Below are 126569 nucleotides of genomic sequence, written 5' to 3'. Positions count from 1 at the left end.
AGAACATTCCATCCTGAAGCAAGAGAATACATATTTTTCTTGCATGCACATGGAACATCCTCCAGAATAGATCACATCCAGGATCATAAATCAGGTCTCCACTGGTACCAAAAGATTGGGAATCATTCCCTGCCTATTTTTGGACCACAATGCTTTGAAATGGGAACTCAAACACAAGAGGAAATTTGGAAAGATCTCAAATACATGGAAGCTAAAGAACATCTTATTAAATAATGAATGGGTCAACCAGAAAATTAAAGAGGAATTTAGAAAATTCATGGAAACAAATGAAAATGAAAACACAACCATTTTAAACCTTTGTGATGAAGCAAAGGCGGTTCTAAGAGGGAAAGTATATAGCAACACAAGCCTTTCTCAAGAAATAAAAAAGGTCTCAAATACACAACCTAACCTCACACCTAAAGGAGCTGGAGAAACAACAGCAAATAAAGCCTAAACTGAGCAGGAGAAGAGAAATAATAAAGACAAGAGCAGAAATCAATGAAACAGAAACCAAAAGAACAGTAGAACAGATCAATGAAATTAGGAGCTGGTTCTTTGAAAGAATAAGATTGATAAACTCCTGGCCAGATTTCCATAAAGAAAAGAGAAAGGACCCAATAAATAAAATTATGAACGAAAGAGGAGAGATCATAACCAGCACTGAAGAAATACAAATGATTATAAGAACATATTATGAACAACTATATGCCAGCAAATTAGGCAATCTAGAAGGAATTGATGCATTCCTAGGGATATATAAACTACAAAAATGGAAACAGAAAGGAACAGAAAACCTGAACAGACCCATAGCCAGCAAGGAAATTGAAACAATAATAAAAAATCTCCTAACAAACAAGAGTCCAGGGCCAGATGGCTTTCCAAGGGAATTCTACCAAATATTTAAAGAAGAAATAATACCTTTTCTACTGAAGCTTTTTCAAAAAATAGAAATGTAAGGAAAACTTCCAAACTTCCAAAACATTCTATGAGGCCAGCATTACCTTGATCCCCAAAACAGAGAAAGACCCCATCAAAAAGGAGAATTATAGACGAATATCCCTGATGAACATGGATTCAAAAAGTTTCTTACCAAAATACTAGCCAAGAGGTTCTGCCAGTACATTAGAAGGATTATTCACCCCATGACCAAGTGGAATTTACTCCTGGGATGCAAGCGTGGTTCAACATCTGCAAATCAATCAATGTGATAAACCACATAAATAAAAGAGAGGATAAGAACCACACAATCCTCTCAAAAGATGCAGAAAAGCATTTGACAAACTACAGCATTCTTTCTTGATTAAAACTCTGCAATACAGGGAGAGAGTGAACATACCTCAATACCATAAAAGTTATACACAAGAAGGCCAAAGTGAATATCATTCTCAATGGGGAAAAACTTCTCTAAGGTCAGGAACATGGCAGGGATGTCCATTCCCACAACTGTTGTTCAACATAGAACTAGAAATCCTAGACTCAGCAATTAGAAACAAAAAGAAATAAAATGCATCCCAATCAATAAAGAAGTCAAACACTTGCTCTTCACAATTTAAATGATAGTTTATGTGGAAAACCCAAATTGCTAGAACTCCTATAGGAATTCAACAAAGTGTCAGGATATAAAATCGATGCACAGAAATAGAAAAGCATTTCTATACACTAAAAATGAAACAGAAGAAAGAGAAATTAAGGAGTTGATCCCAATTACAATTGCACCAAAAATTACAAGATACCTAGGAATAAACCTAACCAAAGAGGTGAAGGATCTGTGCTAAAAAACTATAGAACACTCATGCAAAAAATTGAGGAAGTCACAAAGAAATGGAAAAACATTCCATGCTCTTGGATTAGAAGAACACATGTTGTTAAAATGTCTATGTTACCTAGAGCAATCTCTACATTCAATGCAATCGCTATCAAGATAGCATCAACTTTTCTACAGAGCTCGAACAAATAATCATAAAATTTGTATGGAACCAGGAAAAGACTCTGGCCAAAGGAATGTTGAAAAAGAAGATCAAACTGGTGGCATCACAATTCTGGACTTCAAGCTGTATCAGAAAGCTGTAATCATCAAGACAGTATGGTACTGGCACAAAAACAGACACATAGGTCAGTGGAACAGAATAGAGAACCCAGAAATGGACCTTCAACTCTATGGTCAACTAATCTTCGACAGAGCTGGAAAGAATATTCAAGAGAAAAAAGACAGTCTCTTCAATAAATGGTGTTGGGAAAATTGGACAGCCACATGCTTAAGAATGAAACTGGACCATTTCCTTACATCATACCCCAAAACAGACACAAAATGGATGAAAGACCTAAGTGTGGAAGACCTAAAGGAATCCATCAAAATCCTAGAGGAGAATACAGACAGCAACCTCTGTGACTTGGCTGGAGCAACTTCTTGCTAGACATGTCTCCAAAGACAAGGGAAACAAAGACAAAAATAAACTATTGGGACTTCATCAAGATAAAAAGCTTTTGCACAGTAAAGGAAGCAGTTGACAAAACCAAAAGGCAATGAACAGAATAGGAGAAAATATTTGCAAATGTCTTATCAGAGAAAGGGCTAGTATCCAAAAATCTATAAAGAACTGACTAAACTCAACACCCAAAGAACAAATAATCCAATCAAGAAATGGGCAGAAGACATGAACAGACATTTCTTCAAAGAAGACATTTAAATGGCCAATAGACACATGAAAAAATGCTCAACATCACTTGACATCAGGGAAATACAAGTCAAAACCGCAGTGAGATACCACCTCACATCAGTCAGAATGGCTACAATTAACAAGTCAGGAAATGACAGAGGTTGGCAAAGATGTGGAGAAAGGAGAAGCCTCTGATACTGTTGATGGGAATGCGAGGTGGTGTAGCCACTCTGGAGAACAGTATGGAGTTTCCTCAAAAAATTGAAAGTAGAGCTACTCTATCACCTAGCAATTGCACTACTAGGTATTTATCCCAAAGACACAAATGTAATGATCTGAAGGGGCACACGCACTCCAGTGTTTATAGCAGCAGTGTCCACAATAGCCAAACTATGGAAAGAGCCCAGATGTCCATCGACAGATGAATGGATAAAGACATCTTATATATACCCAATGGAATACTATTCAGCCACCAAAAGAATGAAATCTTGCCATTTGTAATGGCTTGGATGGAACTAGATGGTATTATGCTAACTGAAATAAGTCAGTCAGAGAAAGACAATTATCATATGATCTCACTCATATGTAGAATTTAAAAAACAAGACAGAGGATCATAACGGAAGGGAGGAAAAAATAAAAGAAGATGAAATCAGAGAGAGAGATAAACCATAAGAAATGAAGAAATGTCTGTTCATGTCTTCTGCCCATTTCTTGATTGGATTATTTGTTCTTTGGGTGTTGAGTTCAGTCAGTTCTTTTTTGGATACTAGCCCTTTCTCTAAATCATCGGAAACAAACTAAGTGTTGCTGGAAGAGAAGGGGGCATGGGATAACTGGATGATGGACTTTAAGGAGGGTCTGTGATGTAGTGAGCACTGCGTGTTATATAGCACTGATGAATTACTGACCTCCACCTATGAAACCAATACTACGTTATATGCTATTTAATTGTATTTAAATTAAGAACAAAAACAAAACAAAGCAAAACCCGAACATTCTAAAACTCAGAAAGATAGAGACTAGCCCAAATGTTTTTTATGTTCATGTGATCTGAAAAAATGTTCCATATTAAAAGTAGTTTAAGTTTGTTGGTTTAATTAAAAAGAGATGTTTTTAGAGATATCTGCATTAAACATAACACTTCTATTCTAACAAGGTCTATTAACGGTCAAATAAGCTCATGTCATCTCTGGGGCCATGTTCAGCAAAAAATGATTTCAAATAATAGCTGATTTTGTCTTTCTCATGAGCTTTTCCTGGGTAGTTGTTAAGAGCAGATAGGGTAAGTAAATAAAAAGCTTTATAGCTTTCAAAATCTTTAGAAACATGAAACGTGGGACGCCTGGGTGGCTCAGTTGGTTAAGCAGCTGCCTTCAGCTTAGGTTATGATCCCAGCGTCCTGGGATTAAGTCCCACAATGGGCTCCTTGCTTGGCGGGGAGCCTGCTTCTCGCTCTGCCTCTGCCTGCCACTCTGTCTGCCTGTGCTCACTCTCGCTCCTCTCTCTCTGACAAATAAATAAATAAAAAATATTTTTAAAAAATTAAAAAAAAAGGAAACCTGAAACTTTGGAGTTTTGCTAAATTAAATGATAAATTGGGTTGAATTCATTGGATATCTAGGTCTTTGCCAAACAAGATAGAATACTAGAGTATTGATTATTGAGTGTAGGTTTGTCTGCTTTTGTCATCTTATTGCAGACAAACTCAGGATACTTGGGTCTGTTTGGTAAACATGTTTTGTGTTTTACTGAAGGTTGTAGTATTAAAAAACCACATTAGTCAGAAATCATGAAACATATTCATACAGTTCTTGTGTAAACTATTCTGGTGTAACAGCTCACAAGTGGTTACTACTTAATTTTTACTAGAAATCAAGGTTTCTAAGCATTAAGAATTCTTTTTTAAAAATATTTTATTTATTTGACAAAGAAAGAGAGTGAGAGAGTGCACAAGCAGGAGGGGAGGCAGGCAGAGGGAGGAAGAGAAGCAGACTCTCCCTTGAGCAGGGAGTCTGATGTGGGGATCGATCCGAGGACCCTGGGATCATAACTTGAGCCAAAGGCAGATGCTTAACTGACTGAGCCACCCAGACACCCCAGTGTTAAGAATTCTGATAAATGTATTTGAGACTGCTAGAAAATGATAAACAACAACAACAACTCTGTATTGTAAGGAAAGTAAGATGTGTTTTTGATAAGAAAGATATGAGGAATGGGAACATATTTTTGTTGAGGGAAAGGAAAATAATTTTGTCCTAAAATGAGACTGGTTATTTAGAGAGAGAAGGCTTAGGACAAAAATCTGAATGAAAAAGAAAGTTGTAGGTTTGTGAAGGGAAATCTTCTGAAACGAATTTTATGCTTGGTTAGGATTAATTAAGATTGGAATGAATAAGTTTTAAATGTACATTAATATAAGATTGAAATTTGGCCTTTTTTTTCTGTTAAATAGTCCAAGTTTTCTTGGATTGTTGGTCTGCTCTTGATAAGAATTTATAAACAAAGTTTTTTTTAATCTACCCCCCCCCCAAAAAAAAACCCTCATAGTTGCTATGCTTTGTCTTTATCAGGTCTTTGATTACTTCGGAAAGTTAAGACTTTTCAGTATTAAAAGGTGCTAAGTTTGGCTAATGGCTGGTAGCCTCTTGTATTTGCCTTTAGAATCTCTTATTGTCATGTTGGTTAAATAGATAGTTAAATATTAAGTTCTTTAATGATCTGTAATTCTATGTAGCCATGTGCTTTAAAACCATCTGAAGTTTTTAACAGAACTTCCCAAAAATTTGAATCCTAAATGAAATCCTTTTCACTAATTAGGCTTGCTTACTTGCTGTGTTACGTCATATAGGAAGCATTGTTAAACAAATGACGATAAACCTTCTTAGGTTATATTATATGGGCAAATACTATAACTATTTTTAAAGATTTACTTATTTTGAGAGAGAGAGTGTGTGTGTGAGTGGGTGAATGGGGCAGAGGAAGAGGACGAGAGAGAATCCCAAGCAAACTCCCCACAGAGCATAGAGCCTGACACAGAGCTCAATCCCACAACCCTGAGATCATGACCTGAACCAAACCCCAAAAGAGTCGGATGCTCAACGGAGCCACCAGAACACCCTGAAATGCTCTAACTATTTTAGAAATTATATGAAATTTGTAAAATTTTAATTTGTCCTGGCATAAGGTCACCACTTGATATTCTAATTATTGAAATGTTGTGTGTCACTGACACAAATGGATTTCTTTGTCAACTGCATTATAGTGAACTCTCATCAGATCTTAAACCATGCATATTATATTATTGTTCTGAGGTTCTTGAAAATGTGTCTCATCTTTAATGAGAGTCATAAAGAGGACTTTTTGACCAACACAGGTTTCTGATGTCTTTTAGATCATAAAACTAAGCTAAGTAAGAATTTCCAGAAGTAGCGGGAAAACTGCATTCAAACAGAACAAGAATTAATAACATAGGATTGAATGAATTGAGGAAGATGATTATAATTTTTATGACTCTTGTTTAAAACATTACCGGTCTTTTATTTTAGTAAAAAAAAAAAATGTAAGTAGGCTCCATATCCAGCATGCAGACCAATGTGGAGCTTGAATTCAAAACCCTGAGATCAAGAGAAACGATACTGGTCCTTTAAAGTCTACTGTTCCAGATTTAAGGAGTCCTTTCCTGTTAAGATACCTATGACTTCCAGAAATATGATAAAATACACCTTTGTGAACAAGTTGAAACATTTATCTTTTCTCTCTATTTAAAACCCTCCAAAATTCGGAAACTCTCAGTGAGTATTCTTTCTTTTGGGGAAGTTATAATTGTTTGCATAAATTCAATAGGAATCGGTTCTCCTTGTAACAAGACACCATTGGAAACATTGGTTATTTTACCAAGACTTTGACTGGAATGTCATATTCGAGAAAAACATGCATAGACTCAGATATGACCAGACAGCTTTAAGGAACTAAGGTTGACTTTTGGGGGCCAATAAAATCCCTTGGAAATGCTGGTCTTCTATCTTGCTTACAGAGTTCCCAGCAGCCTTACCAGATGAGTAAAGATGTCAATTTCTGGCAGGCGCAGGAACCTCAGGTTATTTTGGGGACCTCAAGAAGAGGAATTCACCTAAATCTATAACCATGCAGGCACTGACAGCAAGAATTTAGTTTGGCTTCTGCCCTTGAGAAGCTATGGTGGTGGGTATTAAGGAGGGCACATATTGCAAGGAACACAGGGTGTGGTGCGTAAATAATGAATCTTGGAACACTGAAAAAATAAAACTAAATTAAAAAAAAGTTCCATCTGAAATTCCTGATAAAAAGTACCAGGGGCACCTGAGTGGCTCAGCTGGTTAAATGTCTGCCTCCGGCTCATGATCCCAGAGTCCTGGGTTCTTTCTCTCTCTCAGCAAGGAGTCTGCTTCCCTCTCTCCCCCCGCTCTTTCCCCCTGGCTCATGTTCTCTCTCTTGCTCAGTCTCTTTCAAATAAATAAAAAATCTTAAAAATTTTCCATCAAAGCAGATTTAAAAAACCCTACATGGTAAATCACTATTCTTGCTGAGCTTATGTAAATAAATAGGCAAAGTTTACTAGAACTGGATTTATTTTGTGAAGAGATTAGTAATAATTTGGCTATCTTTGGTAAAAATGACACTGATTGTAGAAAGAACATTTTTCAATAACACATTTTTGTAGATATTAGATTTTAATACTATTCATTACAAACAGAACTCAATTTTGGGTTCTTTTAGTGTCCTCCAATGCCTGGCTCCATCTCTTCAAACGAACACTTTGATTTTTCTCCTACTTTTCTGACTTGGAATCATTTTAGAATTAAAACTGTCCTTTTTCCTGAAGCCCTGCAAACTGGAAAAAGTAAATGATGTAATGAAATCACCACAACAGCTCATGAATAGACAAAATATTTGTGCCTCATTGTTTAGCGGGCCCCTGATGGATCATCAGAGACATCTGAGCTACAAACTAGGATGAGGAGCAGTTGACATTGGTGTATACTGATTTCCCAAGATTTGGGACCAGGCTTGTCTTTCTAATCTTTTTTCTTAAAAAATTGTGATATTAGAAGACAGTAAACCTACTTGTTTGCTTTCACCTACCCTTTATTATGTTCTGATAAAATATTGTGGTTACTTGCAGATTTAACTAATATAACTTTGAATATTACCTATTTTATTTTGATGAGAACTTAGATGAAATGTTTATGACCTCTTGGACTTACTCTAATGTTCCTTTAGCTACACTGGTGCTTATAAAGTACCTCTACTAGGAAAAGCCTTTCAAGAAGTGCTACCTAACACAGATTTAACCTGCAGTAAATATAATACTCAACAGATTGACCATTTTGTCTCCATAAACTTAGATGATAATGTATGAAGAAAGATCCCCAGGTACAAAGGGAGAAACTTAGCTGCAGCTTGTCCAACATGCCGGATTACCCAGTGTACTCACAAACTATGTTTTTGTGGACAGAGTAACCTCACACATAATAAGAACAAACAATAGGCATCTACCAACGATGATACTTTAGGAGTGACTTGGTGAATTCAGCCACCTCCTAAATCTAAATTTGCCATTCATCCCAGAAGATTCCGAGGTAACTATGGGTCAATGGCCTTCTTTATTCACCACAGAAACCCAAAATGTACAGCTCTCTTAATCTGCAGAAAATAATTAAAGACCCTTGTACATAAATACACATAAATGTTAAATTACTGCACTAGTACCAAAGTTATGGCGAAGTAGACTTATTTCACTGTCATAATGGGAATGGAAACCATTATAAATACCACCAAAGTTCTTCCCATGGAGAAAGATGGGCCTTATTAGACAATGATTCTTTTTTTTTAAAAGATTTTATTTATTTATTTGACAGACAGAGATCACAAGTAGGCAGAGAGGCAGGCAGAGAGAGAGAAGGAAGCAGACTCCCTGCGGAGCAGAGAGCCCGATGCAGGGCTCGATCCCTGGACCCTGGGATCATGACCTGAGCTGAAGGCAGAGGCTTTAACCCACTGAGCCACCCAGGCGCCCCTCAAATAAATAATTTTTTAAAAAACCACCTCTGTAATACTCCTTGATTTATTTTGTAACTAGAGTACTTTTCATCATAACTCTACTCCTATATGGTGTAATACTGACTTTCTATCTCAAATACAGTGGTCTGATTCTAACAAAAATTATTCTAATATTAATACTGATGACCAAATGTTTTGGGAGATAGAGTTAAAACCACCACAAGATGTAATATCTATGGAAACTTACTGGGCAGAGAAATTGTTACATATAATCACAGAAAATTTAATTACATTTTAAACCAGTCAGCTCAAACATATCACAAGTCATGAATAACTACAGATAAAGGAAATAGATACTCAAGTTAATTCAATATTATAAAATACCTGTAATGGATTTTTTGGGGGGGATTCTTTTCTTTCTAATTCTGTATCTAGTCCCCATTAGGTCTTCAAATATTATTACTCGGATTTTTATTGCTATTTTTGTATTTATGTTATGAATGTTACAAAAGTGCAAAGGCAAAAATTCATTACAAAGCACACATACAATGTTTGCATGACAATTCAATCTGATTGAAAAATATATATTGGCTGTAGTATTCACTGTTAAAGGCCATACTGTTGAACACCACCACCCGCCGCCCCGCCCCTCCCCGGACTCCTAGGTGACTTACATGGTGCCTAGTGTTGAGGGACATCAAGGACCCAGGGCAACTAAGCAATTACTCTGGCATCAAGGGGCAAAATAATGATCATAAATGCTTTCTGTCTAAAGATTGGATTTCGATCAATAGATCGAAAAGGGGAAATGATGAACGAAAAACTCTAAAGGCCTGGTATAAAAGGAATGCCATTTCTGACTTCTTTCTCAGTCAACACAACTGTAAATAAATTTTGTTTAATCCAGAAACTTGATTTATGGCCTTGTACATCCGCTTTGTGAATAAGTAGCCTATAGCAGAACCATCTTGTCCCTAAGCGATTGATCAATGTTCCTGCTTCCGGAATTCCTCTGTGAAAAAACTCATGATTGCTGCCTATATGCTAATCTATAATCTTTTGAGCTTGTACAAGATGTAAAAAGGCATATAAACCTATAAAAACTGATCATTCTCTGGAACACTTTCTTTCCTGTCAGGAGCATGTTTCCCAGGCAACTGTCCTAACTTGGACTGGAAGAAAACTTCCTTACTTTTAGAGATTGGAAAAGGTTTACTCGTTTTTTTTTTTTTTTTTAAATTTATTTACTTATTTCACACAGAGAGATCACAAGTAGGCAGAGAGGCAGGCAGAGAGAGAGGAAGGGAAGCAGGATCCCCACTGAGCAGAGAGCTTGATGCGGGGCTGGATGCGGGGCTGGATGCGGGGCTCGATCCCAGGACCCTGAGACCATGACCTGAGCCCAAGGCAGAGGCTTAACCCACTGAATCACCCAGGCACCCCTGGTTTGCTCATTTTGTGAAGACAGTGTAGAACCACAGTTCCTTGATTCATTTGATTAGAGTTAGTTCTCAAAATCCAACCTTGAGAGCAGGGGAAGCTAAACATCTTTAATTTTAATTTATTTTTTATCTTTAGAGAGAGAAAGAGCAGGCTTGTGCGCACACACATGGGGGGGGGGGGGGGGCGGGGCCGAACAAGAGAGGGAGAGAGTTCTAAGCAGGCTCCACGCTAAGTGTGGGGTTCAGATTTCACAACCCTGAGAGCTTGACCTGAGCCAAATCAAGAGTCAGAGGCTTAACCACTGAGCGGTCCAGGCGCCTCCGCTAAATAATCTTTTGCTTTATCTACTATATGCAAACTTGATTTGGGATTATTCTGCCCTAAAACCTCGATTCACCTAAACAGGTGGGTTTGTAAACAGTACTTTCTGTTTAATGCTTATTTTTTAGGTATGGAGATTTGTAAATTGTTTAGACTTATTTCAGTGATTTGTTTTGAATTGTAAACTTAAGACATTTTACATATAACCACAAAAAGGTTTTACAGTCACTTGCTACTATAATTACGGTAGTTTTCCACTTATGGAGAGGCTTATTTTAAAATAAATTCCTCTAGGAATAAAACCGAGTCAATTTAAAGTAAGTACTCATTACGTAATAATAAGAAAAGGCTCGCAGCTAGACGAAAACTGAAGCTGGTGGCAACCCAAGCGGCGGCCAGGGGGGTGGTGGGGAGGGTATGCAAGACTACGGAAGCCGGAAAGGCCAAGATTTGCCCGGAGAGCGTCCACCAAGACCAAGAAGCAAAGTCTTGCCTCCCCGCCCAGTGCAGCACAGTGCGCAGGCGCACCGGCGCGTCTGCGCGCCCCCCCCCCCGGGCCTCACTGCGCAGGCGCCCGCGCGGCGTGGGCGCCGGCGTGGTCCCCATGGAGTTCCCTTAGCAGAGCCCGCAGCTCCGGGAGCATCCGGGATGAGCGGCGCGGAGGCCGATCGCTGGGCGTGGCTGCTGGTGCTCAGCTTCGTGTTTGGGTGCAATGTCCTCAGGATCCTCCTCCCGTCCTTCTCCTCCTTCGTAAGTGGCTGCCTGGCCTTCCCGGGGCCGGTGGGTGGCCGCCGCGGTGCCCGGCGAGCCGGACTGCGCCTGCAGAAGTGTCCGGTTGGGCCGTTCTATTTTCAGATTTTTTTCTTTTTGTTAATTGCTAGCATCCAAAAGTTGCAAAGCTTTACTCCCCACATCCGGACTTCTCGATTCTGAGGGAGGAAGGATGACCTGGCGACACCAGGCCGCGTTTTCCCGGGGCAGCAGCCCTGAGGCCGGGAGCTCGCAGTGCCCCCTGCCAGCCGGCCGCGCTCGTTCCCGTTATCTCCCGGTCGGCGGAGGCTTCGCGCAGCCCTCGCTGCTGGGGGCCAGCGCCGGGCGCAGCGCGGAGTCCAGGCTTTCCTGGAGGCCGCCGCCTTCCCGCATGGAGTGCCGGAGTGCCAGCCGTGCCAGCCGTGCCAGGTCCCGGGTGGAAGGCTCTCAGGCTGCAGCCGCCTCCACTTTTGCGGTCAGAGGCTGTGTAGACGGAATCTCGGCACTGTGTCACGCTTCCTGTGTCCAGGAGAGCAAAGGGCACCCGGGAGCAGCTCTCTCGTGCACTTGGCGTAGGCCTGAGTACATTGCCTCGTGGCCGGTTGTCAGCTGCTGTAAAATGCGAATGTCATCCCATGTCCCTTTACCTCAGAGGAGGAGTCTGACTCAGAGGGTCACTGTGCATCCAGTTAGTGACCACTGGGGCGGAGACTGATCCTTGGTTGTGAGTCTCCTGGTTTTGTCCCTCTGCCTCTTGGAGCTTGGTAATAGGGTTGGAGGCAGGTTTGATGAGGTGTGTGTGGGTTAAGGGCGTCCCCTTTACGCCTACAGCGGGAGTCTGACAGACCTGGAGACCTTTAAGACTGGGTGCGTGCCATGGCATTATTGGGGGAAAATGCCATAATTGGGGGAATTGCGTGCCATAATTGGGGGAATCTCCCTGCTCTTACTTCCTGATTTACATTGGTGGTGGTGATGGTGGTGTGTGTGAAGGGGGTATTATTTAAGACTAGGCAGGATTTCTCCTTTCTTTATTCTACCAGTATTCATTGAGTGCCTGTTTCCTGTAAGATTCTATCCAAGGACTGTACTACCTGCATTGTCCAACTAAGGCATGGGGAATTCTCTCTTAACCCTTCATTCCCCTTTGACACTGCTAGGTTTTTAAGATGATGTCCCAAGTACTTAGCATTGCATAAAAGACCCTGAAAGAACTGGCTTCTCCATCTTTTTTCTCTTTTTAAATAAAATTTTGGTAAAATACACAACTTAAAATTTACCATTTTAGCCATTTTTGGGTATATAGTTCAGTTTCATTAAATCATTACATTATTGTGCAACTATCACCACCGTCCATCTCTAGAACCTTTCCATCTTCCTAAACTGAAGCTCTGTCCATTAAACAGTAAGTCCCTATTCTTCTTTCAACTCAGTCCTGGCAACCACAGTTCTACTTTCTGTCTCTATGAATTTGACTACTCTGATTATCTCATGTAGGTATTTTTCCTTTTATGCCTGGCTTCTTTCATTCAGCATAATGCCTTCCGGGTCTATCCCTGTAGACCATGGTTGTAGCATGTGTTAGGATTTCCTTCCTTTTTGAGGCTGAATAATATCTCATTGTGTATGTATACCACATTTTGTTTATCCTTTCTTCTTTTGATGGACATGGGGTTGTTTCCACCTTTTGGCTATTGTGAATAATGCTGCTGGAACACTAGTGTGCAAATACTTGTTCGAGTCTCTGCTTTTGGTACTTTTGGGTAAATATCCAAAGTGGGATTACTGGATCATATGGTAATTCTATTTTCAACTTCTGGAGAAACTGCCCAACCATTTTCCATAGCAGCTGCACCATTTTGCATTCTCACCAGCAACATACAAGGTTCTAATTTTTCCACAAGTTCCAGCACTTGCTGTCTTGTTTTGTTTTGTTTTGTTTTGATAACAGTCATCCTCAATGGAGGCAAGGTGTGATTTTATTATGATTTTGATTGCATTTTCCTAATGATTAGTGATTTTATGTGCTTATTGGCCATCTGTGTATCTTCTTTGGAGAAATATCTGTTCAAGTCCTTTGCCCCCTTTTTAATGGGCATCAGGTGCTTGTCCATAAGGGAAGGGCATCCTCTGTGGGTTCAGAGTGGGGAGTGAGTGAGTATTTGGTTTGTTGTCGTTGTTGGGTGAGGAGTTGTTTACTTACTGGGTATATGATTTGTAAATATTTTCTCCTGTTCTGTGGTTTGCCTGCCCATCTTTTTTGTCACCTTGATTCTTCTTGTATACCCCATCCCATTTCACCTTTATTGGAACTGTAAGAAACTAGTTGCTCAAAGAGGCTGTGTTAGTTTTTTTTTTTTAATTTTTTATTAACATATAATGTATTACTAGCCCCAGGGGTACAGGTCTGTGAATCGCCAGGTTTACACACTTCACAACACTCACTGTAGCACATACCATTCCCAATGTCCATAACCCCACCACCCTTTCCCTACCCCCCTCCCTCCAGAAACCCTTAGTTTGTTTTGTGAGATTAAGCGTCTCTTATGGTTTGTCTCCCTCCTGATCCCATCTTGTTTCCTTTTTTTTCCTTCCCTGCCCTCCAAACCCCCACTTTGCCTCTCAACTTCCTCATATCAGGGAGATCGTATGATAATTGCCTTTCTCTGATTGACTTATTTTGCTCAGCATAATACCCTTTGGTTCCACCCACGTCATTGCAGATGGCAAGATTTCAGTCTTTTGATGGCTGCATAGTATTCCATTGTGTATATATACCACATCTTCTTTATCCATTTGTAGATGGACATCTAGGTTCTTTCCATAGTTTGGCTATTATGGACATTGCTGCTATAAGCATTTGGGTACATGTGCCCCTTTGGATCACTACATTTGTATTTTTAGGGTAAATACCCAGTAGTGCGATAGCTGGGTCATAGGATAGCTCTATTTTCAACTTTTTGAGGAACCTCCATGCTGTTTTCCAGAGTGGCTGCACCAGTTTGCATTCCCACCAACAGTATAGGAAGGTTCCCCTTTCTCCGCATCCTCGCCAGCATCTGTCGTTTCCTGACTTGTTAATTTTAGCCATTCTGACTGGCGCGAGGTGATACCTCATTGTGGTTTTGATTTGTATTTCCTTGATGCCGAGTGATATGGAGCACTTTTTCAAGTGTCTGTTGCCATCTGGATGTCTTCTTTGCAGATGTCTGTTCATGTCCTCTGCCCATTTCTTTATTGGATTATTTGTTCTTTGGGTGTTGAGTTTGATAAGTTCTTTACAGATTTTGGATACTAGCCCTTTATCTGATACATCATTGGCAAATATCTTCTCCCATTCTGTCAGTTGTCTTTTGGTTTGGTTGACTGTTTCCTTTGCTGTGCAAAAGCTTTTGATCTTGATGAAGTTGCAGTAGTTCATTTTTGCCCTTGCTGCCCTTGCCTTTGGTGATGTTTCTAGGAAGAAGTTGCTGCAGCTGAGGTCGAAGAGGTTGCTGCCTGTGTTGTCCTCAAGGATTTTGATGGATTCCTGTTTCACATTGAGGTCCTTCATCTGTTTTGAGTCTATTTTCATGTGTAATGTAAGGAAATGGTCCAGTTTCATTTTTCTGCATGTGGCTGTACCAATTTTCCCAATACCATTTGTTGAAGAGGCTGTCTTTTTTCCATTGGACATTCTTTCCTGCTTTGTTGGAGATTAGTTGACCATAGAGTTGAGGGTCTATTTCTGGGCTCTCCATTCTGTTCCACTGATCTATGTGTCCGTTTTTGTGCCAGTACCATACTGTCTTGATGATGACAGCTTTGTAATAGAGCTTGAAGTCTGGAATTGTGATAACACCAACTTTGGCTTTCTTTTTCAATATTACTCTGGCTATTCGAGATCTTTTCTGGTTCCATATAAATTTTAGGATTATTTTTTCCATTTCTTTGACAAAAAAATGGATGGTATTTTGATAGGGATTATAGTAAATGTGTAGATTGCTTTAGGTAGCATAGATATTTTCACAATACTTATTCTTCCAATACATGAGCATGGAATATTTTTCCATTTCTTTGTGTCTTCCTCATAGTTTTCTGAGTACAGATTCTTTGCCTCTTTGGTTAGGTTTATTCCTAGGTATCTTATGGTTTTGGGTGCAATTGTAAATGCGATCGACTCCTTAATTTCACTTTCTGTCTTCTTGTTGGCGTATCCTGACACTTTACTGAATTCCTGCATGAGTTCTAGCAGATTTGGAGTGGAGTCTTTTGGGTTCTCCACATAAAATATCATATCATCTGCAAAGAGTGATAGTTTGACTTCTTCTTTGAAAGAGGCTTTGTTAGTTTGGTATTCCTCCATGAATTGTTCGTAATTTCCTCTTGGCGGGGGGGAGAGGAGTCTGTGTTTGGGGTATGGCAGTGGCTGTAAGTAAGAGCTGTCATCATCCTGCTCCTTAACCAAGCTTCCAACACACTGGTGCTCGGCAGCTAGGACACACTCACCAAGGGTTATTGCTGCAGTCTGGATGCACATGAGGCTGTGTCCCTGGGTGTTACCCATTTAGATGAAAAAGCATCGTGTTCACATTCTGTGCTGCCTCCACAGGATGTATGACCTCTGTAACGTCAACACAGTTAGCTTTCTTGAACCTGTTTCCCCTTGGTTCTAACGCTCATTGTCAGGGTCATCACATATACTTACCGGAGCAGAGCTCTGTACCACCTGGGCACTGGGTTTGTGGTGAGGGTCAGGGTAAAGCCGTATGGAACGCTCTTCTCCTGAGTAGGGTAAGACGCTGTTTTGTTTTTGTTTTTGTTTTTAATTTTTAAAATTTCTTTTCAGGGTACTAGAATTCATTGTTTATGCACCACACCCAGTGCTCCATGGAATCCGTGCCCTCCATAATACCCACCACCAGGCTCCCCCAACCTCCCACCCCTCCCCCGCCCCTTCAAAACCCTCAGATTGTTTCTCAGAGTCCACGGTCTCTCATGGTTCATCTCCCACTCCAGTTTCCCCCAACTCCCTTCTTTCACGACCATTAGAGGCTGCCTGTTACAGGTCCTTTTGGAGGACCTAAGTGGGGAAGACCCCTGAGGAGAAACCAAGCTTGACTGGGAATGGGCCATGTCCTCTACATCGAATACAGCGTTCTTCCCGTGTTTCCGAAGCGTTCTCCACTCAGCCAGTAGGAATGGGGGGCGGGGCGGGGCGGGGCGCACCACCCCGTTAGTCAGGGAGGCCTGTTGAAGCCCTTGAATCAGTCTCTTAGGTATCACAAGTCCTCTGTCTTGCAAAGCCTTGCAGGGTCCTGGGAGGGCACCTCAGCTCAATACTGCGGTGGAGTCGGGGCCGGGATGAGGACTCCCAGTCCTGTGTTGACTTGGTTGGACTTTTCCTGAGAGTTCTTAATTCTCTTCAAGCTGGTCATAGGGCATATGGATGGGAGGGCCTAGCTCATTTAATAGGTGAACCAGGACTTTCTTCAACCAAAGGCAGAGAACGAGGGAGACGGAGATGCCCCTGCGAGTGCCGCTGTGGAGGCTAGGGAGGCGTACTGCGCAGGCGCCCCGGGCCTAGCAGTGGCGGGGGGGGGGGGGGGGGGGCGTCCCGGCGAGCTGTGTGCACTGCGCGTGCGCTCCGGGAACGCTGGAGGGAGGCGGGGTGTAGGGAGGCGCACTGCTCTGTGCCCCACTCAGGCGCCCCAGGATTAACGTGGCTGAGAGTGGGTGCTGCGCTCGGCTAAACAGCTCCCCCCATCAAACCCTGGGCATGGACCCCACACAGGTTGCCCTCTGGGATTTGGTTTGTGGGGGGACTACCACCTTCATATTTGATGACTTGGAAATTGCCTTCACCTTTTGGTCTAAAAAGTGGCCGCCTCCCTCTCCCTCTCGGGGCCCAGGCTCCCGAAGCCAGGGAGGCCAGGGGCGCCAGGGGCGGACACTGCAGGACCTGCCTCCTGCTGTAGGGCCTTCCTGAGACCCTCCCCTCTTTGAAAACAGTCGCCTGGTGAGTTCCTCCTGGGACCACCAGGCGTGAGGATGGCCCCCGAATGTTATTTGTGGGGGTAATTGGGGCAGTGGGGGTTGAGTGCACATGCGCAGTCGGGACCTCGTGGATGGGGTCATCCGGGTGCGGGGGACCAGTGCCGTGAGGAAGGCTCCTAACTCGGAGTCCTCGTGTGGGTCTGTAGCTTCGCCGGAGCCTCGGTCCCTTCTCGGCGTGAGCCGTGTGTCGCCAGTATTAGGAACACATCTAAGCAGGCCACCCCAGCATGCCATTCAGCTAGTGTCCCCTGTGTTCCAGGAGGGACGAACCTTTGGGCTTAAATGTCATTATACTTTAATTAATTTTCAGATGGGTCTAGTCCAGATGCCAGCCATTGAGTGGCGGAGTGGGTTTGACTCTTCCCGGGTGTGACTCCAAGTTCAAACCGTAACATTTTGTCTAATCGGAAAGGGGTTTGGGACTAGGACAGGATCTCAGGGTGAGTCTGGTAGGACACTATGAGCTCATGCAGGCTGGCAGCCAGTGTCTGGGGGACAAGGGTGACAAGGAGGATCGGTCCTTCCCTTGTTTTCTCTCTAGAGTCTTCCACTGCTTGTCATCTCAATAAGAATTTTGGGAAAACTCATTTTCTGCTTGAGGATTCTTTATGGACCCGTCTCCAGGTCTTTGAAAAAGCTGTACCCCACAAAGCTTATGTGTTTCTATCAAGTGAGAGGTTTAAGGTTCTGGAAGGTGCTTTTGAATACATAAGGAGGTCAGAGGTTTATTTTTGTTTGAAAAATTAATATTCAGAACACTTAAAATCCCTTTAGATTTTACTATTTAATTCACAATTCTGGTACATTTTAACTGTCACTTATAAGGAGGTCTTGGATTAATATTGGTACCTATTTGCAAATTTAAATACTTCCAGATACTTGCAGACCTAATTTAATCATTTTCCCTCCAAAGCAGTACAGTTGTCTAATTTAACCATAAGATTCTTTTTTTTTTTTTTTAAAGATTTTATTTATTTATTTGACAGAGAGAGATCACAAGTAGGCAGAGAGGTAGGCAGAGAGAGGGAGGAGGAAGCAGGCTCCCTGCTGAGCAGAGAGCCCGTTGCGGGACTCGATCCCAGGACCCTGAGATCATGACCTGAGCCGAAGGCAGTGGTTTAACCCACTGAGCCACCCAGGCGCCCTAACCATAAGATTCTAAGCTTCTCCACAGCTCATTTTCCCACCCTCACTCACCTAGTCCCGAGTAAACATCTTTGGTCTTAAAAAAATTTTTTTTTGGGGTGCCTGGGTGGCCCAGTGGGGTAAGCCTCTGCCTTTAGCTCAGGTCATGATCTCAGGGTCCTAGGACTGAGCCCTGCATTGGGTTCTCTGCTCAGTGGTGAGCCTGCTTCCCTCTCTGTCTCTCTGCCTGCCTCTCTGCCTACTTGCGATCTCTGTCTCTTTGTCAAATAAAATCTTCAAAAAAGTTTTTTTTTTTTTTTTTTTTTTAAAGATTGTATTTATTTGACACAGGGACACCAAGAACAGGAACAGGAGTAGGGGGAGGGGGAGAAGCGGGCTTCCCGCTTCCTTGGAGAAGGGCTTCATTGCGTAGGTGCTAAAGGCTGCTACCTCAGAAGCTGTCCTGGGAACCCGCACTTCTGCAGACGCCCCGGGACACCCATGACACCCATGACGGGGTGTGGCTCCCAGCTCTATCTGAAGTGTTGCTGTGTTGTGTAGAGGGGACCCCAAGCTGAGGGACGAACCTGGTTATTGTGCACTTGCTATGTGCCAGTGCACTTATATACGTTATCCTCTTTCATTTTTTAAAAAATTAATCTGTTTTTTAGAATTTTGAAACTAATGTGCCAAACAGGTATGCATACAATACAAAGAACTGATTTTGTTTCTTGAAAACAAGTTGTCAACCTGGGCCCCTGCATTCCCCGACACATTACTGTATAAACAGGTGTCTTATCCACAACTTAGCCATCAGGAACCTTCCTCCTGACCTGCTCCGTTCCAAGCAAGGTCCTTTGTAGCAAAGGGTTCCGGTCAGCACTGTGCATTGCACACACTTGATGCATCTCTCGTCTGGAAGGCTTCCCGGTATGGTATGGCAGGTGTTTCTGAATATGGCAAGGGCAGGGAGTTTGCAGGATGGCCTTCGTACACCTTTGTCCGGTGTCACAGAAGGGATGCTGTGTTCTCGCTGCATCGCATCTGACCCCGTGGGACGTTCACTCTTCGCTGGGGGTGGGTCCCGAAGGATTTCTCCGTTCCCTGCCCCCCACAATCCCCGCTTGCCCTTGCTGTCCGACGTTGCTGAGGCATCCTGGCCTGCTGCCGGGCGCCACCTGGTGGCCACTGCCATCTGTCTTTGGCTCCAGCTGGCAGGTGTCCCCATAATTGTACGCGGGGATGGGGGGCATCAGGAGACGTCCCATGTGGGGGTCTGGCTTTTGGAGGCTCTTTTTTCACAAACATTTACATCTATATTTCTCCATCTGACAAAAACCACGAGTTCACACCCATGCCTCCGATTCTTTTTTTTTTTTTTCTTTAAAGATTTTTATTTATTTGACCGAGGTCATTAGCAGGCAGAGAGGCAGGCAGAGAGAGAGCAGGGTAAGCAGGCTCCCTGATGAGCAGAGAGCCCAATGCAGGGCTCGATCCCAGGACCCTGGGATCATGCCTGAGCTGAAGGCAGAGGCTTTAACCCACTGAGCCACCCAGGCGCCCCCATGCCTCCGATTCTAATTCAACACTTCAGCATTTATTCTGGTTCTTCCTCATCCATATTTCTAACCCCCAGTTCTGATAGTGAGAAAACAGGCTCCCATTATATTCAGTGTGTTTACTGTATTTGATCAGTCCTTTGTAATTAATCTCGCATCCCCACTAGGGCCTCCTCCTCCCCACCCCAGTGGCTGCTGGTCCCACTTGGACTCTGACTCTGCTGTTGGCTGGGTGCTTTCCTCTTATCCTGTATGCCTCTTACTCTGACACCTATGCCGGGCTGCCCTTTCTGGAGATGCTCATATCACATGCTTGCCTTTATCCTCCCGTGCCAGGGTGCGCCTCTATGGGAATGCCCTCCTGATGGTGCTTGGGATTAAGTCCTCCGGCTGGGCTACCCCCTCCTCACTAGCACTGTCCTTTTCCTCTGCCTACCTAATTCAGGACTAGAGAATGTGTGGTCCTTGTTACCTGAATGATGGCTAGAATTGGTTTTATAATCACAGATTTATCGTTACGGTGAAAGATCCAGACATTGTGCTGGAGTGATCCATGGGCATGTCTGCAAAAGGAAAAGTATAATTTGACTGGTGATTCACATCGGAGGCCGTTTTTGTCTGTGGTGGTCCCAGAGGGCAGCAGCAGAACTAGGCCACAGAGGCTGGCTGTGCAGGTCCAGAGCAGCCTGCCCATCTGGAAGCAGCAGCACTAGGATGGGGTGGGGGAGGTGTCCCCCTGTGGGAAGGCGCTGACCTCAGCTGTCCACTCTGCCAGATGTCCAGGCTGCTGCAGAAGGATGCGGAGCAGGAGGCCCAGATGAGAGCAGAGATCCAGGACATGAAGCAGGAGCTCTCCACCGTAAACATGATGGATGAATTCGCCAGATACGCCAGGCTGGAGAGAAAGATCAACAAGATGACGGATAAGCTTAAAACTCATGGTACTGGTTTCACCTGTAGTGTGGATAACTTCATGGGAGCTGAGGAATAGAGAAGTCTTTCTGTGAAGATTGGTAGAACATGTGCTTTGATTCTTAGATGTTCTAAATGTTGAGAGGAACTTCTGAGTTTGTCCAGAAGAAACTCAGTAGTCACGATTATTGTCTCTTTGTCGGTGAGGCTTTGTTTCCTAAACACAGAAACAACTAACGTCCTTTTAGCTTTTTTTCTTTAAAGATTTATTTTTATTTTTATTTTTTAATTATTTGCCAGAGAGAGAGCAAGCGAGTACACACAAGCAGGCAGAGAGGCAGGCAGAGGCAGCGAGAGAAGCACGTTCCCCGCTGCGCAAGGAGCCCGATGCAGGACTCGATCCCAGGTCCCTGGGATCATGACCTGAGCTTTTTTTCATTTCTGTAGGTAGACATTTTGAAATTCAACACTCCTCCCCCCCTTTTTTTTTAAAGATTTTATTTGTCAGAGGGACAGAGGGCGCACAAGCAGGGGAAATGGGAGGCAGGGGGAGAAGCAGGCTCCCTGCTGAGCAGGGAGCAGTTCGCAGGGCTCAATTCCAGGAACCTGGGATCATGACCTGAGTGGAACGCTTAACTGACTGAACCACCCAAGTGCCCCTCAACACTTTTCGAGATAAGCCTAGAGCAAGTGTCATAGTGGATGCCCAAGGGCTTTTGTGGACACTCACAAATGTGCCCAGAGTGTCCTTATCTGAGAATAGACTGACACGGTCACGGTCAGGTCTTGTTCATTGCTGTGTTGGCCACTGTCCCTAACACTCTTCTATGACGAAGACATTTCCACCCGTGTGCTGCGAATGCACACTGAGAGAGAGCTGCCTCCAGGCTGGTAAGACATGCAGAGCTCCCCCGCGGCCCCACAGGCCCAGGACAAGCTAGGCTCCCACATGTGGGTTAGCGTACAGTGTAGACAGGGAGACCTGGGGAGCAAATGTAGTCCTGTTGGTCAGTACACTATAAAAAGAATCTCTGATGTAGACGGGTAGTTTTAAGGGTGTTCAAAATTAAGGCTTCAAATCTTACAATCTGTGTGTGATTCTGTTTTAATGCATGGCATCATGTGTGGCTTTTAAGAAATTCTGTTTTTTGTTTTCTAAATACACTGAACAAATGTCATACAACATGATTAGAAGCTATTTTATAGGAGGAGAATAACATTTCTGTGTCTTTGAGTATTTTCCTTTATTTTCAGGACTGATAGAATGATTTCATCCTGTTTTTCCTTTCAGTGAAAGCTCGGACAGCTCAGTTGGCCAAGATAAAATGGGTTATAAGTGTTGCCTTCTATGTATTGCAAGTAAGTGTCCTATTGTATCACCTGGGGTCGTTAAAGTTGTTATGGACTGTCCTCCAGAACTGCGGCCACCAGGATCCAGGTCCAAGAGTTCAGGCTTTTTCCACTTTCTGTGGCTGCGCTGCGTGATCCTGCCAGTATGGAACTGAACGCTGTGCATTTATAAGTTAGACTGAAGGAAGGCCTTTCTCTCTCTCTGTTTTTAAGTTGAAATATAATTAACATACAGTGTCCTGTGAGTTTCAGGTGTACAGCATAATGAGTCAGTAATTCTCTGCGTTGCTCTTGCTCACCAGGATGACTGCGATCCCCGCGCCTTACCGCGCAGCGTGTTGTGATGATACTGACTGCGTCCCTCTGCTATGCTTTTCACCTCCATGACTGACTGACTTTGGAGCTGGAACTTTGTACCTCTTAATCCCCTTTATGTGTTTCCCCCATCCCTCTATTTCTCTTCCCTCTGGCAGCCATCAGTTTGTTCTCTGTATTCATAGTTCTGCTTTTTATTTATTCCTTTCATGTTTTAGAGTCTGCATGGGAGTGAAGTGGTCCGGTGTTTGTCTCCCTCTCGCTTATTTCACATAGCGGTGTGCCTTCTGGATGCATCCCTGTTGTTACAGACCGCAAGAGCTCATCCCTTTTGGTGGCTGAGTAGTGTTCCGTGTGCGTGTGTGTCTGTGTCTGTGTGTAAATATGTATAAATACACAGCCTCATCTTTATCTGTTCATCTGTCATGGACACGGGCTGCTTCCCCTTCTTGGTGACCGTAAATAATGCTGCGGTAAACATAGGTGTGCATGGATCTTCTCCAGGGACTGTTTTTGTTTTCTTTGCATGAGTATCTGGTAGTGGAATGACTGGGTCTTATGGTATTTCTATTTTTAACTTACTGAGGAACCTCCGTACTGTTTGCACAGTGGCTGCACCAGCTTGCGTTCCCGTCAGCAGTGCACGAGGGTTCCAGGGGAGTCTGTCTCCTGAGTTGTGAAACATTGGGGTTTTTTAGCACATGGATGCTGACGTAGCTTCTCTGGGACTCTTGGGTGGTGCCGTTACTCCAGTGCAGCTTGGGGAGCTTGTGGGGAAGTGAGAGAAGCTTCTTTAGATTTTGTATTTGCTAAGATGGTCAGTTAGGATCATTGCTTGTTACATGGCACACAGACGTGGAAACTGCTGCTCACTGTCGAGGTGAGGACCCGCTCATTGCAGTCCAGTGCTCTTGGTCCTCAGCGGTCCCGTCTGGGATAAGAGAGTTCCTGGGGAGCTACTTCTGTTGCCGCTCTCCTCTGAGGTCGTGGCCATGCCGTGTCCACGCTTGCGGCTGCTGTCAGTGACTCTGGGTTTCAGCGCCGCGTGTGGTCCTCACTGCACCAAAGGCCTCGAGTCAGCCCTGCAAGCACAGGGTGTCTGGGTTCAGTGATGTCAGTGATGTCCACTCGCCCTGAGGTCCTGTCGCTTGGACACCGGTGAGGTTTCCCAGGGACAGGATTGAAGCCAGACTCCCTCTTTTAAGTCTTCTCATTTGAGTGGCTTCTCCAAGGCACGGGACAGGTGAAGGCAGCGGAAAGGATGCTTCTGCCTCGCTGCCACTGTTTAGACTCACAGGGCTCTGTCCACACGCAGATGCCAGCACTGTGTGTGTGTGTGTTGGGGGGGGTGGAGAACGGACTGTTGTTTCAAGGATTTTAGGCATGAGATTGCTGTTGTCACTAATAAGGTATCTTTATCATAGGCTGGCTACTTAAAAGAGATGCTCAGTGAGAAAAGAATACTTTTGTTATAGGAGACTGTGGTTAATTTATCAGCTAATATCAGCTAATTAATAGTGCATATTTATTATTCAGATTAAAACAGTAAAGTGGCATTTCAGTAAGAAGGCTTGGCAGCAGTTTGTTCTAGATGTCCTGTGAACTGTCTCAGACCCTGTTTGGGGTGCTAGCAGGTCGGTGGCGGTGTGGATGTGTCTGTGTCCCGCAAGAACTGCATTGCTGGGGCTTGAGGTCATCGGCTCAGAGCGTCTCAGTGTGTTGGCCGGTTTCTTCTCTGTCTCGGATTACTGGGCATGTGGCCAGCAGGTGGTCGCACTCATCCGCACTGTCCCCGCAGGCTGCCCTGATGGTGTCGCTCATCTGGAAGTACTACTCTGTCCCCGTGGCTGTGGTGCCCAGCAAATGGATCACGCCGCTGGACCGCCTGGTGGCATTTCCTACTAGAGTTGCAGGTAAGAGTTTTCTGGAGCCCAGAGCAGAAGTGTACAGCTAGGCCTCTGTAGACATTTGGGGTACGGGGGAAGGAACCCACGCTCATCCGTTCACTAGTGAGTAGTCCTTTGGGTCTTGGCCTCACACAAGGCTCACAGTGAAGACACAGGTCTGGAGAAGTTGCTTGCCTTATCCAGTGTCACCGAAATGTTAAGTAGCAGAGCTAGTCTGGGTTTGCTTACAGAATGTCCCGTACCTTGTCTGATATCCTGGTTGTTGAAACCCCGATCTCTAGGTCCTAGGTTCTGGGACCTCTTCATTTCTTTTGCATGGCCTCTCTGCTGCATTTACTGCTATTGGCCATTCTTTTATTTTTGAAAGGTAATGATATCCTTTGGGTGTTAAAAGTAGAACATAATCAGACGCCTGGGTGGCTCAGTGGGTTAAGCATCTGCCTTCAGCTCAGGGCATGATCTTGGGGTCCTGGGATCGAGCCCCGCATCAGGCTCTCTGCTCAGTGGGGCATCTGCTTCTCCCTCTCCCTCTGCCTCCGCTTGTGTGCAGAGGCAAATAAATAAAATCTTTATTTTAAATAAATACATGAATAATAAATAAATAAAAATCTTTGAAAAAAGTACATATTGTAGAATGATTAGAAATATAAGAACAATTTAAAAACATCTCATAAGCTATAGCTAACCTCACTTAACTTTGTGGTACATTTTCCACTCTTTATTTTTTCCTTTTTATTTTATACCACTAAGATCATCTGGCACGTACAATTTTATTTTATTTGTTATTTTTAAAAAGATTTTATTTTTTTTGACAGACAGAAATCACGAGTAGGCAGAGAGGCAGGCAAAGAGAGAGGGGGAAGCAGCTTCCTTGCTGAGCAGAGAGCCAGATGTGGGGCTCGATCCCAGGACCCTGAGATCATGACTTGAGCTGAAGGCAGAGGCTTAACCCACTGAGCCACCCAGGGGCCCTGGTACATAGAATTTTAGACCCCTTTTTACTTTATATTGTAAACCCTTTCCCATATCAGTAAACTTTTAAGGAATTTTGAATAGCTGCTGTTCATTGGGATATATCATGATGTACTAATTCCCCTGATAGAAGAGAGTATTTAGGTCCTAATTTCTTACTGTCAGGAATAATGCTGCATGTCACTCAGCCTTTGGTTGTGATCTGTTGCTGGAGGTGAATTACTGAGTGAAAAGGAGTGACTGCTTCAGAGATCCTGGTTTCACTACACCCTCACCCTGCTTCCACCCAACCTTGTGGGCACCACTGCCCGCCGGTGGGCTGTCAGTGCCGCTGACTAGGAGAGCTCGAGGACGCCCTTCCAGGCATGTAGAGAGCCATTGGCCGCTCCTGCTGCCCGACTTCCTGTCTCTCCGTCACCAGCTGGGCCAGAAAGGCATGGGCGGATGCTGCTCTGTTTATAATGGTTTTTTTAAGAAGGAAAAACAAATAGTCATACAGGGTAGTTTTACTGTTTGTTAATATCGTATGTAACAATGCACATCCCTCTGGCAGTTGTCCTGCAGAGTTCCTGTTTAGGAAGGAAGGCAGCCCTGTGCATCAGTAGGATGTCTGCTGACTCTGATCGAGGCAACACACACCTAGTTTTCCTTAGGCGAGCACTGCTGCAGAACGCTTGACTTCCTGGAAATTAAAGGTAGCAGAAATGCGGGCAGATCGTAGGCGTGCTCTCTTACGGTGAGCTTCTCCATTTCCAGGTGGAGTTGGAATTACCTGTTGGATTTTAGTCTGTAACAAGGTTGTGGCGATCGTGCTTCACCCTTTCAGCTGAGAGAAGACGAATGCAACTATGACATTTTAGAGAATGGATTTCCACTGAGATGGTTAAAAATCTGATTTATACTATTTTTTTGGTAAGGAAACTAAAGCACACAGGTTAGTGTTTTTGTTGAATGCGTTCTTGGATTTCATGTGAGATACGAGAGTCATGATTTTGTACACTTGTCACCGAGCTGGAAGGCCGGGCTTTCACACGTGTGACCTGGCCATCAAGTCCCGGGTTTGTTACAAGATGGCACCTGGGCATCCACTTATTGGGGGGTGCACCGTTGGCATACTTTAAAGGTCACATTGCCAACCAGAGAATCAAAGTTTTCTAACTTAAGTACCTTAAAGACTTTGCACTATTTTTATTCCAGATTAGAAAGTGATTTAAATTTTAAAACCACTACCAGAATTTTAAGTCTTCCCATAGTACTACTAAAAGAATAACACTAATTGACATTGCTTGTGTGGTTTTTCTCTCTGTTTAAAGGATCATTTGTGGGATGAACCGTTGTATAGTGTTATCTACTTATTTGAAGTTGTTAATTTTTCATTGTGTTTTATAAATGTAGTCATGAGATCATAATGCATTATTTGAGGCTTGAATTGTGTTTTATATTTAAAGCATTTCAGATGAAGTGTGTTTTATAAGCACTTAATATTTATGCTCTGTAGAATGGAACAAACTTAACAAAGATTTCTGACTAAATTAATTTGAGTGGATACATTTTTTAAAACGCTTTTTTTTTACTGTCTTTTTTTTTTTTTTTTTGAATTCTAATCGACATATAACATTGTATTGGTTTCAGGACTATAATATAGTGATTTGATATTTGTATACACTGTGAAATGATCACCACAGTAAGTCTGGTTTCCCCATGTAAAACACTCTTTTTAATTAAAATTTTTGCAAGGGCTTGTGTGACTCTTCCTTCCTTACAGCCACTTACTTGCTATGACGTTTGTAACTGTGACAAGTGACAGAGGCCTTTAACTGTTAACTCGATTGGCTGCAGCTCCGCAGAGCTACATTCTGTCCCTGGTTTTTCAAAGGTCCTATTTGTATTCTTGAGTTCCCTCTCGATCTGATAAGTAGCTCATTGTTAATTCCATGAATTGTACGAGAGCCAGACAGAGTGCTGTGGTGCGTAGTTCTCATCCTCAGAGTGGGTCGGGCTCTTCATTCAAATGTCTCCAGCCCAGGCTGGCTTAGTTTTTAAGAAAGGATGTGGGACAGAGGTCACAGGAGCATTCATAGCAAAAGCATCAGAGGGTTTGCGTGGGCCACGCAGGCTGGGAAGGCTGCCTGATGAGGCGAAGGCAGCAGCACGAGGAAGCTGTGGGGTCCAGGCGCACGACACCCTGTGTTACCACCATGAGTGAGCCGCCGGCATCAAGGGTGGGGTGTTCAGTGAACGGTTGGTTGCCACACAGGGCCCACCCAGGGACATCCTTGGATCACTAATCCTCGTCCAGTCTCCCTGCCAAGACCCTTCTTGATCTCCTAAAGATCCATTCTTTCAGTTAACACTCAAGGAGTTTTGACAAAGCTCTCTGAGACTAGAGGAGAAGACGTACAGTTGACAGCTGGGGACCTTCCCACACGTAGCAGCAGTTGACGAAGACGAGACAATGGACATGTAAGTGTTCTTCATGTTTTACATTGTGGTTTTTCAAAAATGTTATTTGTTTTTAAATAGGTAATAAACATAGTACTGGATTCAAAAGCTACAGAAGGGGGTACAGTGGAAAGGAGCTCTTCTGACCCTTGACCATTGTGTTGCCCCATCTTCTGTGTGTGTGCTGAGCCTCCCCTGCAGTCTGTGTGTGTGCTGAGCCTCCCCTGCAGTCTGTGTGTGTGCTGAGCCTCCCCTGCAGTCTGTGTGTGTGCTGAGCCTCCCCTGCAGTCTGTGTGTGCTGAGCCTCCACTGCAGTCTGTGTGTGTGCTGAGCCTCCCCTGCAGTCTGTGTGTGTGCTGAGCCTCCCCTGCAGTCTGTGTGTGCTGAGCCTCTCCTGCTGTCTGTGTGTGCTAAGCCTCCCCTGCAGTCTGTGTGTGTGCTGAGCCTCCCTTGCAATGTGTGAAGCCCTCTCTAATCACCTTAGATGACAGTGATTTCTTTTTTCTTCCCCTCCTCATCTGAACATCTTACGCAGTATCTACTTGACTCATTTGTCAACCAGTTTTGTATTGATTTGGGAGGTCTCCTGTCGTGTAGTTTCATCTCTAATGTTTTAGATGCTTTTGTGTGTGTGATAAAGGGTTTTCAGTGATGCTACAAGTGCCTTTGGGCCAGAGACAGTCCCTTAGGCTTTTTTATTCCCCTCCCAGCATGTCTTAAGTTGATACCCAGGAAGATTTAACTTAGAAAAGAACGGCTTTCCACGAGGGCCATGTAGGTCTTTTCTAGGGAGTGTATTTTCTTCATAGTTGAGGTGTTAACCATTGAACAGTTTTAAGAATTTTCTAGGATGTTCTTCTCTTATAAGTCCTTCAGGACAGAGGCCTTTAGTGGTGTCAGCAGATTCAAAGCTGTATGTGTTGCAGGTCTGCACACTAGTATGGATGCCAACCTCTCTTGGGGCTCTCTTGTGTGGGTTAGCTTTTCTGCTTGCGTATTTGGAATGTAAAGAGTACGCATCCCTCTTTCAACACTCAGTGCTGACTCGTGCCTGAGAGTTCATTCTTAAGTTGAATGAATATCGTGTAGCTTTTGCCAATATTTTTGTTGTTGCTTGTACTTTTGGTGTCGTATCTAAGAATCCATTGCCAAATCCAAACTCACCCAGAGATTTATGTCTTTGTTTTCTTCAAGAGTTTTATAGTTTTAACTTTTACACTTAAGTCTTTTATCTACTTTGAATTAATTTTTATTATTTATTATTTTTTAAAAAATATTTTACTTATTTATTTGACACAGAGAGACAGATCTCAAGTAGGCAGAGCAGCACACAGAAAGAGAGAGCGAGGGGGAAGCAGGCTCCCTGCTGAGCAGAGATCCTGATGTGGGGCTTGATCCCAGGACCCTGGGATCATGACCTGAGCTGAAGGCAGCGGCTGAACCCACTGAGCCACCCAGGTGCCCCTACTTTGAATTGATTTTTGTATAGAGAGTGAAGTAAGATTTCAACTTTATTCTTTTGTATGTGGATCTTTAGTTTTTTAAGCACCATTTGTTGAGACTGTGTATTCCCAGTTGAGTGGTCTAGGCAACCTTGTCAAAAATCAGTGAACTGTAGAGACATGGGTTTATTTCTGGACTCTCAGTTGTATTCTCTCCCCCTCTTTGTCTATACTTAGACCAATACCACAATATTTTGATTTCAGTTGCTTTGTAGTAAGTTTTAAAATTGGGACATGTGCATCCTCTAATTTTGTGTTTCTTTCTTTTTTTTTAAGATTTTATTTATTTATTTGACAGAGATCACAAGTAGGCAGAGAGACAGGCAGAGAGAGAGGGGGTGGGGAAGCAGGCTCCCTGCTGAGCAGACAGCCCGATGCTGGGCTCCATCCCAGGACCCTGAGATCATGACCTGAGCCAAAGGCAGAGGCTTAACCCACTGAGCCACCCAGGTGCCCCTTTTGTGTTTCTTCTTAAATAGTGTTTTGGCTGTTCTCTGTCTCTTGCAATTTCATATGAATTTTAGAATTTGTATCTCAGTTTCTACAAAGAAGTTAGTTGGGATTGTGGTAGGGGTTGTGTTGAATATGTCAGCTTGGGAGTACTGCCTTCTTAACAGTGTAAGGGCTTCCGATCCATGAACATGGGCTCTTTCCAACTATTTAGATCTTTAATTTCTTTCAACAATGCCCTGTAGTTTTCAGATGATATTTTGTGTTTCTTTTGTTAAATTTATTCATAAGTATTTTTTGATGCTATTTTAAATGAAATTGTTATATAGAAATTGATTTTTGTGTATTGATCTTATATTCTGTAACCTCATTTTATTGGTTCCAATAAATAGTTTAGTGGATACCTTAGGATTTTCTATATGCAAGATCATGTCATCCGCAAATAGCGATAGTTTTACTTCTTTTCCAATCAATGCCTTTTATTTCATTTTTGCCTGATTTCTCTGGCCAGAAACTCCAGTACAGGGTGGAATAGAAGTGTTGAGTGTGGACATTATTGTCTTTTTCCTCATCTGGTTTTGTTATCAGGGTTATGCCAGTCTTGTAAGAATGACTTGGAGAGTGTTCTTTTTTCTATATTCTGGAACAGGTTCAAAGTCCGAGTGAATATATGATGAATATCATATTCATATTCAATATTCATATATTCAATATTCACATATTGAATATATGATGAATTTGCTGGTAAAATCTTTGAGTTTTCTCTTATTTTTACTGAAAGATTAACTACAGATTTCAATTTCTTTAGTGATTATGAGGTTATTAGTTTTGTATTTTTTCTTGATGTAGGAAAATTAGTGTAGGATTTATCCATTTCTTCTCAACTTTAAAATATATTAGGATAAAATTTTTGCAAATGCTCCATTTGTGATAAAAAATACAAGTTTGAAGTTGTCTTGTTGTATGTGTCCATTGGGTTAGAGTTATTGGCTGTCTTACTCACATCTTTGTCTTAAAAATGCATCTTGTGCATTTTTATTTGCTGGGCTACCCGTTACCAGGAAGTCCAGGCTGTGCTTCTGACCAACCAGTTATAAATCAGAGGTTCCCATGACCGCATCCTCAGGATTGATTAATTTGCTAGAGCAGCTCATGGAATTCAGAAAAGCCAGTTCCTCCGTTTACCTGTTTTTGATGAAAGGATGTGATAAATGATTGATAGCCGGCACGTGGAGGGGATCCTGAGGGCACGGTGTAGGAAGGGGCGTGGACCTTCCACGCCATCTCCAGGGATGCCATTCTCCTGGTACCCCCACGTGTTCAACCCAGAAGCTCTCCCAACCCCATGCTGCTGGGATTTTATGGAGGCTTCCTCAGATGGGCATCCGGGGGTCATCGACTCCACTTTCAGCCCTTCTCCCCACTCAAGAGTATGGGGTGGGGCTGAAAGTTCCAACCTTCTAATCCCAGTGTGGTCTTTCTGGTGAATCAGCCCCTATCCAGGAGCCCACCTGGAGTCACCTCTTAGAACAAAAGACGTGCCCATCACCTAGGAAATTAGCAGGGTTTCCAGAGCCCTGGGTCAGGAAGAGGTCAGAGACCAAATACCCAGAACAAAAGGTGCTCCGACTGCTCTTACCACAGGGAGTTACTGGGGTTTCAGAGCTCTGTGCCGGGAGCCTGGGCAGAGGCCAGGAGGTATTATCTGTTATCTCACGATTGCCTTTTTTTTTTTCCCGTCCTCCCCCTTAAATTTTGAAGTTACTCAATTTTTGTTTTAACACTAGGACATTTGTCCGTGCTTAGTGCTTTCCTCCCCTCTGCAGCAGTGTGAGTCAACACTTGCATGGCAGCCCTTCCCCCCGATGCACGAGGTGCTTGTCATCATACGTATGATGCCTCAGCCTTGTGTTCCCTCTCTGTGACCCCACAAGAGATGGTGTAAAACCGCGATGTTTAGGACTACACATTCACCACTCTCTCGCTCGCACAAGAGACCTTTTATCTCAAAGAAGTTCTCCCTGAGGTCTGTCAGTCCGAACAGGAGTGAGGCGGCAGGCTGCACTTGGTTCGTGGTATTAGAACTCGGCCAGGCCTGGGGCACCTGGGTGGCTCAGTTGCTTAAGCGTCTGCCTTTGGCTCAGATCTCAGGATCCTGGGATGGAGCCCCACATTGGGCTCTCTGCTCAGCGGGGGGCCTGCTTCCCCCTCTCCCTCTGCTGCTCCCCCCACTTGTGCTCTCTCTCCTTCTCTCACTCTCTGTCAAATAAATAAATTCTTAAAAAAAAAAACAAAATAGAACTCGGCCAGGCCTGTTTGTTTGTGTATCGCCTGCGGCTGTTTCCACCTTCCAGTGGTGTCATGAAGGTATTACAGAGGGTAGGTGGCCTCTGAAGCCCAAGTGATTACTGTCTGGCCCTTTACAGAATAGGTTAGCTGATCTTCGCATTAGTGAGGCTCTGAAAACGTGTCCTGCCTCTTCCTTCTGGAATAATACTGGAGGGTGTGCAGTTCTAGGTCATGGCTGTCCTGTTGGCAGCCCACTGTTCTCTGCCTTACTGTCATGACCGATGAGTAGTACAGTGGTTCCTTTGACAATACGCTGCCTTTTTCCGTGGTTGGTCTTAAGATTTTCCCTTCGTCAAGAAACTGCTTGGCAGTCTTCATGCCTAGCCAGGTGTGAGTTTTGTTTTGTTTCTATTTCTACTTATTTTGTTGGAATTTATTGGAGTTTCTGAATCAGTATTTTTCACCCTTTATCTCTTTAGATGCTTAGCCCTGCTCCATTCTCTCTTCTCTCTTCTTCAGAAGCTCGGATTACATACTAGTTCAGCCCTTTTCATCTGTGCGTGCCTGTAAAACTCCCCTCACATCGTTTCTCTGCTCTCTCTGCTTCGATGCTGATCATTTCTTCAGATCTTTCTGCTCTCTGAGTCTGGGTTCATCTGCTGTGAAGCCCATTTATAGAGTTAATTTATTTTTTCATTTTTTATTTTTTTAAAGATTTATTTATTTGACAGAGAGAGAGATCACAAGTAGGCAGAGAGACAGGCGGGGGGGGGGGGAGCAGGCTCCCCACTGAGCAGAGAGCCTGATGTGGGGCTCGATCCCAGGACCCTGGGATCATGACCTGAGCCGAAGGCAGAGGCTTTAACCCACTGAGCCACCCAGGCGCCCTATAGAGTTAATTTAAATTAAATGATTATATGTATGTCTTTTACATTTTGTTACATATGCTGAGTTCTTGTTCTTTTCACTCATATTTTCAGAAACTTCTTTTATTTCTTTAAACATGTTTATTTTCTGTATATAATAATTCCAAAATGTAGAGCCTTTGCAGATCTGAACCAGATATCTGTTTGCCTGTTGGTTCTCTTAGCACTTGTTTTCTTGTGTCTTAACATTTTTTGGACTGCATGTATGATGTGGATGTTTTTTTTTTTTTGTTGTTGTTGTTGTTTATTTTTATTTTTGCTTTAACTATCTTGTGGGAATTTCTTGAGGCTTGGGTCAAGGACAGGTTTTTCTAGAGATAGTTTGCATTTCTACTGCCCTGGGGGTACTGCCAGCCTAGATCTCTCATCTTTTTTTAAGTAGGCTCCATGCCCAGTGTGGAGACCAACGTGGGGCTTGAACTCACAACCCTGAGATCAAGACCCCAGCTGAGATCTAGAGTCAGACCCTTATGATTTATGCTCTTTTTTTTTTTTTTATGCTCTTGTTGTGGGTAGGCATAAGAAAAGATCCCTTGAAAAATCCTAGCCCTGCTATAAAGCAAGTAAACATTGCAACACCGGAATATTATTCTATATATCATTTTTAAAAATCCTTTTAGTAAATTTCTTCAGAATTTAGGGCAGGCATTTATGTCACTTGACGGGCATTTGCGTATCTCCCCTTAGGAGCCTATGGGACACCTAACGCTCCTCACTCCTTCCCTCTCTCCCCTTCCTTCTCTGCTCCCCTCTGTGGTTTTCGTAAAGATCAAAGCTTAGGCCCTTACAGTGTTTATCTCCTCTTTGGTTTTAAATACAATTGTTTTCCCACCATGGTTTTCACTTTCTTTTAAAAGTTTATTTTACTATTCTCAGTTTTTTAAAGTGCTCATATTACACCCCAGTCCATAAACCTCTTTGGAAATAGCATGGTCCACATTGTAAATAAGTTGCCCTTAAAAATAAATGAAGGTAAATAAAATGATTAGTGCTGGGAGTGAAGCCCCCGTCTAGTTCCGATAAGAGATGCTGTCAGTGCAATGGAGTGTTAGGATAGAGCAGCTCGCTGGAGTGGACACTCCTATGCCCGGTGCTCTTTTATGGCAAGATTAACAGGAAAAAGGACACGGTATAGGTATGTAATAAATAGAAAGAAAAATAGTGAATCTCAGGTGTAGACAAGGAGAGAGTCATCACAAAGGCAGTTTAGCTAAATTGGAGAACACTCAAAAATAATTTTCATAGAACTGTTGGTAATCACTGTGCCTTTTTTTTTTCTTTTTAAATAGAATCTTCTCTTTCAAAAATGCTTCCATGTTTTTTTAGTTAAAACACAATTCAATTGCTGTGAACATTCCTACGTATGTGAGATGTATGACCCTTGGCTGACTGACTTGGACTAACGAGTCATGGAGTCTCACAGAATATTAAAGCCATGGAATAAGTCAGTCTTCCAAAAGATAATGGACATGTTTCAGGTATAGGGAAAAAAGATAGTTTTATATTTGAAATGTCATTGGCTAATACACAGTGGATTTTTAAAATTAGGTTATAACAAAACCTTAATTATCCAAAGTCAGTTCAAGGACAGAAACCCACGCAGACACACACTAACATTATGAGATTAAAGGCACATAAGAACGAGAATATGATGCCAGAATGTATTAGGATATTGATTATATTCAAATAATTATTTTTCTTTTTCCTTCTGTAGGTGAAGACGACTTAATGGACTTTACCATAGTTACTTTAGAATCTCCGAAAGCGTTGCTGGCGGAGGCCTGACCGGGAGGTAGATGGTGCGGCTTTTTACTTTCCAGGGTCTCGTCAGCCTGTTGAGCAGCCGTGCTGGTCTGGTCATGTTTAAAGACATAGCCTGACCCAAAGAGTTCTTCCATCAGACTGTTTTTCTTATCTCTGAAAGCATCTTTTGATTTTGTTCGGGAGGACTGGCCAAAAGAGGGTTCGTACCCGCTCACAGAATGTTCTGGCTTCAGGCCTTCTGAGTTCCCGCGGGGCTTGCTGGTGCTTATGCCGCCTCTCGTCACTCCCGCGCTGACCGGCCCGCCAGAGGCAGGGAGCCCGTGATGCAGGTTCTCGATGGCGTCTGTGAACGAGTAATGCTTTCTCTGTCTGAAGGGGATCTTGATACTTGCAGCAGCATTTTTACCAGGCGTCTTGTCCGTGTCGTTTATTTGGAGACTTCTTTTGAACTTTTCTTTCCCCGCGTCGTCTTCCTGCTTGCCTTCCCGTTCAGGAGGAGTTACCTGAATTCTTTTTGGTGGCAGTTCTTCTTCTTCTTTCACTAGAGTGGTTTTCTTTTCTTGATCTTCTTTCTTCTCTCTCTGTCTTCCAGTATTCTCCAGAGGTGGTGGTTCTTCCAAATGTTCCTCTTCCTTCGATAAATCTATATTCAAAAAATAGTTTACTTAGTGGTCTTTAAAATGAGCAGATTTCTATTTCAAGAAGGCATGCTGAGCACACTTACTGACATGGGACAGGCACATGAGCATAACCTGCATTCCGCAGGAGAATACAGGGGAAGGGGCTGGGAACAAGCTTGAAATGTCCTACTTTCCTAGAACATACCAAATAAGAATTACAAAGCCAAAAGAAACATGCATTTGCTAAGAAGTTGTCAGAGGATGCTCATCACTGCTAGGCGACAGAGTCCCATTAAAACAATGATAGTTCCCCCCCACCCCCAAATTGGCAGATAGTTTCTAGATTTGGGGAGAATATGGGGAAATTGGAACTTTTGTTCCCCATTGGTGAGTGTGTCGATTGCTACAAGCTTTTTTTTGGGTGGCAGTTTGAGCTATCAAAAAATTTTTTTAACTTTTTTTTTTTTTTCTTTTTTTAAGAGCGAGAGCGTGCATGCTGCATGGGGCGGGTGGTGGCGAGGAGGGGCAGAGGCAGAGGGATGGAGAGAATCTCAAGCAGACTCCCCGCTGTGCGGAGCCTGACCCAGGGCTCAGTCTCACCACCCTGAGATCATGAGCTGAAACCAAGAGTCAGGTGCGCAACTGACCTCGCCAGCTAGGTACCCCTGTACCTATCATAATTTAAGTGAACATACTCTTAGCTCCAACAACTTCACTTCTAGAACCAAACTTCATAAAAATACACAAGAATAGGTATAAAGATGTGAACTGCAGCATGGTTTGGTAACAAGGAAACATCCTACATGTGTGTCAAGGGGTCAGGGGTAAAGAAAAGGCATGCACAGTCCATGGGACTCGGGGCAGCTATTATAAGATGCCATAAGCTATTATAAACTCGGGGCAGTACGCGTGGACTGACCGGGGAGGGAGGGTCACCATCCGATGTTAAATGAAAAGTCTTTTGGACGTGACCCTTTCCGTTCCTTACCAGCACTTGGGAAGCCCTGCCCTCAGCCTCGCCTCTTACGAGGAAGGGCTGTTGCAGGTACAGACGTGCACACCTTCTGCGGAAACCTGCACGGAAGACGCGCGTCCCGGTCACTTTCAAACTCAGTCCCTCTGCGCTGTGGCTCCAGGACCCACGCCCTTCGCCGGGAATGCCCGTCGCAGGTGTCCCAGGTGTCCGCTCGGTCGCTCCTCCCCGCCAGCCCCACCGTAGCCGCCCTGCCCTGCCCTCTGTGTGGTCCTTCTCGGCAGCGTCACCGCGCTCAGAGGCGCTGCACGCCTTGTTTCATGCGGCGCTCGTCCTTCCTGCGGGAACAGAAGCGCACGAGGACGACGTCTGGTCGTCGCTGCTGCAGCCGCGGTGCCCGGAGCCGCCGGACACAGTGTGCGCTCCGGGAGCAGTCGTTGCCGAAGGGATAAGCTCCCCGGCACCATGACCGACGCGGACCCCAGCAGGAACGGAGAGCCGAGTCGTCAGCTCCTGCCCCAGACGCGGCGGCGCGCAGCGAGCCCCGCCAAGCTCGTGTGGTCGGGGCGTATCCGGAGACCCCGGCTGACGCGGTGGCCGCGCACGGCCTCTCCTGAAGCCCGCCCGCTCCGCCGGGGAGCCCGGGGCCGGGGCCGGGGCCGGGGGGGACTTGCCGCAGCGCGTGCGTTGCCGGGCCGTGGGGCGCGGGCATGTTCCCGTGGGCAGTAGTTGAACTTGGACGCCGCGGGGCGGGGGCTTCAAAATTCCGGAGGGCGCGGGCCTCGGCGGCAGCGTCGGTTCAGGCTTGGCCCCCGGATTTCCCGGCAGTCACGGTCCGGCTCCGCGGGGCTCTGCCCGAGATGCCCTCCCTCCCTCTGCCCCCAGCCCCACTCGCGAGTCCACTCCGTCTACATAACCAACATCCTTAAAAGAGAGAATGAAATTCAGGAGGTAAATGATCTCCAACCTAGACTTTCCGGCCAGTTTCTAGGTGTGACGGCCGCGTGGCGCCGGGGCGGGTGAAGGCGCGCACACCGGCCTTGCGCGCACCCGTCCTCGGGCAGCTGGCGGGACCGTGCGCTCTCCGCGCGCCACCGCCTGCGCCGACGAGGAGCACGTGGCTTAGGAGCCAAAAGTCTTCGCAGAGAACGGGGCGGCAGGAGCCTGCGGGGAAGGGCAGGTGCCAGCACCACAGCTGCGTGCCACCGGTGGACGGGCCCGGGCTGGAGGCAGAGGCTGAAGCCCTGAGGCCTGGCACCAAGATGCCCGCTCTGCAGACCTCCTGGGCGCCCGGCGTCCTTGGCCTGACCTGCCCGGCCCAGTGAAGGCGATGCCCTCGCCGCCGTGCGCCGCAGCCTGATTTGGCTGGGGACATCCAGGGAAGCTGGAGCCCGAGTCTCTGCATCTTCTGCCTGGAGTCTGCGTTTAAAGTCTTCGTTAGCAGGGCCGCTGCCGCATACTGAGCTGGGTTTGGGTTTGCTACTCAGTGTGCCGAGACTGAACATACAATGTAAGGATGCGCGCGGTGAGGAACAAGGAGGGAACGAGGTCCATAAAGCCGAAGGTGGTGGTGATTTCTGGTGGGTGAGGGGCGCGGGCTGTGGTTCGGGAGCGCTCCCAGGTGTTCTGGGGAACGCTGTGAGGTCCTAGTTTTTAAGCATGGTAGTGGCTACAGAGGTGTTCATTCCTAATAGTTCTTTACAGTGTATATGTTTTATGTGCACTTTTCTTAATTTTTTAATAAAGATGTTATTTATTTGACGGAGAGAGAGCACAAGCAGGGGGAGCTGCAGAGAGGGAGAAGCAGGTTCTCCTCTCTCTGTGGGGAGGCCAGTGCAGGGCTCGAGCCCAGGACACTGGGACCATGACCTGAACTAAAATCAAGAGTCTGAGGCTTAATGAACTGAGCCACTCAGGCACCCCTTATGTATACTTTCTCTCTCTCTCTCTCTCTCTCTCTCTCTCTCACACACACACACACACACACACACACACAGAATAATTCATAACTTAAATCAAGTAAGAGTAAAGGAAACTTTTAAAAGTGGTTAAAATTACCTTCATATTTGCTCTTGGAATCCTCTTGGTTTGCAACTTTGCTGATAGAGTGCGGAATTGCACACGTTATTTCAGTTGATTTTTCTTTCTGACCAATGTTTCCAGTTGTCTTTTTACCCTATAATTTTGAAAAGCAGCAAAAACACATTTTTTTGGGGGGGGATACATAATTTTAAATTGTTTTTTGTTCAATGAATACAAATGCTTTTTGTGGGGAATAAGAGACTGTGTATACTGTTTTCACAAAGATAGGTTCAGACACTGCAAGAACTCAAATCTGTTGTACCTTAGCTGTCAAAGATGGAACATCTTCTGATTTTTGGGTTTCCTGGTGTTTCATACTTGTCAGTGAAAAGCTTCTGTCTGCTTGTACAGATTTGGTCGAAGAAACTATAGAACAGGTACATTATATGTCAGAAACATTTCACATGTGGAAGCAACATTGATTTTAGATCTAAAATAACATTGAAGTTTGTAGTGTAAGGAAATGTACAGACATATAAAACTTTTTTTCAATATATGGATAACATTTGTCAGTTCCCTTTTCCCCTACCATTTCACCTGTTTTGTCTTATTTTGGACTGCAAAGGTTGTGGGTGTCACAGTGTTAGACTCCAAAACAAGGAGGCTTTGGGCTAGGAGGGTGCTCTGTTGGAGGACACACCCTGCATGGACCTCAGTCCAGAGGCAGTGAGCCACAGCGACTTCCTGACTTCCTGTGGCAGTGACCTTAGTTACCAAAGCTTAGACTGATTACTGTTGCTAGAGCCTGCCACTAAATCTACAGTTTCCTCAAAGTGTGGTCCCATTTAAATGACTCCGTGGTTGGTATGATCATCTCTGCTGGCCATTATTCTGAATCCAAAGCAGAAGCAAACAAAGGAAGGCAAGGAAGTTTGAGGTTGTTGCCTTTAAAAGTAAGCGCAGAGACAGATGATATGATACTCTACACAGAAAATCCAAAACACTTGACCCCCAAATTGCTAGAGCTCATACAGGAATTCAGCAAAGTGGCAGGATATAAAATCAAGTCACAGAAATCAGTTGCATTTCTATATACTAACAATGAGACAGAAGAAAGAGAAATTAAGGAGTTGATCCCATTTACAATTGCGCCAAAACCCCTAAGATAGCTCGGAATAAACCTAACCAAGTAGGCAAAGGATATGTACTTAGAAAACTATAGAGCACTCATGAAAAAAATTGAGGAAGTCATAAAGAACTGGAAAACGAGTCCATGCTCCTGGATTAGACGAACACGTATTGTTAACATGTCTGTGTTACCTAGAGCAATCTACACATTCAATGCAATCACTATCAAAACAGCATCAACTTTTTCCACAGAGCTGAAACAAATAATCATAAAATTTGTATGGAACTGGAGAAGACCCTGAATGGCCAAAGGAATGTTGAAAAAGAAGATCAAACTGGTGGCATCACAGTTCTGGACTTCAAGCTGTATCAGAAAGCTGCAATCATCAAGACAGTGTGGTACTGGCACAAAAACTGACACATAGGCCAGTGGAACAGAATGGAGAACCCAGAAATGGACCCTTAAACTGTAGTCAACTAATCCTTGACAGAGTAGGAAAGAATATCCAATGGAAAAAAGTCTTTTTAACAAATGGTGTTAGGAAAATTGGACAACCACATACATAAGAATGATCATTTCCTTACACCATACCCAAAAATAGACTCAAAATGGATGAAAGACTTAAATTTGAGACAGGAATCCATCAAAATCCCAGAGAAGGACACAGGTAGTAACCTTTGTGACTTGGGTGCAGAAACTTGCTAGACATGTCTCCAAAGGCAAGGGAAACAAAAACAAAAATGAACCATTGGGACTTTATCAAGTTAAACAGCTTTTGCACAGTAAAAGAAACAGCTGACAAAACCAAAAGACAATGAACAGAATGGGAGAAAGTATTTGCAAATGTCTTATCAGAAAAAGGCTAGTATCTAAAATCTATACAGAACTTACCAAACTTAATACCCAAAGAACAAATAATTCAATCAAGAAATGGGCAGAACTGATGATTCACAGACCTGTACCCCTGGGGCTAATACTACATTATATGTTAAAAAAAAAAAAAAAAAGAAATGGGCAGAAGACAAAAAACAGACATTTCTTCAAAGAAGACATCCAAATGGCCAATAGACACATGAAAAAATGCTCCACATCACTTGGCACCAGGGAAATACAAGTCAAAACCACAGTGAGATCCTACCTCACATCAGTCAGAACGGCTACAATTAACAAGTCAGGAAATGACAGCTGTTGTCGAGGATGTGGAGAAAGGGGGACCCTCCTACACTGTTGGTGGGAATGCAAGTTGGTGCAGCCACTCTGGAAAACAGCGTGCAGGTTCCTCAAAAAGTTGAAAATAGAGCTACCCTATGACCCAGCAATCGCACTACTGGGTATTTATTCCAAAGACACTAATGTAGTGATCCGAAGGGGCACGTGCACCCGAATGTTTATAGCAGCCATGTCCACAATAGCCAAACTATGAAAAAAGACCAGATTTCCATCAACAGATAAATGGATAAAGACGTATTTATACACAATGGAATACTACTCAGCCATCAAAAGAACGACAACGACATGGATGGAACTAGAGGGGATTATACTAAGTGAAGTAAGTCAATCAGAGAAAGACAATTCTATCTCACTCGTGGAATTTAAGAAACAAGACAGAGGATCATAGGGGAGGAGAAAGAAAGATAAAACAAGATGAAATCAGAGAGGGAGAAAAATCACAAGATACTCTTAATCATAAGAAACCAACCGAGGGTTGCTGGAGGGGATGAGGGTGTGGGGGGAAGGGGTAAGTGGGTGATGGGCATTAAGGAGGGCGTGTGGGATAATGAGCACTGGGTGTTCTATAAGACTAATGAATCACTGAACTCTACCTCGGAAACTAATAATATACCATCTGTTAATTAATTGAATTTCAGTTAAAAAACCAACAACCCAGCAACAAAAACCAAGTAAGCACAGAGTGGCTTTTTCTACCAAACCAGGGCTGAGTGTTCCTATCGTAGCTCTTTTGATGAGTCTTATGCTGTTAGATCTTGGGGGAGGGCTGGATAAGTATGACCCGTCTTGAAGGGAAAATACTACTCAGCAATGAAAAGGTACCAACGAGTGATGGCAGCAGCAACACGGGTGAGTCTCAAAAGCATTAGTCTGACCAGAAGAAGCCGACACAGAAGAGCACCTGCTGTGACTCCACTCAGGAAGTTCCAGAGGGGGCGAAGGAAGCTGCTCTGACAGGAAATCAGTGTTTGCCTCAGGAGGACGGGGAGATTCTATACTGACCGGGCTGCCGGTCACACGCATAGCAGCTTTTGTCAAAACCTGCCGAAATGCACACTGGAAATGGGTGCATTTTACTTAGGCAAATTGTACCTAAATGATGATTTAAAAAACCCACACACTGGCCAACAGATGTGCTCAGTTCACTGTCTGGCAGACATTTTGCTCCCAGCTGGAAAGTGGGGCTCCTGGCCCGCCTGCAGTGAGGACACGTGGGCACTTGGCAGAGGCTGGAGGGGCAGGGGAGCGTGTCTTTGCCCGCCTACTGGTTCCACCATGTCCCACAGCTCATTATTCTTCTAGAATCACAACATGTTTCAATACCTAGTAAGACAATTTTTAAAATATCCATTATTGGCATGATATAAAGTAGAAAAATACAACTACATCCTTAAAAATAGATTTGGACCAAAAGTAATTAAAATGTACCTTTTGGATAATCTTCTTTGTCATGTAAATTTTTAAGTATCCGACTAGTATAGATGTTTCTAATTTCAAGCTCTCGATCCTTCTCCTGAAGAGAACCACAATACCAAATTTTCTATAAATGTTTGCTATTATCAGCCTTGATTTCTTCTATAAAACAATTTTAGTGGACTCAGTATTCTTTGAATAAAATCTGCAGATGCTAGCAGAAACAGAAATCAGCCATAACATTCTATATCATTCCTGACACCAAAAAGTATTTTTTTTTTTTAAGATTTTGTTAATTCATTTGAGAAAGAGCAAGAGCACCAGCAGATCGGAGAAGCAGAGGAAGAGGGAGAAGCAGAATTTCCTTGAGCAGGGAGCCTGACATAGGGCTCAATCCCAGGACCTGGAGGTCATGACCTGAGCCAAAGGTAGACACTTAACCATCTGAGCCATCCAGGCACCCCCCAAAAGTACTTCTTAACAGCAACAAATTTTGTGACGGAGACAATATTGCTGAGGGCTTTGTGAGCCAGCTTCTTTTTCTTTTTTTTTAAATTAAAATTTTAAATTAACATATAATGTATTATTAGCCCCAGAGGTACAGGTCTGTGAATCATCAGGTTTACACACGTCACAGCATTCACCATAGCACAGACCCTCCCCAGTGTGTATAACCCCACCACCCTCTCCCCAGGCAGCTTCTTTCACTGTACTTTTTCTGTCCCCGGGGTCTGTGCTGTGAAGTTTGCTGGTTTTTTTCTCATGGTCCAATACAGCCACTAGCCATGTTGTGATCTAAACTAATTAAAATGAAATGAACAGTTCGGTCCTCTGTCACATTACTCATGTTTCCAGTGCTCAGTAGCTGCTTGTGGCTAGTGACCACACAGTTTGGTGGGGCAGGCAGAACATTCCCACCATCACAGGAAGTTCTACTAGACAGGTCTGCATTTAGACAGTACGTGCAGGCGGGTAAAACCCAGAACAAAGGCATTATTGTTCAGCTTTAAATCTCAATATTGACTTTTTATTTTTTTATTTTTATTTTTTAAGGATTTTTTTTTTTTTTTTATTTTAAAGAGTGTGTGAGCAAGCATAAGCACAAGCAGGAGGGGCAGAAGGAGAGAGAATCCCACGCAGACTCTCTGTTCATGACCCTGAGATCACGACCTGAGCCAAAACCAAGAGTCGGACAATCAGCCGACTGAGCCACCCAGGTGCCCCAAAAGTATTGACTTCTTAAAGTCTTGGCAAAACAAAAGGTGTGAAATCCTGGCTTGTTGAGGGAAAGAAAACCGGGAGGTTTCATTAAGCACCAAACACAAATGCTCTTCTTACACATGCATCAAGAGGCAAGCCCGTTAGACTCAAGACCACCAAGTTTATTCGAAACCACAATCAAAGGAGGATCTGAGTGAAGGGTGTCTTCTACTGCATGACTAGACAGGAAAGCCTGGAGGAAGAGGCCGAGGGGAGGGTTGGGGTAGAGATGGCAGAGAGGGAGGGAGAGAGGGAGAGAGAGAGAGAGAGAGAGAGAGAGATTGGATGGGGTTCTGGTCTCCTTGTGCCCCTCGGAAATATTAAGGGGGTGAAGAAACAACTCTGAGGTTTGGGAAACTCTCAGCACAGGAGACCTTGGTATGGCCCAGGCAATTCAAACTTCTTCATCAGGCCCCCAGGTTAGCGTGGAGTTAGGGTAACATGGCATTGCCAAGTGGTAAGTGGAAAAGGCAAAATGCAATGTCCAGGCAAAGGGCCGAAGATAGTGGTTCCCTCACTTCCACAAGGAGTGGGACCCCACAGAGGGGAGCTGCGTGGAGAGCTAGGAAACTGGTTCCCCAGTCCTCAAGATTACCAACCCAGGTGATCCCACAGCACATACTTTAGGATCGATGCTCTAGCCAAGGATCAGACGGCAGATGGCTCTCAAGGCATTGGCATCAACAGACAACAAATGAAGATCACCAAGATTTGATCCACAGGGAAGAGGCTGTGAGTTTCACCAGCCATATTCAGTAGACACCAGACAGATCCTGTGGGCTTGGCTAGTTAAGACTAGTCAGTTCTCAGTAGAACTAGGTATAGAGGTCCCAGAGGGTCAGGGGCCTCTTTCTCCTTTTACCAACAGAAAGTGTGCACCGCTCCGCATAGATGCTATCTCCACTGAGAAATGGGAGATGGGGTTGGGGAAAGCTGCTGCAAGCCTCAGAGACAACCTATACTAGGACCGGTTTTAAATGGAACAGACTGAGACAAGCTTCTGTTTAATCTCCGTATCTGTCCCTGTTTTCACCTCCTACTTGTGGGAATGGGGCTCGTAAGGAAGTAAAGGTTTCTGGGAGCAAAAGGGTTACAGTATGTTTCTCTTTTTCTTTCTTTCTCATTGTGCTAGTGCGTTTAGCAAGAAAGAACAGTGATGGGGACAGTTTGTTACCATGAAAAATTGATCAAGTTTATTCTGGATATTATGTTTAAGAAGGATATTATGTAGAAATCTTAGATTTCTTTCTTTTCTTTTCTTTTTTTTTAACCCCTACTGGCTAAGACAAGAAAGCTTTTAATGATCAGAGGGACAAGCATTGATCATCTGGAAAATTCAGTTATTTCTTTTGATTTGGTCCGGCTCCTTGAAAGGCAGAGTATGTGCTTCAGCAGCAGAGAGCAGGAAGAAGGCGGGTAAGAACGGCTGACTGACAGGTGGCTGGTGCAGGGCTGGCTGGGGGCAAAAGGAAGTCATGGGAAGGACAGTCTTCCCACAGGCTTGGAACAAATGTTCAAGCCTGGGGTGCCCTCCACAGACTCAAAATCAAAGACAACAGGTTCAGAACGCAATCCAAGATACCTGTGTAGTTGAGGTCAATCAGTTAATCAAGCGAGGCAATAAGAAGGAAAATCCACATTTAGGAATGCTCATGGAATGTTTGGGGAATATTTATAGGAAAGACTACTCACAAGCTCATAGGCGATCAGGTTAGAGTTCAATGGGAAGTTGGGTCATGGTGGAGAACCATATTAAGATCAGGATAGATGGCTTCCAAAAGATAGGAAATATAGTTTTTTAAAAATTTTATTTCTTTATTTGACAGATTGAGAGAGAGCACAAGTAGGAGAGGGAGAAGCAGGCTCCGCTAAGCAGGGAGCCCGATGTGGGGTTTGATCCCAGGACCTGGGTATCACCACCTGAGCCGAAGGCAGCTGCTCAACCGACTGAGCCACCCAGGTGCCCCAGGAAACTATCTTAATAGACAATGCCACACTGATAGGGGTGAGCTTGTAGCCTGGATGTAGGGTGGAGGTGTAGTACCTCATTTGGGAGTGGAAGACTGACATTCTATCTCCTTACTTTTAGAAATGGAACAGAGTCTAGAATTGTTGCTGGATGACTTGGAAAATGAATTTCTGGGCACCTGCGTGGCTCAGTTGGTTAAGCGTCTGCCTTCAGCTCAGGTCATGATCCCAGAGTCCTGGGATCGAGTCCCACATTGGGCTCCCTGCTTGGCAGGGAGTCTGCTACTCCCTCTGCCCCACTGCCCCGATCATGCTCGCCATCTCCCTCTCTCTCTCCTGCCCCAAAATAAATAAAATCTTAAAAAAAAAAAAAAAAGGAAAAGAGAAGAAAATGAGTTTCAAAGTACAGAAACAGAAATTTTGAACTTTGGGACCATGCTCTCCCAAACTCAGGTATTAATGATTTACGTTAATATGGCAGACTGCATTTTTCTAAAATTGGTTCAGCAATATTTCTGATCCCATTTCTGGTCCCATACTCTCCCAGAACCTGGTGACTCCCCATCAAGAAGCCATTGCTCCTCCTCTTGTACTGCCTTGACAAAGGGAATGTGGTGGAAGAGATGCTATGTGACTGGTTCTCTGTCTGTATCTCTCCACTCTTCTCCTTGGAGCCTAGCTGCCGTGTTGTGAGGAAGCCACACCACATGTGGGTGGTTCTGGCTGACACCCCAGGCATGATCTCAGCTGTCAGTCGGCACCAACTGCACACACATGTGTGAGACTTCCGAGAATTCCAGCGCCCATCTTTGAACCACCTTACCTGATGCCAAGAGTGGCAGAGGTGAGCTGGTTCCAGCAAGCCCTGCCCAGACTGTGGATTCGTGAACAGAATTAATATTCTCATTTCTTACACCACTGAATTGTGGAGTAGTATGTTATGCAGCCATAGTGACCGAGGCAGTCAGGACACTTAAAACATCTTTAAAGTTTCTATTCCTTCTATTTCTATTTCTATTCCTTCTATTCCCAAGGGGGTCATGACCAGGGATGACCATGAATCATAAAAGGTAATGTCATTTTTCCAGATGAAACAGAACTGGTTTGCAAACATTTCCAAGAGAGACTTTAAAATAAATCTGTGGGCCACTACAATTACTCACCCTATTTTAATCATGAAAGGTAATTAAAAAAAAAACTTAGTTTGGCTTCCATTAAAATGATAGCAAAACAAAATAATATTAATTCATGGGATGGAAGGAGAATGTTAATAGGGTTTTGTTGAGGAATCGCTGAGAGATTTAATTTTTCTCCCTCCTGCACGCATTCACCAGGCTGGGAACTCATCCGAGTAATTTCAGATCTTCTATCTGTTCGTATGATTGTAGGGACAAAAAGCTAATTTGAGAAATAGATTTTTTTTTTTTTTAGCTTCTTGAAGTTAAATGATTTAAAGAATAGTTCTGATATTTTTGGGAAGCAAAATTTCACAAATTTTGTTATATTTTGTTTTAAAAGAAGTACCTTAAGTTTTTGTTGAAGGCGTTTTACTTCCATTTGCAGGGTCTTTGTAGCTACTTGAGCTGCTACCGTCTTCCGGGTCTCAATGGCCAGCTGCCGATTAAAAGCTCTATTGTTCAACCTCAGTTGTTTTTCCAAGCTCTGAAAACAGTATATATTTCAACTCTTCTGTCACCAATGTAGTATTGTTTAAAAAAAACTTCAATTGTAATGGCAGTAATTGCATTATTGAGAAGTGTGAATTTTTAACAATTTTAGTGCATGCCATATATTAGAACTAAATGTAACTACACACACAGACACAAAAGCCAAAAAACCCTAGATCCCAGTTCTAGAGAATCAATATATTTTGAACCTAATGTTTTTTTACACTCTGGAATTTGATTTAAAAATACAAACGACCTTTGAACATTTCTTGAAAACAAATAAATATAACCAATGCCATCTTTACAAGACCAGTGCTCTAACCCCTGAGCTATGGAGCCAAACCAATGCCATCTTTAAAACTCAACCCAAGTGGCTGGGCTCACATGGAGGAGATCTGCTAGTGTGGCAGGTGAACTCAGGAGCTCTGTCAAGCCTCAGCTGCTGGAGGGCAGGCGTAAGGGCTCGAGTCTCAGCTGACTGACCCTGGAAGCTCCTGCAGAGACCACCCCAACCCCTCAAGGAGGAAGGAATTCTAAGACCAGATCTCTGCCGGCACCACGGCCATCGGCACTCAGGGCTCACAGGTCTGTGAGCACCTCCTCTCCATCCTCTCCAGCACAATAATTTTATTGCAGAACTCTTTGGTCTGGACTTTTTTTTTTTTTTTTTTTTTTTTTTTTTTTAGTTTTTAATTTTTTATAAACATATATTTTTATCCCCAGGGGTACAGGTCTGTGAATCACCAGGTTTACACACTTCACAGCACTCTTTGGTCTGGACTTTGACAAAGGCTTGGCCCAAAGGCCTTTTCTTTCTTTTTTCCCCCATTATAGTATTAATACTTTCTCATTAAAGAAAAGTGGGCAATATGGTAAGCTAGAAGGATGAAATAATCCTAAAAATTCCAGTCCCCAAACTATTAACATTAAAAAAAAATACTACATGTTGTGGCTCATAAGCATTTTCTCCAACCATCAAATGCCCTACAACCCAACAAAATTTCCCATATGACCAAGTGCATCTGATAAGAAGATAGTTCTTGAATTCTTTTTGATTTTGGTTACAGACATAAAACATGAACTACTTAACATATATATGTCAAAATATGTAGATGAGATAAAAATACATTTATTTTTCCCTGACAGACACATGCTAAGATGGGTCCAATATTACTTAGAAGGTCAAATAATAGAACTTTGGATTATAAATTACATGACTGAAAATGAGGCTGCTCATTTTATGGGAGAAAATTGTCTTTAAAAGTAGAGGAAGATTTTTACCAAAGAGGAAATTACCGATAAGAAAGTACATGAAATGAGCTTGATATGTTCTTATTTCAAGTTCATAAAAAAATTGGTCTCTTACCATCATATAATAAAGTATTAACAAATTTTAAAAATTTATGCCTGTCCATAGAGACCAAGGACTAACATAACATTGGCAGAATTCTCAGTAGAATCGGAGTGTTCTCCCAAATCATCTCTTATGGTGCAGTCCCTGAGCCTTTGATGACCATGTGCCTTCAGGAAGATCAATGCATTCATGTCAATGATTGTGGTTCCTTTCCCCTCCCTGTTCCCAGGAGCATTATCCGGGAAACACTTCTGTTTCGAACATACCAACAATGTTGGCAGTAGTGAGAAGACAACTGACCGGGGAATATGAGGGATGGGAGAGATGCGGGGGGCAGGCTTTTACGAAAGTAGGCTTTTAATAAACAATTTAAAGTAGAAGGTTAGCATCGCAGAGGTTTTACCCAGCCCAACCCAACCCAACCCAACCCAACCCAAACGAACCCAATAACCTTTCCAGCACACCAACAAGCTTAGAGAATGGTCATTTCCAGACAAACGAGCCCAGCCGCAGAATGAGTTCACTGGACCACAGAAGGAACATCTCCCCTTGCCCCTGGCCCCGACCCCCTCCTTAGGCAGCATCACTGGTGTGGCCTGGCAGCAAAGCAGCTAGTAATACTTCACTGCACAGGCATAAGCGTGATGCACATACACCCTCTCCATGTTCATTTTGGGACATTACAATTTCTAGGCCTCTGAAATACGGACCTGTATTTTTTTGTCATTTGCCTCCGTTTTTGTTGTAAGAACAGACAGTCTTTGAGTAAGCTCCTCTCTCTCTGCAAGGTTTTTGTCTTCAGAAAGCTTCTGCAAGGCCTGCAAGGCGTCTTTAGTCTTGAGCAGCTCATTGTCGGCTTCTCGAAGTTTCCAAGATGCACTTCTTTCCTTTTCCTGGGATTTCCTAAGTAGCTGCCTCAAATTTTTTACTTCATTCTGATGTTTTGCCATAATTTGAGGTAGATTATTTTGTGAATTCTCATATTTCCCTATAGCTTTCAAGTGCCTAAGCTGAAGCTGTTTCAAGAACTGGTTTTCTAGGACTGTGACTTCCAACTTACGATGGATATCACCTACTTCGTTTTTTAGCTCTTTAATCTTATGAAGCCTTGCTGACAGTATGCGGTGAGTCATAGCGTCTCTTCTTTGGGTAATCATATTGTTTTGGGAATGTAAATGTGGTGCATTCCAGATGTGCTTTTTTTCAACTGAGATTTCCTTCTGGCCTGTGTAAGCAGACAATCCAGTTTGTTACTAGTAATACGCATACGGAGGCAGATATGCACGTTTGTGTCCCCCCTCCCCCACCCCCGCACCTGTGCACACGTACACAGGCAAACTAGAGGCGGAAAGAACACATGTAATGAATAGCCATGCTCTAGGGCAGGGACTTCATATGCAGGATACCTCATAGCTCACTCAGGGTCAGCAGGAGTCTATTTAACAGCTGAGGACTGTAAGTCATTTGTCCAAGGTTCCATAACCACAAAGACACACAGCATGGATTGAAAACCAGGTCTTCTTTGATTGGAAAACTTATGCTTATTTCCATTATTAAAGCTATACTAAAAGCCATAATAATAGATATCATTTACTAAGGGTTTACCGTGTGTTAAGCATCGAACTAAATGCTTTATGTAGACTTTCTGATATAACCCTTCTGATAATATGTTATAAAGAAATTTGAGAACAACCTTAGAATCCAGTGTTACATATGATGATCTCATATATTAAAAAAAAAAAAACAACAACCCAGAAAGCCACTGAGCTGCTTAGAGGAATTGTATGGATAGTCCATCTCTCAGTAAGTCCAACATAGACAATTTTCCCCATTACTTTGGACTGGACTTAAAAGGAAGTAGTTAGTTGGCTTGTATTCAGAAGTCTATTTTAAACAAAATGTATCTAAATAATATTACACCCAACTTCTGAGCACCAACCTTGTATAACTGCACTGACTATGTCAAATGTATATGTAACGTCACTGTGTTATTATCCCCTTTTAAAGATGAATAAACCGATGCTTTGTGAAGTCACTTACCGGTGGGCACACAGCTAGGGGGTGGGGAGACAGAGAACCCAGGTCCCATACGCACGTGCATTCATTTGACGCTTATGTACATATATGTGCACACTGTGTGTGTATGTGTGTGTGTGCGTGTGTATTATTATATCCACATTCTGAGAGAGACTGAAACTAGATTCTAGGATCTAAGAAAAACATGGTCTTCATCCCGGAGAGAGAAAGCACTCAGTGGCCAATGTCACTGGAGTCCGAACATTAAGCTATTGGCTCAAGTGTGCACACATCATCTGAGACTCAGCTTAACATGTTTGGTATGGGTGGTGGGAAGGGGGTGCTGCCTGCGATGGAAGTGAGCCAGCAGAAACAGGATGCTTTCGGGGATAAAGCATTTCAGTCGTGACTATGACAGACTAGACGGTGACAACGATCATAGTATCCGCATCATACCAATAATTGATGGACTGGCTTTACAACTATCGTCCCACTAGGAATGATTTCGTAAGGGCTCTGGTTGGATATTTGAGTATTTTGGAATAGGTTCTTGAGTACACTGAAAATTGGAAAGTGGAGGGCTGACTCCAGGACACCTACTGGGACACCAGGCAATTTAATACCTTGGGTGCTGGCTAGGGGAGCCCCAGACCCAGGCAATGTGGGTTGGGCTGGATTACAACAGGGGTGTCAGGTCCTTCATGTTCTACTTGGAAGCCTGACTCCCAGCTTAGAATATTTTACACTCTTGGGTGGTGTGACCTGGTGGAGAGAGGGATTTCCCTGACTAGAAGGACGACGGGTGGTGGGTTCTGTGGGCAGTGGAGACTTCTGTCCCTGTCTTATGCTACACTCACATGATGGGAGGGCAGAGTCAGAAGGAGTGGCTGCCTGGGACGAATCTTGGTGGCCCTGGGAGCACTGGCCAAGGCCCCAGGAGGAAATGTGCATCCGGAGTATGGGTGCTTTGAAAACAGGAAGTATCAGCCTCTTAGTGTGCTTGGACAAGGAGCACATAAGTGATGAGAATGAAGGACCAGAACCCTTCTCTGGTGATCTCATCTGTGTAAGGGTGCCCACCCTCCTCCACCCCCCAAACCTGCCCGAGATTGCATCTTCTGCCTACCTTAGTGGGTGTTTGGGGGAGGATGAACCAGACTGGTCCCCTTCAGAAGGTAAATACACCACTTGTGTTTGAGTGATATAGAATAAATTCATACTACATATTATGCATATTTGGATACTAATTAAGGTTATGGAAAGTTGAAACAGGGTTTAGTCCTTAATGATTTTGTATCTCATTACACTAACCTACACATGTAAGAATGACAAAATTAACAATTTCTTTTTTGTTTTTAAGTTAACGTGTAGTGTATTATTAATTGCAGGGTAGAATGTAGTGACTCGTCGGTTGCACACACACCCAGTGCTCATTCCGTCAGGCGCTCTCCTTAATGCCCGTCCCCCCATTACCCATCCCCCACCCACCTCCAGCGACCCTCAGTTTGTTTGCTAGGGTTAAGTATCTCTTACAATTTCTATCTCATTTCATACAATGAGGCAGATTTGGCCTAATGATTAAACTACTCTTAATGAAGGGCCCCAGTTTATGACCAGGTATCTTGCATAAAACACTCAATAAATAATTGTGGAATAAATGAGGAAACAATTTTTAGAAGTTAAGTTATCAGGCACTTAGAACCCACAGTTCAGTTCCTATAGAAATAGTTTTATAAATGTTAACTGCTTTTCATGCAGCCCCACAAAAGTGCAGAATCAATATAAAATGTAGTGTATAGAGCCATGACCCCTGTCATAAAACCCTGGGGCCAGACTGTTTCTGAATTATTATTATTATTATTATTATTCTGCTGCATGTACAGTGTTTTCCATAGTACTCCCTGTAGGGTTGGGGACAGCAGACTTTAATCAAAGAATATTTTTGTGAAATATAGGACTCTTCACACTAAGTGAAATGAATAAAGATCAGTCTCATGTTAGTCCAAATCAGGTTTTTGTTGCCAAATCAGTTTGGGTGCCACGGGTATAGAAAATGTTTGATTTTCAGAGTTTTATAAATTACAAATGTGGATAAGAGATTATAACCATGGAGTCTACCCACGATATGGGTTCTATTGTGATAATCTCTTCCAAATGCCACAAACAGACTTCTTTTGACAGAGTCCTAGGTGAGAGAAGGAACTGGACCTTTCATGTCCTACTGTGGGCCTTTGCCTGTGAGTATAAGGCTCCCACCTCTCTGGGAAAGGGGCTTTTAGCTTTTTGAGGATCTGGTAGAAGCTCATGGGTCCTTTCTCCCTAGAAAAATTTAAAAATGTAAATAGACACAAAAAAATGCAAAGATTTTCAAGGGACTCACAGACATGGGTCTTAGATTAAGAATCCCTACCCTACAGCTGAGAAGAAGGGAGCCTGAAGATGATTCAGAAGTAGCACAGGGAGTCCTAGGCACGCCTGGTCACAGGAGGCCGGGGGTGGGAGATACGGGGTGAAGGTGACGGTAGGTGTGTTCCACATCTAGCATTACAGGCGAACGTCTTTTCTAGTTGTGGACTGAGGGCAGCTCTGGTGGTCACAGTGGAAGAGCGTTTCAGCTATTTCTCTATTAGGGGTATTTATAAGCCCAGGATTGCCTAAAACGGAAGGGAGTCATCACGGTCCAGGCAGGGAGGCAGGGAATGAGGTTAGGATATCACCAGGCTCCTTCCAGTTTGGACAGTGAGGAATGGATGGTGTCAGTACTCGGACAGTCTGCGAGGGAGTGACATTATCAACAGCCTTTGGAACCACCCCGGTTTCAAAGGATGACCTTTGCCTCACCGCACTTGAAGCCCATCTTCTTGGGGTGTTGAAACAGGTTTTTACATTTCATTGGCAATTCAAACATTGGTTCTTCAGCTGAGATGAAAGGCAAGAAGCCAGTGAGATCCAAGTGTCTGTAACGAGGCCACCTGTTAACTAAAAACGGAACCAGCCTCACTCGTGGGCTCCAGGAGGGTGAGATGGGCAAGAGGGCTAGGCTTTACATTTTCAGCCTAACTTCCTGCTGTCTTGTTAGGATTCTTAATTTCTCCATTTCCTAATTCCTTCTATAAAAGTTCACTTATACAGACACATTTCAAATGTGGGAGGATAATAAAACGGAATGTGGTCTACTTAAAATACTAGCGCATTGAATAAAAATGTTATTGGACACAGAAATTTGGTCTTACTTGGAAAAGACTGCGTCTTACCTTTAGATTGGGAGATTTTAGAGACGTACTTTTTCTTCTCGTCCTTTTCCTCTTTTATCACGGGTTTCTCTAAATAATTTCGATTAAGAGCAGTTTCTGAACATTCAGAGAGAAAGTCTTCTGAGTAATCACAGCGAGAACTTAAACTTCGGCAGGAACACTGGGACCTGCTATAGTCAACACTCCTATCGGAGGCGTGTCCGGGACTGCCACTGGGACAGTCACCTGCGCCCGGGCTGCCCCCGCACTCAGTGGCCAGCCTACCGGGTCCTAATGCCGCACCGGGGAGCTGCCGGTCTATGTCTGTTTCTGCTGGACCAGGCAGAGACATAGTAAACAACCTGACAGAAGAAAAGTATTTTTAGACTTATAGCTACTGACATTAAAATGAACATATGCCTTATTATACTTAACTATAAATGGAGGACTAGGAAAGGGAAACAATACATTCCTTTCAAGTTATTTTCTGGAAAAATCTCAGTTTGGCTTTTATGTTTTCTCCGCATAAGATTTATGAGACTGAACTTTGGTGAGATTATGCTCACAGGCAGTGGAAGATAAAGTTCATATCAGAGAACAACAATGACAACAATTTATGGATTACTGAATTACATCCTCGTTCTCTAAGAATGTTGACTTTTTTTTTTTTTTTTTGCCTTGAAGAAAATGACAGTACTTGGTAGGTGTGGGTGCAACACGGAGGAAAGCCAGACATTATTTGTGGAGATGCACACACTTTTATTAGTGATGAAATTACACTTTTGAGATTAAACATATAATACAGAATACAACTGATGAAGCTAGTAGTTCTCTAGGGCTCACATTCATTCTAAATATAAGAGTAATAGTGAGTCCCAGGGATGTACACTTGATCCATAATTATAAGGCTTTTTTACATTTTAATTTTAAAAAATTTGCATTCCTTTCTGTGCTTTATTTAGACTATTATAACATGAAAATAACTTCCCTGATTATATGTTACATGATGACAGAAGGAAGTCAGAAAAACATGCTGATTTGCATGGAAAAATCATCCAAGTATTGGAGGCTTTTTGAAGACAACCTACCCGATGGAAAGTTCACATTTGTTTCATAATGAACTGCCTATATTTGCAGCTACATAAAGACTGGACTTTTATAAATAATGGATTTGGAAAAATCAAAACTGAGTTTGTCTAATTATTATAAACTTAAATATTCAGTGTGAAAAAAACTCTTGGGAATTAAGTAAGAATAAAGTAAAGCAGACTTCAAACAATTGTGTTTAAAAACTGAAGATGGAAATGAAATTTGATGAAGTGATCCTAGTTTCTCATCAGAGACAAAAGATCCCACAAAGTCCAAAGTCCTTATAACCGAAGTCCATGGCGGAGTAACTTTATTTAATTAAGACCTAGACAGAGTCTCTTTTATTTTGGGTGGATTTGATTCAAACTGAGTACTGTACAAGGTGATTTAAACACAGTAGTTCTTCAGGAATGTTTAGGTCATGAAAGTTTTAGTTCAGTGAATTACTCCCCAAAGCAACTTTCACACACTGTTTCAGGGTCCATGTGGCTAAAATAAATCTTCGGCCCTTTGTTCTTGGCACCCTGCTTAATTAACATTCAGTGAAAAATAGATTACTGCATTTTACTTCCACTCTATTTTTAAATTCTTGGTTTAGAGCTTAGGCAGCAGTATTGAACTTGACTGAGCTGAGCCACTTGTGTGACAAAAAAGGTCGGTGACAGCGTCTCTCACTCAAGCTCTCCCACATGCGCCCCACAAGGTCAGCAAGACTTCTTCCTTCCTTTCTGATTGAAGGGCCCTGGGAGAGCCGGCAGCCCACAGTTAAATGCACACTTCCCAAGAACACGAATTTCACAGGAAAGCTGCTCTCTGAGGTGCAGTGAGTCCAGCTCTGAGATCGCTCAGGACAGCCGCTGCACGTAGCTTCTCACATAGCCCTGAGCCACGGTAATTTAGAAAGAGTGATTCCAACATACGCAAACTTTTTTTTTTTTTTTTTTTTTTTGTTAAGTAATTTCTCTATGCCCAATGTGGGGCTCGAACTCACAACCCTGAGATCAAGAGTAGCGCGCTCCACTGACTGAGGCAGCCTGGCGCCCTTGCACACGGACTTTGGATACTGTTGATAAGCAAGCCCTGAGTTATCTGAAGTGAGAATTTAAAATGGAGACAATATGAAATCAAACAAGAAGGACCCCAAATGTGGGCCCTCCAGAAGGCTGGCTTTGGTTACACGCCAGATGGCTTCGCGTCCCTCTGCAATGTCCCTGCACTAAGGCACAGTAATGCTGCCAGGGGATGTTGCATCAACGCACTTGAAACAAAGGAACTCAGCTCCCAGGGGCTTTATAAGGGTTACTTTCTTTTCACTTATTATCCTTGATTCTTCTGTTTTATCAAGAAAGCAAAAGAGAAATTAGCTGCCATCAGACCCTTCACAACAGGGATCTAACATCCTCTCTACTAAGAGTTTTTTTTTTTTTTTAAAGATTTTATTTATTTGACAGAGAGAGAGATCACAAGTAGGCAGAGAGGCAGACAGAGAGAGGGGGAAGCAGAGAGCCTGATGCGGGGCTCGATCCCAGGACCCTGAGATCATGACCTGAGCTGAAGGCAGAGGCTTTAACCCACTGAGCCACCCAGGCGCCCTCTACTAAGAGTTTTTTGGTTTTTTCCCGTAAATCAGTTTCTGCCTCTTTCTGCCTTGGCTTGACTCTCAAACTTTCTCCTTGTCTCATGGAATACAGGAGGTGGTTCAACATCTCCTCACTACAGAAATCTTAGCCCCAATAAGCCTCCTAACATTAACACTGCTCTTAATCTTTCATGAGTGTTTTTGCTTCCCACAACCTGCGTTCACATCATCTTCTCCTGGCCATGTGAAGGGGACAGGCTCAGGCCACGTGAAGGGGACAGATTCAGACCACGTGAAGAGGACACGCTCAGACGGGTGAAACAGTTGTTCATGTTTTCCCCCTTCAAGGTCAGGAATTTTTTCATTAAGTATCACAGCAGCAAACACCGCACATCCTAAGGCAAAGAATCAATCTTTCCAGACCCATTCTGCTGTGTAACAGGGGACAGAGGCACAGGCAAAGATCCTCACTTTTGAACATTTGTAAATGGTTAAGAAGAGACCAAGATGTTGGTGTACGAAATTCCAAAGGTCCAAAAATGTTCCCTTTGGCCCTCAGAGCCTTGCCTGTCCGTGTCCCTGGGAGGGACTCATGACTTTAGCTCCGAACTTCCTCCCCCATCCATCCTGATAAATCCACATCACTGCGAGAAGCTCATCTGTGAGAAGAATTTTTGACCAGTTGTTCTTGGCTGACTTCCCCTTCTAAACCCTTATAAAAATTCCCTCCTCCTTCCTTGTAACACACCTCTGAGAAAGCCATCCCAGTATCATAGGATACAGTCTTAATTCAAGACTGTGTTTCATTTACAGTCACAAATTGTTCAATAGCTACAGGAGTGGGAGTGTGACAATCCAAGGTGACAATACGAAGGAATACCAGCGTGGGTTCAAACCCGAGTCTGTCAATTAGTTAAGGGAGCTTGGCCATCTACACAACGTGATAACAGCACTGATTCCATGGGGTTATTATAGGGAGAAATGAAACAGTGTTTGTAAATACCCATCACGGTATCCATCATGTAGTTTGCAATCAACGAATACTAGTTCCCTCTTGGACAAGTATTTCTGGGACAAATGCTGGGACTCTCCAGCACCCTGCCTGTGTCTTTATGCAAGAGATGCAAACACAAGTCAGTCTATTTCCCCATTGACTATTTTACTGGGAAAAATTACTTGACTAAAGCCATTTGACTGAAAGCTCCCTGAAGACAGAGGCTGTCTTGTTCCTGTTGTAACTTCAGGCCTAGCAGAGTGCTGCCACATGATCCATGTTTGTAAATGCTTGAATAATGACCACCACCATCCCTGCGGTAGGCTCTATGCCAGCACAGAGGTAAGAGCTTACATATGGTGGATTACTTCATCATGAGGACAGTCCTGTGTATTGGGTACTAGTAACCCTATCTTACAGATGAGTGCACTGAGGCTCAGAAATAACCTGTCCAAGGTCACAGAGCTAGAGTTGGGAGAAGTGAGTTTTGAATCCAGGTCTGTAGGCCTTGAAAATTTTTTCACTTACGCCATGCTACGTGACCCCAAATGGACATCATTTGACCCAACTTATGTATCACTGTAACCTTAAAATGTTCCATTATTTCAAACCCTGTGACAGGCCTATGGGAAAAACTCGCTATTCAGCTTTTCTTGTTTTACCTATAGTGTTGAGTCCCAAATCTGAGATTATATTGAAAATTATCACTCATCCCGTAATCTTTCAGATTAATCAGTGCAACTCACTTAGAATCTGACATGACAAGAACAAGGAGATGATGAATGGAAGGTTAGGGGGTTGGAGTATTTTTTTCCAGTTTTGGATTAGAATGTTGAGGTTTGATGACGTGCTTATACTGCACTCCATCTACATTAAAAAAAATATTCCCTCTGAATCACATGCTTCCAGAGGGCTACAATGAGTTTTGATGCCCCATGTCTGATGTAGCAGAGAGCTAGGCATCTTGGTCTCTTTGTTTAATAAACACTGATATCACAGGAAAAAAAAAAAGGAAAAAATTCTAATGGAAATCCACTGGAGCCAAATAAGCCTTAATATCTCTAAACAATCTCACTCTTAAAACAAGTCTACTAGATTAAAATGTACTCTACTGGAAGGCTTTATAGGTTTAGCTGTAAAAAAGAAGGTGCATCTGAAGAATTATTGCCCTCCTCATTTAGATCTGAAAGAACTATAAGCCTCTATTGATGGCTGAATTGTCCCACTGTACACAGTCTCCTGTGAGTCTCTATTTTGCAAGGTCTCTATGGCTTGGAGACTGAACTGTAGCTCCTTTAACACACTTGAAAAAATAATCTCATAAAATTAAAAATGTCCCAATGAGAAGATGCCATATTAACAAAATTGTCTATTAATATTTCCTGCTCATTAATGCAATAGGTATAGTTTTCATGAGATGCAAATGTGGTCTTATTATAGAGAAATCTTTTTTTTGTGTGTGTGGGATGGGTGGATAGAAAATTCTTTATTGTCACCAATTATCTAGTGGATGTAATGTCAGTTTTTTTTTAAGATTATTTATTTGACAGAGAGAGAGCAAGTGAGCACATAAGCAGGGGGTGCAGCAGGCAGAGGCAGAGGGAAAGGGAGAAGCAGGCTCCCCAAGGAGAAGGGAACCCGACATGGGGCTTGATCCCAGGACCCCAGGACCATGACCTGAGCTGAAGGCAGATGCCTAACCAACTGAGCCACCCAGGTGCCCCTTTAATACATTCCTATAGTACATGGTACGAGGCACAGTCAGTCTAGTGTTGGTCACTATTATAACCTATAACCTAATCTATTTCACTGATAAAAAACATTAAGTAACTCAGATTAATTACTGGGTTCATTGATCTACACTGCCTCATAATTAAAAAGACACAAATACTTTATGTAGTAAAAGGGACTTTGCATTGATCAGGTGAAGGGGCCTGAGGTCAGGAGATTATCTCTGTGGGCCTGACGTAAACACAAACTATGATTTCAATCCATATCTGTAAGATGTTTTAGAATTTATTAAACTTAAAAGTTGTCATAAATGCTTTACATGGTGCTATGTTCTTTTGAGACAGAGTGTTTCCAACCTAGTGAAGCCACAATGTGGAATTTACTAGGACTTATTAATTTCAGTGTTATTAATATCAGCTTTTAGGTAAACTTATGTACTTCCTCCTGCCATAATAAATAGAAAGATAACTGTTCTTAGTATTAACAGTAGTCTTGGACAAAAACACATCATAAGAAAAAATCGGGACCAGATGGTTTCATATTAAGCATTTCAGTAGCAATGGTACCAGCACTTGAATGAGTTTATTAGGTGATTCACCAACACTTAAATGATCATTTTTAATGCATCCAATGGGTCAACATAGTTGCCATACTGACAGCATATATTTCATAAGAAAACTAAATCATAAGCCATTTGGATACAATTTTTTAAACCTCTTTTATTGCATATATAGAAATACAGTATGCAAATGACATGTGATAAACTGCACATATTTGAAGTTTCTGATTTGATCATTATAGACGCATGCATATACTTGGGAGATGAACACCAACATCCAGAGAGTCGACACGTCCACTGTCTCCAGAAGTTTCCCTCGGCCCCCATGTCATTCCTCTCCCCTGATGCTCCCTGCTCCCCACCTTTACCTCAGACAACCACTGACTATATTTTGCCCCCTTCCATTTGCATTTCCCACAGTTTTATATGAATGGAATCATACAGTCTGCACTTCTATTTGGTTTGCATTCTTTAACTTGGCGTCATTATTTTGAGATTCATCCAAGTTACTAGGTATATCAAGAATTCATTCTTCTTTTTAAGTGCTGAGTACTATCCAATTGTGTGACTTCTACCACAATTTGTTTGCTCATCACCTGCTGATGGACCTTTCTGCTCTCTTCATTGTTTGCCTATTACAAATAAAACTGCTATGAACATTGATACACAAGTCTTACATATGGGCATAGGATTTCTTTCCTTTGGGGTGAATACCCTGGAATGGAACGACTGGAGCATAAGGTAGGTGTACGTTTAACTTCTTAAGAAACTGCCAAACTGTTTTCCAAAGAGGCTGTACCATTTTGCATTCCCATCAGCAGTGTCTAAGAGTTCCTGCTGTTCCACATTGCTGCTGACACTTGATATGGTCACTCTTTTTAAAAACCTAATAGGTCTGTATAGTGATATCCCATGTGATTTTCATTTTAATTTCCCAAATGACAAATAATATTGAACATCTTTTCATGAGCTTATTTCCCATCCTAACATCTTCCTTTTTTCGGGGGTGGATGGAATGCCTGCTCAAATCTTTTGTCTGTTTTTCGATTGTGTTGCTTGTTTTCTTATGGTTGACTTTTCAGAGCTCTTTTATAATCTGGTCATTAAGTCTTTTATTAGATGTACATTTTTTTAAATTTATTTTTTATTTTCAACAGTATTCATTATTTTTGCACCACACCCAGTGCTCCACGCAATCCGTGCCCTCTATAATACCCACCACATCGTACCCCAGCCTCCCACCCCCTACCCCTTCAAAACCCTCAGATTGTTTTTCAGAGTCCATAGTCTCTCATGGTTCAACTCCCCTTCCAATTTCCCCCAACTCCCTTCTCCTCTCTAACTCCCCTTGTCCTCCATGATATTTGTTATGCTCCACAAATAAGTGAAACCATATGATAATTGACTCTCTCTGCTTGACTTATTTCACTCAGCATAATCTCTTCCAGTCCCGTCCATGTTGCTACAAAAGTTGGGTATTCATCCTTTCTGATGGAGGCATAATACTCCATAGTGTATATGGACCACATCTTCCTTATCCATTCGTCCGCTGAAGGGCATCTTGGTTCTTTCCACAGTTTGGCAACCATGGCCATTGCTGCTATGAACATTGGGGTACAGATGGCCCTTCTTTTCACGACATCTGTATCCTTGGGGTAAATACCCAGGAGTGCAATGGCAGGGTCATAGGGAAGTTCTATTTTTAATTTCTTGAGGAATCTCCACACTGTTCCCCAAAGAGGCTGCACCAACTTGCATTCCCACCAACAGTGTAAGAGGGTTCCCCTCTCTCCACATCCCCTCCAACACATGTTGTTTCCTGTCTTGCTAATTTTGGCCATTCTAACTGGTTGAGGTGATATCTCAATGTAGTTTTAATTTGAATCTCCCTGACGGCTAGTGATGATGAAAATTTTTTCATGTGTCTGATAGCCATTTGCATGTCTTTATTGGAGAAGTGTCTGTCCATATCTTCTGCCCATTTTTTGATATGATTGTCTGTTTTGTGTGTGTTGAGTTTGAGGAGTTCATTATAGATCCTGGATATAAACCTTTTTTCTGTACTGTCATTTGCAAATATCTTCTCCCATTCTGTGGGTTGCCTCTTTGTTTTCTTGACTGTTTCCTTGGCTGTGCAAAAGCTTTTGATTTTGATGAAGTCCCAAAAGTTCATCTTCACTTTTGTTTCCTTTGCCTTTGGAGGCATATCTTGAAAGAAGTTGCTGTGATTGATATCAAAGAGATTACTGCCTATATTCTCCTCTAGGATTCTGATGGATTCCTGTCTCACATTGAGATCTTTTATCCATTTTGAGTTTATCTTTGTGTACGGTGTAAGAGAATGGTCGAGTTTCATTCTTCTACATATAGCTGCCCAGTTTCCCCAGCACCATTTAAATAAATTTAAATAAATGGTGCTGGGGAAACTGGGCAGCTATATGTAGAAAAATTAGATGTACATTTGCAAATACTTTCTCCAAACTGTGGCTTGTGTTTTCACTCCTTAAAAGTTTCTGAAGATGTTTTTAATTTTGATGAAGCCCAACTGCCAATTTGTTTTTTTATGAATGATCCTTCTGGTGTTACAGCTAAGAAATTTTTACATAACTGGACGGCACAAAGATTTTCTCCTAGAAAGTTTATAGTTTTGCTTTACTTTGATCCATCTTGAGTTAATTATGGTGGATCAGAAATTGATGAAAGTTCATATTTTTAAAATAAGGATATCAATTGTTCTAGCACCATTTCTTGAAAAGACCAACCCTTTCCCACCGAACTGCGTCTGCATCTTTATAACTGAGATGTCTGTACGTGGGTCTATTTCTGTGCTCTCTCTTCTGCTCTGCTCCTCTAGTTCTCTACCTTTACACCAATACAACACTGTTCTGGTTGCTGCAGCTTTATAATTAATCTTGAAATGTGAGAGCATTTGTCCTCCAACTCTGTCCTTTGTTCTCCAAGTTGTTTGGCTATTTTACTCAGGTCCTCTGAGTTTCCATGGGAATGTTAAAATCAGCTTGTCAACTGGGATTGTCAAATGGGATTGTCACTGGGATCATGTTGAGTTGATAGATAAATTCACAGAGAACAAATAACTTGACAAAATTGAGTCTTCTAGCCATGGTCAAGCCATACCTCTGGCTTGTTAGGCCATCTTTAGTTCCTCTCAGCAATGTTTTGTTGTTTTTGGTACATAGATCTCTTACATCACTTTTTTCAGATTTATCCCTAAATATTTCATATTTTTTTAAAAGATTTTTATTTACTTATTTGAGAGAGAGAGAGAGAAAGCATGAGTGGGGAGGAGAAGCAGACTCCTTCTGAATGGGGAGCCCCTTGTGGGCCCGAGATCATGACCTGAGCTGAAGGCAGAGGCTTATCCAACTGAGTCACCCAGGTGCCCCAATATTTCATATGTTGGATGATAGCTGCTATTATACTGGTATTGTTAAGTAGTATTATCTTTTAATTTCAATTTCCAATTATTTGCTGCTAGTACACAGAAATACAATTGATATTTGCATATTGATGTTGCATCATGTAACCTTGTTTACTGGTTCTAGCAGCTTTTTTATAGATTCTATCACAGATAATGATGTTATCTGTAAATAGAGTTGAATTCTCCTTTCCTAACATGGATCCTTTTATTTCTTTTTCTTGCCTGATTAGTTGGCCAGAATCTCCAGTAAAATGTTGGTTACAAGTGTTGGTAAGAGTTGATGTCCTTGTCTTGTTTTGGATCTGAGAAGGAAAGGGTCCCGTATTTCACCATTAAGTGTGATGTTACTGTAGGTTTTCCTTTATCAGACTAAGGAAGTTCCCTTCTATTCATTATTTATCTAGGGAAGTAAGGCAAATCTTGAGGGGAAAAACGGGAAGGGAGAAGTTATCAGGAGAGAGAGGGAAGAGATAAAGGGGAGAAGCAGAATCAGGGAATGAGAGAAGTCCATTTGGGGCTCCTGCTGAAAGCCTAGGGAATATCCACGTGGAAACCCTTTTTCCACCCAGGCTCAGGCAGTGGACATCTGCCTTGTACAGTATAAGCAGGAACTAGATGTTAGAACAAAGAAGTTGTGCTTTAACTTCCCAAACCATTTCTATTCCTGAATCCTTCTCTTAAGAATCACATCAAGCTCGTTAGATTCAGTTTACGGTATTGGCTTAGGAAAAGGTGGTCAGGTACATCTGGAAGACCGGAAGTCCACTTCACTGGTTATCAGGACCCTTCCTGTTGTCATGATAATGATCACCTGACTGTGGACATTCATTCGGGGGGAAACATCAGGTGATTCTTCCACATTGTCACTTTTCCACCGAAGGGCGTACTGGAGCATTCCAGTGCCTCCAGTGATGAAGAAGGGGTCATCACATACCGTTCTCAGGCTGTCTTTGGAATGTACTCGGTGTGGACGGTGGTTTCTAAGATGGCTCCCACTGATTCCCACTTCCTGATATTCATGTCCTTGTGTAATCCCCTCCCCTTGAGTGTGATTCAGATGTTCCGCCCTCCCTCCCTCTTTCTTTCCTATTCCCTCCCTTCCTTCCTTCCAATTTCATTTACTGGAGAGAGGAGAGAGAGAGAGAGAAAACATGAGCAGGGGGAGGGGCAGAGGGAGAGGGAGAATCAGACTCCCTGCTGAGCAGGGACACTGAGGTGGGGCTCAGTTCCAGGACTCTGGGATCATGATGTGAGCCGAAGGCAGCTGCTTAACCAACTGAGCCACCTAGGCACCCCAAAGAACATTTATTTAGTATCTAGCAGGCACTGGCGTTATGAAGAAAGCAAATCTCTGCCTTCAAGATTTTAAAAATAAGTAGTTAGTAATTATGTTATTAGTGCTTACTATAGAGTGAGCAGACTAGTTTTTGATATTCCAGTTTATGGTGTTGTATAGTTCATATTTTGGCAACATTTATATTTTGAACACTGATGAGTGTTTATAGTATAAAGTGCTGTTTGATTACCATTGAAGCATAATTGCACTGTTTCTATCATAACAGGGTTTACAGTGGTTTCTTTGTTGTTATGACTCATGAATACAACCCACAATTAAAAACACCGTTTAAGGGACGCCTGGGTGGCTCAGTTGGTTAAGCGGCTGCCTTCGGCTCAGGTCATGATCCCAGCGTCCTGGGATCGAGTCCCACATCGGGCTCCTTGCTCTGCAGGGAGCCTGCTTCTCCCTCTGACTCCGCCTTCCACTCTGTCTGCCTGTGCTCGCTCTCGCTCGCTCTCTCTGACAAATAAATAAAATCTTAAAAAAAAAAAAAAAAAAACCAAAAAAACACCGTTTAAGGGCGCCTGGGTGGCTCAGTGGGTTAAGTCACTGCCTTCGGCTCAGGTCATGATCTCAGGGTCCTGGGATTGAGTCCCGCATCGGGCTCTCTGCTCAGCAGGGAGCCTGCTTCCCTCTCTCTCTCTCTCTACCTGCCTCTCCATCTACTTGTGATCTCTCTCTGTCAAATAAATAAATAAAATCTTTAAAAAAAAACACCGTTTAAATTGAAAAAATGTAATCCAGCTGATGATATGCTTTTCTGGAATGCACTGCAAAAAGGGATGGCTGCCCAGCAGAACAATACATTCATGTATCATGTTTGTTTAGTTATAGAATTAGAAAGAAGAATGTTTGGGGCACCTCGGTGGCTCAGTCGGTTAAGTCTCTGCCTTCAGCTCAGGTCATGATCTCAGGGTCCTGGGATCGAGTCCCGAATCAGGCTCTCCGCTCAGCAGGGAGCCTGCTTCCCTCTCTCTCTCTGCCTGCCTCTCTGCCTACTTCTGATTTCTCTCTCTCTGTTAAATAAATAAATAAAATCTTAAAAAAAAAGAAAGAAGAATGTTCAAGATCAAGATATACATTTGAATCACTCTGAAATTATACTTTTGTGTCATTGCCTTCAATTCTGCTTTTTCACAAAAGCAGACCAAAAAATATGCTAAAATGTTTTAAAATGAATTAATACATACCTGCTGTCCTTTGTCAAACGTTCCTAAGATGTATGAAGATCAACTATATGTTCTGAGCTGAGGGTTCGTCACACTGTAGTATTTATGAAGTTTCCAGGGCAGTATTTTTTGACATGTTTTGGTCTCTTTTTAAGGAAAGAATATATTTTAAAAAAACCTAGAATATTATGAAAGGAAAATGTCAAAATCTCACAAATGAACATTTATATAGAAGAATATTAAACATTTTGAATCTGTATTAATTTATATATACTCATTTGTTTATGGATTGCTGTATACTTCAACACTGCTGTTTCCTTTCCCAATTTATTTTTCCCTATAGCACATCTCATATGATATAATACATATTATAGTTATTTAGCTTATCTCCTGCCTGACTGCCCCACTGAATTGTGTGTTTCATGACTGCAGCCTTTTGACTGTTTGTCTACTGCTCAGTGCCCAGAAGAGTTCCCACGAAATAGGAGGTGTTCAATAAACATTGATTAAATAAATTAACGGTCAGGCTGCTTCTATGCTTAATTCCTATCTCCGTATCTATTACTCCTGACAAAGTTTTCATGACTCCTGGCCCAACTTAAGATGCCCTAAATAAATGCTTTCCCAACATGATAAACAAATACACATCTCAAACTTAAAAGCTAGCTTCATGCTTAATAGTAAAACATTAACTGATGTTGCTAAGATGATTAAGATAAAGATGCCCACTATTACTTCTGTTAGTGAATACTGTTTTGGAGGTGCTAGACAATGAAATTAGATGTGAGAAAGAAATAAGAGGAATAAACACTTGAAAAGAAATGGCAAATTATTATCATGTGCAGATGGCATGATTGTATATTTACAAAACCCTATAAAACACTGTAACATAAAGAGCATTCAATAAAAACTACAGTTTTATAGTTATTAAGTGGACATAAAAATCAATCTTTTCTGTATGCAAATGAAAATGACTCAGAAAATAGATAAAAATATTCTACTTACTGTATCAGCTAAGAATCTGAAAGTATCTGATACAGGTTTAATACAAATAATATAGAGAAAACTTTAAAACTACTGAAAGAAATAAAAAATTTATATAAGTAGAAAGATGTATGATATTCTTACATAAGAACCCAGATGATAAAGTTGTAAATTCTCCCTACTTTAATCTACATAATCAAAATACTCCTAATAAAATGCCAAGAGTAATTTTTTTGAAATTTGACAAAATGACACTAAATTCTTTTGGAAAAATAAATATGGAGAGTCCAAAGGATTTTGAACAAGAATGACTGGGAGGGATGACCCCTGCCAGACGCAGAGACAGAAGCCCAGATGCTAAAACAGCCTGCTTGTAGTGCTTGAAGAGACATGTGCCAGAATAGAGTTCCGAGACAGAAGCACATATGTAGTGAAATCTAGTGTAAGATAAAGGTGGAGAAGAGAGTACATTTAATAAATGATGGGAGGGGGGGATAGGCCAGACATCTGGAAACCAAACCAAAAGCAAATTCTTACTGTATTCCTTACACTAAAGTAAGTATCAGATGGAGTGAAAATGTAAATGTTAGAAACAAACCATCAAAGGACATAATAAAAGCAGTGCACAGAACCTTAAACCTTCTGTACAACAACAACAACAACAACAAATCAAAGTTGGAAGGCACATGAGAAAATGGGAAAACTATTTTCAAGACATATGACAAAGAGCTAATTTCCTTAATTTACAAAGAAGTGTAATAATAATGCATTAGTAAAATGGAAAAAGTATACAAACACATTACAGAACAGGCACAATATGGAAACAGACACCAGGAATATATAAAAAGATGTTCAATTAATTAATGAAATGCAATGAAAACTATTAGATTCCAGTTTGATCCATCAGAATGGCAAAAATTAAAGAGTTGGATAATATATCATTATGACTATGATTAATAATAATACTGCTAATGCACAGTGTAAAACATGAAAGAATAAGATGCATCTCTGCATGTACGGTATGTAAAAAACCCTAAAAGATGTTAATTTCTTTTCTTTATAGAGATTTACTTATTTTAGAGAAAGAGAGGGACAGAGTGAGGGGGATTCATGCAAAGGGAGAAGAGAGAATCTCAAGCAGACTCCATGCAGAGAGCAGAGTCCAACACGGGGCTTGATCCCAGGACCCTGAGATCATGACCTGAGCTGAAACTAAGAGCTGGACACTTAATTGACTGCACCACCCAGGTGCCCTGAGATGTTCATTTTCTAATCAGTATCTGTGGGCTGCCCATCACCTGCCATGAAAGGAGTTAAAATCCTGTTTTTAAGATATAAGACTTGCATTTGGTATAATGTAGGGCTGAATAAGGCAACTAGGCCAGCCTAATGATGTCCTAATCCCCAGAACCTGTGAATCCCTAGACCTTGTGGCCACAACTTTTTTGAAGAGTAAAAAGGACTTCGCAGTGATCAGATGAAGGGCCTTGAGGTGGGGAGATTACCCATGTGGGCCAAACACAAGGGCTACAGGGGTGAGGACCCCAAAAGCGCTGGTCAGAAGAAGCAGTATGATGCAGGAAGCAGAGTCAGAAAAAAAAAAAAAACCACTTTGCTGTTGGCTTTGAAGACAGAGGAAGGGGTTACAGGCCACCTACAGGCTTCTCTAGAAGCTGGAAATGGCCAGGGAATGGATTCACCACTGGAGCCTCCAGAAGGAACCACCCCCGCTGACACCTTAATTTTGGCCCCATAAGACTCATTTCAGACTTCTGATCCCCAGAACTGTAAGAGAATAGATTTGTGTTGTTTTAAGCTACTGAGTGTGTGTTTGTTACAGCAGACACAGGAGACTAATACAGATTATCTGCAAAAACATCACAAACCAAAGTGAGACTAAGAGCAGGCTATTAGAAAATAAATCAAATGCACTGTTACAAATTTCAAAAAGTCAGAGAGGAGGGGGAGTTCAAATGTTTTCAAGAAGTAACTTAATGCTCCCCCAAACCTTCTTGCCTATGCTCGCCCAGGCTACATCCAGGAAAAACATGACCCAACTCTTTGGAATTGGTGGGATTGCAGGTTTTGGAAAAACTAATTGGAGAAGACAGCAGACTCTCACCATCATTCAGGATGCACATTTTGAAAAAGCAAGAGGGCTGACCCTTGTGCAGACACTTTGGTGCAGGTGGGCCTGGAGGCTGAGAAAACAAAAATGTATGGGGGTGGGGAGGGGAGTTGGGGGAGATGGTGGAGAAGACGTGGAAAGAGGCTGAAAGCCAGCTGGCAAGGTTGGGAAATTAACTACACAGAGCAAAGAAGTGAATTGAGAAAATATATTTAGAATTATGGAGGCCAAGTTTATTTCCACCTGCAAGAGTTTTACTTACACGGAAACCCACCAAAACTTATACCCCTGAGTTGAATAAGAATAGTGGGTTAAAAATACACACACATGGACAGAAACAGTTATAGATCTATGTGTACATGTGTATGTATTTTTCCTAACTCTGCTCCCTGAGGGCCTCGAAGCAATGGTCCCCCAGTAACAATGAGCACACTGAGCACCAAACTCTACTAAAATAGCATTCTCCATTAAGAAGAATCAGGATCCTAGGAGGAATGAGTAACTCCAGGCCTGGGATAAGGGAAGTCCAAGAGAAGACTGATATGTGTCAAAGGACATAGAAGTCAGCTTAACAAAGTTCTCACTGGTCAAATATAGGACAATTTGAGCATCAAAATAAATGAAGATACAAGATGACAACCTACTAAAATAAAGTAGGAATCTGGGAGTCCATCCTGATATAATGAATAACTAAATGGATGAGGAAAGAGGAGAAAGTTCTTCCTTATGGTAGGATAACAACTAATAAGCGAACAAGGAGTGGTGGGAATAGAGGCGACAACTTGACAACTATCACAGAGGTAACTGAGATGGGCAGGGTTGTCAATGGATGTTAAAGGCCAGTAAATGTCAAACTGATAAGGAACAGAATTTGGCATCCTACTAATCAAAGAGAAAGGGAAAGATGGTGACCTTGTAGAGAAACCCGCCAGATACCACTCTGACCTGGTCATCAAGGTTCACAACCCCTGTGATGGGACAGGTAGACAGCACATACCTCCCCATGCCTGAGAAGGGCACAGGGTCATTTTAGTGGTCTTTCTGCCAGGAACATGGCCACAGTCATGTCATGAGAAATCAGCGGCCAGATCCAGGTTGAGGGTCTTCCTATAGTACAAAGGAAGGTCTGAGCTCTTTAACAAACCTCTTTAACACAGACACTTTGACACAAAATTAAGCAGAGTATTAAATGAATAGAAAAGCTCTTCCTGTAGCTTATAAAAATAGTATCATATTGGTGAAACGATCACCTATCTTAAGGGCTTTCAAAAACACTATTTCAAGCATTACAACCACTTTTAAGATTATGTGTTCTAATTTTTTGCTTCAGAAATTTGGTCATTCTAATACTGAAGAAGGGAAGTTTAAGAATTAACACTGCTTATTGCACTACTGGGTATTTACCCTAAAGACACAAATGTAGTGATCTGAAGGGGTGCGTGCACCCTAATGTTTATAGCAGCAATGTCCACAATAACCAAACTATGAAAAGAGCCTAAATGTCCATCAACAGATGAATGGATAAAGACGTCTCATACACACACACACACACACACACACACAGGAATATTACACAGCCATCAAAAACAAAATCTTGTCATTTGCAGTGACGTGGATGGAACTAGAGGGTATTATGCTAAGCAAAATAAGTCAATCAGAGAAAGACAAGTATCATATGATCTCACTGACATGAAGAATTTGAGAAACAAGACAGAGGATCATAGGGGAAGGGAGGGAAAAATGAAACAAGATGAAACCAGAGAGGGAGATAAACCATAAGACTCTTAATCTCAGGAAGCAAACTTAGGGTTGCTGGAGGCAAAGGGAGGGTGGGGGGGATGGGGTGGCTGCGTGATGGACATTGGAGGGCATGTGCTATGGTAAGTGTTATGAATTGTTAAGACCGATGAATCACAGACCTGTACCCCTGAAACAAACAATATATTATATGTTAATTTAAAAAAAAGAATTAACACTGCTTAAGAGGAAGGGGAGTTTGCTATAAAAGGAAAAAAAAAGGCACATGTAGCCAGATGCGTGAGTTAGTGTCAGTTCTTCCGGCACAGCGAGCTGTTTGGCCTCAAACTGTTCAAAATCTGAAGTTAGTTAATTGTGCCCAGTAACTTCTAAAGGCCATCCATCACAAAAATCCATGAATTAAATATACCTATATCAAAGTTCAAGTTTTATTTGATAATATGAAAATGTGCCATGTTCTATGTTAGGGTGGTTAGAGCCATGTGATGTAGGTTTGGTCATTTAACAACTTGGTATATTTTACTTATTTTCAACAAAAACCTTGAATTCATTACCAGACTGAGTATTCCAAAGAACTGCCTTGAGGATGAGAAAGGAGAAATTGGGCCTTTCTACTTCTGCCAAGTGGAGGCAAGTGCAACATACCACGTGACTTGCACAAAAATTGAATGAGTTTAGGGCTAAATTTCTAGAAGTGTGCATTTCAGCTCCCCCTCCTGGCCACTGCCACATTTCTTTCTAATTTTCAGTGTTGACCGGATTTAAAAAAAAAAAAAAAATATATATATATATATATATATACACACACACACACACACACATATGTATGTATATATGTATACATACATAGATATATATTTTTAATTTAAAAAATATGTATTTTTTGACTTGCTATTTTTTCCTAGAATTTCATTCTATTCTAATAAATTGTACTAAAATACCCTACACTTATCATACACATTAATTTGTTCATTTCATTCATTCTTTCAACACATATTTGAGAGCTTTCTAAGTGCCAGCAACCGTATGGGGTATGGGGGGATGTCATGAATACGAACACTTCTCTTTTCATGGAGCTTATATGCTGTTAATAAAATAATCACATAGTGACTGTTCTAAGTGTTTCAGAGGAAAGAGATACAATTCTGTGAACGTAGGATGGCAACCTTGGAAGTTCTGTGGAAGGGCCATCTGAACAGAGATATGACAGGTCAGTGGGAACTAACCACCCGAAAAGGAATGGAGTAGGGGAAGGAAGTGCATTGCGGATGGAGAGAGGACAGTTCCGAGGCCTGGTGGGTAGATGAGGCCCACGTGGCTGGGTCCAGGGGGTCCCGATGAGTCTCCAGAGGTAGGTGGAGGTGAGCAGCTGCAGTGCCACAGGAGGCAGGTTTATGATTTGGGTCATCACTCCAAGAGCAACGGGGAGCTGGCAGTGAGCAGTGAGCAGTGAGCAGTGAGCTGGCTGGGGAAGAGATATATAATTTGTTCTGCTTCCTGAAGGTTACTTGGGTTGCAGTGTGGAGAACAGAATAAAGAAAGGAGGAGAGGATTTCAGAAGGCTGCAGAAAGAAGGTGGCAGCTTGGACTAAGGTGCCAGTGGCAATTAAGAGAGTGAAAGATGCACAGGGGACAATGTCACCAGGGCTCAGTGACCCGCTGGATGCAGGGGTGAGGGAAAAGGTTAAGGAGGAATCCTTGGTGCCAGTGGAAGAGGTCCCGGTTGGGAGGGGTGGTGGGAGACTTGTCTTCTGCACACGGAGTTGGTGTCTGAGGTATTAAGAGGCAAGGCCATTCTGCTAGTTGTACATATGCTTCAGCTCAGAAAGGAGGGTCAAGCTGGAGAGAAAAAGTTGGGAGTCCAGAGTATAAAGGTGGTGGGCATGGATTTGTGCTTTATGTCAGAGTAAGAGGGGCATGGAGAGAGAACAGATGAGAACTGGGCTCTGAGGAACTGCAATATAAAGGGGCCCAGAAAAGGAAAGCGAGCCAGCCAGCATGGTAGCAGGAAAAGCAGAAAGACGCAGGGCAGATGGGGGCTCAGAAGCCAAGGGAAGACAGTGTTTTAAGAGATGGGAGCAGCGTGGCCAAATTTAAATGTTGCTGAGAGACTGAGCAAGACAAGCCCTGGAAATGTCTGATCAGTGGTTTTTGTTTTAGTTAGAAAAGAGGGTGGAAGGCAGAATAGAGGGGGTTCAGGGGTGAGACATAAGACCTGGACGCATGGAGGATGGCAATTCTTCAAAAAAAAGAAAAAAGTTTGCCTGTCTAAGGGAAGGAGAGATTGAGCAATAGCTGGAAAATGAAGGGAGACTTTTCTTCCTCTTTCTTTTGTGAAAGGACACAAGAGTATGTTTAAAAGCCAAGGTAAAGAGCCAGTTGAGATGGAACAGGTGACTGCTGATAGCAAAGCGATAGGTTTTTGACAAGTGGGGGGGATTCCAAAGCACAGGGAGGGGTGGCCTTGGATGGGGGGATAACATGGGTATGGCTGTAGGTAAGGCTGGCAGTTGTGGTAGCTGGGGTTGAGCAGATTCCCATCAGACGGCTTTAGTTCCTCTAGGAAGTGACTGCGTGAGGGAAAGGTGTGAGATTAAATCTGAGCGAAGTGGAGGTTCGTGATTTGCGAGTTTATAAACAGCCCGTCTGCAAGTTGCAGCGATCCCACCATGCTACTTTGGTTAGCTGGGGTTCCGCTTGATGGAAAAAGAAAAAATGGGAGCTGGGGTTTGCGATTGGCGGGGTACAGGTGTGTGCGGGCCATTAGCTCCCCGAAGACAAGGACCCTGCATCATTCTGGGACGGACTGACTGGAGTACCGGCGCCCAGGCTCTCCCTGTCAAATTGACCAACACTGGGCTGATCACTTGTCTCCATTACAATTTTCTTCTTTTGGTGCTTCTCTAGAAAACCAAAAACCAAAGAGTAGGGAGTAGACAGAACCTAAATTCCTACATGTCTTCTTTTTCTCACTTGGACGGAGGCTCTGGATTCTTTTACTCTTCTGTATGGTTTTAAAAGGTCCTGTCAAGGTTCGATGCAGGGACAGTCATACACCCAAGGAAGCTAAGGGGCATCTTCCCATTTTCAGCTTGTTAACACTCCCACACTTCCGTAGCTCTGGCTACCTGTTTAAGAGCTGCAATCTTCAACATACCTACTAAAAATGATCTTTATCTGTGTAAACGACGGAACACATATCCTCACGAGGAAACCTGGTTCACTGGCAACGACCGAGAAAGGGCACAGAGTCAGACGGTCCACACCGCCGTCAGCCGGCTACCGAAGCAATCCGGGCGGGGGCAGACGGCGGCCTGGGCCGGGGTGAGGAGTGGGGGCTGGCGGGAAAGTGGGGGGCTGTGCCTCGGTCCAGGGTGTGTGTGATGCGAGGGATGTGCTGACAGACTGAATGCGGCGAGGCAGGAACACGGGGGTCAAGGAGGACCTCAAGGCCTAGACCACCCGGAGAGCGGCTTCGGGGAACCGGGTGGGGCGAAGCGAGGCCGGCACGGGTCGGCGGGAGTGTCAGGCCGAGCCTTAGACACCCACGCGTCGAGAGCCCGGGGCGGAGGTTCTGGGAGGGGTCGGGGCTGGAGACACCCGTCTCGGGCTCGCGGGCGCTCGGAAGGGTTCGGAGCCGGAGAGGCCGGACGAATGCACAGGCAGCGGGCGCAGACACCAGGGCTCCGGGCCGCGCAGCGCAGGAACGCGGGCCTTAAGTCACCGGCTGGCACCGGGTGGCAGGAGACGACACGCCGCAGAAATGTCAGGGAATTCACCCCTTCTCGGGCTGGGGATAAGGACACGAGCCGCTATACAGAAGAGTAAAAGGGGAGACGCAGAGCGAAGCCAAAGCGGGTGGGCAGGCGCGAGCCTCCGCGCAGCGGCCTCACGCGCCAACCAAGCCCCGGCCGGAGCCCGCGGCCGGGGGCGGCGCTGACGGCGGCCGTGGGTCCCCGGGCCGCGGCGGGCCGCCCCTGCGAGAACGCCCCGGCGGCCGGGCCGCGTGCGCAGGGGCCCCGGCGGCGCGGCGAGGGCGGAGACCCCGGGTGCGGGCCGGGCGGGCGCGCTCTGCGGGAGAGGCGGCGGCGGCCCCGCTACGTTACCGACTCCAGGGAGAGCCAGGCGGCGCGGCCCGAGCCGGGCAGGGGCCAGGGCTGAGTGGCCGGAGGCACCGAGAGGCCCAGACGCTTGAGCGGGAGGCTCTGCCTGGGGCCGGGCCGGGCCGTTACCTGCTCCGCGCGGCTCCGCGGCAGCGCCCACCCCGCGGCCTCCCGGTCCCGCGCGTCGCTCTGGAAACCCGCGCGCGGCGCCTGCTGGGACCGGCCGAGCCGGGGGGCGGGGCGCCGAGGGCCGCGCGCTTGCGCACTGCTGAGCTGAGCGTGGCGACTTCGGCTCCGGAACCGCCCGCGGCCCGCCGTGGCCGCGGGCGCGTCTGGGGCGAACGAACGGATCCCGCGGCCGTGCAGCTGTCCCTTCACGCTCTCGGCCGCTCTCGCCCGCCTGCCGGTGCTCTGAATCCGAGCCCAGGGCGCGTGTTCCCTACCGGGAGGTGCGCGGACCCAACTCCCGGTTGGCTGCCAGGCGGCGCGAGCAGGTGTAGACGCCAGGTTCCCGGGGTAGGGGGTGGACCCAGGCGGGCGGGTATAGACTCGTCGTCTCTTCCTGAAGAAGAAGGGAACAGACAGCAGAACACTCCCGTTAATCTCTCTCTTCATAGAGATGAATTTCTTTGGGGAAAGAAAGTCTCATCCCAAAGCAATGCCTGTTGGTTGCATAGAATTTAGAATGTACAGCGAAGTACGAAGAAAAATTAAAAACCACCTGGATGATGGAATTGCAGGTGATTTTTAATGACTACATAGGACTTTTGAGCGACTGCATAGGCAGAGTTAATGAACATTTATATTACTTTTCCTCTTTCTCTCCGCCTTCTGCTCCTTTTCTCTCCCCCATATGTATTAATGCCATGTTCAATGTCCCTAGAAGTGAGTCTATTTAAGGTGTGAAAATTAATAAAGGGAAAAGTCGCTAAAGTAGGTCTGAGGCTAGAAGGGGAAGCCCTTGTCATTCAACTCAGTTACAGGCTCCAACAGAAGTGTCGGTTACAGATTCCCCAACAGAAGAGCGTCAACAGGAAGGAATGATCAATTATGGGCCCAAGAGGGGAAGATGTGCATGGCCTCTCCTACAAGAAACTGGCCACCCTGGTTACTCAAGTCAGCGAGAGAGTCATCACCCTGAACTCTTGCTTTCTCAGAGGGACTTTTGAATCCCTCCCAACTTCCTTCTCCATAAAATCATGTTCCTCTCCTTTGTTTGTTGGATTTGTCTAAGGGTTTGCCATGGCTTGAATGTCCCAAGCTGCAATTCTTTGTTACCCCTGACTAAATCCATTTGCTGGCAAAATAACTCACAGTTTGATGTTTAGATTAACAGACGTCACCCCTGACTCCTTAGAATAAATCCTACATGGAAAATTGAAGGATCAAAGGAAATGCCCACTTTGAGGCTCTCTGAAAGTACATGAAAGTTTGCCTTCTAGGCAAATGTCTCCCAATCTTTAACCAACAATGGGGATAATCTTTTAATCTTGTTTATTTAAAAGATGTTTGCCCAAGTGTCAAAACTTGACACTTGAATTTTATTCACATCTTTGCTAGGAAACATTTAAAAAATATTTTTAGGGGCATTTTGGACTTTGCTATTTGCTTTTCCCTGTCTTTTGCCCAGTTTTTCACTTGGTGTCCATCTTTGTAGAACTTTCGCTGTTCTGTGACACTCAGGTCTCCTATATGAAAACTTGGTTTGTAAATATTTCCAATTTGTTTTAAATTTTGTTTAGATGTATTTTGATATTTGTATACAGTCAAATTTACCACTTAGAGTTTTTGATTTGGATTTTACGTAGTAGGGATAGTGGGTGTTTCCAAACTGTCTCTGTTTAGATCTAGTTTTTTAGGGGCAAGGAGGGGACAAGCCTTCCCCTTCACACCACCACCCCTTCCTTCTTGTGCTGTTAGAGTGTCCACTCTAATTTTGGTGGGCTGTGTTTCAACAACTTTAGGTGGCGAGTTATCCCTAGAAGGCGGGTGGTGGCACTTTTTGTTGGTGGTGAGCTGGGCAGCATCTCTAGGAGGACATACAGCAGAGGGGTGTCACCCTAGATTGACATTCATTGAAAGATGCTGGCTTTATGGCTGCTGGTGCTCCCAGGACAGTAACAAAAGTGACAGCTTATAATTAAGTGAATATTCCAACCCTTGTACTGAGGACTGGAGGATCCTGAAAGATGGAGGTCCCTCAGAGCTTCCTTTCTCATCCAAATGGTCTCTCTTCTGCTTTGCTAGCTGTTCTTGTCTATAGCCAATGTTTCTGCCTTTGAAAGGGGATGTTTCTTTTCCATCGGTATCCATGTGTGTTATGAAAGAGGAGAGACCCAGTGAGTACAAAGCCGAAGAACTGCCTTTAGGAATTCTGTTAAATAGTAACTGCACCTTTATTTCTCTGTATTAGTTTGGTTAACTGCACTGTAACAAATCACCATAGACCCAGTGGCTTAAAACAACAGTAATTTACTCTCTCACAGTTTTGGAGGCAAGAAGTCTGAAATCAAGGTGTTGGCAGGACTACACTCCCTCCCTTCAAAATCTCCTGGGAAGAATCCTTCCTTGCCTCTTTGGGTCCCCATGCTCCTTGGCTCATGGCAGGATCAGTCCTGTCTCTGCAGCCCTGTCTTCACATGGTGTTTTCTCTGTCTCTCTCTGTGTGCCTCCTCTTCTTGTAAGGACATCAGTTATTGGGCTAAGATTCCGAAATCCAGGATGATTTAATTTTAAGATCTTCAACCAATTTCATCTGCAAAGATCCTGTTTCCAAATAAGGTCACATTCTGAAGTTTAGGGTGGACATGAATTTTGAGGGGAGACACTATTCAAGTCACTGCTGTTACTCTGGTGATCACTGCTGTCATTCTACATAATACAAATATCCGTTTCTCATTTTAGTTTACCTATCACATTATGTAAACAGAAACATAGCATATGGTATCATTTATTTTAAGATCATCTGAGAATCTCTGCCCAGTTTGGAGTCAATACCTCACACTTTTATCATTAAAATTTGACGAAATCTTTCTTTCATAGAGTGTATGTTCCACAAATCATCATGATGTACACTTCAGCTATCTTAGGATTATATCTGTCAATTATACTTAAATAAAGCTGAAAATAATTCTTTAACAAAGTAAGTAATGTTATTTCACTTAGCGTCTAGGGCTAGGGATGTGAAATGAAAGACTTTTGCCTCTTCAGTAGAGCACACAGCTTTTTTGAAGTGAATTTTCTTCCTTCCTTCCTTCCTTCCTTTCTTTCTTTCTTTTTAAAAAAGATTTTATTTATTTGACAGACAGAGTTCACAAGTGAGCAGAGAGACAAGCAGCGTGGAAAGCAGGCTCCCCGCTGAGCAGAGAGCCAGATGCGGGGCTCGATCCCAGAACCCTGGGATCATGACCTGAGCCCAAGGCAGAGGCTTAACCTACTGAGCCACCCAGGCACCCCTCTTTCTTTTCTTTTTAAAAAAGATTTTATTTATTTATTTACCAGAGAGAGAGAGAGAGAGAGAGAGCGAGCACGCGCACGCAAGCAGGGTGAGCAGCAGAGGGAGAGAGAGAGAAGCAGACTCCCTGCTGAGCAAGGAGACTGATGTGTGACTTGATCCAAGGACTCCGTGATCAGGACCTTGGCTAAAGGCAGACGCTTAACTGACTGAGTCACCCAGGCATTCCTAAAGGGAATTTTCTAAGGCAGAGACTTGTTGAGCTTTTATTTTAAGCAGAGATTTGTTGAGCTTTATTTGGAATGTTTCGTATTCCTATTAATTATCTTGAAGTTTATTGGGGCCACTGTCATGAAAAGATCTTTCAGTTAGAGTTTTCAAAGTCCCAATTTGTACATTTTCATGGTCATTATTAAAGAGGTAAACTTCTAAAAATAATCCATTGTGTAAAGAGGGTACACTAGGAATTTGAGGGTAGTATGTTAGGAGTTTTTCTGGTGTGGATGGGTTGGGTTCATGTTTTGGATGCACCATTTCCTATCCTCATCCTTGAGAAAGAATGGGAGTAGGACCCAGTGCTAGTGTTGTGCAGATTAAGGGAGTGGTTTATGCAAAACAATTAGAGTACCCCTGGCACATGGCAAACATTTAAAAATTATTAGCTCTCATTTTAAATAGGCTATTCTTTCTCCCTAGGGCATGTGAATGGAGGGGGTGTGTCATTGTCAAAGGCAGCATTGCCCTGTATGATCAGCAGGTGTGTACTCTTTAGGGCACATGAGGATCAACTACAGTTTATGTTACTAATTTACAAAACCATTGAGAAATATGCATAGTTTATTACTCTCTTCAATCGTGTTTGGAGAAAAATGGTTTGCTTATGTGGTAGAATTTGAGACTAAGGTGTTGATAAAAGTTTGTATGACAAAAATAGTATTTACTTGCTTTATGATTTTGAAAATACAAGAAAGAGGAGCACAAATGCCCTATAATCTTTGGTGGGCTTGAAAATAAAGTTTACAATCTTAATGACTTAAATCTGGGGAACCCTTAATCATCTTCAGCAAGGGCCTAAATTTGGGGAGCAATTTTGCATAGTGAGGCTCTAAGTTAAATGTCAGTCATCTCATTCATTCTACGTAAATGGACTTGAGCTATGTTGCAGGGATGGGGTGTCCTTTCTCAGCAAAGGCACCTGTCCTAGGGGAGGGGAGCAGGCCTCTAGGCCCCTGGGACTCTGGTGAAGGGGGCAGGTAAATAAGGCTTCCAGACCCCTCCCTGCTCCAGCATGCCAGTAACCACCTCCTCAGGGAGCAGCACAGGACTTAAGAATAAAAAGAGAGAGAGAGAGAGGAGAAGAGACTCAGTTATCTAAGAGGAGTAAATGACCCCTTGGTGCCTTTGTGTCCTATGTCCTTGAGCTTGATTTTGAAACTCATCAGAAAAATTGGACGGTAGCATTTGGGCTTTTTACTCGATTTAATTATGTACATAAAGAAGACGGAGAGAGACTGTTACAAACATTTATTTTCTCCCCATGTCTCTGAGATAGTGAAGACATTTCTCTTGTTGAACTCATCCCTGCTGACAGCCTGCCTCTGCCGCCCTGCCTTGTCTGGGATGTCAGTGAAACCTTACACCTCTGTGGTCTGTCAGCTTTGTTCTTTAGGAGCAGCAGGTGGGAAAGGGAGAAAACTGGAAGTGGGCCACATCTAAAGGCATCTCTTGTATAAGAGTTCACCTATTTTTTTTTGTTTTAACCGACTGGAAAATGTGAAAGTCAGGACGCCTTTGCTTATTTCAAGGCCTGTGTGGCTGTTCCGATCTTTGCGGTCCGTTTGCCCAAAGCCTTGCAAACACAGCCTCCCCAGGGAAGGAGCTGGCGTCTTCTGGGCTTTTCCAGCGCCCAGGCGCTCCGCTGTCACCTCAGGCGTCTATGCCTGCGCAGCGCTGATTGGTGCTCGGCGGCCTGATTGGTGCGCGGCGCAGCCTGGCCTTTTAGGGGCTGTTGTCCGGCGTTTAAAGTCAGTGGCTGCTTTTATCCACCAATCCCGTCTTCGCCTGGCAGATCCCCTCTCGCCCCCGGCCAATGGCCGGGAAAGCCCGAGCCGCCCGCACCGCTGCTGGCAGTCGCAGGGCTTAAGTTGCGGCGGGAGGCTCGGGGGCTCAGACCGCGCTGGGCGGCCGCCAGCTCGCACCTGGCACCTGCGCCTGCTGCTACCTGGCTATTCTGCCTGCTACCTGCCCGGCCGGGACCGCGGTCGGGATCCGTCTAACGCCGCGTTCCCTCACGGGGGTGTGTTGGGGGGAGCCCTTTTTCCGACTGTCAAAATGGTTATCAAAGTGTTTGTTGCCACATCTTCTGGGTCCATAGCGGTAGGTGTCTGCTGGAATTGGTGGGGCTTTCATACTGCTGGATTTTCTGAGAAACTCAGACCGGGAAGTAGAAGCAGCGGGTCTGGCCCAGCGTAGGCCTGAAGTTTCTTTTGTGAGGAGAGTGTAAGTCAGCCGTGGCTCCGCAGCAAGCCTGCGTGCCTTTGCTTTCTGCGTTTGCTTTAACCGTGTTGAAGACGTGTGGAAAATGAGTGATCCGGGCTAGCTGGGTGTGAAAGGGATTCCAGGAAGGGGGCGTGTGTGATACTAGAATTTTTAAACATGTGATTTGTGTTGTGTTCGCATATATTATAGAATCAAAGCCTTTTTTTTGGTGGTGGAGTGTTTCTGCCGATCATTCTGTAAGGCGTAGACTAATTTAAAGTTGCAAATAAATGACACTTTGTGTCACAATATTTGGAGGGTGTGATGAAGCAGATTACCAAAATGATTCCTGGAGGTAATTACAGTGGACTCTTCAACAATTCGGGTGAGGGGTGAGGGGCACTCACACTTGCGTAGTGGAAAATCCATGTATAACTTTTGACTCCCCCAAACTTCACTAATGGTCTCCTGTTGACCAGAAGGCTTACTGACAACATAAGCAGTTGATTAACATATTTGTATGTTATAGGTAATATAAAATGTATTCTTACAATAAGTAAGCTAGAGAAAAGAAAATGTTATTAAGAAAACTGTAAGAAAGAGAAAATACATTTACCATACTTTTGGTAGTTATAGAAAAAAAAATCTGTGTACGAGTGGACCCATGCTCTTTAAAATTTGCGTTGTTCAAGGGTCAATTGTACTTACGTGTGTGATGTAACTATACCAAAAGTGTAAAGTTAGCATGTGTAATAGTATTATTTGGGGAAAATGATGTCACAGTGACAAGAGCAAACATCTCTAAGGCCACAGTTTCAAAAGTTCTAGGAATTCAAATGGGCCAAAAATAGGTGTGAGGAGCCCACCCCATAAAGCTGCCTTTGCTTTCCCTGGGACCAGGCTCAGAATTACCCCCTCCAATTTCTGCCTTCATTCTGTGCAGGATAGACCTGCCTGAAGAAACAAGGGCAACTGAAGCTGCCACTTCTCCTTGACAATGCTTCAGTCTTTGATTTTAGGCTTGAACCTGCAGTTATCTATTGGAGACTGACATTTCTGGGAGCATTTTAGGCTTTTGGGGGTGTAGGAGGAAGCCATTTCATCAGTCCTGATGAAACAGCACCGGCAAGGGGGCTGTTTCCTTTTATATCTAGTTCCTGGGCCATCCTGAAGCTTGGATTTCACTCAGCCAGGGATGATACCCTTGGCCAGCAGCTGGCTGGGAGCAGCCCCAGTGCTGGCTCTTGAATGCCCCCACCCACAGCCCTGAAAGTTCATGCAGTTTCCAGAGGACAGGAAGAGAACAAGAAAGAAGAGGCTGGTTGTTCCTCTGAGCACAGCCCATCAGCAACCACTTAGTATCTATGGAGCATCTTTTAACAGAAACAGAGGAGGAAAAATTCCAGATGTAAAACCACAAAATCTTTTGTGGCTGTTGATGACCTCAGAAACTTTTAGTTGATCCATAAAGAGCACATTTTTGGATTATTAGATTAAAAATAATTTTTACTGAAGAAAATGGCTTTAGTAGGCTTTCAATATCCTGATGATGCTTTATGGAAACTTTTATCAGTGACTAATCTCCATGTTCTATAGACCACATGTGAGATGCCTGCTTCCAGAGATGGTGGACAAACTTGTGGAGTTCTTAGGATTATTTGACGTCTTACATTCTTGAAGTCTGGGCATATGATTGAGTTAGCCTCAGAGGGGCTGGAGAAGCACTGTTCATTCTAGGATTTTAGAAAAGCCACATTAATTCTGGTTCCCTAAGTAAATGTTTTGTTGTCACTTAGAACTGTTTGACCTTGGGAAAGTTATTTCATCTTGCTAAGCCTCAATTTCCTTATCTGTAAAATGAGGGTAAGAATAGTATTCATCTCATGGCATTGCCATGAGGATTTAGGAAATAAGCCCCTGGGTGCCTTACATGGTGTCCCATGCTTAATCAATGCTTAATACATATTATAATTATTAGTTAATTTTATGATTATTACATATGGCTACTTAATATTATAGTTGTTTTAAGTATTAGGTATTATTACTGTTAGCTAATGTTAGTTAATGTTTAAAATATATTTTTAAAAGATTTTATTTATTTGAGAGAGACAGAGAGAGAAAGAGATTGAGAGAGAGAGGGGGGGGCACTAATAGGGGGAGGGGCAGAGGAAGATGGAGAATCAGTCTCCCTGTTGAGCAGGGAGCCCACACAGGGCTCCATCCCAGGATCCTGGGGATCATGACCTGAGCTGAAGGCAGATGCTTAACCAACTGAGCCACCCAGGCACTCCAATGTTAGTTAATGTTCATCAGTATTATTGTAGTTGTTACAATTATTAGCTAATATTAGTATATGTGAGTCTGTGATGATTATGTGTCAGAATAATTGTCCCAAGTCAAATGGGTGGAATAATTTCTCTGTTATCCTAAAGAAGGACAACTGATTATTTCCATGGTATCAGTGCTAATGATTTTCCCCGGGTGGGGGGACTTCACCGAGAAGCTTCTTTGCAGGAGAACCCCAGAGCAGCTGCCAGTGTGTGTGGTGGTTGGTCTGCAAACACTTTAGTACTTGTTTCTTTAGTCTCTTCACTTTAAAAATGGATTCTTGCCTGTAACTTAGTCAGTGAGGTCATATGATTTCTAGGGGATGAATGAAATAAATGAAAAAGGAAATGTCTTTTTATAAGGGCTTATGCATATGCAGCTCTGTGTCATGTCTCTTAATGGTTGTCGGTAAGGCAATGTCACACGTTTTACCGATTTATGAAGGAACGTAGTGAAGAGAACTTGCGGGAACAGGTCTGTGTTTTCCCAAAGGCCAGTGCCACAGTGGGCTTATGCACAGCCCTTGGAACCATGACCTTTGAAAATAGATCCTGAGAGTGGCTCCTGAGTTTCTCCATCATTTCCTCCAGCCTTGCTTGAGTGTAAATATAGTGGGCACAAACTCTGCCCTTGAACGAAATGGATCCTGGTGTACATCTTGGAAAATTCCTTAATTCATTGGTGCCTTAGCTTTGTTATTTTAAAATGGTGATCAGATTACTTAACCTGGCTTGGCAATCAGGACAAGTCAGTGAGATAACCCTGTGCAGGCTCTCACCTTGTCCAAGATTCTCGGCCAGACATCATGTGATGTTCCTTGGTTCTCACCAGAACCTGAGGAGGGTGGTGCTTTTCCCATTTTGCAGACAAGGTCATTCAGGAGTGGACCCCTGCTCAAACAGGAGCCTTTTGAGCCAGGGGAGAAATGCAGGTAGCCAAATGCAGTGTGCTTTTCACTAAGTGCAGGACCTTGGTCGGAAAAGCTCCTAAGTGTACAAGACAATAAAAGGGAGGTGCCAAGCAAATGACTCAAAGATCACTCTGACACATTACGGTAACCAACAGTGGCCGGCAACTTCTGGAAAGGAACACTTTCTTTCTTTCCTTTTTTTTTTTTTTAAAGATTTTATTTATTTATTTGACAGACAAGTAGGCAGAGAGGCAGGCAGAGACAGAGAAAGGAGGAAGCAGGCTCCCCGCTGAGCAGAGAGCCCGATGCAGGACTCGATCCCAGGACCCTGGGATCATGACCTGAGCCGAAGGCAGAGGGTTTAACTCACTGAGCCACCTAGGTACCCCAAAAGAACACTTTCTTAAGAATAAATATAACAGGATAGGAAACACTGAGCTCTCTGAGCCTCTGCTGAAGTCCCAAAGACCCATAGGGACCCAGACATCAGGGACCCCAGATCCTCCAGAGGGGCTGCCTGGAAAGAAGGTACAGCCTGTGGGACCAGCACTGGCCATGGTGCTGTTGGAGGGAGGAGAAGGGGCAGGAGGTGGGGAGGAGATGGTGTCTGTGGTGAGAACCTCTGGGTGCCATGCATGCTTCTCCCCTGGGGGCCACAAAGGGAGCTGATGTCCTCTGATGTCCTTGGGGAGGCCACATGGAGAAGAGTTGCACTTTGCCTGGGAGGGTCTATGGGGCTCCTTGAATAGGAGGGAAGACTGTGGGAGAGGGGGCCCCCACGCAGGGTGGTCATCAGGGTATGGGCAGAGATGACTATGTCACCAGGTGAGCTTATGTACTCCTTGCACTGCTCTCTCCTCCTCTGGGCTCATCCTAAGACTCGACTTTAGCCCCCAGCAGAACTCAGGTGCTCCAAACAGCAAGATCAATGATGCCTTTAACCCAGTATAAAGTACTGGTGTTTGGGAAGGATAGAGACCGATTTTACTTTTCTTCTCTTTTTTTGAGGGCTGAGGGGCTGAGAAATAGCAATTAACACAAGGTCAAGCAATTACCAGTTGGTTAAGTTCCTGCAGATGCAATTGCTTGTCTTGCAAGAGGTAACAGCAAACAGATCTTCCCCTCCCATTTTCTCCATCCCTCTTTGACTTTCTAACTGCAGAAACACAAGTCAGGACTTGGGGAACGGTTTTTCACCTATTCAGAAATTGTGGAATAAAATGAAGTCCTTCTGTTTCATCTCAAGTCTTGAGGCATGATTAATAGAGGTGGAGATAATGTTGGTGAGGCGGCCAGGCTAATTTGGGATCCCAGACAGAATAAAGGATGTTGCCTTCTGAATCTTTAACTAAAAGTAAACCTGCCTAAAATAAAGAAATCTGTACTCTTCAAACCACAAAGTTATCTTTGGAAATAGCCAAAGGAATAAGTAATTTATGGAGTGGCACAGATAATTATGGACAAGGTGTAGAGTATGTATAGAAAGCATGATTAATTAAAATAGTAATTTAGTTCCAATGACCTGTCATCAGGTCTGATGGGATTTTGTAATATTCAGAAATTCAGCTGTGAAGCTATGGAATTTGGAGCGCAGTTTTGGTGACGAGGAGCAGAAGGTCTGAGGGCTATGCTAGCTTAGCCTTGGGGGAGGGCACATGAGGGAGAAACACGAGCTCCTCCTTTGCTTTTGATAAATGTGACACTCAGGAATGTGCCAGAAGCTTGTGCCAGAAGCTTAGGGGAAATTCTGTCACCCCACACCTTTCTGTAGGACTTTAATTTTATTTTTGTCCACACTTGCTCCAAACTGAGTCTTACTGATTAAGTGTTGTATTGTAGCTAACAGTGGCCTTCAATTTATAGATCTAATACTTTTAGATGCATTACCTTTGCTATGTTGATGGAATAAATGTTACTTAAAAAGTAAATGTGTGATTACCATTTTTACAAACCTGGATAACTAACTTATATATACAATTTTACTTGCAATTTACATTTACTTGTAAAAAATTTTTTATATTCATTTTTATCATATTGATAATTCATAGAATATATACAATAATGTTACCACCAAATTCTACATAATCCAAAACTTAATTTGGTTTTGGTTGTGACCTGCTTCCAGGGCTTAAGAATCTATATGTACTTTATTTTTCCTTATATTAAGAAAGAAATATTCTACACACGAGTCATTGATAGGCTCATTCATTTTGGCAAAAGTGAATAAAATAAATTTTTTTTTGGTATACAAATCTATGAAAGGAATTGGGTTTGACCCAAAGAAGGGCCATTAAGACTAGATCCTAGGTTTGGGATTGGCATGAACCTTTTGTAATGTTTGTTTGGGATTCTCAAATTCTAGTACCTCTACTGATGAGTGAGTTACACGAGAATGACAGGGGCCTCACACCCTATAAAACAGTTTTAATGGTTTGTTTTGATATGAGGCAACATTCTATGGAGAAGATTTAACCAATTAAGATATTATTTTCGTGTCAAAGAAAATCTCTAATATTTTATGCTGATTTTTAAGAAATGACTTATTTTGCCTCTTGATCATCTTCAGCACATTCACTGCCTAGAATGTACAAATGAGTTCTTTGCATTTTTTTCACCCACATAAGCAGATTGTGAATCTGTTCACACGAAGAACTTGGTACACTGTCTTGTGCAGAGTAGAGTGGGTAAACAGGTGTTTATGACTGGTGGGTGGACCACTCTAGACCTCTCTCCCAGAGGCTCCTAAGTAGGGTCCATGCAGTAGCACGGTGTTTACCAGTGTGGATGAAAGAGGGCATTGTGCATTTTGGGACTGAATTCTTTGAAGAGAGAATATGGTTGGAGTTATCTCTGGGGGTGGAGGTCTGATCTGTGAAGAGGGCCACATTCCTGAGCAATAGTGGCTGGTAGACGAGAGCCCGGGGTGGGGAAAGGGGCACCAAGAGTTGTCTCTCAGGCGAGGCTGGCGTCCCGCTCTCCGTGTGTGTGGAACGGAGAAATCTGAGGGAGGACAGGGTCCTTGACTGCGTTGCTGTTTGTGACAGGGAGACACAGCTACTGGGTCTTCCTGGTTTTTCCTCTGTCCTTTTGCCTTTCACTCTTCTCCACGTGCGCTTTCCAATCTCCTTGATTATTTCTGAAGGCACTTTTGTTCAATGTGACTCACATGCCCATTTTCATAACTGTGAGGGAAGCGCTTTTTTAGTTGGGTGTACTTGAGCTTCGTGGGGAATTGTGTTTTCAATCTTTCCTTCTTGCTCTTCTCCCAGTCCTCCCTTTTCTTCATAACCAATTTTTATTATTATTATTATTTTTTTGGCATTAAGGCTTAGCAGAGAATTTAAAAGCATATCGAAGACCTCAAGTAAAAGCTATGATGAGGACCTCTCTATTCATATTAGGTTGATTATACCATGACTGAAACATTGGTGAGATTAAAATTTTAGAATTTAAACAATGACTCTGTTGACCTTTTATAACCAAAAGGTGTGACTTTATCATTTTCCTTGTTTAAAAAATAGCAAGATTATTTGTGTTGTATGGTATACTTGGAGAAAAGATTTAATTTATGTAAATATAAGCAAACCATAAAAACCCCTTAGTCTTTTTAAAATTTATTTTTATTTTTAAAATTTTAAAATTTTTTAAAATTTCTTTTCAGCACAACAGAATTCATTGTAAAAAAAAACCCCTAGTCTAATAGTAATCCTTCTCTGCTCTTGACCAGATTAGGAAGAAGCAGCAAGAAGTAGTAGGCTTTTTGGAAGCTAATAAGATCGACTTTAAGGAATTAGACATTGCTGGAGATGAAGACAATAGGAAGTGGATGAGGGAGAATGTTCCTGGAGAGAAAAAACCTCAAAATGGAATCCCTTTGCCTCCCCAGATCTTCAACGAAGAGCAGTATTGTGGGGTGAGTATTTGGTTTCTTAGGAAATTCTTCTGCATGTATGTTTATCCGAAATTGTTTAAAGTAGATTAATTTGGGGATGCCTGGGTGGCTCAGTCTGTTGAGCATCTGACTCTTGATTTGGGCTCAGGTCATGATCTCAGGTTAATGAGTCCAGCTCCACGTTCAGTGGGGAGTCTGCTTGAGAGTCTCTCTTTCCTTCTCCTTCTGCCTCTCCCCCACAACTCTCTTTCTCTCAAAATAAAATAAATAAATCTTGAAAAAAAAAGAGGCTAATTTGGAGGCAGCATTGGAACTTGTTGATGGTTTTCAGGACATGATTTATTTCTATTAATACCTGCATGGTAGACCCATTGTGAGTCACTAATATATAAGATTCACAGAAGGATAGAAACAATAAAATGGTGATTTGGTAGTTCTTGGGATTATTTTAGGTCCCTGATTTTATTTTGAAGAGTGCAGGTCACTCATACAAACAGAGCATACATTTCGTTGGAAAGGAATTCTGATCAGCCTCACGATGTACGCATTCATGAATCCAGGCAGACACAGGGTCGGCTTTCACTTTTCTAAAGAATTATTTGCAGAAGCCAAATCCTAATACAGATGCAAGGTAAATTTGTGGAAATGTATCTAGATAGCTTAAAAACTCTTCTGGACATTTTGATTCAACAGCAATTTTATTTTATACATTTAATAGTTCATTTCACCAGAAAATCACCTTTGCCTCCAGAGTTTATAGTTATGTTTAATAAATCAAATTGTTGAAAAGAAACATTTAGAGATGATGGAGGAAGGGAGGAGGGGGGAGGTGGTGCCCTCAATAGGGTCAAATGGGACGAGTCAACAGACAGATAAAGAGGGAGAATGTAAGTAGAGGGAGGAGCAGAGGGAAAGGGAGAAGCAGACTCCCTGCTGAGTAGGGAGCCCCCATGCCGGGCTCCATCGCAGGACCCCTGGGATCATGACCTCAGCCGAAGGCAGATGTTCACCCGACTGAGCCACCCAGGTGGGGAAACCAGTTCAAAGAAGTTATTGGAGATCGTAAAGAAATATGAGAGAGAATTGGAGATGCCAATAAGAATGCCCAAAGAGCAAGAGCCTGTGATAGAAAAAGAGAAGAGTTTAGTTATTAGATCAGTGAAATTATTCTCATTACTTTGAATCCTGTGCTAGTTTTGCTTTCTCTGGAGAAATAATATACACACAGTTCAGGAAATACCACAGAAGCTAAATAAATCGTCGATAATAATTCATATTAAAGAAATATGGTCATATAGATTAAAGCAAAGAACTAAAAAAAAAAAAAGAAAGAAAGAAAAGAAAAGAAAAGAAAGGAAAAGAAAAGAAAAGAAACATCTAAAAACTCAAAGAACTTCAGAGCATGAGAGCTGACTTGGATTTCTGTCTATGTGAGTGAGGCTTCTTTTCCTATGTTTATAAGCTATCTTTCCCCCCTTATGATTCGCTATTTTTCTGTTGGGTTACAAGTAATATTTATTGGTTTGTAAGAGTCTTCATTTGTGAGGGAAAGTTGCCCTTTTATGACCATAGATGTTGCAAAAATTTTTTCCGTGTTTTTTTTTTTTCTTTTGGCTTTTTAAAGTGATTTTTTTTTTTAGAATGCAGAATTTAAAACATTTTTTGTCAAGACAAATTCCTGAATCCTTTTTCTTTCTGTTTCCTGATCCTGAGTCTTACTTTCAAAAGTTTTCTGCACTCTGAAATTATCAAAAGAATAATTTCATTTTTTCTTCTGATACTTTCCAGTGAAAGTAATATTTTAAATCTCTTACTTTTGCTTATTTTAATTGTCCTTTTAAATTAAGGTTAGTTATAGTAGATAAAATATTGATATATGTAGCTTTTAATGTATGTTAACTCTTAGGGTAAAAGTTCTGCAATTACTTTTTCTATGAAAAGAAAACCTCAAAGTCATTTCTTATCCCATTTTGGTGTGATCTAGTGATTTTTTTTTCATTTTAGTTGTGGAAGAAAAAGAAAAATTTTCCTCTTTCCTAAGAAAAAGACTTCTACTTTTTAAGAAGATTATTTTCTAATATTTGGATATATATTTGTAATATTTCAGTATATATTATTTTGTAATAGAATATTTTGGATATTATTTTATAATTTTTTCCTATTACAAGTATGGATCTAATGAGATGAGTCTATAAATTTTCCTTATTATTATTTTTAACATTTTATTTATTTATTTTAAAGAGAGAGAGTGCGTGTGTGCCAGCAGGGGGAGGGTCAGAGGAAAGGGAGAGAGAAAATCTGAAGTCAACTCCCTGTGAGCTCAGAGCCCAGTTCAGCACTTGATTCCAGGACACTGAGACCATGACCTGAGCCAAAATCAAGAGTTGAATGCTTAACCAACTGAGCTACCCCGGTGTCCTGAGCCTATAAATTATTTGTTTAACTGTTAATGTTAATTCTTTTCATTTCTGCTTTCAGAGAGGTATTAGTAGTGTATCTTATGAACAGCTTTGCTAAATTTGCTTTTCTGCAGTCTGTGGATACTCTTTTTTTTTTTTAAATTTTATTTATTTATTTGACAGACAGAGATCACAAGTAGGCAGAGAGGCAGGCAGAGAGAGAGAGAGGAGGAAACAGGCTCCCTGCTGAGCAGAGAGCCCAATGTGGGACTCGATCTCAGGACCCCGAGATCATGACCTGAGCCGAAGGCAGCGGCTTAACCTACTGAGCCACCCAGGCGCCCCAGTCTGTGGACACTCTTAACAGAAGTGCATAAATGAGGTAGAGGACTTGGTTTCCAGAAAATAGTTAAAAATGATTATTTGTATTGTAGGTTCAGATTTTGAAAGGAGGTTCCCAAGGTCCTGTCAGGTTTAAAAGGGCGTGAATCTGGATGGTCAGTCAATGTGTCTTCCCACGAGCTTGAAATGCCTCCTGTAAGAATAATTATTATGTATGTAGAATCACGGGTCTCATCTCGAATGGTCACTCATGTGCCTCGTCTGATGATGGTGGCAGGGAGCAGGAACCTTAGGGACGGGCGGTGGGTTTCTCGCACCACGGCACTAAGGGGACTGGATGTCGATGGTAGTTCTGAGTACCATCCTGTTCCTGCCAGCGCGAACTCCTGCTGCTCTATCTATGCAGAACAGATGAAGATATTATCCCGAGGGCATGGCTGACAACCATTAGCTAGAGAAAGGAGACACCCAGTGGAAAGCCAGGCGCAGTGGAGGCCAGGTTACCCGCCTGGCAGAGGATACTAACTGGTAATACAGACATGTCTGTCAATGCCAAATTGGAGTCTGTGGGTCTTAGCCCAGGTAGAGGCTGGGTGCCTGCCTGGGCCTGAACACAATCGAAGGGGACCTTGGTCATTCAGCAGAGGCAAGCATCCTCAGGACTGCGAGGGAGGCAGAAGACAAGCCCAGTTAGGGAGGGGGAAGAGCGTTCTCAGAGCATAGATATTACTGGACAAACTATTTCACATCACTAAAAACTTATTATAAAATGTATCATGTGATAAAAATACAGAGCTTAAAGAGGAATAACAAAATGTACAACTATGTGTGCACCAAACATTAAAAGAGCCTTAAGATCTTAATCACTGTTTCCCTATTTTCATGTATTTTTTTTTCTAGTACTTTAGGTGGCTGGCCTTCATTCCACCCCACAAATTAGGCATTTCTAGTGATTGTTTTATAGTCAATACTTGTTAAATGTTAGATTTACACACATATTTATTAATGTCTTTGCTCATGATTTCTTCTTGCATCATAGATAATACATCTGGAATTACTTTCCTTTGGTCTAATATAGACTATAAAAGTTTCTTTAAGTGACTATTAGTGGTAAATTCTCTAAATTTTTGTTTGAAAAATAACATTTTTCAGAAAAATGTCCGTTTTACTCTCATGTCTAAAAATGGTTTCACTGAAAAAAATAGTTTCAGGGCGCCTGGGTGGCTCAGTGGTTGGGCCGCTGCCTTCGGCTCAGGTCATGATCTCAGGGTCCTGGGATCGAGTCCCGCATCGGGCTCTCTGCTCAGCAGGGAGCCTGCTTCCCTCTCTCTCTCTCTCTCTGCCTGCCTCTCCATCTGCTTGTGATTTCTCTCTGTCAAATAAATAAATAAAATCTTAAAAAAAAAAAAAGAAAAAAAAATAGTTTCACTGGGTCTAAAATTTTAGATCAATGGTTGTTTTTTCTAAAGATGTTGAAATTATGGGCACCTGCGTGGCTCAGTTGGTTAAGCAACTGCCTTCGGCTCAGGTCATGATCCCAGAGTCCCAGGATTGGGTCTCGCATCAGGCTCCCAGCTCCGTGGGGAGTCTGCTTCTCCCTCTGACCTTCTCCCCTCTCATGCTCTCTCTCACATAAACAAATAAAATCTTTAAAAAAAAGATGCTTAAATTATGATTTTACTTTCTTCTGACTTCTGTGTTGGTGTTAAGAAGCCAGTTGTTAGTCTAACTGTCATTCTTTTGTGGGGAAACTGTCTTTTTCCTTGCCCCTCTGCCTGGCTCCTTCACTAGCTCCCTTGCTGCCCTCCTTTTATAAAACTCCACCCCTTAGGCTCTAGGCTTCAGTCACTCCTGCCTTCACTCTGTGGCATCAAAGTGGACACAAAGATCTACTGGTTGTATCAGAAACTCTGCCTTGGTATGTGCTTATTCTTAGAATCCTTGGTCTCACCTGCAATGATCTTTCCGTTATCAGCTCAGCAATGTGTCCATACTTCTTCTCTTAATCTGACTTTAAAAATTTGTTTTTGAGACAGTGTTTCAGGGCTTCTAATCTGCTATACTATCATAGCTGGTAGTTGAAAAACCATTTCATACTCATTATTTTTTGAATCTATTTGTTAGTGTCAAGTTAAAAATAATGACAAATTATTGTTCAGTCTTTGGAAGTTAGAAAAGCTATTTGGCAAAAAAGAAGAGACAGAGAGAAAGAAAAAAAAAAAGAGAAGCTATTTAGACCTAAGTTGAAGCAAAAGACAATTCACTCAATGATAAGAAACATTTTCTGGGGCACCTGAGTGGCTCAGTCGGTTGGCATCTACCTTTGGGGTCAAGATGTGATCCCAGGGTCCTGGGGTTGAGCCTTGTGTCAGGCTCTCTGCTCAGCGGGGAGTCTGCTTCTCCCTCTGCCTCTGCCCTTAACCCCCTTAGCCCCCACCCCCACTCATGCTGTCTCTCTCTGTCTGAAATAAATAAATAAAATCTTGTAAAAAAAAAAAAAAAAAAACCTTTCTTGATTTGAAAGCTTCTAGAGTTGGCCAACTAGAGAAGTTACAGATCTTTATGGAATTTTTGTAAAATGGAATAAATTTACTTCATTGTATTTCACCTATTCTCTACTACTACTACTAATGTGTTCTATCATATAATTTTAAAAAAAAGATTTATTTATTTATTTGAGAGAGATAGAGTGTGTGAGTACATGGTTGGGGGGAGTAGCAGAGGGAGAAGAAGAGAGACAATCTCAAGCAGACTCCCCACTGAGCATGGAACCTGATGTGGGGCTCGATCCCATGACCCTGAGATCATGACCTGGGCTGAGATCAAAGAATCCAGTGCTCAACTGACCGAGCCACCCAGGCGCCCCTCTATCATGTAATCTTTAACATCCTGCGTATGCGTGCTCCAGGAATCCATACCAAATGACCACTTGCCCTTGATGCTCTAGTTCCTCCAGCTAAGATTTGAGGCAACTCACAAAAATGCATTCCGTGTGAGAGAGTATAATTAGCCACTGAGTGAATCTGGGCAACAGGTAGGAAAATAATAAAGCTTTGGGTAAGATTGACACACAAGAATACATAACGTTTTCTTCCTGACGTCCGTGGCCTGTATTTGGTTTTACGCTTCTTAACACACGTAAGAGTAGAGTGGGCAGTAACACTAAGCTGGTTCGAGCACCCTCTGTTCAAACTGGGCCATACGCACTGTCCTTAGTGCGTGGAGAAACTGATCGTTGCCCCGATGACAGAGACATCTGGGGACAGAGTCGTCTGGGGAAGTGCTCCTATGTTTTAACTATATGAAATGAAACTCTTCTGGGCTCCTGACAACCATGCTCCTGAAGAGAGGGTTTAGGGCTGGACCCCCGGGTGGGCATATGGTGGGGGGCAAAGTGGGGCTTCACTGAGCTCCAGATTTCAATCAGCTACCAGGTTTCACCACACTCTGTAGTTCTTCCCACTCTGCCAAAACAGGTGCCACCATAAGCCCTCCATGATCCCGTGGCAGCTGGTGTCAAAAGGTCTGAGATGGGTCTTGTCCCGTAGAAGCTATTACAGTAACTCTGGAGAAACCCTGTGTTGTCTTAGTCTCAGCTGATCAGGGTCCAAATCCATGGGGCCAAATTTTAAGGAAACCAGCTGAAGATATGACACTTCTGGAGAATCCTTTCATTCTGTATATCTGAGTCTTGTCTGCAATTCCTGAGCACAAACAGGTGTGTGTGTGTGTGTGTGTGTGTGTGTGTGTGCGCGCGCGCGCGCGCTTATTCTCGCTGCTTTGTATTCTGCAAAGTGGAATGATAAAAACGAACTTAAAGTTCATGGTTAGAGATTTCTTAACTTTTGGGGTTAGTCATCTTTGACAAAACAAACTGGGATAAACTTTTGAGTTGTATCTTCCAAGTTACTGACTAATAAAAATGATCAACTTAGGCAAATATTCTGGCTCACAATTGTGCAGTGGGGTTTAAACATTCTTTTTCTTTGCTTCCAGGATTTTGACTCTTTCTTCTCTGCAAAAGAAGAGAATATTATTTATTCATTTCTGGGTTTGGCTCCCCCTCCAGGCTCAAAGGTAAGCTTGAACTCCCCACTGGGTCTCCACACAAGTCATAATAAAAAAAGCTAGAAATCAGCCTCCAAGACTGTTTAATAAATGATGATCTCTACATTCACATAGTTTAAATATATTCCTTATTATGATGAAGTCTTATACATGTGTAGCTTATTTTAGTTAATTTTATGATAATACATCACCTGTATTAATTCTTTCTATTTAAAATGAGTTGACTTTGCTTTTTTAGAGAGGGGAAGGGTGAAATCCAGACACAAGAATGGGATAAATCTCAACCTCTTTTTCTCTTCTGGTATTGTCTTATCTTTGATTACACATAATTATGTTAGTTAAATACAGAATTAGGCTGATAAAGCCAATATCCTGAATCTGTCTGATGGAGATCACCATGCACCAGCCTCTGCATCATTACTTCTCCCAAGAATCTCACACATGACTCTCCACCAGTCAAGACAAGTATGCATTAGTTTAATTCATTTGTTCCTTAATTTGTTAGCTTGTCCTCAGCTTCATTTCAAAAGAGATTTGTGAAAACTGAGTCCAAATTAATTCTTATTGTAGGAGAAATAACTCAAAAGCTTGCCTTATAGAGATGGGTTTGTCTCAGAGGCATGTGGCTGTGCTGTCTTTCATAGGTCAGCATTCTTTAGGTAATGCCACTCGGGACCTCTTAGTGCCTAGGTTAACATCAAAGGTCTAGTGGCAATTCCTTCTTCAAAGGTAACATGTAGATTTCACAATTGCTAATAAGGTTTTATACAAGGAAGAAAATCTTCCCTTTTAGTGAAACACCTTTTTGGCTTTGACCAACTTAAACACAACACATTTCATATATGCTATTCACAGTTAAGAAAAGCTATTACATGCAATTCATTCTTTTTTATTTGGCATTGGAGTTTGGTATGGGAGTTTTATTTGGTATAGGTGTTTATTAATGGGGTCATGTTAGTTTACTTACTTTAAGACATGGTGCCTTGGTGTTAAGGTACATTTCTTGGTGGGGACATTCAGGTCACTTGTGTCTTGAAGACGAGAAGGAAAGGTAGAGGGAAGACTGTTTCAGGCAAAGGGAAGGTCAAGTGCAAAGTCCCTGAGGCAGGAAAGAATGTGGAAAGTTCTAAAACTGCCATGAGGCCCACATCACTGCGGTGAAGGGTGGAGGTACCATAGGAGGTGGGAGTTGCAGGTGGACATCCCGTGGGCCATAGTGGTGCTCTGGATTCTGTCTTACCTGCAGTGGAAACATTGTAAGTGGTTTAAGCAGAGAAGTAATCTTATTTCCTTTTTGAAAAGTCATTTGGTTACTGTGGGATGAACGGACTAAAAGGGTGCATAATCCCATAGTAATACAGATGAGAATTCATGGCAGCTTGGACTAGGGTGGTGGGATAGAACTGCATGGAAGTGGATGATTTTAGGTCTGTTTTGGAGGAAGAATTGGTAAGACTTGCTGATAGATTGAATGTGGGTGTGGGGATGGGGTTTCTGGTTGTTGGGTGTATGCATTCACTTTAGTGGAGGACCGACTTTTCAGGGGGTTTTTAGGTCTGAATGAGACATCTAATGGAAGAAGTGAGGTAGGCAGTTGCAGATTGCTGTGTGTCTCACTGAGGTCTGGTTGAAGAAATGCACATGTGGGGTCTGCTGCCATGTGGCTGGGGCTAAAGTAAAGGGGGAGGGTTGACAGGAAGGACGGTGGGCTTGGAGGTACTCGGAGCTTGAAGCTAGGTAGAGGAGAAGCAGAGGCCACCTGAAGAGGCTGAGATGGAGAGTCTGAGTCAGAAGGAGACCAGGAGCATGTGGCATGAAGGCTGCCAAGGAGGAGCATTTTTCATGGACGAGGGTCCAACGCTTCTGAGAGATCGAGTCAAGTGAGGACAAACAAGTGACCGTTGTGTTTCCTTTCTGGTTCCTTTTTATTTTTCTGTAAGATGTTTTCTAAGATGTCTGCGGACTCTTGGTTATCTAAGAACAAGTTGCTAAAAAGTTGAATGGATGGTCTAGATCCATGGTCATAACTTTCTCTGTGGTAAGCTTTACCATGGGTTGACTTAGTGATGATCTGTTGGCTTTCTGTTAGGGATCCGGGACTGCGGACTTTTGCTGTTGGTCTGGGTTTGTTTCTCCTTCTCCCTCTGCTCCTCTCCCTGCTCACACTCTCTCTTTCTCAAATAAATAAAATATTTTAAAAAAGGCAAGTATCATTATCTATCCTTCTCTTAAGTCCTTTCCATATTTATTCAGTTAATTAGTCAGTTAATTCTGTCTAATTTACTTCTCAGTTATATAATGAAATTAAATGTTTAATTTTTGGTTGTTGTCTTAAAAATATAATACTGGGGCGCCTGGGTGGCTCAGTGGGTTAAGCCGCTGCCTTCGGCTCAGGTCATGATCTCGGGGTCCTGGGATCGAGTCCCACATCGGGCTCTCTGCTCAGCAGGGAGCCTGCTTCCCTCTATCTCCCTCTCTGCCTGCCTCTCCCTCTGCTTGTGATCTCTCTCTGTCAAATAAATAAATAAAATCTTAAAAAAAAAATATAATACTGAGTTGTAATTCAGTCATCACAAAATTCACCTACCAGAAGTATGCAATTACTGGCTTTTTAGTATAGTCACAGATTTGTGCAACCATCACCATGATCTACTTCCAAAACATTTTCATCAGTCACCCCCCCCAAATCCAGTACCCCTTAGCTATTACACCCCATTCCTCAAACTAACCATGCTCCCAGCCCTAAGGAACCACTGATATACTTCTTCTATATAGACTTTCCTCTTCTCAGCATTTTGTAGAAATGAAATCACACAGCATTTTGTTCTTTCTGCCTGGCTTCTTTAACTTAGCATAATGTTGTCAAGGTTCATTCATTTTCTAGTATGTATCAGGACTTCTTTTCCTTTTTATGCAGAATAATATTCTATTGTATGGAGAGACCACATTTTACTTATCCACTTACCAGTTGATGAATACTCGAATTGTTTTCATTTTTGAGCTATATGAGTAATGCTGTTATGACCATTTGTGTATCTTTTGCTTGGTTTCATTTTAAGTGGTACAGTTTTATATTACAGGTTACTGTGCTGTAGAAACAGTTGTATAGTTTTAAAAATTCAGATGTCAGAGTTCGTTTGACCTGCTGATTCTGAATTACTGGGAGAGGCCTGAGGATTTTCACTTAAAAAAAGTTCTTTGGTTGATTCTGATGCACACTTCTTTCTTTTTTTGGGGGGTCAATCTGTTTTTTTAATGAACATATAATGTAATATTTGTCCCAGGGGTACAGGTCTGTGAATCATCAGTCTTATGCAACTCACTGTAGCACATACCCTTCCCACTGTCCATCACCCAGACACCCTATCCCTACCCCTCCATCCCCCATCAACTCTGTTTGTTTCATGAGTTTAAGAGTCTCTTAATGGTTTGTCTCCCTCCTGATCTCTTCTTGTATCACCTCCCCTGACCCCCATGATGTCCTGCTCTGCCTCTCAAATTCTTCATGTCAGAGAAATCATATGATAATTGTCTTTCTCTGATTGACTTATTTCACTTAGCATAATATGGTCGTGGGTAGGTCTATTTTCACTTTTTGAGGAATGTCTATGCTGTTTTCCAGAGTGGCTGCACCAGCTCTGACGCACACTTCTGTTTAACAAGCACTAAATGAGGGACTCATTTTAGTATTCACATACGTGCCTCTGGAAAATGAATGTGATGCCGTATTTGCTTTGGTTAAACAACTCAAACGTTACAGAGCAATTATAAGGTTACTTTGCTTCCCTCCCTCCCTGGGGGCATTCAACATTGTTGCAAGATTGCAGGGTTCTTGTCTCACAGAGTAGAAGAATGAATCTCAGGGACAAAAAAGGGTGAAGTGAAATGAAAGTTTATTAAGTGAGGGTGAGAGCAGAAGGGAAAGAAGCAGCTCTCTTGCATGAGGTCGTTCCTGAATGGATTGCCACTGAGGGCTTCTAGTGGCAGTTTTTCATCAAAAACTTGACCAGGAAGCTTGTGGCCTTGAGATTCTTGTGCCATCTTGGTTTGCGTGTGGACTATTGATAACATCCTTAATGACTGACTTCTTTGAGGTCTGGTCATGTTCTGTAATTACAATGTAATTCAGAGAGTGATGCTCCCTCACGTCATAGCCAGGTGGTCCTGTCTCTTCCCTGATCACTTGTTCTCTCTGGCTTAGCTTCTTCCTGCCAGGAATAGCCTTAGAGCCTAGCCAGGGGCCCCTTCCTCTCTCCGCCTATACTTAACCTTTCCTTATTCAACATCATGAATTAAAAATATATATATATATATATATATATATATATATATATATATATATATTGCATATTTATCTCCATGAGCAATGTGTATGTTATTTTGTACTTTTAATGCCTGATTGGTATCACATTTTTTAGAATGTTCTATAGCTGGCTGTTTAAAAAACATTATCCTTTGAGATATATCCTACTAAGATATATAAATCTATTTCAGCCTCTGCTAAGTTTTATCTTGTCCCATTTTAAAAATATCTAATTTCAGTTTTTATATCCCGCCCTGATCTGTGCTTAAGTCTTGTCATATTGCATGAAATTCTCTTTAACTAAGTGAAAGAAAGGTCTGGCCATGGAATTATAAAACCCAGCCTAGAGAGAGCTAAGAGACCGTCCAGTCCTGATTATTATCTTCCCAGAGGAGGGGCTTGAAGCTCACAGGATGTATATGATATCTGCAGATACTGCACTAATTAGCAGCACAGATTGTGCTGGAACCTCTGGTGTTGTCAGCGTTGCTTGGATTTATAGGTGTTTATGCATGCACATGTGGGGAAAGTCCTTCAATTGCCCTTTGGGAAGACACACATTTGATGATTTATGGAAATGATATTATTTGCCACAGTGTCACTTTGTAGTAAACAACATTGTGGATAAGTATCAGCAAGGAAATTAATCTCATCCTTAAAATAGATACTCTTGAACAATTAGATAGACAATGTATGCTTATAAAGTGATATTAAGTAACATACTCAGCATTTTTCTTTTGGAATATTGTTTTTGTCTAAAGCATGCTGTACGGGGCCAAGTATGAGGACAGTTTTCCCGATGAGGGCTTTGCCAGTAAGCACTGGCTCCGTAAAGGCAACCGTAGTTCTTTAAAACCATCTGGTCATATCTGATTAAATGAGTATCATTGTTAATAGCACACTCCTGGCAAGGCTTTGGTTGTATACACAGTTTCCAGTTATGTCCTGGCAATAAGGATTACACATTCTAAGGGAACCTAGGCAGAGAGCGATATTGCCATGAAACACAGAAAGACTTAATAAGAATTTTCAAGTTCCGAAGGGCTCAGGCAGAGGGGATATCACTTACAAATGTCTCATTTCAATGTACAAAAATAGTCTGCCACATTGTTGTGATTTATAAAAAGCTTAACAGGAAAGACAGAGGGTTTCCTTATATATTCAGAAAATAGGACATTAAGATAACATCAACAGTAAACCAAACAAAAACCGTACTCATCCTTCCCTGATTCATTCATTTCTATGTAATTAATTTTCATTCTGCTGGATCTGGGGTTGGTAGTCTCACGAATCCATCTGCTTCTCAGCTAGGGTTCTGGAAATCCTGTCTCAGTCCACTGGTATGGTCTCAATGATCTTTAATTGTTGCCATCAGAAGCCTATACCCTAAAGTACCTGGCATATAGTCCTTTTCTCGGGGGCTCTGGGTCATTCTATGTAATGAATGAAGCAGTCTGGCTTGTAGTGGACTGCAAAAGCTTTCAGGGAAACAGCAGAATGAAACAAGCTAAGAAAAACAACTGTAGATGACAAAAGACTTAAAATAACTGTGGTTAATTTTTTAATGATTTTTTTTGAAGGTAAAAGTCTTTATGGGGATTCTAACAAGAATAATGCACCTGATACGAAACTGTGGTTGTTTCTCTGGCATGCAAAAACAAAACAATAAACTCTGTCCAAAAAGTTTTAGATAAGATATCTATAAACATAGTCACTAAGCCTGTTTTCAAAGTTAGAAAACATTGTATCTTATTTGTAAAAAAGTGGATGAATGGAGGAAAACTCCTGATATAAGATAATTATCCAGAAACATATTATACCATGAATATACCAAGCAATGCCCCATGAAAGATACCATGAATGCCAAGCACACGCTTACCATGTATGGTAGGAATATATCGAGAACATCAGGTGAGGAGAGTCAGTAGATCTGGACTAGGTCCTAAACACCTATATAGTAATACAACTGTATGTAGGTGATGGGAATCTCTAGGTGTAAACTATTGTTCTAGAACATGCTAGATTGAAATGAAAGACATAAGATATGATCAATTTGACATTTAAAGCAAATTACTGAAATTATGATGGATAACCTATACTGTGGTTGTCAAATGTCAGGCAAGGAATCACTAGGATCAATGTCTTTTTTTTTTTTAAGATTTCATTTGAGAGAAAAAGAGAGGGAGAGAAAATCACCAGCAGACTCCCTGTTGAGCACAGAGCCCATCTTGGGGCTTGATCCCATGACCCATGAAATCAGCACCTGGGTTAAAACCAAGAGCTGGGCACTTAACTAGTTGAGTCACCAAGGTGCCCAGGATCAAGGTCTTTTATACATTATTTTGGTCAGGGGAATATTATTAAGATATCAGTAACAAACTTCCACTTACGTATGTAGTTGGATTTCCTCTGGCTGATGAAGATGAGGGCAGTCATGCCCACATTAGAGCATTACGTTCACAGAATGCTGTGGGGGTGACTACTGCGTGGCAGAAACCCCACATCACAGGGAGTACTGTTCTTCTCACCGTGGCCATCCAAGGAGGTTCTAACATTCCCAACGGCAAGGCTGCAGCATTTGGGGCTCCCTCTCTCCTGTCCAGGATTCTGTCCTCATTTCCTAGTAGCTATGGTTGCCCCAAGTTCTGTTTCCTGATTCTTCTGTTAAAAACCCCCGAGTTTTGGGGCGCCCGGGTGGCTCAGTTGGTTGAGCAGCTGCCTTCAGCTCAGGTCATGATTCCAGGGTCCTGGGATCGAGCCCCACATCGGGCTCCCTGCTCAGCGGATAGCCTGCTTCTCTCTCTCCCCCTCTCCCTGCCGCTCTGCTTACTTGTGCTCTCTCTCTAGCTCTCTGTCAAATAAACAAATAAAATATATATAAAAAAAAAACCCCCGAGTTTTCTGTTGTTTTTATCTCCCCAATAAGATTTGCCTATTCTCAGACTTAGGCCCCCCAAACAGTAACTCACTCAGTGTCATTGTCCTCTTTCTTTTTTTCAAAACCATCTTAGCCATTTTAAAAAAAGATTTTATTTATTTATTTGACAGAGAGAGAGATCACAAGTCAGCAGAGAGGCAGGCAGAGAGAGAGGGAGAATCAGACTCACTGCTGAGTGGGGAGCCAGACAAAGGCTCAATCCCAGAACCCTGAAATCATGGCCTGAGCTGAAGGCAGTGGCTTAACCCACTGAACCACCCAGGCACCCCCATCTTAGCCATTTTAAATTACATAGTTCAGTAATGTTAAGTATTTTCATATTGCTGTGCAAAAGATCTCTAGAACTTTTTCACTTTGCAAAAGAAAAATACTATACTCAGGCAACTGCCAATTTCTTCCTCTCCTCCAGTTCCTTCCATGATAATTTACTTTCTGTTTCTATAAATTTGACTATTTTATTTTTATTGTTTGTTTATTTTTATTTTATTTATTTATTTTTTAAAAAATTAACTTATTTATTTTTAGCATAACAGTATTCATTATTTTTTCACCACACCCAGTGTTCCATGCAATCCGTGCCCTCTATAATACCCACCACCTGGTTCCCCGACCTCCCACCCCTCCCGCCACTTCAAAACCCTCAGATTGTTTTTCAGAGTCCATAGTCTCTCATGGTTCTCCTCCCCTTCCAATTTACCCTGACTCCCTTCTCCTCTCTAACTCCCCATGTCCTCCATGCTATTTGTTATGCTCCACAAATAAGTGAAACCATTTTAAAGATTTTATTTATTTATTTGACACAGAGAGACAAAGCGAGAGAGGGAACACAAGTAGGGGGAGTGGGAGGGGGAGAAGCAGGCTTCCTGCTGAACAGGGAGTCTGATACGGGGCTCGATCCCAGGACCCTGGGATCATGACCTGAGCTGAAGGCAGACATTTAATGACTGAGCCACCCAGGCACCCCTAAATGTGACCATTTTAGATATCTCATATAGGTAGAATCAAACAACATTTGTCTTTTTGTGAGTGGCTTATTTCATTTCACATAATGCAATCAAGTTTCATATGTGTGGTGGTATGAGATAGGATAAGTTTTCTTTTTAAGACTGAATAACATTCCATTGTATGTATTTACAACATTTTGTTCATTCACTCATTCATGGACATTTGGATTGTACCTACCTCTTGGTTATTGTAAACAATGCTGCTATGAATATGGATATACAAATAATTTTTATCATTCAAATTGCAAGTCTCCCTTGAATCTTCTTGCTTTGGCTCATTTTCCTCTTATTTTTTCTTTTGTTTGCTTGCTTATTTGTTTGTTTTTTAAAGTAGGTTCCACACCCAACATGGGTCTTAACCTCACGACCCTAGATTAAGAGTCGCGTGCTCTACCCGCTGGGCCAGCCACGTGCCCCTGTTTGTTTCTCTTTTTGATTCAGAATTTATAGTCATTATCTGTTGGAAGGTTGGGTTCCAAAGGAGATTACTTGGCTGTAAGGGAATTGGAGTCGGGGACGCCTGGGTGGCTCAGTTGGTTAAGCAGCTGCCTTCGGCTCAGGTCATGATCCCGGCGTCCTGGGATCGAGTCCCACATCGGGCCCCTTGCTCAGTGGGGAGCCTGCTTCTCCCTCTGCCTCTGCCTGGCCACTCTGTCTGCCTGTGCTCGCTCTCTTCCCCCCCTCTCTCTGATAAATAAATAAAATCTTAAAAAAAAAAAAGGAATTGGAGTCGACAGTGAAATTGGATTTTAACAAAGATTGAGCCATATGTTATTTATGAGCACATAATAAGACAGTCATTTCAAGAAAACTTGAAATAAAAGAATGAGTATACAGCAGGCCTGTACAGACAACAAGAAAGCTGGAGTCGGATTAATGATATCAGATAAAGAGGAATTCAAGGCCAAAAGCATTAAATAAGAAAAATGTATAATTTAATGAAAAATGATAAAAATCTATGAAGAAAATACAGTAGTCATGAATCTTTATGGATCATGATAGCAGTCAAATACACAAATACATGAATCAGAAACTCCTAGAAATAAAATGAAAACTTATTAAAAACATCTTTTAATAGATACATTGTATTTATTACTTATCAGGTACAATTATAATTAGAAACTTGATTTAATAGACGTGTATAGGATATACTTATGCATACTAGCATGAGTAACAGTATATTAGATTAATATTAATAAAATGTAGTCTTCCCTTGTACTTATTAAAACATTTTCCACAGTGATCATATACTTGGTCAAAAAGAAAACTTTCATAAATTTCAGAAGGGAATGATTTTACAGAGTATGTTCTTATCCCAAACACAGAATTACAACCTGAAAGAAAAATATCATAGAAACTTAAGAAATAAGCATATCCCATTTCAAATAACCCCATATCCCAAAGAAAATAAAACTGGTATTATAGGGGCACCTGGGTGGCTCAGTTGGTTAAGCGCCCAGCTCTTGATTGCAGCTCAGTTCATGATCTTGAGGTCAAGAGATGAAGCCCCCAAGTGGGTCTCTGTGCTGGGCATGGAATCTGTGTATGATTCTCTCTCTCTCTGCCCCTCTCCCTCAAAAAAACTCCTGATATGATAAATCATCGAATAGTAAACGAGAAGTTATTTCATATCCAAACCCCAATATATGAGCAAATCTCTCCCTACACAGAGTAAAATTATTACTTTTAAATACTCTTATGATTGAAAAAGGAAGGAAAAAAATAAAAAGAGTGGTAAAAACTTAGTAAAATAGTTAATTATAAGTAGATTCCATGCCCAGTGTGGAGCCTGATGTGGGCATTGAACTCATGACCCTGAAATCAAGATCTGAGCTGAGATCAAGAGTCGGATGCTTAACTGACAGAGCCACACAGGTGCCTCTAAAAGAAATATTCAATTTAAATAACTAACAATAGGAAAACAAGATAAAAATGTAGGCAGTATGAACCCAACAAAACCCAAAATCAATTAAATACAAATGAGAGAGAAAGTATGTGTCTTTGTGCATATGGACATGCCTATATATATATATATATCTATGTATATCCATATGCATATATATATATATACACTCAAATTATATATATATAATTTGAGTATATAATTATATATATATATAATTTGAGTATATGTAATTTGAATACATACATGTAATTTGATTATATATAATTTTAACAGAGAAATGAAATAGAATAAACCCCTGACCCAGTTGATATATTACTTAGAATACTTTCAATTTTACCTAGATCAATTCCTGTTATAAGTACAGAGGGGAAAAGTCTAAATAAAATGTTAGCAAACTGTATAATACAAAGCAGTATTTAACATACTTAGTTCTATGAACTGATTGATGGAGTAAACCCTTATGTTTGTTTCCATAAATACCAACAAGATATTTGATAAAATTCTTCAGACTTTCCTAGTTAAAACTAAAATGGATTAAAATATAAACAGAAGGAAACTAATTAAACATGATAAAAACCAATTATCAAAAGGCAGCTGTAAGTGTCACACGGATCATGACATACTAAATCATTTCTATTACAATTAGAGGCAAGATAGCATGCTTGTCATCACTATGTTATTAAACTTTGTTTTAAAAGTTGTAGTTACTATAGTAATGTAGGAAAATAAAATGCATCGTGTATATATGTAATACATGTGAAATTTAAAAATTATCTTTATTTTTATATGATGTAATTGTACACCTAGAAATCTCAAGAAACTTCAATACAATCTATTAGAATTAAGAGTTTATGACATTTCTGGATAAAAGAAAAACATAAAAATTAATAGTTTTTGTTTATATCAATAATAATGGATAGGAAGTTAGAATGTAAAAATCAAACCTCATTCACGATGGTGATAAAAATCCATAAAATAATTAGGAATACATTTTTCAAGAAAAATATGGGGATTCATATTATGAAGACCATAATTTTGTTCTGAGGGACACCTACAAATACTTAAAGTAATAGGGGGACCTACAATGTGTCTGGATATGTTGACTAAACAATAAGAAGTGAACATCTTCTTTTTTTTTTTTTAAAGATTTTATTTATTTATTTGACAGAGAGAGATCACAAGTAGGCAGAGAGGCAGACAGAGAGAGAGAGAGGAGGAAGCAGGCTCCCTGCTGAGCAGAGAGCCCGATGCGGGACTCGATCCCAGGACCCTGAGATCATGACCTGAGCCGAAGGCAGCGGCTTAACCCACTGAGCCACCCAGGCACCCAAAAGTGAACATCTTCTAAACTAACAAATATAATTAATGCTATTTCATTTTATTTTTTAAAGATTTATCTATTTATTTATTTTAGAGAGAAAGAGAGCGCAAGTGGGAGGGGCAGAGGGTGAAGGAGAGAGAATGTCAAGCAGACGCATGCTGGTGTGGAGGCCCACGCAGGGCTTGATCTCAGAACACTGAGATCATGGCCTGAGCCAAAACCGAGAGTCAGATGCTTAACCAACTGTGCCACCCAGGCACCCCTATTTAATGCTGTTTTAACCAAAAGCTTATTTTAAAAAATTTGACACCAGGAAAAATGACTTTAAAATTTATTAGAATAAAAAATATCTGAGAAGAGCTGAGAAAAACTGAAAAAAGACTTTGTGTAGCAACTTGCCTTTCTGAATATTAAAATTCACGTTAAACACTACATTGATAAAAGCAGTATGTTGGCATGGGAACTGATAAATATATTCATGGGTATGTCTTGATATTCATATATAGAATAGTATATTAACAGATCCAAATATATACATAAAACTTAATGACAAAAACATCTTAATTAAATGGGAAAATGATGATCTATAAATAGTGCAGATATACTTTGCTGTTTATCTGGATGAAAAAACAGAGCTCTACTTTACATTCTATGTAAAATTAAATTCTAGAGTAATTAAAGCTGTGGGTGTTCTTAATTAATATAGAAGAACAGCACTGCATTTCAGATAAAAAAAATTAGATAAATTTATTGTATGTAAAAGACTAAAAACTGAAAAACAAAATTTATAAAACTTTATAGACTAAAAAAAAAGTTGTAACTTGACAGAGAGCTAATATTTCTATTATATTAAGAACCTCTAAAAATTGACAATAAAAGACAGACAACTGAAGTGAAAAGGGGCAAAACATATGAAGACAGGTAGCTGGGCAGGAAATATAAGTGGTTAAAACTCATGAAAAATATGCTTTCTCTTATTAATTAAGAAAATGTAAATTAAAACAAAAATAAAATTCGATTTTGTCCCCAATGTGTTATTGAAGATAAAAAAGAGCTGTCATCTTCATTGGTCATGAAGATTAAGGAAAAGAGAATGTTCATTTATTTACTATGGAATATGAATTGCTACAGTTTCTTTTTTTGGAAAGAGATCTAATTAAAAAAATTTAAAAAAAAACCCATCATTTTATTCAGCTTAGTAAAGTGTTGTTTATAAAGTACAAACAGATAAGTTCTGAAAAACTGTCAGCTGGGAAATATTAGAATAAATTGTATATTTAATATTCAGCAGATTTTCTTTTTTTAAATGAGGTTAGAACCATCTGATTTAACTTGGGCCAATGTCCATGATATATTAAACTAAAAAATCAAGTTGTGCCCCATGTTCCCATGTCTGCTCGAAAAACCACAAAATTAAACAAATATAGCAACCAATAAAAAAATAGCCTATATGTATGTATTAGGATAGTTTCAGGTACATATGGAAATTTTGATATTGATTATCATAGGAGCATGGCATTAGAGGACGAATCTATGGTTTAACTGCCTTTGAAATACGAGTAACTGCTTTCCTCCCAATTTTGATGAGATATAATTTACATGTAACATTGTATTAGTTTGAGGTATACAATATAAAGATCTGATGTATGTACATATTGCGAAATGATTACTATAATAAGTTTAGTCGATATCCATCACCTCACACAGTTACAAAACAACTTCTTATGATGAGAAAATTAGCTTAATATCTTAGAAGGTTGGCAACTGTGGGTAAGTCTGAAGGGCATAAAGTAGGAGGCGTAGACCTAGTCCCACCTCTGACTTGCAGTGTTACGCTTTCTGCCTTGAATTTCTCATCTCTCAAGTGTGAGTGGTAGTAACCATCCTACCTATCAGGCTACAGTGTTGTAAAGATAAAATGAAGGATGAAGACAAACATAATTTGAATAGTTAAAAAATGTTGAAATGTAAGCTATTATCCTCAAGAAAATTCTCAAATATTCTCAATTTATATAATGCAGGTGGAAAAATCATCTGAGGAAACATCTTCTCTTCCCAATGGTGATGTAGCAGGAGAGGAACAGAGCAGTGTAGAGGTAAGAGTTAGTATCCTGAACCATCTTCCCCCTGACTACCTTCCTCAGAATGTCTACTTGGTTTTCATTTTTCTGTCATTCAACTCTATATAGATAGAGTATCTATCTATCTATTTATCTATCTATCATCCATCATCCATCTATCCATCCATCTACCCACCCATCATCCATCCATCTATCCATATATTTATTCACTATCTATCATCCTTCATCCAACTATCCATCATCCATCCATCCATCATTCATCATCCATCCATTGATCCATCATCCATCCTTCCATCCATCCATCCATCCTTCCTTCCATCCGTCCATCCATCCATCTGTCCACCCATCATCCATCCATCCATCCATCCATCCATCATCCATCCTTCCATCTATCCTTCCATCTGTCCATCAATCCATCATCCATCAATCTATCCATCATCCATCCATCCATCCATCCATCATCCATCCATCTATCCATCTATTATCTCTCTCTATTCTCTATCATCTTTTTTTACTCTCTAAAATTATAAAACCTGCCACCACTCAAGCAACAGAAAACAAACTGCCTGAATATCAAATCCTTTGGAGTTCTCTTCATAAGCCTTAAATGGATGAATTATAGCTCCTCATTAGTGTGTTTATTTCTCTACCATGCACGTGACTCAGATGTACTGACCGACAACAGGAGGTCCAATGAGCAATACAGGGGGTGGTGATTCTGTACTAGTAGCGAAGTGACCAAATAGATAGGAAGTCTGTGTTCCCTTTGTTTATATACTGTGTATCCAAGTAAGAAAACCGTAGCATGTGTGGTTTGGTTTTCCCTTGAAATCTTATCTAAGGTTAGTGATACCATGGGTTTGCTTCATGACCAGGGAACAGAGAAGACTGAAGAGAGTGGAGAAAATGAGACACAAAAAGAGGACAACGGGGACGCGGGCGACCTTGCTGAGTCTCAAGAGAAGAATGTGAGTGTTGGTTTTTTGCCCCATGGTTTCTCTGGATTCAGGTCAACAAGCATTGCAGCACCTTCCCTGTGCCAGGAATCCTCCTGGGCATACTGAAGTGAGCAGGGCAGCCAGGAGCTGAGCATTTAGCCAGTGAGGAAGCAGGAGGAAGTGTTCACTATCATGGTCAAGGCAGGTTGAGGATTAAAAGGAAGCCAGAGAAGGACCCTGAACCCAGGCCTGGAGGGGCAGGCTAGACAAGGCTTTAATAATCTGTAGTTGTATTGTGACGGGTAGGTTAGGTTCAAGTTCTTTATAAAACAAGGGACCTTATCCCTTGGTCATGAGTAATGATGGATTCCCAGCGAACGCCTGCCAAGGGCATTGCCTACTGAGGGCACAGAGGTAAGGGGGTGTGATGTTTTTTGGGAAGCCAGTAGGACCTGGGGATAAAGAAGGGGCCCTGGGGACGGAAACCCATAGTCCGTTCAGATCCAATTATGGGAATATCAGCAGCTCCAAGACCTGTGATCTAATTCTAAAGGGGTCCCAATTCAGGGGCCCCAGAATAAAGGGCAGGGTAGACTGTAGTTCTAGAATGGCCAGGCTGAGAGAATGGGGTATCAGATGGGCCACTTAGTCATGGAATTCTGAAAATGTAGCTGGGAAGCCAGGTAAGCGGAAATGGTGGTGCTCAGGGAGCTGAGCGTGTGGGCTTGGGGGCATTGGGCTGAGCCCCCCTCAGAGTTTCAATGGTCGAAATGCATTGGGTCAGTTGCAATAAAGACTTGTTTACTGAACCATGATGGTTTGCATTTTTATCTGCTTATGACTTTTTTAAATGATTTATTGATTCCAGAAGAGGTGTAGATATCTCATTCCCAGCAGATGGAATGTGGTTATAAAGGGCCGTAGGGAACCATGTTATGGGCTTGTTGGGGTGGTTGTGGGTATCAATTCATTTGTATCTTAAAGAATTTAAATCTGGAGGGGCCAGGGCAGTAAGTTCCTCATATTTAAAGATGGCTAGGGGCGCCTTGGTCATAAGCAGTCATTAAGCATCTGCTTTCGGTTCCAGTCGTGGTTCCAGGGTCCTGAGATCAAGCCCCGCATAGGACCCCTTGCTCAGCGGGAGGCCTGCTTCTCCCCACCTCACTCCCCTTGCTTGTGTTCCCTCTCTCACTGTGTCTCTCTCTGTCAAATAAATAAAATAAAAAAGGTGTCTATTTCAAAGTGTTGATAATTCAAGACTCTTTGAAGTCTTTAGTTTGGAAAAACACAAGATCTTTAATCCCAACCTAGAAGTTAGATGGAGTTTCATGGCAGCCTGTGTCATTCAGAGATAATAAACTTTAAATTAAATATAGTATCAATCTCGTTATATTGTCACTTAAAAATCCATGTTTTTATAATGCAGACTTTACAGGAATTGTCTAGTGCCCTCTTATGGTATTATTGATTTATACTTTCTGAAACCCAGTTGCTTCCTGTAAGACAGAGAGACAAAGAAACATTATACCCTAATCCCTTTCTCCTGGGGAAGGTAACATTTTCATAACTATAGCAAAGAGGGGTCTACTTTCTCTTCTCAGCTACTGTTCAGGGAGGTGGTAAGCCAGCAGGTCTGGGGTCCTCTTTGTTAATTTCTGTTTTTTTGAATTGAGAACTCTTTACAAGGTAAATTATAATCCTATGAATCCTGATAGGAATTAAAAAAAAATCATCTTTGTTATTTTTGCCTGGGCTCTGGTGGAGAAATGACTAAGTAAAAGGCATTTTAATTTAATTTAGTTAATTAATTTATTTTTTAAAAAAGATTTTTTTATTTATTTTGAGAGAGAGAGAGTGTATGAGAAGGGGGAGAGTCAGAGGGAGAAACAGACTCTCTGCCAAGCAGGGAGCCCAATGCAGGACTCGATCCCAGGACTCCAGGATCATGACCTGAGCCGAAGGCAGTTGCTTAACAACTGAGCCACCCAGATGCCCAGACATTTTAATTTTAGATGAATGTAATACTCACATTAATGATCAAACTCATCTTCAACTCTTTAATCATATTCTACATAAAGATAGATTCTGACTTTCTCCCATTTGACAAGTGATCCATGCTCTTTGACTTACTTTAATTCAGTTGTATAAGAAAGAAACCCCACGATTTGTCAGTGGGCATCGCAAGTGACATAGTAACATGATTAGCTTTGGGATTGAATATAGAGGAAAATGGACTGAAATTTGAAAAGGAGACCAAACTTCCTGATATTTTGAATGGTTGCATTTTGTACTTAAAAAACCTCCCATCTGTTTAAGTGTTTTTGGGTTCATTCATTCATTCATTCTTCATTTAGATTTATTTATTTATTTGAGAGAGAGAAAGAGAGAGCGAGCGTGTGGGGGAGGGGCAGAGGGCAGGAAATCGCAGACCCCCTGCTGGGCCTGGAGCCCGACGTAGGTCTCATCTCCTGACCCTGAGATCATGATCTGAGCTGGAATCAAGAGTCAGATGCTCAGCCAACGGAGCCGCCCAGGCACAACTTGGGTCTGTTTTTCAGGTTAAGATGGGACGGCCACCCGGGCTACTTGTCGGCACACCTTTTGACCCACGGTGCACTTGGGCTTAGATCGGCTAATTTGTAACCAACGGAGAAGCTAACTAGATCGCTAGGTCTTACCTCTTTATTTATTTATTTATTTATTTTTGTAAAGGTTTTATTTACTTCTTTGACAGACAGAGACCACAAGCAGGCAGAGAGGCAGACAGAGAGAGAGAGAGGAGGAAGCAGGCTCCCTGAGGGGCAGGCAGCCCAATGTGGGGCTCGATCCTAGGACTCTGGGATCATGACCTGAGCTGAAGGCAGAGGCTTTAACCCACTGAGCCACCCAGGCGCCCCAGGTCTTACCTCTTTAAACACTGATTTTCTTTTTTTTTTTTTAAATATTTTATTTATTTATTTGAGAGAGAGACAGTGAGAGAGAACATGAGCGAGGAGAAGGTCAGAGGGAGAAGCAGACTCCCCATGGTAGCCCGATGACTTCTTCCAGGATCATGACAGCCCAAGGCAGTCGTCCAACAATCCCCCAAAACACTGATTTTCAAAGCCTTAGATTCTTCCAGATCTTACAGCCCAGATCAATCCCAAAAGCCAGAGCTTTTTTAGATAAGGCTCTGGTCTGTTGAAAACCACCTGACAGAGATTTCATGGAGTCTTAATGTTTTGCTCCTTCTGGCTGGTTGTATTTGAACAGCAGGGCTCCCTCTGCTCCCTCCGTGGGCAATAGAAGGGTTCCAGGACCCGTGGGCCTCCTTTGGGTCCTAAATCATGTAGCAAGAATGTCAGCTTCTTCTGTTTGTCTAACAGTATGATATCGGCTTCAGCCCTCCACCTCATGCTGGCGGGACCTTCCATCAGAGTGAGGGGCTGGTGGCACTGGCCCCTCAGCTGGGTCAGGCCCTCTGCCTCTGACGGAGCACATCTGCTGCCCCGGGGTTCAGTGTTTCCCCTTCTGCCCCTGTGTCTCCACTCTGGCTGCTTCTGTCAAGACAACTCCAAACCCAAGCTCCAAGCCCCCTTTATAGGGACTGTCGAGATTCATCGCCTCTCCTAGCTGGCCTAGGGTCTTAGAAAGCAAGGCCTCTGCTTTCTTCCCCGGGAGCCCAGATCCACCACCAATCTGTGGGTCTCTTCTTGGAATGTGGGAGGGGTAGTAACTCTGTTCCCTGTCCCCAGCGTTGTGTGCTAAGGAGAACAAAACATCATTCATCCCTGCATTCGGCCACACTATTGATGACAAAGAGTCCAAACATATTTTAACCTTTCATTCTGAAATAATTACAGATGTACAGGGACATTGTTCAGCGTCCTATGTAGCCTGCCTGTGGTGACGTCCAGGGCTGATGTCCCTGATAGACACGGGGCAGTGTGGACACCAGAATGTGATGCGCTGCCTCTCTGTGGAATGGACTAGAGAGCTGACTCAGTGTGCACCATCCCTGCAGAACTTTCCTTTGTGTGTTGAGAACAGTTTTCAAGTGTACAATGGTAGCAACTGCCTGCGGCATCCGGCAGCAGTAAACCGAGGGATAGCCAGCTGAGTAAGCATCTGAGGCGTGGGCTTGTTCCTCTCAACTGCTGCACATGCTCACTCGGGACACACTTGATGCCTTTTTTATCTTATTTCATCTTATTTTATTTATTTATTTTTAAAAGATTTTATTTATTCATTTGAGAGAGAGACACAGAAAGAGCGAAAGCTTGAGCTGGGGGAGGAGCAGAGGGAGAGGAAGGAGCAGACCCCCCACTGAGCAGGGACCACCACATGATCCAGGACTCCAGGATGCTTCACTGCCCGAGCTGCCCAGGTGCCCCTCTGATGCCATTTTAATGGTGAGAAATATTTATCTAAGAATATCACTCTTGGTTTAAAAAACAAATCAAAAATGGAGACAGAAGCCATCACCTCCTGTAGTGAAATGGACCTCCCCTGACCACCAATCCAAGGGTCCCGACTCTTAAATGCCAGACGCCAAGATGCGCCTTACCACGTGCTGCGGGGTTGGGGGCATTTGGGAGGCAGGACGGTGAACACTGGGAAGACTGTTCCTTCACGCCTGAGAAGATCTCCTCTGTTGCTCCAGACCCCAATAGAGAGGGGACTTTGTGACCGCCTTCCCTGCTGACCTGGGAGGGACGGGGAGCCAGGGAGGAGGGGCGAGCTGTGTGTGGCGCCTGAGAAGGAAGTGGAAGGTCGCCTCAGCTGCAGGGTGCACTCTGAGGAGGGGGCTGTGGACTGGGGGCCTTGTGAGAACTTCATGGGAGCCTGGACATGTTGTAGCTGGTTCACCTTTGCGTTGGGTTTCCACTGAGGTAACGATTATTTTAAGTTGTGCTTCGTGCCAACTCAGTGGTCCTCTCCAAAATCTCTTAAGACCTTGGCTTGCCTGACTACATGATTATGGCTTGTAAAGCCCACTCGGCTTCCTCCAAAACCAGTCCTGAGGAGAGTTGATTTCTTGAGGGGCAGAGATAGGTTTAGGTCTTTGAGGAGCTGCTGAGTCTCAGGCCAGATCCCTGCAGTGCCGGGAGATGGAGAGAACTCTGCCTTTGTCCCTGAGATTTCCAGCCACTCGGAGACCACTTGCCCTCCTCAGGTCACTCTGGGCTGGCCCTCAGTTTCCTTCCACACCAGCCACCTGTCCTAACCAGCCATTGCCTGACACTCACCACAGCTGACACCTGTCCCTCATCCTGGCTGCTTGCCGCCTCTGTGGCCTGGCTCGCTGGCCAAGTTCCCAACCAGGATAGCTGCCGGAAAAGGTTCTAAGACTTTCCACTTGTGGAGGCTTCCCCTGACTATCTTTATTATAGGAGCAACAAGGTAAAATGATTTTAAGCTGTGGCTTTGTCAGTTGAATGAGATTTGCAAGAGTTAGCTCAACTGACCATGTGATCATAATGATCTCACAAAACAAAACATTTTTGCTGGTATAATTATTTGCCAATCATAAAGGTCCGTCTCAGGCATTGAATATGGATGACTTTTAAGGTTCTGCCAATTCTGATGTTTTATAATTCTGTGAGCTAAGGATGGGAGCTTAAGTTCTATTTCCATAATATATCCCCCTCCTCCTATGAGGGATTAGAGGCAGAAGTAGCAAATATAAGTGCATCCATTCAATATGTTATTGACAGCTTGTGCTGCTGCCTGCCAGGCAGGATTCTGGGGACTGGGGACAGAGCAATGAAGACGACAGCATCTCTGCTCCCCCAGAGCTTATGTTCTAGGAGAACTGGTGATGGTCACATCCTGGGTTCTTCAAGGCATTCTTTTTTTTTGGTGGCTAAGTAATTTTATAAATACTCTGGGCAATTACTTTCCCCATTTAATGTCTCTTTTAAGAAATTAAGGTCAATTCAAATATTGGTAGGGAGTCCTTGGTCCCATGGTGATTGCTGCTGGCTAACTGTCAAAGCTCTGGCTTGCACTGATTCCTGTGGGACCCCTCTCCCGTCCTCCAGCCTTGCTCTAAGGATAACCCCATTTTTAGCAGGGTGTGTCTTGTTAGTGCATTTGGTTCAGCTGAATACAGTTCATATAGATAATTGAATTTAGAAAAATGTGAAATTCTACATAGATGATAATTTTCTGTTGCACATTTTAATTTGATATCATGTGGATAAAAGAGAAATTAATGTTTTTAGAGGTCTGAACAGTTGTTAGCAGAGTATTTGTTCATTTATCTGGTCACTAAGCACATTTATTGAGCTTACACCTTGGTTCCAGACAGGGGCTGGATCCTGGAGATCCAGAAATGAATAAAGACACAGGCCATGCCCAAAGGAGTACACAGACCAGTCAGGGAGACAGATAAATGAGGATCATGGGAACAGATGAAGGGATCCCGTAACTCAGTCTTATGGGTCAGGAACGTCTTCCTTGAAGGTGTCGTTTTAAGCAGTGTCAGAGAAGGTGGCCAATGTGAGAAAGTAGCACGTGGTCCATACGGCTTAAATAAGGAGTGGTGAGGGACATGGCAGGGTGGGGGGTAAGCAGGGGCCCAATTGTGAGGGTCTTCCAGCCATCCTGAGGATAATGGATGGAAGTTTCTTGAAAAGATGGAAGTTTTTCAACATGAGGGAAGCACGGTAAGGTGTGTTGTGTCCTGGGACAATATCCCTCGCCATGGTGTAGAGAACGGGTCAGAGATAAGGAAGACGAGGGTGCTGTGACCCGTGAGAGAAGCTGGGGGTCATGGAAGGGAGGGCCCAAGCGCGGGCTGAACTGGCAGTCCTAGAGAGGTACACTCAACGCATTGCTGAGAAACCAACAAGAGTGGGCCTCTCTTTTCTTGGGCATTATCTTAGCACTGAAGCTTGGGGTGTTGCCAGCGGTGTAAGGATTAGTTTGGAGATTCCCCGTGCTGGGCAGACCTGTGGGGCTGACTTGACCTGGACGGCTGAAGCAGCCTTTCAGGTTCTGTATTTTCCCTGCCAACCTCAGAAATCTGAGAGTATGCTTCCAGAGCTGGCCAAGAACATGGGGCTGCAACGGGGGACGTGGTGGGTCCTTGTCACCTGCCTTCCATGATTTTGCCTTTTCTGTTCCTGATGTTGAGACATAGCATGGTAGGTGGGTAGGAAGGGCACTGAGTCAGGGACCAGGAGCCTCAAAGTCAATCCTGATTGTGTTGCTTACTTGTTCTCTGACCTTTGGCAAATTATTTAACTCTCTCTCTGGCCTTGGTGACCTGGTCTGTCCAAAGGAGGACTGGAGTGAGAAGCTATGGGAATGTGAGATTGCTTTCAACTCCCCCAGTGCAAGATTCCATAAGCTCACTGCCCGAGTTGTAAGGCGTGAAGAATTTTTAGGGACTTCTCCCTCCACTTATAATTAAAGTAATTCTAATATACTGGCCCCACAGACACTTATCATAGGGCCACTTTAGGAAGGGCTAGAAAAATTCTTGTTTCCTTACATTTGTAGGAGCTATAGCCTGGTCCTACTACTTTGATCCAGGCAAACCGGAATTCCAGTGGGCTGGTACAGTGCAGACCTGTTTGAAGTTGGGATGGCCTCACCCTCTCCTACTTTGCACATTTCTTTCTTTAACCAGAAATCAGTATTTAAATACTAAATGTTTCAGAAATGTTATTATTTTGTTTTGATGGAGGATTAAGTTTTTGACAACTTTTATTTACTGATTCAAAACTGAACTAAAGGCACATTTACAGGGACATAAATTCAAAAAAGACAAAAATAATTTTGTTTTAATTTTCTAACTGCTTGCATGTATGATCTGATTTTTCCTAAATAGCTACAGATCTCCCGTGTTCTCTGGATATAGACAGAATTAAACACATAATTAGGCAGTATTACTAATGAATTATGTTTTCTCAGGAGTAAGAGTGGGGAAAAAATGTCTATAATCTCCATTCTAAGGGCTTCAAGCACAACACATAAAATAAGTAGGCATCACTTAGTTATCATGTCTTTGCTGTTTATATATTTTATCAATGCATTAATGTCTTTCATTTTGATGAAATGTATCATAGTTTAATTTTTAAATACATTTGTGAAGATTTTATTTATTTTAGATAGAGAGAGAGGGAAAGAGAGTGTGTCAGGGGAAGGGCAGAGGGAGAGAGAGAATCTCAAACAGACTCAGGATCAGCATGCAGAGCGCGACGCAGGACTTGATCCCATGACCCGGAGATCGTGGCCTGAGCCGAAATTAAGAGTTGGATGTTCAACCGACTGAGCCAGCCAGGTGCCTCTGTTTGTTTAGTTTTTAGATTCAACTTAAAACCTACGTGAATTCATGTATTTTTAAAAATTTCTACTTGTGGACCTATGGAAGAAGTGGAGAGACGGTGACAACAGGTGCAGTAGCATATTTAACAGTGGTGCTTAATAAAATCATCTTTTAGGTCAGAGAATTGTGGCTGTAGCCACATTCTCCCTGTTCTTCATGACACGAAGAAGCTGGTGCATCCGACATCCCCGAAAATCCTCCTTTAGCTTGCAGAGAAGGGAGCTATAGCAAGTCCGAGGTAAATTTATCAAAGAGAGGTGGATGGGAAATAGGGTGTGATGGTGCCCCTAGCTGGAGCCCCCCTGGTGGAGGTGTTGCCTGTGGAATCTGCGGGGCTGGACCAGGTCATGCTACCATTCTTCCCCTCCACCTTACTGCCCAGTGTGCACAGTTAATGCAGCTTGCATGGTGCTTAGCCGTGTTGTTTCGAATGCCTCCTGTGCACCTCGCTGTTAGGGGAAGGATGCCTTCCGATGGTCATGGGGATGGCCAGCACACAGCCCCTGAGACGGGGCAGATGAGATTCACGGCAGTTTATGACATATTCTCTAAGCTCAAGGGATGAGGATATCACCATAGTTGCAGGGGCCCGGGGGTGCCCTTGGGACAGTGGGAGCAGTTGGAGGGGTGGGAGGCAGGCTTCGTGGTATCAAGAGGGCTGAGTGTGCCCTGTGATTGGCTTGTTGGTATAGTTCCAGGGGAAAGGCAGGCACGGTGGTGCCTGGGTCCTTGGTAAAGCAGGCTGCTTGGGTAGGAGACCTAATCTTTGGCCATTTCCGGCCTTCCAGATTGTACCGGACGTCAAGATAGCATGTAATATCGAGTCAAAGATAGCTGTGTATCATGGAAGTTCACACACACAGCTCGTCATGAAGTGTCTGGAAGATACGCGACATTAGGAAACCTTAACATGGCTCCAGTGGGAATCTATCCAGGGAGAGCGTGACTAATTTGGGAAGAATTTCTAACATGCCCTCCCGCAACCTGGAGGTTCTATTAGAGCAGTGGTTCTCATCCACTTGTGAGCCGTAGAGTCGCCAGGAGCCTGCCTCCCGTGACTGGTGAGTGAGGCCCTGTAGGGCTTGGGCCAGCATGCCTTTAGTGGTCTGATAGAACTGAGGTTGAGAGTCTGTCTTCCTTTAGGAGGCCAGGATTGAAGGGGGCAAGAGCTTGCATAGCAAGAGCCTCTGAGTTCCTGTTGGGGCACAGCCTTCTTCTTGGCCACCCTCCTACGCCCACAAGAGAAAACACCCACTGACAAGAAGGAAAAGGATTATAAAAAGACTTAAAATTAAGGATGTAAAGGAAACATATGCATTCAATAAGATAAAGAATTTGCAAAAGAAATGCCTTCTATGAATAAAGGTAGAATAAGAAGAACTTAAATAGAAGAGAATCAAGTGTCACAGAGACAGAAGATTAAGAATCATACAAAATAAGTATTCAGAAATTAAGAGTACTGAAGATATAAGATTTAAAAGCACAATTACAGCAATAAAAGAAAAACTAGAGGGGCTCCTGGGTGGCTCAGTCAGGAAAGCCTCTGACTCTTGATCTCAGCTCAGGTCTTGATCTCAGGATTGTAAGTACAAGCCCCACGCTGGGCGTGCGGCCTACTTAAATCAACACCAACAAAAGAAAAACAAAATAAAACAAAACAAAAACCCAACTAAAAAATAGTATTAAAGCTATTGAAGACACATTTTTTTTTTTTTTTTTGAGGGTTGCTGGGGGGAGGGGGGTTGGGAGAAGGGGGTGGGATTATGGACATTGGGGGGTATTGAAGACACATTTAAAGAAGTAAGATTTATCCTCTGTAATGTAATGTAACCTATTATTGGTTTGGCTGATAAGTTTGCTTGTAGATTGTATACTTAAATAATAACCAACATTCCCAGGTACAAGGGAGGACCTCACATCCTGTGTTTGGAACTGAAGGTGGTTTGACCAGTTGAAGAAGTCACTTCAAGTGCTAAGTTGTAAACACATAGAAGCCTAGAATTTTCGCCCCAATTTGAAATATACACACGTATACTTACTGTTAGTGTTTTTGATGCAGGACAAAGACTATTTCTTTAAACCAGAGTTCAATGATTAGAGTCACCCTTTGTCTTTCTAACACAAACATAACTCCTTTTTCTGTGTAGAAAATTACTTTTGGCTTCTTTAAAATAGAGCAGAAATTTAAAGATGTTTACAAAGTAAGCCAGGTGTGTAATCTGTCTGGGTCTCGTGAGACCTCCCTGGGTGTCCCAGTTTTTGGGCACCTCATTTGATGATGAATTTTTAAGGTGACTTATAAGTACTGGGTCTTTCTAAAACATTTTGTTCAGTTCATGTAGAAAGAAAAGCCTTTCATGCTCCTATTTCATTGGTTTCCATGATATTTATTTAAATGATGTAATTACAATATGACTCTAACTTACATGCACAAGTGTGGGAAGAAACATACCCTCCCTGGAAGATGAATGCCAAACCTGCTGCTTGTGAGTGCTCACTGTGCTCTGGCCATCAATCAGCATGATTCAAGGGAGGGAATAGAAACGCAGCGGAGGTTCTCAAAGTGGGGTTCCCAGAGCAGCAGCAGCCTCACCTGGGAACCTCTGCAAATGCACATTTTCAGGCCTGGCCCCAGATCTCTTGAATCAGAACCTCTGAGGTGCAGCCTAGCAAACTATGGGTTAGCAAGCTCTTCAGGTGTTTCTCACGCCCCATCAACTCAGAATCACTGGATGAGAATATAAGTTCCAGGTAACCTGAGGTATTGGCAGGGGGAAGCCAATTTCAAAAACTCCTCATAAAAGGTCCATCTAATTTCAAAGACAATAATGTTTGTTTTATATTAAGAACTTGTGTTTAGTAAAAAAAAACCAAACAGCACCTTAATTTTCTTTCAGTGACTGAAATGGGTTGCAGGAAATGAGAAGGGGGAAAGAGACCCCAGACCCACGGAGGTCTGTAACTCGGCTTAACCTTTTTATAGATGAACCCTCTTCTTTACCATTCTTTTCCTGCTTGTTGAAATGTTCGAATTCTTTTTTTTTTTTTAAGATTTTATTTATTTATTTGACAGAGAGAGATCACAAGTAGGCAGAGAGGCAGGCAGAGAGAGAGAGAGGGAAGCAGACTCCCTGCTGAGCAGAGAGCCCGATGCGGGACTCGATCCCAGGACCCTGAGATCATGACCCGAGCTGAAGGCAGCGGCTCAACCCACTGAGCCACCCAGGTGCCCCGAAATGTTCGAATTCTTAATCGTGAAAGCTTCCAGGAAGGATCTTTCTCTTGTTTGAGAAATTTTGGTTTGCTTCCTCATTGGCACTGGGGGAGAGACTTCATTATAAGGCATTTAATGATAATTTCATTAATTTAGCCCTGCAAGGGCGGCATGTGATTTTTATATTGCTGCCGATGTGCTACGTGTCCAAAAGAGGCAGACTGAGATTCTTGCTTGTTGAGTCTGTGGCCTGATACCTGGGCGTTGAGGAGTTTTAAATTTAAACCCTCGCAGGGATGGAATCGTGTCTGTGTGTAGTGGAATCAGCTGAGAGAATGTTAGTGGATTCTGAGGGCAGGTCCGAAGGGACGTTCTCAGATTTTTCCTCATGTGACTGATGTTCAGTGACTCTCACTGTAACCCAGAGTTTTTGGAATATTGTGAATGGATGTTTTTTGATGAATTGTTTGAAAATGCTAATCAAAGAGCTCAATCAAGATGAGAACTCAAGGGTAGGGAGAATAATTTACCAAAAATCACCAAACGTATTATCTCAGTGTCTCATCAAGTCCTTTGTGGATGAAGGTCATCAACATTAAAGAGGGTCTGGAAGGTCAAAAGAAATTCCCCTAAAAAAAATCTATTGTTGCTTTTTAAAATTAGAAATAGTTCATGATCAGGGTGCCCGGGTGGCTCATTCAGTTGACCATCAGACTCTTGATTTCCGCTCAGGTCATGATCTCAGGGTCATGAGATTGAGCCCTGCAAAGGGCTCTGTGCTTGGGACAGAATCTGCTTGTATTTCTCCTTCCCCCTCCCCCTGCTTGTGTGCGTGCACCTGCTCTCCCTCTCTTGCTCTCTAAAATATATAGGTAAATAAAATCCTTTAAAACAAATAAATAGTTCATGATCTTTAAAAAAAAAATTATTTATTTATTTTTAGATGAGCAGGGAGGAACAGAAGGAAAGGGAAAGAATCTTAACCAGGCTCCACAGCCAGCACGGTCATATTTGGGGCTTGATCTCACGACACTGAGATCATGAATTGAGCTGAAACCAAGAATCACATGCTCAGTTGACTGAGCCATCCAGGCACCCCAGAAATAGTTCATGACTTCATAAAAATTTAGAAAGTGCAGATTAAAGAAGAAGACAAAAATAGTTTACAGCCCCATTAACCAGAGGTAGCCACTAGTGACACACACACACACACACACACACACAAGTCTTGATGAATACTCTTTTGTAATCTACTTTCATTCGTGAATTTTGTGTATGGTTTTTGGGGGCAGGAAGGTGGTAAGTATCGATCTGCTTCCATTAGCTTTAATGTCATTTTGTCAAATTAATCTTTTTTCCTAGACCTAAAGGTTATTTATAGCCTATTCTATGCTATGATTTTTAAAATTATCTGTAAATTACATCTTTCCAATAATTATTTTATTTGTTGTTAGATAAGATTCCATTTTTAAAAATCCCATTTTTATATATAAAGATAGGAGGTACTATTAATTTGGAAGTAATTTCACCTTATGTGTCATAGGTTTGCTGATGACTTTGGCTTGAAAAAATCCTATAACAAACTATATCCGACACCTTATGTTCATCTTTTGTGATAGGTTCTATTCGCTGATGACTTTTAAGGCTGCCTTCGAAAAAATCCTGGGATAACAAACTATATCCGAAGGGAGCTGCTATACACTTAAAAGCTTCATCTTTGTGATGAATATAAAAAAAAAAAAAAAAAAAAAAAAAAAAAAAAAAGAATTCTATTCGCTGAGATTCCTTTTGTATTTTATTCTTCTAATAGACTTCTAAATTTTTAAAGTAATTTGATGACAGTAGTCTGTTAATATGAGTAAAGACTACATGCTTAAGAGAAATCATGAATACCCATTAGAATTAATGTAGTGCTCTGCAACACCATTCCAAATTGTGGGGCCTGTGTGTGTGTGTGTGTGTGTGTGTACTGTGTGTGATGTATGTTGTGTGTATGATATGTTGCATGTGTTATGTGTGTGATATATGTGATACGTGTGTTGTATGTGATGTGTGTGTTGTGTGTGTGATAGGTGTATGTGTTGTTTAGTGTGTGTGATGCATGCTGTGTATACTATGTATGTGTTCGGTGCATGTGTTTGTTGCGAGTGTGATGTGTGTTGTGTGTGTGATGTGTGTATGTATTGTGTGTGATGTATTGTGTATATAGTGTGTGAGATGTATATTGTGTGTGTTGTGTGTATGAGGTGTGTTGTGTATTGTGTGTGATGTGTGTTGTGTATATTGTGTGTGTAATGGATGTGTCTGTGTTGGGCGGGGATGTGGGACGCCCTCATCTCTAGTGTGAGAGTTTCCATTTCTTTCCTCAGTTATCTGTGACCTTTCTCACAAATAATGAAATTTTTGTTTAAATAAGGCGGGAGAAGTAACGGGAGACGGAGCAGAAGGGGAAGCAGAGGAAGAGGAAGCGGAGGAAGCTGAGGAAGGAGAAGAGGCCGGAGAGGAAGAAGAGGATTCTTAGGCCTCTTCATGCTTCACTTCTTCAGCTTTTCCAGGTAAGCACGGCGTCCTGGGGTGGAAGAGTGCGCTGTTACTGGCCTCCTAGTACACGGACGCGTCCCGGCCCAGATACTCACCGAGCTACAGGGGAGTGACAGTCAGGGTTCATGGTGGCGGCCGTAAAATGACAGCCTGGGACAATCACAGCGCAGGCTGTTGTGGGAAGGGAAATGCTGCTGCTGGCGAGGGAGCGGGAGGAAGCTCCCTGATCAAACATCCACCAGAAGGCCCGCGTGGAAACCTCGTGCAACACGTGAAAATCACTTTAGGTGTCTTCGACCAGGACGCTTGCTGCTTTGTAATTTTAAAACTTCCGACGATGTAGGATAGCCAGGTAATTCTCAACAGTCTGGTGGGAATTGTGTAAATATATTAATGACATGATGAGACTCTCTAATGATAGTGGGTACTGAGGACCTAGAAGAAATGCTCAGATACCGTGGGCTACATAGAGAAGACCGTCTGTGTGAAAACAAGTCAAGACCAGTGACGCTACAGAAATATCTGGCTATTCCAGACACTTAGCAAATACCGAGGCAAGTGTTATGTTCTTATTAATATTATTTAACCTTGTGACCAGATTTGTGGCAGCAGTTTATTCTCTGGGCAGTGAGGTCTAAAGTGTGCTCTGATGCTAGAAGGGTTTAAAATTTAAGTTAGAACAGTTCTTCCCGTTTCCTTACTAGAAATTTATTTGGTCTCCTGGTCTCCACGGAAACACGTGAGGCAGATCTGGGGGCTGCGGACATCAGGGGGCTGCGGAAGGAGAGGAGGAGGGAGGGGCTGAAGCACAGAGCAGGTGTTCAGTAAGGTCTGCAGTGCGTCTCGGAGCCTGTGGCATGAAGGGTGGGCAAAGCCTCAGCGGGAGGAGGAAAAAGAAATCCCCGGTGCTTTGTCAATATTAGCTCAGGGACAGGGCCACCCTGTGAACCAAAGACCAATTCGATTAGTCTGCATCTCCCCCCTTGCTGTTCTTATGCTTATACATAAAAAGTTAATATAAAAAAATTTCACCAACAGAAATCTATGACAATAAAATCAAGACGAATTAAAAAAAATTCATATATTTTTAGGAAATCTCGGAGCTGGTGAGAGTAGCCCATGGTTATCAGATCATGGAGATTTCACACCAAATCTGGCCCAGCATTTGACATTTCCCAGGTGGTTTCTTTCTGGACACACAGACCTCCCCTTGAAGGCCTAGTGGTTGTCATTTTGGAAACAATCCCATTTCTTTTATTTAAGAAAATTTAAACATTTTCTTCTGTTGTTACCGTTGAGAAGCCTGTTGGTAATCTTACCGGTGTCACTGCTCTTACTTCTAATGAATGGGCTGAGAAAATATTTTTTGAAAGAAAGAAAATGAGCAAGTTTACTTTTAGAAATTCTATCTGAAGAATGCTGGGGAAGGGAAATATCCTGACTATTTATTCTTATACCAAAAAGCCCCCCAAAGTGAAAACTTGTAAGTACTGTTTAAATCCATTTCTATTCGCTGTGCTTACAAGGTTCTTTTAAAATTATGCAATTTTACTGTGGTAATTAAAAGTACGTACCAAATGTGAAGTGCCACAGCTCAGACTATCCCTCTTGTAGCCAGATGGCTTTCTGTAGGCTGATTCAAAGAAGAAAAAGAAAAAAAAGGGCAACCACAGCTGCGGCGCGCAAGAGCATTTGCCTGTTTCACGGATTCCCTTGTTCGGAATCCGTCCATAGCGGTGTGTTGTCAGGTCAGAGTGCCTGATGCTGACGGAGGGGCTGGGACGCCGCCCCCAAGTCCTACCTCCGACTCCCGAGAGACTCAGCATCCTTCCGAATCCAGCATGGCAACGCGGTCATGCATGCAACTGGGCAGGCCCCCTTCAGTGTCCGACACGAACCCATCTCTTCACTCATGGAGCTTTTTATTGGAAGAGATTTGACTTTAGGGAGAATGTGGAGAAGCCAGGCACAACTATGAATGGAACGATGAAGGAGCTCTCATTTCCTGTGTCTGAAATTGATGCTTAATTAAGGCCCCGGAGAAATGATCTCTAGTATGAAACAGTTCTCCAAGGGCTGCTACTCAACACTGTCCTCCAGCTAAGGGGTGGACCATTAAGGCTTCCCTCCCCAGGACTAAGCTCGTGGCTTCGTCCTCTGCATTCTTCTGAAATATCAGTGGGAAACTGTAATCAGAGACATGAGTCAATGTCTCCTTACGGTGTTTGATATGTGTTAGTACAGAGAAGGTATATCGACCTGGTCTGGTTTTCCATGAAAAGAATTTCCTTTCCTTTCCTCGCATTTGAAAGCAAATGATGAGTAATGGTTTATAGTGTCCAAGGGAACACTTCCCCCTAAAGCATGAGACATAGTGACGATCGTGGGAAACACTGGCTTTCTCTCCTGAAGTCTTCTCCCTGGTATTTTTCCGTTTCTTTCAGAAAACCTAAGCTACGAAGCAGTATTTCAACTGTCTGCCCACAAACCAAACTCAACAAAACGCTTTGGCGTGAAGCTAGCCCACCTCTCTCAGTGCAACTGGGTTTACTGAGGATTTTACCACCTGATGTGGTTGGATGTACACGGATATGTCTACCTAATCTTAGCAACGTGAAATTCCATGCGAAGACAACGCGTGCATACTTTCATGTGCCTGACATCCTTGGTCTTTGCTTAAAAATTTTTTAAATTTTTTTTGCTCTGCATGAATAGATCTTCTTACTAATGCCCTGGAGAAAAAAAAAACAATTTTGAAAAATAATTTCAAAATTTAGAACTTCTCTTTGTGGTGTAATAAAAGTATTTCTTTGTATGTTTCTTCTGCCCCTTGTCTCAGAATTAGCTGAAAAGAGCTTTGAAAATAAAGAGCTTTCCATAAAACAATCACACAAATAAAGATTAATGGCAGATCTCTTGTCCCGTGGAACATTAATTTCTTTATTTATAGTCTCTATGTGGTTCTTCTTGAACTCAGTCTGCCTGTTGCCAAGTCTAGGTTCTTTTTTTTTTTTAATTAATTTTTTATTTTTTATAAACATATATTTTTATCCCCAGGGGTACAGGTCTGTGAATCACCAGGTTTACACACTTCACAGCACTCACCAAAGCACATACCCTCCCCAATGTCCATAATCCCACCCCCTTCTCCCAAACCCCCTCCCCCCAGTAACCATAGTTTGTTTTGTGAGATTAAGAGTCATGCCAAGTCTAGGTTCTTAACACAACCTTTCTGTCTGCACCAGAATGGGCATTTTTGGTTGTCCTGGTTATTTGGTCTGTGTTTTCAAAGGACACTGGTTGTCTTGTTACGTCATATTTTGTATCGTCCCCACAGCTGTGCACATTCTCTCTGAAACCTTGTTTAAATGTAAGTCTGCCATTCACACGTGTGGGGATGATGGTGAGGACAGGTAGATTTGCACCCCATTGTCTTTGCACGTTTCTGCACGGAAGGAGTGGTTGCTTCTGTTCCTTCTCATTGATTTGCAGCCCCCGGCTGGGACCTGCAGAGCTCGATTCTGTCGTTGTGCCTCCTGCTGCTGGAGTTCACCAGGAGCTGGTCCAGCTCCGACGACGACGTGTGCACCAGGTAGGCTGGAAGCGTTTCTCTGC

General features: G+C 42.6%; 3 protein-coding genes across 13 annotated transcripts; 2 read left to right on the top strand and 1 right to left on the bottom strand.

The window, feature by feature from the left end:
- Positions 1–11011: 11011 nt before the first annotated feature.
- Positions 11012–27131, top strand: GET1 (guided entry of tail-anchored proteins factor 1). Of its 2 annotated transcripts, none has more exons than XM_045084490.1 (5): positions 11012–11214; positions 20710–20875; positions 22138–22205; positions 24310–24424; positions 25944–26115. In XM_045084490.1, the coding sequence occupies exons 1-5, from the start codon at positions 11113–11115 to the stop codon at positions 26066–26068; spliced, it is 576 nt and encodes a 191-aa protein (XP_044940425.1). In that variant the 5' UTR covers positions 11012–11112; the 3' UTR covers positions 26069–26115. The 2 variants fall into 2 exon arrangements, with proteins under 2 accessions (XP_044940425.1, XP_004762232.1); XM_004762175.3 differs by lacking the exon at positions 25944–26115 and adding an exon at positions 26147–27131 and having other exon boundaries at positions 11015–11214.
- Positions 27132–34661: 7530 nt separating this feature from the next.
- On the bottom strand, positions 34662–74728 carry LCA5L (lebercilin LCA5 like). 10 transcript variants are annotated; one of them, XM_045084487.1, is made up of 11 exons: positions 74650–74695; positions 73575–73640; positions 65569–65725; positions 53670–54010; positions 53257–53394; positions 49110–49624; positions 46903–47040; positions 42166–42250; positions 38701–38804; positions 38415–38532; positions 34662–35406 (listed from the first exon to the last, which is right to left on the bottom strand). In XM_045084487.1, exons 4-11 carry the CDS (start codon positions 53998–54000, stop codon positions 34682–34684), a joined length of 2154 nt encoding a protein of 717 aa, XP_044940422.1. In that variant the 5' UTR covers positions 54001–54010; positions 65569–65725; positions 73575–73640; positions 74650–74695; the 3' UTR covers positions 34662–34681. The 10 variants fall into 10 exon arrangements, 6 of the variants coding, with proteins under 6 accessions (XP_044940422.1, XP_044940421.1, XP_044940423.1 ...); XM_045084486.1 differs by lacking the exon at positions 73575–73640 and having other exon boundaries at positions 74650–74728; XM_045084488.1 differs by lacking the exon at positions 73575–73640 and having other exon boundaries at positions 65569–65693; positions 74650–74697.
- A 5320-nt stretch (positions 74729–80048) lies between these two features.
- LOC101691990 (SH3 domain-binding glutamic acid-rich protein) lies at positions 80049–125873 on the top strand. Its single transcript, XM_004762183.3, has 7 exons — positions 80049–80350; positions 87418–87603; positions 94320–94400; positions 107885–107959; positions 108820–108912; positions 122830–122968; positions 125399–125873. Exons 1-6 carry the CDS (start codon positions 80306–80308, stop codon positions 122932–122934), a joined length of 585 nt encoding a protein of 194 aa, XP_004762240.3. The 5' UTR covers positions 80049–80305; the 3' UTR covers positions 122935–122968; positions 125399–125873.
- Positions 125874–126569: the final 696 nt, after the last annotated feature.

Source organism: Mustela putorius, unplaced genomic scaffold, assembly GCF_011764305.1.
Source record: "Mustela putorius furo isolate JIRA1106 unplaced genomic scaffold, ASM1176430v1.1 tig00000765_pilon_pilon_pilon, whole genome shotgun sequence".
In the NCBI taxonomy this organism is placed as follows: Eukaryota; Metazoa; Chordata; class Mammalia; order Carnivora; family Mustelidae; genus Mustela; species Mustela putorius.
The sequence above is the reverse complement of the archived record's forward strand: the minus strand, read 5'-3'. Positions and strand labels throughout refer to the sequence as shown.

Excerpts from the sequence above, each read along its gene's own strand:
- LCA5L (XM_045084486.1), bottom strand. The coding sequence starts at position 54,000 with ATGTCTCTGCCTGGTCCAGCAGAAACAGACATAGACCGGCAGCTCCCC. Across the intron at positions 47,041-49,109 it reads CAAATGACAAAAAAATACAG|AGCTTGGAAAAACAACTGAG; the intron begins GTCCGTATTTCA and ends TACTGTTTTCAG. Across the intron at positions 38,805-42,165 it reads CAAAGAAGATTATCCAAAAG|TTTCTTCGACCAAATCTGTA; the intron begins GTACATTTTAAT and ends CCTGTTCTATAG.
- GET1 (XM_045084490.1), top strand. The coding sequence starts at position 11,113 with ATGAGCGGCGCGGAGGCCGATCGCTGGGCGTGGCTGCTGGTGCTCAGC. Across the intron at positions 11,215-20,709 it reads TCCCGTCCTTCTCCTCCTTC|ATGTCCAGGCTGCTGCAGAA; the intron begins GTAAGTGGCTGC and ends CCACTCTGCCAG. Across the intron at positions 24,425-25,943 it reads ATTTCCTACTAGAGTTGCAG|TTGTCCTGCAGAGTTCCTGT; the intron begins GTAAGAGTTTTC and ends TCCCTCTGGCAG.
- LOC101691990 (XM_004762183.3), top strand. The coding sequence starts at position 80,306 with ATGGTTATCAAAGTGTTTGTTGCCACATCTTCTGGGTCCATAGCG. Across the intron at positions 80,351-87,417 it reads CATCTTCTGGGTCCATAGCG|ATTAGGAAGAAGCAGCAAGA; the intron begins GTAGGTGTCTGC and ends GCTCTTGACCAG. Across the intron at positions 94,401-107,884 it reads CTCCCCCTCCAGGCTCAAAG|GTGGAAAAATCATCTGAGGA; the intron begins GTAAGCTTGAAC and ends TATATAATGCAG.